This window comes from Scyliorhinus canicula, chromosome 11 (genome assembly GCF_902713615.1).
Source record: "Scyliorhinus canicula chromosome 11, sScyCan1.1, whole genome shotgun sequence".
Taxonomy (NCBI): Eukaryota; Metazoa; Chordata; class Chondrichthyes; order Carcharhiniformes; family Scyliorhinidae; genus Scyliorhinus; species Scyliorhinus canicula.
In genome coordinates this window covers 74,875,014-75,019,192 of record NC_052156.1, presented here as the reverse complement: position 1 = coordinate 75,019,192, position 144,179 = coordinate 74,875,014, and the positions used below count along the sequence as shown (strand labels likewise).

Genomic DNA, 144,179 nt, shown 5'->3' with positions numbered 1-144,179 from the left:
CTGATAAACAACCCATTAAGAAGAAGCTGAAACCTGGAACAAAGAGTATAAAGATGATTTCTCAAGGTATGGCTTTATTAATTGTGCCAATGCCAATCAGGATGCAAAGCCCATGTGTGTTATACGCAGGAAAGTACTGGTAAATAAAAGATTAAAACCCTCAAAACTTCAAAGGCATTTGAAGACTATGCATGGCAAGTTTTCAAAGGAAGCAGTGAGATCCTAACTCATCAGCTGAAGTCCTCAGCAGAAATGTAACATTGAATGACAAAGTAAGTGAGATCATGAGGACCAAGCAGGCTTATCTGTCACCTTAACAGTAAGTGAAAATGGTGGGTCGCAAAGTTTGGCCTCGTGGTTCGCTAAGGTCAGCCAGTGTGGGTTGCGAACATTGGCCAAAGTGGGTCACAAAGGTCAGCTGGCGTGGGTCGCAAAGGTCAGCCGGCATGAGTTCTGAAGGGTGGCCAGTTGGTAAAAATGTTACCCAGCCAAAAAAGTTTGAAAACACTGTTCTAAATGAGTATTTTGTGTCAGTGTCCACAAATGGACAATGTAGGTATAGAAATCAGGGAGAACGACTATGATAAAATTAAAGAAATTAACAGGGATGGAGAGAAGATTCTCAATGGTGTGGCTGGCTTTAAAGTAGGTAAATCTCCCAGGCTAGATGAAATGTATCTCAAGTTGTTGAGTGAGGCAAGGGAGGAAATTGCAAGGGCTCTGGCAATAATTTTCAATTCCCCTCTGGCCGCAGGAGAGGTGCCGGAGAACTGGAGGAGAGCCAATGAGGTTCCATTATTCAAGAAGGGAGAAAAGGATAAACCAGGAAACTACAAACCAGTCAGTCTTAACATCAGTGGTGGAGAAAGTATTGGAAGAAATTCTGAGAGACAGAAATAATCTGCATTTGGAGAAGCAGGGATTAATGAAGACCAGTCAACATAGTTTTGTTAAGGGAAGGTCATGTCTGACCAACTTGATTGAATTTTTCAAAGGGCTAACCAGGTGTGTCGATGAGGGAAATATATTTGACAAAGTCTACTTGGGCTTCAGCAAGGCTTTTGGCAAGTTCCTACATGGGAGACTGATAGTGAAGGTGGGATCCAAGGAAATTTGTCAAATTGGATCCAGGCTTGGCTGAGTGGCAGGAAGCAGAGGATGATGGTCGAGGGGTGTTTTTCTGACTGGAAGCCTGTGTCCAGCGGGATCCTGCAGGGATCAGTGTTGGGGTCCTTGCTATTTTTGATTTATATGAATGATTTAGACATAAATGTAGGAGGGTTGATCAATAAATTCACGGATTATATGAAAATTTGTGGGGCAGCAAATTGAGAGGAAGATATGGATAAACTGGTCAAATTAGTGGCAAATTAAATTCCATCCTGATAATTGTGAGGTGATGCACTAGGGTAAGACAAACAAGGCAAGAGAATACATGATCGATGGCAGGACCCTGGGAAGCACCGAGGACCAGAGGGACATGAGTATACATATACACTGGTCCCTTAAGGTAGCAGAACAGGTGGATACCGTAGTTAAGAAGGCTAGCACTGTGCTTCACGGCGCCGAGGTCCCAGGTTCGATCCCGGCTCTGGGTCAATGTCCGTGTGGAGATTGCACATTCTCCCCCGTGTTTGCGGAGGTTTCGCCCCCACAACCCAAAGATGTGCAGGGTAGGTGGATTGGCCATGTTAAACTGCCCCTTAATTGGAAAAAATGAATTGGGTACTCTAAATGTATAAAAAATAAAAAGAAGGCATTTGGTACACTTGCCATTATTCGCCAAGGCATAGAGTTTAAGAGCAGGGAGTTTATGCTGGAATTGAATAAGACATTGGTTAGGCCACAGCTACGGCATTGTACAGTTCTGAAATCCACATTATAGGAAGGATGTGATAGCACTGGAAAGGGTGCAGAGGAGAATTACCAGCATGTTACCTGGGTTGGAGAGTTATTGTCAGAGCCCTTGCTATTATGGAGAGAGATTGGATAGACTGGGGTTGTTTTCCTTGGAACAGAGGAGACTGAGGGGGGACATAATTGAGATGTATAAAATTGTGAGGGGCATAGACAGGAAGAAACCTTTTCTTTTGGTGGAGGGATCAATAACTAAGGGCCATAGATTTAAGAAAGGGGCAGGAGGTTTCGTGAGATGTGAGGAAACCTCTTTTCACCCAGAGGGTGGTGGGAGTCTGGAAATCACCACCTGAAAGGGTGGTGGAGGCAGAGACCCTTATAACATTTAAGAAGTATTTAGATGTGCACTTGCGATGCCAAGGCATACGAGGCTCTGGACCAAGTGCTGGAAAATGAGATTAGAATAGTTAGGTGGTTGATTTTGGCCGGTGCAGATGTGATGGGCCAAAGGGCCTGTTCTGTGCTGTAGACCTCTATGACTCTAATGAAAGGTGAACTCATTGAATTCCAGAAGATTTTGAAGTGACTTGACAGGGTAGATACTGTAGGATTGATTTTTTCCTGACTTGGGAATCTCCTGGGGACAGTTTCAAAATTATCAATTATTTAGGACTGACAGGAGGAGAAATTTCTTCACACAGAGGGCTGTGAATCTTTGGAATTCTCCACCCAGCGTGGCATGGATTATCCATAATTGAATATATTTAAGGTAAAGGTCAGTAATTCTATGGTGCCTTAGGGAATAAAGGGGCATGGGGAGTAGGAAGCAAATTGGAATAGAGGAAGATCAGTCATGATTGCATTGAATGGTGAAGGAGGCTCAAGAGGTTGAATGGTCTAACTGTTACTTCTATTTCTTATGTTCTTATGCAATGGAACAGGTTTAAAAAATTGATTTCAAGCATCTGGTCAAATGAGTCAATGCAAAGCGAGCTGTCAATTTTTCAGCAAACCCCAAACATTCTTATTTCAAATACAAATAGGTTACTTAAAATGACACTAACACCCGCACCTGCAGCAACACAGGTATATGAATGCATAAATGCGACTTCCTGTGCTTTCAAAATACACCCGAGCAGTTATTCAACATTCACATGATGCCATCTTGTGGCATCTTTGAAAGCAAAACTTCTCAAGAGCATCCTGAATAGAATAGAACAATGTGTGCACAACCAGACAGCTCAGAGGATGACATGGTGCACACTGTGCCTTCAACCTACCCAGGTTGACAGCAGTGGAGAAATATTTGTCCCAGAAACTGTCAAACCAACTTGCAACTGAAAATAGAAACTGTCCAGAACAGTCCAAAGATGTGTAGGTTCGGAGGATTGGCCATGATCAATGTGCCGGGTTACGGGGATAGGGCAGGGAAATGGGCTTAGGTAGAGTGCTCTTTTGGAGGGACAGTGCAGATTGGATGGGCTGAATAGCCTCCTTCTGCAATGTAGGGATTCTATGAAAATAATACCCAAATGTGTCAGGCTATCCAATAGAGCAGCACAACATAATTTTATGGAGGTCATGTTTGTTAGATAGCATCATGTGCTATTAGTAGCTCTCGGGGAACGTGAGTATTGCCTTTATGAAAGAGAAAGATAACTTGCATTTGCATAGTGCCTTTCACAACCTCAGGATGACTACACTCCCACTACTACCTCCAACCGATCCCAATTACCCCTCTTTTTATTATTGTTTCTTGGGATGTGGGCATCGCTATTTAGGCCAGCATTTGTTATCCATCCCCAATTGTACCTGAACTGAATAGTTTGCTGGGCCATTTAAGAGGGGAGTTAAAGTGTCAACCACATTTTTGTGGGTCTGGAGGTACATGTGGGCCAGACCAGGTAAGGTGAGCAGATTTCCTTCTCTAAAGGACATTAATGAACTAATGGGTTTTTGCAATAATCGATGATCGTTGTCATTGACGCCATACTGAGTCTATATTCCAGATGGTATTAATTGAAATTAAATCCCATCAGAGGTGGGATTTGAACCTGTGCCCCCAGAGTATTAGTGTGGACCTCTGGATTACTAGTCCATTTACATTACACCATCAACTTCCCCCGAGCCCCAACTTCCCCCCAACCCCTAATCCAACCTTATGGGACCCTAACCTAACAACACCTTCTGATCCGACCTCCCCAACCCACCTACCTCCTTGTTACCCAACTCACCTACTATGCTATCCAACTACCACCCTACCCAGTTGTCATCTTACTCACTTACATACCTACACATTCACCCATTCACTCACTAATCCACTAACACACAGAAAATGTTAAATGTCTCAAAGCGGTTTGGTGTTACATAAGAACATAAGAACATAAGAACATAAGAACTAGGAGCAGGAGTAGGCCATCTGGCCCCTCGAGCCTGCTCCGCCATTCAATTAGATCATGGCTGATCTTTTGTGGACTCAGCTCCACTTTCCGGCCCGAACACCATAACCCTTAATCCCTTTATTCTTCAAAAAACTATCTATCTTTACCTTAAAAACATGTAATGAAGGAGCCTCAACTGCTTCACTGGGCAAGGAATTCCATAGATTCACAACCCTTTGGGTGAAGAAGTTCCTCCTAAACTCAGTCCTAAATCTACTTCCCCTTATTTTGAGGCTATGCCCCCTAGTTCTGCTGTCACCCGCCAGTGGAAACAACCTGCCCGCATCTATCCTATCTATTCCCTTCATAATTTTAAATGTTTCTATAAGATCCCCCCTCATCCTTCTAAATTCCAACGAGTACAGTCCCAGTCTACTCAACCTCTCCTCATAATCCAACCCCTTCAGCTCTGGGATTAACCTAGTGAATCTCCTCTGCACACCCTCCAGCGCCAGTACGTCCTTTCTCAAGTAAGGAGACCAAAACTGAACACAATACTCCAGGTGTGGCCGCACTAACACCTTATACAATTGCAACATAACCTCCCTAGTCTTAAACTCCATCCCTCTAGCAATGAAGGACAAAATTCCATTTGCCTTCTTAATCACCTGTTGCACTTGTAAACCAACCTTCTGTGACTCATGCACTAGCACACCCAAGTCTCTCTGAACAGCGGCATGCTTTAATATTTTATCGTTTAAATAATAATCCCGTTTGCTGTTATTCCTACCAAAATGGATAACCTCACATTTGTCAACATTGTATTCCATCTGCCAGACCCTAGCCCATTCACTTAACCTATCCAAATCCCTCTGCAGACTTACTGAACACTTAGAAGAATATAGCAACGAATGCCATAAAATGGGGTGTGGCTTTTCTTCCCCCCAGTGATCCAGTGCTACAAGGAAGCAGCTCGATGGAAGACTGCTCCGCATTTCTGAAGAAATTTATTTTTATTCAGTTTTTCATTTTTTTTATAAATAACGCAACAAATGCATTCTCAATGCAAAACAGGTACAGTATAGAATAATTGCAAACATAAGAAAAAAAGAACATTTTCCCACTAATACAAACAAAACAAAGAAAAAGCAGATAACAAACTCTATCCCGAACAGCTGACAGAGTCTAGATCTTTGAAAAAGAAGATTGGTTGCTATCTCAGGTAGAATCTCTCAACAGAACCTCTGATGGTAAATTTAACTTTCTCCAAACGCAAAAAGGACATAATAATAATATCATTATTAGTGTCACAAGTAGGCTTACATTAACACTGCAATGAAGTGACTGTGAAAATCCCCTAGTTGCCATACTCCGGCGCCTGTTCGGGTACATTGAGGGAGAATTCAGAATGTCCAGTTCACCTAACAAGCACGTCTTTCCGGACTTGTAGGAGGAAACCGGAGCACCCGGAGGAAACCCACGCAGACACGGGGAGAACGTGCAGACTCCACACAGACAGTGACCCAAGCCGGGAATCAAACCCAGGTCCCTGGCGCTGTGAAGCCACAGTGCTAACCACTATGCTACCGTGCCACCGTATCCGCATCCGGGCTATCGATGCGACAACGTCGCCTCTACGCCAGAGTGAATTGCCGGAAAGTCCGAAATCCCAAATGTGCCACCAGCGGGCATGGCTGTAAATCTAATCAGAGAATATTAGTCATCGCGTAAAAAAAGGAAGCCCAGGAGCTGGAGAGTCTGGGGCAGGACTAAAACATAGGCATGTGATCCACAGGGGCAAGTGAACAATGGCCACCTGTTCTCAACATTCGGGGGAAACCTGCTCACTCTTACCTTGGTCAAGTGTGTCCGATGGAGCACTTTGAACTGAATTAGACTTAGCCGGGCACATGAGGGTGTGCAATTGACCCTGTATAGGGCCTTTCTCTAAATCTCGCTTGTGAGTTTAGGGCCCAGTCCACTCTCCCCTTTCACCCTCACTCTGCTCATTGGGAAAGATCAGATAAGAGAATGTGGCCATATGGGTCTGAGATAGACCCCCGCCTGGCTGAGCTGCGGAAAGAGTCCTCTCCAGTGAGGCAGAAGGTGGAGATAGAGGAAAGGAAGGAAAAGCCGAAAGTGTAAAATGGTGAATTTGAAAGTAGCAAAAACGACTAGAGTTGGGTGGCTGAAATTTGTCTGCCACTTCTCTAGAAACGTCCCCTCAATGAGCAGGTTACCAAAGTGCTCGAGCCACAAGTTAAAGGTTGAGTCCAGCCCTGAAGCTAAGAAAAGGTGGTTGTTACAGATAGGTGTCAGCGAAGACAAGAACAGGAGTTTAAAATGTTGTCGGTATTGTTTCCAGATTCTAAGGGAGGAGGCCACCACTGGGTTCGTAGATAATTTAGCAAGAAAAAGGGAAATGGTGCAGTAACTATAACTAGGATGTAGTGCAAGAGCGAGCCTCCATTTGGCCCTGGACACCACCACCCCCCTCCCTTAGATAAAGGCAGACATCAATTTGTTAACCTAGATTTAAAAAAAAGGATTTGGGCATAAAAATGGGGAGGCATTGAAAGAAAATGAAAAATCTAGGGGGCATATTCATTTTTATCGTTTGAATCCTGCCAACCAAAGATAAAGGAAGGTTGCTCTATCTCTGTAGGTCCATTCTAACATTGAGTTAAACAATCTATGGACCGAGGCCCAACTACAGGCCACCCTGATCCCCACGTAACGTAAACTTGTACTGGAGAGGCGACAGGGTAACATACTCGTCTCCCAGGGGGGCTGACCGGAAAACATTCACTCTTACCAAGATTAATTTATAACCAGAGAAGGAGCTAAAAGTATGAAGAGTCTCTATTATGCCACTGATGGAGGGAATTGGGTTGGTCACATGAGAGAAGGTGCTTTTTCGGAGGTGCTTTTTAACCCTGGTAAGTGACTGGTAAATAGTTTTTCTTTTCATTGTCTAATTTATTTATTTTTATTTTGAAATTGTTGTTGTATATGTTTACCCAAGGTTTAAGACATGGCAGGAGATCCCAGACCCGTGTCATGCTCCTCGTGTGCGATGTGGGAGCTCAGGGACACGTCCACTGTCCCTGGCTCTTTCACGTGCAAGAAGTGTGTTCAGTTGCAGCTCCTGTTAGACCGCTTGACGGCTCTGGAGCTGCGGATGGACTCACTTTGGAGCATCCGCGATGCTGAGGAGGTCGTGAATAGCACGTTTAGCAGGTTGGTCACACCGCAGGTGAAAATTAATGAGGGAGATAGAAAATGGGTGACCAAAAGAAAGAGCAAGAGTAGGAAGGCAGTGCAGGTGTCCCCTGCTGTCATCTCCCTGCAAAACAGACATACCGCTTTGGATACTGTTGAGGGAGATGGCTCACCAGGGGAAGGCAGCAGCAGCAAGGTTCATAGCACCGTGGCTGGCTCTGCTGCACAGCAGGGCAGGAAGAAGAATGGCAGGGCTATAGTGATAGGGGACTCGATCGTAAGGGGAATAGACAGGCGGTTCTGTGGACGCAATCGAGACTCCAGGATGGTATGTTGCCTCCCTGGTGCAAGGGTCAAGGATGTCTCGGAGCGGCTGCAGGACATTCTGGGGGGTGGAGGGTGAACATCCAGCTGTCGTGGTGCACATAGGCACCAACGATATAGGTAAAAAACGGGATGAGGTCCTACAAGCTGAATTCAGGGAGTTAGGAGTTAAACTAAAAAGTAAGACCTCAAAGGTAGTAATCTCAGGATTGCTACCAGTGCCACGAGCTAGTCAGAGTAGGAATGTCAGGATAGATGGGATGAATGCGTGGCTCGAGAGATGGTGCAAGAGGGAGGGATTCAAATTCCTGGGGCATTGGGATCGGTTCTGGGGAGGTGGGACCAGTGCAAACCGGACCGTCTGCACCTGGGCAGGACTGGAACCGATGTCCGGGGGGGGGGGGGGGGGGGGGGGTGTTTGCTAGAGCTGTTGGGGAGGGTTTAAACTAATGTGGCAGGGGGATGGGAACCGATGCAGGAAGTTGGAAGGTGGTAAAACAGGGACAGAAGCAAAAGGAAGTAAGGGGAAAAGTGCAAGACAGAGAAGACATAGTCAAAAATCAAAAAGGGCGACAGTACAAGGTACAGTGACTGAGGGTAGCTCAGTGAATAGGCCCAGTAATACTGAAAGGAGTAAAACTGGAGATGTTAAGATTCAAAACAGAGGTAAAAAAACCAACATTAGTGTACTTTACCTGAATGCTCGTAGTATTCGGAATAAAGTAAATGAGTTGATGGCGCAAATCATCGTGAATGACTATGATTTAGTGGCCATTACTGAAACATGGTTAAAGGATGGTCACGACTGGGAGTTAAATATCCAAGGGTATCAAACTATTCGGCAGGACAGAATGGATGGTAAGGGAGGTGGTGTAGCTCTGTTATTTAAGGATGACATCCGGGCAATAGTTAGGGATGATATCGGTGCTATGGAGGATAAGGTTGAATCCATTTGGGTGGAAATCAGGAATAGTAAGGCGAAAAAGTCACTGATGGGAGTAGTCTATCGGCCACCAAATAGTAACATTATGGTGGGGCAGGCAATAAACAAAGAGATAACTGATGCATGTAGAAATGGTACAGCAGTTATCATGGGGGATTTTAATCTACATGTCGATTGGTTTAACCAGGTCGGTCAAGGCAACCTTGAGGAGGAGTTTATAGAATGTATCCGCGATAGTTTCCTAGAACAGTATGTAATGGAACCTACGAGGGAACAAGCGGTCCTAGATCTTGTCCTGTGTAATGAGACAGGGTTGATTCATGATCTCATAGTTATGGATCTTCTCGGAAGGAGCGATCACAATATGGTGGAATTTAAAATACAGATGGAGGGTGAGACGGTAAAATCAAATACTAGTGTTTTGTGTTTAAACAAAGGAGCTTACAAGGGGATGAGAGAAGAACTAGCTAAGGTAGACTGGGAGCAAAGACTTTATGGTGGAACAGTTGGAGGAACAGTGGAGAACCTTCCAAGCAATTTTTCACAGTGCTCAGCAAAGGTTTATACCAACAAAAAGGAAAGACGGTAGAAAGAGGGAAAATCGACCGTGGATATCTAGGGAAATAAGGGAGAGTATCAAATTGAAGGAAAGAGCATACAAAGTGGCAAAGATTGGTGGGAGACTAGCGGACTGGGAAATATTTAAGGGGCAACAGAAAGCTACTAAAAAAGCTATAAAGAGTAAGATAGAGTATGAGAGTAAACTTGCTCAGAATATAAAAGCAGACAGCAAATGTTTTTACAAATATATAAAGCAAAAAAAGAGTGGCTAAGGTAAATATTGGTCCTTTGGAGGATGAGAAGGGAGTTTCAATAATGGGAGATGAGGAAATGGCTGAGGAACTGAACAGGTTTTTTGGGTCGGTCTTCACAGTGGAAGACACAAATAACATGCCAGTGACTGATAGAAATGAGGTTATGACAGGTGAGGACCTCGAGAGGATTGTTATCACTAAGAAGGTAATGATGGGCAAGGTAATGGGGCTAAAGGTAGACAAGTATCCTGGCCCTGATGGAATGCATCTCAGAGTTCTAAAAGAGATGGCTAGGGAAATTGCAGATGCACTAGTGATGATTTACCAAAATTCACTAGACTCTGGGGTGCTCCCGGTGGATTGGAAATTAGCAAACGTGACGCCACTGTTTAAAAAAGGAGGTAGGCAGAGAGCAGGAAATTATAGGCCAGTGAGCTCAAAGTTGGTAATAGAGAAGATGCTGGAATCTATCATCAAGGAAGAAATAGCGAGGCATCTGGATAGAAATTGTCCCATTGGGCAGACGCAGCATGGGTTCATAAAGGGCAGGTCGTGCCTAACTAATTTAGTGGAATTTTTTGAGGACATTACCAGTGCAGTGGATAATGGGGAGCCAACGGATGTGGTATATCTGGATTTCCAGAAAGCTTTTGACAAGGTGCCACACAAAAGGCTGCTGCATAAGATAAAGATGCATGGCATTAAGGTTAAAGTAGTAGCATGGATAGAGGATTGGTTAATTAATAGAAAGCAAAGAGTGGGGATTAATGGGTGCTTCTCTGGCTGGCGATCAGTAGATAGTGGTGTCCCTCAGGGATCTGTGTTGGGCCCACAATTGTTCACAATCTACAGATGATTTGGAGTTGGGGACCAAGGGCAATGTGTCCAAGTTTGCAGATGACACTAAAATGAGTGGTAAAGCGAAAAGTGCAGAGGATACTGGAAGTCTGCAGAGGGATTTGGATAGGTTAAGTGAATGGGCTAGGGTCTGGCAAATGGAATACAATGTTGACAAATGTGAGGTTATCCATTTTGGTAGGAATAACAGCAAACGGGATTATTATTTAAATAATAAAATATTAAAGCATGCTGCTGTGCAGAGACCTGGGTGTGCTAGTGCATGAGGCACAGAAAGTTGGTTTACAGGTGCAACAGGTGATTAAGAAGGCAAATGGAATTTTGTCCTTCATTGCTAGAGGGATGGAGTTTAAGACTAGGGAGGTTATGCTGCAATTGTATAAGGTATTAGTGAGGCTACACCTGGAGTATTGTGTTCAGTTTTGGTCTCCTTACTTGAGAAAGGATGTACTGGCACTGGAGGGTGTGCAGAGGAGATTCACGAGGTTAATCAGAGAGCTGAAGGGGTTGGATTACGAGGAGAGGTTGAGTAGTCTGGGACTGTACTCGTTGGAATTTAGAAGGCTATGGGGGGATCTTATCGAAACATTTAAAATTATGAAGGGAATAGATAGGATTGATGCGGGTAGGTTGTTTCCACTGGCGGGTGAAAGCAGAACTAGGGGGCATAGCCTCAAAATAAGGGGAAGTAGATTTAGGACTGAGTTTAGGAGGAACTTCTTCACCCAAAGGGTTGTGAATCTATGGAATTCCTTGCCCAGTGAAGCAGTTGAGGCTCCTTCATTAAATGTTTTTAAGGTAAAGATAGAGAGTTTTTTGAAGAAAAAAGGGATTAAGGGTTATGGTGTTCAGGAAAGTGGAGCTGAGTCCACAAAAGATCAGCCATGATCTCATTGAATGGCGGAGCAGGCTCGAGGGGCCAGATGGCCTACTCCTGCTCCTAGTTCTTATGTTCTTATAAAGGTAGGTCATCTGCATAAAGAGATACTCGATGTTCCACCCCAGCTGAATTAATATCCCTCAGTTGATTGGAAGCTCTCAAGGATATAAGAGAGAGGCTCGCTTGTCAGGTGGAGAGAGTGGGCAGCCCTACCTAGTGCCCCTATTCATGGAGAAATAGTCTGATTATAAAGTATTCATGTGAACGCTGGCAGTGGGGACATTGTAGAGCAAACGGATCCATGAGACAGATTTTTGGCCGAATCAGAATCTTCAAGAAAACAAGTAGTCCCATTCCACCCTGTTGAATGTTTTCTCTGTGTCTCAAGATACTACCACCTCTAATTCAGGTGTAGGTGAAAGCAAAAGTATCACATTCAAAAAAATGACATATATTAGCTGGTAACTGACAGCCCTTTACACAACATGTTTGGTCCTCTGAAATCATGCTTGGAAGGCATGGTTCCAACTGGAGCACAAGAACCTTAGCGAGCAGCTTAACATCTGCATTCAAGACTGAGATGGGTCGGAATGAACTTCACTCGGTCGGGTCCTTGTCCTTCTTAAGGAGCAAGGAAATAGTGACTTGGATAAGGGTTGGAGGGAATGAACCATGGGATAGGGGGTCATTGAACAGATCTAACAGCAAAGATGCAAGTTGTTCCAAGAATTTCTTGTAAAACTCAATCGGAAAGCCATCCGGGCCAGAGGCTTACAAACCTTCACGAGACCAATGCATCTTAAAATCTCATCAGGGCATAACGGGGAGTCTAACTCACAACTCTAGATTATTTTGACAGATGGGATGGGCAGGCTATCCAGAAAATCAGCCATGATTGACTTGTCTGTGGGAGGCTCAGATTTATATAGGTCACAGTAGTAGGATGTAAAAGCTACATTGACTGAGACAGGGACTGAAATGGAGGTTGCCACACGGGTTGAATATCTGGGGAATCTCATAGAAGTTGATTAGCGTTTACATTGGTTTGCTGAAAGACTTCTTCCCATATTCATAGAAAGTACCCCTGGAGCGCTGTTGCAGGCAGCCTCCGAGGTCGTCGGGGGGGGTGGGGGGATTTGGCCCCAGGATTTGCCCCCACAGTGGCCTGGCCCAAGATTGGGGCCCACCGATCTGCAGCCCAGCCTGTGCATGGGGGCACTCTATTCCTCCACGCTGGCTGGTGTGGTCCTCCGCCATGGAGATGATCCCCCCTGTGCATGCGCTGGGTTGACGGCAGCACACGCTGGCGCACCCACACATGCGCCAACTTGCGCCAACCAGCGGAGGCCTTTCGGTGCCAGTTGGCACAGCGCCAAGACTCTTCCCCGCCGGCTGGCACAGCACAAACCACTCCAGCGCCAGCCTCGCCACTGAAGGTGCGGAGGATTCCGCACCTTTTGGGGGGGGGGGGGCAACGGCAGAGTAGTTCACGCCACTCCTCGCCGGCAGGACCCCCCCCCGCCCCGCCGGGTAAGGGAGAATCCCACCCCTTATCTCCATAGCCTCTGCTCAGTTTGTCAATTGTGCTGCAGACCCAGAGGCACTGCTTCTACAGACCCCAAAACTGTTGCAAATCCCTCTGCTCCCCTGTGATGAACCAACACTTCCTAATCCATCAAATCACCGCAGAACCTCCACAAACATTCCAGTCTGTCCACAAACTTTGAAAGTTGTTACGACAACCTGGGCTAGTGCATGGTCAATTCCGAACCCACTAGGCTCAAAGTTGCAACACGGTTGAGATTAACTCGGAATTTAAAAAATACCTTAAGTCTCTGGTTGCCGAGAGAGAGAGCAACACAGCCTCTCCTCTCAACAGCCAGGTGCTTCCTGCTGGGCTCTCTGAAAACCCCACCTGGCAGGACCCAATTGCTGTCTGTTGCCAGGCAGGATACTATCCTTGGCCAATCCATTGGCCACCAGTCAACCTGTCGAACCAAATCCTTTCAATCGCTCGGGTGTCATAAAGTCTCAGGTTTTCTGTTCAAAATCTAAATCTTCATAGCAGTGTACTATTTGCAACTTTTGAGTTCCTCACTTTCACTGCTCGACTTAAAGGTTTGTCTCCATTAAAGATCCATGGACCAATACGATAACGACAAAGTAAAATAAATATGAAATAAAGGAATCAACAAGAAGGGCTCTGACAAACCTCCCTCCCAAAAAAAGGATGAAATGTCAGGACACGGACATTTCATTATGAGGAGACACATGCCTTATTTTGATCTGTGTAAGACATATCTCACAAACATGTGTCCATTCATCCATCCTGGTTATCTAGGTTCCATTCCCAATTAATAATGAATCAGCCTTTAAAACCAGAACAAATTCCCACATGTCCTGCCACTGGTATCTCCTGTGCTATACACAGTACCTTCCTTCAATATTTGGGTGGTACCACTACCTGATGAACAACCATCCATTCCTCATTGGCAGATCTAGGAGTATGTCTCCACTTCTGCAGAACTCGTTCTTAATGTAATAGTACTCTGGAAGCCTCTCAGTCTCAACTTCTGTGAGAGCTGACTGTGCTAATCTGTGTTGCTGGATCTGCCTCCTGGACTGCATTTAATGAAGTCCTATTAAACACTTCCTCAGTATCCTCATTCTCAATGACAGTTTTGGCTACTCTACCATCTGATTGTGGTGTGACTTTAATCTCTGGTGGTAGACTTTGTTTATCTATTGCCCTGGTCATCACACATGATGAAAAAATATCTGGAAAATTGTCCGTGTAACTTTTCTGGTCTCCTTATCCTCCCTCAGACTCTGTGTAATCATGGGTGAAGCTACAACCTTCATTCCTGCCAAATAATTTCCCAAAGGTCCACTGGTAACTTCTTAACCACACAGCCAACTCCTGGACCTGCCAATAAGTCACACTTCAGTTGTACCTTATACAATGGAACTGGGATATAATCTCCACTTTTCCCCTTTGCTTAACCTTAGCTTTCATTGAGCTGAAGGGGAAAAATGCTGGAAAATCTCAGCAAGTCTGGCAGCATCTGTAGGGAGAGAAAAAAGCCAACGTTTCGAGTCCGATGACTCTTTGCAAACTAACAGACAAAGTGGGAAATATTTATACTGTGGAGTGAGAAATGGGTGCTAATGGCCACAGATACCAAGGGGGAAGAGTGTTAATGGCAGTCCCCAGAGAGGACAAAAGATGTGAAAGGTCAAACAGCAGGGAAACTATCAAAGGATGAACTGTAGGTGGGAGGGGAAGGGGGAAGCAAAGAGGAGAAAGGTGCAGGAAAGGTGGATAAGATTGGGGGGGGGGGGGGGGGGGAAATTAAATGTATATAAAGAAAGAAATGGTAAAAGACAGTTAAAATGAAATGAAAACAAATGGGTCGAGGTGGGGCTGATCATCTGAAGTTGTAAAACTTCATTGTTTCAACTTCAAACTTCAAAAACCATCGACTTTCATTGAGCTTTCTGGAGGGAAAACCAATTCACTCTTCACTAAGGGAGTTTGCGTATCAAATAGTTATGGGTTTGGCTACATCATATGAACATGGGATGATTTTCCCCTTAGACAAAAAACCTGCATATCTCTCATCTACCACATTCATCACGCCTGCCCCCACAGCAGTGTTTACCTCCGGTCTCCCAAGTCCAGTTAGAGCTACAGTCGGAGGTTTGTCAGAGCCCTTCTTGTTGATTCCTTTATTTCATATTTCTTTTCAGTATTCTCCTTATGAACCCCAACAAGGCTTTTCATGCAGCTTCCAGCAGACTGAGCAAATGTGCCCCACTTTATTGAAACGGTAACACTAGACCATTGAGTTTCACCTCCACCCTCAATACCTTCCTACCTGGTCTGAGGAGATTATCTCGGAGCATTCCCAGCTATCCATTCCTTACCGTGTGTACCTGCCTTCCTTTCACTCTACCACTTCCTATACTTTACAAAGTTATGGGGATGACAGAACAAAAGGTTTAAACATATAAATCAGCTCATAATCATCAGCCATTATGGCTGCTTGTCTAGTGGCTCCCTTTGGTCTTGAACATGGGTTCTTACCACAGAAGGTAGTGAATTCTTAAATTCTTCTGAGATTGACTTCTATTAGTACCTTAAATGTAGTTTCAACTCCCATTGCTCAACTACACATATTAAAATTGTTCAGCTTTATGCTGTTAATTTCAGTACATTTGTACCAGCTGTTTCCTTAAATTCTGAAACTTTTGCCTATATGCCTCAGAAACCAATTCATATGCATCCAGAATAGCCTTTTTACCTCATCATAATTCTTAGACACTCCTTCTGACAGGGAATCATAAATTTCCTGGGCCTGCTCTATCAATATACTTTGCAGGGTAATGTCCATTTTTCTTTCAGCCATTTAATTGGGTTGTCAAATGCGATGAAAAATGCCTCTACATCCTTTCCTTCAAATTTTAGTAGGGCAGGTATGAACTTAAGCAGATCATCACTGGGTTCCATTCTAGGGTTAAGCTCCCCTCCAGCTCCTGGCAGCTTTTAATTTCCAGTGCTTAAAGCTGGAACTTTCTCGTTTTTGCTTTGTCATCCAATTCCAACTTCCTCATTCAATTTCTAATTGAAAAGCTTGATCTCTCTTTTTGTTGCATATCCATGTCATTTTCCATGTTTAAAAATTCCCTCTCCTGCTCAAACTGCAACCAAATTCTCTCCAGCTCAATTTCCCCATAAGAAAATATCTGTGATGCTACACTACATGGACTACTTGTTCTTGGGCTCTCCTGGGCTTCCAACGGTCACAAGCACTCAACCAATATACAATAGGCTGCCTCTCCACTGGAAATTCTCCATTGCGCCAGCAGCAAACCCACGGATTTCCCAACATCATGGGGCTGCCGAACCCCACGCAATATATCGGACTTCTTAGCTTTAGCTGACACCTCTTTTTAATTAACTTGCCAATACAACTGGTTTGTCTTTTCAAAGCCCTTGAAAATAAATCAAACCAGCTGAAGAAAACCCTTAGCAGCTTCCAGAGCCATCCTGTTAGACTGTTAGAAAGCTGGTGTCTCTTTTTAAAAAAATACTGTACCCCAATTCATCACTGTCTACCATTCCAAAGATCATGGAAACAAGCCCACAAATTATGTTACGGCATCCTGGGCTAGTGCATGGTCAATTCCAGCCCCACTTGACCCAGAGTCACAACACAGTTGAAATTAGCTCCCCCATAACTAGTCACCAGGTTTGTAAATTTAAAAAAAACTCTTATTAATAACTATAATTAAATAGGCAGCAAATACAACTGATCAATTATCTAATTTCTACCCCTTCCTCTCACTCGCCCCACTCTCTCTCCTCACACACACACACTCAAGACAAAGAGGAAAGAGGGGTGTAAAAATACTACAAGGATAAGAGTGTTTCAGATGGACATCATCCAGTTAGATTCTTTCAGTCCAGGCCTCCAGCTAAATGAGGTCTTTGCTTTCAGTCTAAAGATTTTCACCGTAGTCTCATCAGCATCTCGAGACATCTCAGACTCAAACAGGCAGGAAACATTTGGGAGAAATAGAGAGAGAGAGCGCGACACAATCTCTCCTATCAGGGAGCAGGAGCTTTCTGCTGTGTTCTCAGAAAACCCGACCTGGCATGCTCCAATCCCTATAAATTCAATCAGGTCTTCCTGCCTGAAGCGAGCTTCGATATTCACGTGCCTCGAATATTGCTGCCACGTTCTCTGGGTGTGTAGGATTCCTCCATTTTGACAGCAGCAAATCAGCAACTGGACTGAAAAATTTAAAATGGATCGTTTTGTAATAAGGAAGAGGGGGCCCGAGACACAAACAGGCCAGGATTTCAGAACTAAACCTGCTGGAGAGAGTGGCTCACGCCAATCCACAGCAGGACAAACAGTGGTGGTGTGAGCTGTTCAGAAGAGTCCACAACAGGACAAAGCAATGCTAGTGTGAGCTCCAGGACATCAGATGAATAACCCATACAGAAATGTAACATTGAATGATGTGAGATCGTGAGGGCCAAGCAGGCTCGCATGTCGCACGAAAGGCAAGTGAAAAAGGGTGGGTCACGAAGTTTGGGTGGCGTGGGTTGCGAAAGTCGACCGGCATAGGTTGAGACGGTCGGCCGGTGTGGGTCCCGTAAGTTGGCCAGTTGGTAAAAATGGGTCCCCGAAAAAAATGTTTGATAAACTCTGCACTAAACCATACAAAAAGTGCGCAACGTTTTCCCTTACACCATCAAAAATAACTACTTACGGCTCTTCTAAACAGAAGGCTTAAAGAATGCTTATGAATTTTGGTCAGAAACAATTGGGTACTTCAATGGTTAATTCAGAACTTAAAAAACATTACTTAGGACCTGCTTAATTACATATTGGAGAGATATCGCATGTTACTCGTGGCAAACGTGTAAAATTCAAGAGAAACACCTTGGGTGAGGTTGTCTCAAATCCAGATGGCAACAATTGCAGTATCATTCAATGTTTGGTGGATTTGAAGGCTATCAAGAAATTTAAAACAGCAATATGAACTAAAAATGGTGGGATCTTGAACTGTGCGAGATCAGAAAGAAATTGAAAGATACCATACCTTGTGGGTGTATAGGATTAAGATTCATTTTATTCTCGTGTTTTAAGATTTTTAAAACTTGTGGCTTTATACTTTAGATCAATAAACTGGTTAAAAAGTTAGCTGTAGCTTCTGCCGAAACACAGGATGTCCAAATCATGCTTTTTGAATGCTGTCACATTGTGAAATGAGAGACAATCTTAGGAACAAGTCAATATAGCAAGATAATTAGTTACATGCCGATTGATAAACAAGTTGGCATCTGATGTCTATAGCATTCATATAATCCCCATAGTACAGAAGGCGGCTATTCGGCCTATCAAATCTGCACCAACCCTCCGAAAAAGCACCAGCTAGGCCCACGTCCCCACCCTAACACCAAGCATTTACCATGGCCAATCCACCTAACTTGCACATCTTTAGACTGTGGGAGGAAACTGCAGCACTGAGGCAAACCATGCAGACACAGGGGAAACGTGTAAACTCCACAAAGTCGGAATTGAACCCAAGTCCCCGGCGCTGTGAGGCAGCTGTGCTAACCACTATGCCACCGTGTCACCAATGTTTCATAGGGAGTATATCAATTGGGAGGGTGGGGATCTTGCGCACAGTAGCTCAAGATATAACAAAGCTATCAAGAACATGCAGCTACAGACCTATAAATGTTTGGCGCTTCCTTGACAATTTATAGAAACGAGGATTGTAAGGACTGAAGAAGTTATGCCTTTGCCCAAAAAAAACGTATCTCCAAGTCTATTGCGTAGAAACATAGATTTCCATCGTTAAACAAATGCAATAACCCCATAAATTTGGTTGTCAGATTAGAATACTTAAAAGTCAAATCTCATATTAGCACTAGATGCTGATTAACACATCTCAATGTGGTGTTATGACTTTCATAGAATTTACAGTGCAGAAGGACACCATTCGGCCCATCGAGTCTGCACCGGCTCTTGGAAAGAGCACCCTACCCAAGCACACACCTCCACAACCCAGTACCCCACCCAACGCTAAGGGCAATTTTGGACACTAAGGGCAATTTCGCATGGCCAATCCACCTAACCTGCACATCTTTGGACTGTGGGAGGAAACCAGAGCACCCGGAGGAAACCTACGCACACACGGGAGAACATGCAGACTCCACCAAGCTGGGAATCGAACCTGGGACCCTGGAGCTGTGAAGCAATTGTGCTAACCACAATGCTACCGTGCTGCCCACGGTAGACTGTTAGAACCTGCCCGGATCCTATTGGCTGGGGACAATTGGTTACCCCCAGGACTCCTTGGGGAATACGAGCTCCCCCAATGAAGGGGGGCAGGGCAATCATTAGCAGTGCAGTTGTATAGGGCTGCCAGTGTGGTACTGGCTAGAGAGAACCAGTAGTGAACGCTGGTACTGTGCACACACTATTGTCAGATGATACTTTTTGTTTGACTCTACAAACTCATGCTGGATTCTTCCTGGCCCTCACAAAAGACTATCCACAGTTACCCACAATCAGCCAGGTAGGAGACATCATTGTAATGGAGAATGAAGCGAGTAGAACGATCCTTGCATCACTGTGCCTTGTGACAAAGGATGCTGCAACCCTTCACTTTACAGGTCAAAGATGCCCAACTTGCCAGTTACACAAAAATCTACAATTTGCATTGTCTTAGATGAGCAGAGCTTAGAAGCAGCAGAGTTGTGTGTTTTAGTCAGACATTTGCTAAATAATTAACAGCAAAGAAAAACAATGGCACCACATTTTTATTGACATTTGTTTGGTCCTTTGACAATTTCAATACCATTGCTTATTTCTGGGAAAATAAAATTTATACAATTTTTCTTTTATACAAGTGTATTGCACATTGATTTTGGTAAACTTTAATAGTTCAACATTGGCTTGTATATTAAACATCTAGCTTCTGAGTAAATACTTTTATTTGTAAGAAAACAAAATCTGACAATTAACCTTGCCAATGTATTTAAAAATCGGATGAAATGTGCTTTGTTGTTCTCTGCCACAGCACCCAGATTGGGCAATTTAGATAAAAGGCTGTGATACAAACAGAAATCACCCAAAATGTTAAAAACCTTTGCCATTTTATCTGAACATTTGGCACCTACATTGCACATATAACTGAAGGAAGATTCAAACACAGTTGAGCTCTGTTGCCCGGTCAGGCCTCTTCTACGCTCACACACACACAAAGGCCACGCCAGAGGGCAAACAGAGGCTGCTGGACAAAGTCATTCCAAGAGGCCAATACGTAGTTTGCAAAACAAACAGGTAAACTTACTCCAGTAACCAGAGTGCACAGATCTATCCAAGTTATTTTCGGTCCAATTTCTCGATTCAAAATTTCACAACCCAACAAGGAAACCATAACCAATAAGGGATTTTGATTAAACGGGGGTTAAAGATATTTTAAGTGTGCTGCAAGAAAGAAAACTGAAATGAAGTCCTGATGTGAGGATAGCACTGGAGTGGAAGGTATGCTTGAACATGATTTCACTGACTTTGCCTCCCAAGCCCCATTCTACCAGTCAAGGAAGACACTGAACAAAATAGGTGCTTCTTATTTGGAGGATAGTATTACTGAAATGCAAGCCATTCTTGCACAACTGGAAATGTGGTGGATTAAGTACAGCTCCTTAATTACTTGGGTCAGAAATTTCAGTCACAGGCAAAGTGACAAAATGTTGACCCATGGCATCATCTAAATTCAGCCTATTGACTGTAAAGCGATTGAGATGTCCAGCAGTCATGAAAGGTGCTATACAAATTCAAGTATTTTTCTTTTTGATGGCTATTTCACATTTCCTTTAATCAACGTCTGCACCCATCACAACTTACATGTTCCACACACACTATCAGCTGCCCAAACTACACAATTTTTGCTCTTCACTCCAAACATTTTTCACCAACTTGTCAAAATGTAGGGCCAACCCTTCTGGACTCCACCCACTCAACCCTACTTGCGTCAGTAGCATATGGAAAAGGACAATTCTGAAATTGTCACCATTTCACCCAGGCATTGACTCTTCACAGACCAACGAGGGAATATGCACACACAAAAGAAAGTGTCCTAATTTAACGGCTGCACATGTACAATGTAGACCAGGAAATAAGCAACCAGGTGGGATTTAAGAAGGTATTAACAGCTATGCTCACTATTTTTCTGAAAAGGTTCATAAATATTCCATCACAGTAGTTTAACTGGTTCTTTTAGAACCACCCCCATCCAATGTCATAATTCACCAAATACAAAACATGGAATGCATTTCAATAATCCTAATATCTGAAGATTCATTTACATCAGAGGTAATTCAGAAAGAGGCTTTGAAAGTATTTGATAGTAAAGCGCAATATTAAAAGGCAGGAAATGCAAAGCTTAACATGAGCATTCATTAACTGCCAAAAATGAGAGAAAGATTCCTAGAGCAAATGTTATCAAAACTAAACAGAACACGATTGGAAACTAAAACAATTGTGCAATACCAGGGAACGTTTGAATGCTGATTACAGTCAACTGCCGAGTTCCCAAAGTGAGCCATATCAAGATGGAGGAGGTGCTACGCAGCTTTCAAACACCTTCAAGGGTTTGTGCAGTCTTGGCCCTGCTGCTGCGATGATATCTGAGCTGTTTCAGAGGCAATGAAGTTTTACTTTCAGAAGACAGGTCACAAGAGGTCATCCGCAAAAATAAACCAAATTGCAGCAATGAATATGCTTCATAATCATGGCATACTTGAACATTAGTGTTGCAGCCCACACAGGCACAGTTGTAGACAAGCCCAGCCATCTCATGGACAATGCATACACATTAGACAGCAAAAGTTAATGTAGATTTGATGCTCAGATGTGAGATGCATGATGTGCGTATGATGAAAATACTGATAGCTGCAAGGCACATTAGGCAAATTCTGAGCCCACCCCCCCCCACCCCACCTTCAATACAGTACTCCTGGAAAAAAATTCCAAAAAGTGGTTTTCATAGTTCAGATCATTACCATTTCATGGTTCTCACATAAACGTGCAGCACTTGCATTAGCATATATCCGATGTGCACTGAAACTCTCATTTCAAATCATTATACATTTAAGGGTAAATTACACAAAAATTCAAACCCACTTAAACAAATACCTAGCATATGTCTTCTAACATTTTATTCTTTTTTGGAAGAGCCCAATAGTCAAGAGATTATGCCTACGCCTTCACAGAAGACATTATTCATCAAAAACCCACCCATTTAAACAAAAAAAAAATTCTTCCCCCTGCACAAAAGCAAAGGTTTGGACGTAATATCACTATTAGAGGTGAGATTACATGTCCTACAAATGTTTTGAGAAGTTGTAAAAATCACAATAAATAAATGTCAATATATTTGTACACAAAATAAAAAGTTGCATAGTTGAAGGTTAAGTCCCTGCCTATTCACGTACAAGCCCTTTTTATGAGGTTGTTTAAAGAAGTCCCACCATCTGGTCAATCTGCTGCATGTAAACTCCTTTCAAGGGCAGTGCATATCTCCGTTCACTGGGGACTTTGCTGCACTGTGGAAACATTATTTTTGAAACAGTTAGTTTTATCACAGCAATAGTTTCACGTGTTGCTAAGTTAGAATAGGGGGAGATGAATTCTATACAAATGAAATGATTTACAAACATATGCAAATAGCAGCTTTTTAAAAAAATTGTACAAAGTTTTGTAACCCGTATGTTTGCCAAATTAGATAGGTATAGTGGTACAGTATATGACTAGCATTGGGGGAGTTAATGTGCATATTCCCATTAACCAGCACACCGTGAACTGGATATATTACTAGAATCCCCATCCTGCAGCACATACCAATATCTCTCACCTTGAGCAGGCAAAGTATTCAGAACAGGAAGTACTCAATGAATAATTCTGGGGTAATTTTTTTAATCAATTGTGCAGTTTTGTCTAAAGTCTTTTGGATTAACCTTTATGATCAGACAATAGGAACTACACAGCAAGAAACAAAAAATAGCTAATGCAACATAGGTAGGTTCATTTCATTTGTAACTTTACTCTTCCATCCATCTGAAGTTAGTGACACTTTGAAACCGATGGACAGGATCCAGACCACTGATCCATGGCAATAATTGAACACAAAACATTCTGGTTGCAAGGTTTAGGCCTTTGGGGCAAAACAAAAAACCATCAAGGCAACTCAGAACCAGAGAGAGAGAGAAAAAGAGAGAGAGAGAAATAACAGGGTATTTAAATAGCTGTTCATGACCATGCATTACAGGATGTGACACAATCTCGGGCTGTTCGGCTAAGGGTCCATTATATAGAAAACATTAGAGTTCTATTATTTCACTACTTTCAAACCACAACATACAAATCCCAGTGGTTTACTTTACTTACATTAATGCTGGAATTGGCGGGTTTGTGGTCCAGCACTCCAGAGTTATCTACAGTACCTTCTTCTTTAGAAGATACATCTTCCCAAGGCTTTACTCTGAAAAGCTTATCGACTGGCAAAATATGGCCTTCTGTTGTAAAAATATATTTACTCCCAGATTTGTGCAATGGGTTGTCTTCATCAAATAGCTGATGAGGTAGTCAAAAGAGAGATAGATTAAAAGTTGGTTTCATCCACACAACTAATACTAAAAGCAACTAGAACAGAATCCTATTTGGATTATACACTACAAATGTGCAGCTAAGGGATCCTTGCCCATTACCACTAAATATCAATACAGCAGGATGCCAAATGTAAGCTTGAGAAAAACAAATTTACAGCACATACCAGAAGGAGCTTTTTTTTTGCACAAGGTATGACGAACATTGAAAATACATTTCTAAACAGTGTAGACAGACATGCGCATATCTTGGCTCTTGTATGTTTGCTAATTACCTGTCTTGGCTCTTGTATGTTTGCTAATTACCTGTCTCCCCTGGTCCTCACCCTCCTGCCACTTGAAATTGTTCCCCTTTATTTACTCTGACAAAACTACTGTTAAATCTCCCCTTCACTTTCACCACTAAGGAGAGTAACTCCACCATCTCCAGTCTCTCAAAGTAACCTTGTTAACTATTCTCGTAATTCTCCTTTCCACCCTCGCCACTTCCTAAAGTGTGGTACCCAAAAATGGATAGAATTCACCAGCGGAATCCTCATGATTTAGCATAACTTCATGCTTTGTACTTTGTCTCTAAGTCAAGGATACTCAATTTTTTTAAAAACGCAACTTGATCTGCTACCTTCAAAGTTTTCTGTTCTTGCATCGCTTTTAATTTTACCATTTATGTTATTGTCCCTCGTTCTCCCTACCAAAACAAATTACTTCAGGCTGTGTTCTACATTTGCCACGGGTCTGCCCATTTCACCATTTTATTAAAGAACAGAATGTGCAATTTTTAACATGGAACACTGCTGTGCCCTTGTCCAACCATTTCCCACCCTATATCCTTGCTTCACATCAACTTTACTTGGTCTTGGCTCTTTAAATACAACATCATGGAAGATGTATTGGTGTTGCATAGTAAGGTAATAAAACCAATCACCAGAGCTCAAAACTAATTTGTATCGTCTTCAGTGTTAACAGTTCTGAACCTTAGATCAATCCATTATTCTATAGTTATATATTTTTAAGAAACATCCTGGAAAGAATACGGAGATTAACCAACTGACTGCCTTTGAATTTATAATTCGACTTAATGTTTACAGGAACATACCAAATATAAATATTTGCAGGTCTCGCTGAGAAAGAAGCTCTCCATTCGATCCTCCTTTGATTTGTCTATTACATGGTGAAGTGTGGCATAACCACATCTATTTGCAAAGAAAATGGTCAACGGCAATTAGTGTCAGATTGGGACGTGTTTTCACCATGACAACAAAATTCCATTGTACATTAGAATAAACAACTTCTCGTTCTTTTCTGCGGTCTACCATAGTCTGTTGATCATAATTTTACAATAGACAATTTACTTGTACCAAAACAATTTTTGGCCCAGCTACCTTCAAGATCCACTGGCAACAACACTCTGCTGTTGATTCAGCTATTTATCTCTGGAATAAACTAGGGGACAGGAGCCCCTCCCTCTTGCAAAATCTGTTTCCACAAGTGTGCCTCTGTATAAGGAATCATTTTTGACAGATGCCAAGTTAAATGTTGAAATTCTCACCGGTATTTGACAACAGATTAGGCATTAAATGATCCCAATATATAACTATTCATCGGTGATGGATGATTGTACAGCACCTACAGTTTTGTTCTGTGGTCAATGGAAACCAAGTGAATAATACAAAGTTAATAGGGAGCATACACACTTGCAATATCAACTGCAGAAAATAATGTCCTGCTCCCCAACCACTTTGTTGCCAGGTGCAAAATATAGCTTAGAATACCTACTCATACTTAAGACAATGAGGCATCTGAGATATAAATCTAATAAAAAGGAAAACACTCAGTGCAGAAGGGGGGCAAGGTAGCACAATGGTTAGCACCGTTGCTTCACAGCTCCAGGGTCCCAGGTTCTATTCCTGGCTTGGGTCACTGTTTGTGTGGAGTTTGCACTTTCTCCCCGTATCTGCATGGGTTTCCTCCGGGTGCTCCAGTTTCCTCCCACAGTCCAAAGATGTGCAGGTTAGGTGGATTAGCCATGCTGAATTGCCCTTCGTGTGCAGAAATATTAGGTGGGGTTATGGGGATAGGGTGAAAGTGTGGGGTTAGGTGGGGTGCTCTTTCCAAGGGCCGGTGCAGACTCGATAGGCTGAATGACCTCTTTCTGCACTGTAAATTCTATGTTCTATAACCCTGGTGATCATCCCCAGTATTGCTCGTTAGCCGATACTTCAATTGTCACTCAGATTGTGGTAGAGTACTGGGAGTTTTGTTACTTTTAGTCTATTGGTTTAGCAGTGTTTTAACACTTACATAATGAATCAATTCTTAAATCAGTGTTAGATGGTAACCCTCCATTAGATAAAATGAGATGGCTTTTAATTCATTAACAGTTAACAACTTGACTGCCTTTTACAGTTAACTGGAAGGAGGCCACATCTCATTCTGGACAGATGAAGATACAACAGTCTGGGAAAGATAATGATTGGTTAAAGCTACACGGAGTTCAGCCACCAAATGGAATGCATGATACCTCATTGTTACATGAAATTGGATTGTTTTAACCCCATTAACTTATATAACTGCATGCTTTGACAGTCGGTTGGAGGAAGGCCACATCTAATTCTGGACAGACAGGGACACAATGGTCTGTGTTAGATAATGACATGTTGTAACTATAGATAGAATGGAGCCAGAGTGTTTCGGGACACAGGTGCACAACCGAACCATAAAGGAAAGGGGCATAAACAAAACAGTGTCAAGAGAACAAAGCATAAGAGATGTGAATCAAAAACTACCATGCTGCGTTGCTGTCCATAGACTCGTAATAGAATACCATTCCTGATTATGTTAATTGTTTGAATTCTGTATATGACTGATTCTGCTAAACTTGCAATAAAGCCTTTGGCTCAGATTTTCCATCCCTTGCGGTGTTGTACCGACAGGCAAAAATACCAAATGTGCAATGGGGAAAACCCCAGATGTCCCATGCAAAGGAATTGCCTCAGGTAGTTCAAACGTCCAATGGCCCTGATCTGAGAGCTATCTAGGAGGCTGGTTTAGCACAGGGCTAAAGAGCTGGCTTTTAAAGCAGACCAAGGCAGGCCAGCAGCACAGTTGAATTCCCGTACCAGCCTCCCTGAACAGGCGACTGAATGTGGCGACTAGGGGTTTTTCACAGTAACTTAAATTGAAGCCTACTTGTGACAATAAGCGATTTTCATTTCATTTAGGGCAGCAGGGTAGCATGGTGGTTAGCATAAATGCTTCACAGCTCCAGGGTCCCAGGTTCGATTCCCGGCTGGGTCACTGTCTGTGTGGAGTCTGCACGTCCTCCCCCTGTGTGCGTGGGTTTCCTCCGGGTGCTCCGGTTTCCTCCCACAGTCCAAAGATGTGCGGGTTAGGTGGATTGGCCATGCTAAATTGCCCGTAGTGTCCTAAAAAAGGTTAGGGGGGGGGGGGGGTTGTTGGGTTACGGGTATAGGGTGGATACGTGGGTTGAGTAGGGTGATCATGGCTCGGCACAACATTGAGGGCCGAAGGGCCTGTTCTGTGCTGTACTATTCTATTTAATGTGAGACTTTGGATAGTTCCAACTTACCCAGGAAAAGATGGAAAGATTAAGACCACTTCCAACTCCTTGGTAACAATGACACTGAGCCCAACCACCCAACTCCGCCAACTACCCTAGACACCAACTGATCACCCAACATCCTCTTTCTCCCCACCCCCAATTCCTGTCCATTTACCTTACACAGTTAACTTCTCCCGTGGCTTCTCAAAGTGGCTGGGGCCTTTAGACTTAACGCTTTATGTCAGCTGGTGCCATAAAAAGGGGACATGGCTTCACTTCCCCTGACACTGCTGCACTGGATTGGCAGTCTTGGTAACCCATTGCACTTTTCAGAATCAGAGCAGAAGGCCAGGCACATATGTGCAGCCTCCAACTAAGGTAGGTAAAAAAAGGAGCAGAGTGGTAATCCTACTGAGATGGTCACTACTTGGATGTTCTGAACCTTCATGCCCCACTTTTGCCAAGTTGATTCATGAACAGGCAGAACCTAGTGCCAAGTACCCCTGACATGACGTGGCCAGGTAACACAGCTCTAATTTAAATTTCTCCCCTTCCAGCTTCTCACTTTTCAATAGTTTTCCAGCAGCTTCTCACTCCGCACAATCATGTAGAATTACAGAATTGTTGAGGTGCAAGGAGGCCACCATTTGGCCCATCATGACTCCATCAGCTCCCTAAATGAGCATGTCGACGCAAACTTACCCTCCTCCCATAGGTCATTATCTCAAACAATCCAATGCAAAAAAAACAGTGGCAATTAATTTTGTTACATACAATTCTACAAATCAAACCCGTTTCACCCTGACCGGAAGGATCAGAGACAAATGTACCAATAAGTGATATAAATCCAACAGTATTAAAGAGAGCAGAGAACTTTAAAAAGGGACTTGGAACAGCTTTAGAATTTCAGCATTTATGAACAACAAATGAGCAGCAAGTCATCTTGATTTTTAAATAAAAAACGTACAGTTCCAGCACTGACCTGACTTTGGTGTACTTCTCCAAACTCTGGAGGATATCCATTCCCACGTGCAAGTAGAAAGGGTTTTTTGTTGCCTAATTTCAAACAAAAGCAAGAGGTAGCTTAGCAATGGAGGGCATCAGATAAAACTCAATGCTGGCACCGCCACAGCCTAAAATAAACTGCTGAATTTTAAAAAGGTTTATAGACTAGTTTTCAAGAAATAACATACACTTCATTAATAAATAGACACTTCAAAGTAGCGCAGCAAACCATACAATTAAAAAGTTACTAGTCTATGCATAGTTGGTTGATCTCAGATAAAACAATAATGGGATATACTGCAATTGACTGAATTCAGTGTTCCCAAAAGCTAAGTCATGTGCATGTGGAATAGTACCATAACATGAGTTAGTGTTGGGCAGGACAAGTGAGTAAACAAGGAATTTGTAAAGATAGCTGCCTTGTCATTTTAAAACTGAAAAAAAATCAAACCATTTCCTATAAAGTTACACGGGATCAGTTTCATTAAATTTAACTGAAAGTCCATTACAAACAGACATGTATTGGGAAATGCAAAGATGATGTCTGCCATAAATATGAATTATCTGTAGATAAACTTGGACCAAGAGATAAGTACCGTCCTCCAAGGGATGCAATTAGGTTCCTCTGCACTACAAATCTATCCCACGCAGAACAATCCATGTCTGACTGTACAGAACAGTAGAAACCACGTCCTGCAAAGGGTCCAGTTGCGACTTCTTATGACTGACCAAAAGCCCAATTTCTGGAGTCCAGGCTGGAAGCTCAAGACTAACCACTCGTCCAGATACAGCTACATATGAAAATCCTGCAACATAGGTATGCAGCCATTATTGAAAGGCCCTCTGAAAAAACTCTGGAAAAGTCAGTACTGAACAACTGTTATTTTCCATCCTACAAAATTAGGTCAGTTAAACCTGCAAGCTAGTGTAAACCTACAGTACGTCATTGCTCTCATTGACATCCAGTTAAAGTCCTAATGAATATATTTGCTATTTGTCAGCCTAATCCACAGTTTCGACCACCTTTCAAAATCAAGATGAATAATTGGGTATGCAACATGGCCAGCAAACCAAATTACAGTACATAAGGTTCGCAATCAACTTGTGTGTTCATCACAAATTTCCCACAAATGCACTGTGGACGAACACTTGCTCCGTAAGCAAGTTGAAACTCTTAAACTAGTAGGATGTCCCAGGTAAAGAACCCACAACTAACCATAAGTCCTATCCAGTGGTGTACTTGGTGAAACTTCCAATGCTTTTTTTTAAATGTTCTTTTTAAGTGATCATATTGTGTCAGCTTCTTCAACATAAGCAGGACAGCAACTTAGAAGTGATTGGGGCACATTATCATTAGAACCTATTGATTTAGGTTAATTGCAGCATTCAAAAAAATCTACGGCCACTTAAGTGGGTCAAGAGAGGACCGAGGGGCCTAAGGTAAAAAATTTGCCATTACAGAGGAGTTGGACCCTTGACCTACAGTGCAAACCCATGGAGGACATGCTCAGCTCAGTGTACTGAGAGGCTGTCCACCTCGAAATCCCAATACTCTCAAATTATCTATGCAAGCAATACCGATCAGGAGTAAAACAAAATCAATGTAAAAGAACCCTAAATGTTGTGCAACACCTTGAATCCATCCAGAGGTGGTGCAGGATGAAATTAATTTGGTGTAATGAGTTAAGATTTGAAGAATGGCCTGCTGAGTCCAGACCTTCAGCTGATCCAGTGTGCCACAGTGTATCCCATATTTTCTCAACACAAGGGTAAAACCCAAACACTTTCCTGCATAGAGCACAATCTTGTAACATTCCCCAAATGTCAAAACTCCAGTAACACAAACGAGAACCTACCTGGCACAGCTTGCGCGGATAATGGGTATGAAAGAGAATTCAATTGAACGGATAAGGCCAGAGATAAACTGGACATTCTGTTAAATACATTTCCAATTCCATACCTGATACAGCAGATAAGTAGACTCAACTAATTCAGGCCGCAGTGGGTAAAACATCACATCAGGTGCTTGAAGCTGCCAGTTATACCGCTCTGGAAGAGCTCCAAATCGTTTCCATATGGCATAATAAAAGGCATGAAGGCAAATGGCATCTTCTACATCACCTGTTAAAACCTAAAGCAAATAAAAATATCCTTCTACCATTAAAAAGTCATACTCAGGAAGGTTATAAAAACACTAAACAAAACCACAATTTTAAAATCAATGAATATACCTGAAGACCAGGGAAAAACGCCTGCAGTGAATCAATCCATGTGTTCATTAGTTGGCCATTAAACATATTCACATTAACATAGAGCGGAGGATCTCCCTCACCTTCATTACAAGCTTCACGTCTGCATGTTAAGAAATATAATACAAATTTAAAGCTGTGCTCTGACATTAAATCCTAATAACAATAAACTGTTGAGCTGGAAGAGTCCACTGACTCTCGCACTCCATAGCATTTCTTTCCACTCAAAATGTGTTGCTATGAAATACAAGAATGAGCAGACCATCAAGACGTAGCTATGGACAGTTCATAAACAGCTCTTTGGTTTGTACCATATGGTAATTTATTCCGATTTTATAGACTGATTTACAAATGTGGAGTATTCCCATCTGGAGACCTGCAAATGTTCATACCAACATGACATGGAGAGCTCGACAGATTAATAGGGCAATAATAGTCTACAAAAGCATTAAGATTGCAGACGAGTTTATAATCTATCACTCCTGTGATTCTCTACTTGCCAACTGTATGCACTTTTCTAAAATATATTATTATGTAGATTGACAAAGTAAGCTAACTTCTATGCACTGTAGGAATACACTCAGGTCAAAGATGGCCTTTAAGCCAAATGTTTCAGACACCCATCAGTTAGTCAAATTACACAAAATCTTACACCTCCCCTGCCACAAAAGGTGAAATCTATCAACAAAGGAGGGTAGGAAATCTCAGGAAAGGCTTTGCAGTAATTGCCAGCTCATTTAATTTCACCATTCCTGCAGTACATTTGTTAAAACGTTTAGCTGTAATTGCTTCATGGACAGAAACAAGCTGATGATCAAAGCTAGAATGTGTTTCCAGGAGAAAAGGTTTAAAACATCAGACGCGCAATCAATCTACTTGTGGCAAAGTGCAGAAACATGCCTGTTGTATCGTGAAACACAGAACCCCAAGTAAACCAAAGAACCAACCGACAAGTTCCAGCTCTCTTCAGGCAAACGGACACAATCAGGTGCTACTTTATTATTGCTTTGATCACAGTATAACTTTTGTAAATACCAAATCAAAAAAGGGAAAACAGTTTTCCATGCCAATATCGAAAATGCTCTCAAATAACCAATCTTTTCTTTTGATTGTGTAAAAAGCAGAACAATATATATATTTTTTTTAAAAGATAGTAATATTGTTGAGGAAATTGTAGGTTTAAGTTTTGATTACGCTAAGTGGATTGGTTACTGTGGCATTCAAAAAAGTTGAAACTAGTGGCTTAGAAACTTCTCAAAATGGCAGGAAATGTGTTTTGCATACACAAAACCACAATAAGTGCCAGGAGTACAACCAATGGATTTAGATACCCTTTTGGAAATCACTTCAATTAGAAAGCTGAAAGCTGTGCATTTTATAGCATAGAATGCAAGTTATAAGTATAATAGGGATTGAAAATATGCCGTTGCTCACTTTCTAGAGGATTGTGCTTTAGACTGTTTGCACTTCTTGATGGTCCAACATTTGCCCATAATGGAAACACTTCAGAAATCAAGAGCAAGTTCAGATAATTTGCCTCAAATTGATTAAACTAACCAATCTAATTTGCTCCAGGTAGCAGCATTTTTGGTAATTTGTGTTTCAAATTTGTTCAGTGGGAGCAAAGAGAAAGTCCATTTGATTAAAATTAGCACTGAATTATAAATTTACAATACACAAACTCAAGAGCTTTGTGAGGCTTCTCAAAAATCAATGGTTTAAGTTGATAACCATTCTCTCCTTTAATTATTATTTTACAAGTTAGACAATGCAATTCTCGAAACATGTTTCAGTAGAAAAATTACAAACTCTTCGGTAAATTTACAGAACTTACTGGAATCACATGAATTTTCAAGGACTTTACAATTGCATGAAAACCTGTATTAATAAGGTGCAAAGATGTACAAAACTAAATAACAAATGTAGGAAGGCTAGCTAAAGTTGCAGCCGAAGACAGCAATTATCCAGGAGCTTAAAAGTTGTAGTTACACGGATATCATACCCTCTCCTCAGATGATTCTGAATGCTTTCATATGCAGCATTAAACATCTCCAGATCTTCACTTTCTCCAAATAGTATGTAGGATTTCAAAAGATACTCATAAAACGAGTCCATTCCTGCTCCTAATCCACTTTGTTTTCCAACCCATTGTCCAGTCTGAATATTTACCACATTTCCTGTGTAAAAAGTGAAATTAAAATTACGTCAAGTAAATTCTCTAGGCTTAAACATTAGATCTTAGCAGAACTTCAATTTTAAATGCCATTCAAAGACATTGCTTTACAATCAGTAAAGAAACAGACTTTAAACTGAAGGGTATCGCATGAAGGTGCAGAAATTTCAAAAGTGGCTGTAAAAACTTCCAAATGGACAGATTAAGCCCATTAGAAATGAAGCAACTCCCTAGACCTCAAAAAGTTCAGACATCCTAATTCCTATATGAATTTAGGGTGTGGTGGAAATATGAATCAAATATTGTACGAGTTACATCATGCGTAGACACCAATGATAAAACAATTATTATTTTGACTGGCTTACAAATCAAATTTTACTAAAAGAGGTGATATCTGTACGAATAAGGCTTTGGCGTACAATATGCACACTGAAGCGGCAATCTTCAGTGTTGGGCTAGTATAAAAAGTATTTTAATTTGTCAATTGTTCAAAAAACAAACTATGCTACATCCTCCAAACATGAGTTAGCTTAGCTATTGCTCAAGATTTTTTTAACATAAATGCACTGAATACCAAGTTCATTGCTCAGCCATAGATAAGTTATGGCGCTGACAATCTGCCCCTCAGCTTCCAAGTATGTCATAAGAGAAACTCTGCATTGACTTTTGACCACTTCCAGTAGTGGTCTTGTGGGCGGCACAACGGTACCGTGTGGGCGGCACAGTAGCACGGTGGTTATTAGTAAAGTATTATGCCTCGAGCAGGAGACTATAATCCACAAGGCAATAGTTTGCTTCAGGATGGGAATCCAGATCCCACTCTTCATGCCAATCCACATCAATATTTTTGACTCTCTGGCAGCACAGTGGTTAGCACTGCAGTCTCACAATGCCCAGGTCCCAGGTTCAATCTCGGCTCTGGGTCACTGTCCGTGTGGAGTTTGCACATTCTCCCCGTGTTTGCATGGGTTTCGCTCCCACAACTTAAAGATGTGCACGGTAGGTGGATTGAACACGCTAAATTGCCCCTTAATTGGAAAAAATGAATTGGGTACTCTAAATGTAAGGTGGCTGAATCAGTGAGCTAATGAAATCAGAGTCCTTGATAAGCATGTTGGAGCTTTATACTTGTGATTATAACCACGTGTCTTGACTAAAGGAGATCCACAAAGAACTGCATTGTTAGTGGATTTCACATTTACAGTGATGATAACAATGAATTTAATAATATTAAGATAATTGGTGAGGTTTCATTTATTTAGTTTTCTTTTTTGCTCTGTCTCTCCTTAACTTCAAGACTTCGGACTGTTACTTTTTATAATGTAGAATTATGTACACTTATCCTTCCAGGGAAATCCTTTTATCACTCCCTTGTCTCTGCCTTGCCCCTCATCTGCTTATTTTCTCCTGCCTTTTGTTTATCTCCTTTACATTTTCTTCTGCAATGAATAATTTGCTGCTATTCATTTTTTCTGCTCATCTCTTGTTATGTTCTGTCTGGAATCTCCTGTTCTAGCTCAGAGTTCTATGGCATATGAACGAGGGTATCAGGTAGATGGAGTGTAAAGTGGAGAGGGATTAAGGGGATATCTCAGTCTAGCATTTCTATTCAAGTGCGAGAGGTCAACGGTTTGGCAGAAAGGTGGTTAGAAGAATGAGGCTTCGGTTGAAGTGGGAAGCTGGCGAGTGAAGCCCATGGTCAAAACAGGTACAGAAACGCTGTGAGGAGTTCCTGACATGAAAGGGGAGTAAGATGTCAGAATGGAAAGAAACATTCCAAAAGTGCAGTAAAAACAAAATTAATCCTACAGTTTCTTGTATTGTAATTTGTATACCTACATGATAAATGAACAGTTCACAAGTCTCTAATTCCTGGTGGTATTACCATGGTAAGATTATTAGATGTTATAGAAATAGCGTCAACCAAATCTGTCCCCACAAATAAGGATTCAGCTACTTCCACATTCCAAGCATTGAAATGAGGAATAATTGTTTGTATGAAAACAGATTACATTACAGTCCACCTCGCACCACAAGCTATAATTTAATGTTTAAAGAAGTTCTTAATGTAAAACAAATCAAAATGTTAAGTGTCAAGTTAACATTTTAATTGGCACTTTACATCACCAACTTTTGCATTAAAATACACCTTGTCAAGTTTAAGAGTAACGCGGGAGTCCCAAATAATGCATTTGAGTACCTAGCAGTCCCGTCTCATCGCTTCTCAGTTTCCAAAGGGCTCTCACAGCTTGGCGAGCTACCCACTCAAATGTAGAATCCCCAATGAGGCGGCTCAGGATTCCAAACTCCACAAGCAGAGAGCCAGCTCCAGCTGTGCAGGTTTCATTGAGACAAGTAGAAGGCACCCCTTTCTTTAGATTCACCTGAAAGTTTGTGTTTCAAACAAAAAGGTAGAGTTCTTTACTTCATTACTTTCTGCCATGCCACATTGCTAAATAAATTCAAAATCAGCAGGGAATTAAACCACCACAATACAGCCAAGAATGTCTTGGCCCACTTCAGGTTTGAATGAGCTTCTCTGTGAAGTCAAGAGTCCCATGCTCCACTAGAACAAGCAATTGCAGCTCATTCATGTGACAAACTCTTCATATATCTTACCATGTCTTTTTTCACATCGTGAAGCAAAATGACCTCTTTTCAGCTGTAATTACTACAGTAGATGTGGCGACTGCACATTGCTTATTTGTTCAGACTGAACACCTTTCAATATAGCAGGAACAATGTCCATTCTGCATTAATTTAAAGATGAGCAGATAACACAATTTGAAGTATAATTTTGAAAAGCCATAAATTGACAAATAACTTCTTTAGGTGCAGCTTGAACAATTCTGAAATCCTACACTTCAATATTTAATTAATTTAAAAGGTTGCTCATTTATGCATAGCATAAAATTCTGTTTACGTCAATATTTCAAATACAGTTCAACATAAGCAATTCATTTTTTTTTTAAAAATTGATTTGTAGTTGACCAAGCAGTTTTGTTACCACAGCATAAACCGGTAAATTACCTGTGTTTGTGAAGGACACAATAAAAAGCAACCCGATGGGAAAGCAAAATCAACCAAAAACAGGAGTCTGTGAAGCACCGAGATGGGACAGGAGCTGGGTTGATGTTCTGTCAAATTGCACCAAGGCGTGTCAATCAGCCACGGTTGGGTGTAGAATATGGAATGTGCTCAAATCACAGGAAACGTTGAGGGCAGCATGGTGGCACAGTGGCTAGCATTGCTGCCCCACAACATCAGGGACCTGGGTTCAATTCCAGCCTTGGGTAACTGTCTGTGTGGAGTTTACATTTTCTCCCTGTGCCTGTGTGGGTTTCCTCCGGTTTCCTCCCACACAGTACAAAAATGTGCACGTTAGGTGGATTGGCCAAGATACAATTGCTCCTTAGTGTTCGGTGATGTACAGGTTAGGTGGGGTTATGGGGATTGGGGGGGGGGGGGGGGGAGATGGACCGAATGGCCTCCTTCTGCACTGCAGAGATTCTATGATTCTATGTTTACCACTCCACGTTGGGCATAGAACCGAGTGATAAACACCAATGACTTTAGACATTAATGTTGACAAACAGTAAGCTCTCTCTTTCAACTAAGGGATTGTACCTTGACTTCAAAAAAAATCAAGTAGGACGTTGAGAGACGTTGTCAAGATAAGTGAGTCGGACTGAATAGAACATAGAAACTGCAGCACTGTGCCGAACTTTTGTCCTAGGTTAAGAACAAATTAATCTACACCCCATCATTCTACCGTAATCCACGTACCTATCCAATAGCCGCTTGAAGGTCCCTAATGTTTCCGACTCAGCTACTTCCACAGGCAGCTTTTAGAAATTATTGTTCAATTAATTTTTTGTGCAAAGGAAAATTAATTGCAACTTCACAATCACAAAAAAGTTTCTTTGATATTGGCCTTAGAGAAATGTTTACACCACTAGCTTCTGGTCACCATGTTTCACTGGAATTGTCAAAAATAGCTGCCAGAGATCTGCATTCAAGTCATGCCAATAACCAGTCTTAAAAATTGGGCTAGTTCACATTGAAATTTTCACCGGTGCAGGAGAGAAACGTTTTGGGGAACAACTTGCAATTATAAAGCACCTTTAAGCATCCCACTAAGGCAATGTAAAAGCAGCCACAACATTGCATGAAGCCTTGAGGTAATTCTGTGAGTTGATGTTTCAATATCTTGCAAGTACTCCCCACAGATCTGCCTTCATTTCTGCTCAATGCCACTCAGTCAAAACCTCCCAATTTAAACTTAACCTCTGCTCAGCCACTCCAAAAAGCATCACAACCAAGACTGTAACCGTGTAATTTGTGAAAAAGAAAAGAAAAAGGATGCATCAAGTCCATAGGTAACCCAATGCATCAGCCTATTGTAATTTGTGGGCAAATATACAACAGTTGAAAGGCAAGAAATTTCATTGGCCAACTTGAAGCTGTATCAGCTTTCTCTTAGTGTAATGTAAAATAAAGGATGTTTGATAATTTCATGGTTCTTTGTGGATATGAAAACAAGACATCAGTTCGTAACTTAGTTGCCACATACCCGAGGATGAGGAATGCCAGTTTTGGTGTTTTCAAATGCTGGCAGCAATCTGACAGCCAAGTCACGAGCCAAATGAAGTAACTCATCATCATAACCATCTGGGATCATATTTCCAAATGGCTGAGCAGGGTCCATGATAATCATATGGGCAGATAGCAAGCTTCCCAAAATCCTACAGCGGAACAAAACAAGCTGTTAAAGCACAACTAGAAATAGATGTTCTGTGAGGAGAAAAGCAAGTAGATGTTCACTAACCTCATTGCAGTTTTAATCCAAAACAAAAACCTCAATTAACATTAAACACAAAAGTTAGGAATACCGATGAAAAATCCCTCACCATTTCCACTTTGTTTTTCTCCCCTCCTGTACATGGACTCCACATTCCAGTACCTAATTAAGTGGTGGTGAGCATGAGAAGGTCACTGAAGCAGCCTATAACTTAGTGCCAGTGCAGAGACAAAAAGCAATTAAAGGGCTAATGAAATATTGGCCTTATTTCTCAGAGGGGTGGAATACAAAGAGAAATCAGCTATGCTTCAGCGGTACAGTTTGGGCCATACAGGAGAGATATACTGGCCTGTGAAGAGGTACAGTGCACATGGACCAGAATTATATCCAGATAAAATTGTGAGGGCGGTTTATGTAAATTTGGGTTATATTCTCTTGAGGTCAAGGGGTGATGTAATCAAGTGATTTAAATTAATCAAGTTATCTGATAGCACTGGTGGGGGAAATCCAAAACAAGTGGTCATAATCTTAAAATCAGACCCACAATTTGCAGTGAGATCGGGTAATACTGTTTTTATAAAACAAAGGTTTTCGACATTTCTTCTCATCAGGAACTTGTTCCTTCAAAGGCTGTGGAAGCTGGGTAATGTTACATTTATAGAAAAGGTAGGTATGAATGTGAAGAAAAGGCAATGACGGAACAGGCTTGGGAGCGGACTGGCCCACCTCCATAATCACGCTTGTATATTAGTCATTATGGACAAGCTTGATCCTGTCCTCATCCAAGACACAGATTCTGCTCCATTCAACAATCCCTCTTTGGGAATCTAAGATGCAACAATTAGAAGATCTGTGGCTCACCTGATAGTTGCCTCGAAGACTTGCACAGTTGAATCTTTATTAAAAGACACTGTGCTAGTCACCAGCTTCACTGCTCTCTTAAATTCTGAAGCATTGCCCAAAACCTGCAGAGCGAAACAAAAAAATTATGAAATAATTTGTTTAAAATATATCCTCAGACTATTTATTAAGTGTGAAATTAGAAAAAGCTGCAGACTTGAGTATTATGATTTCAAACATGGTATCAGATCTACGTTGCAAAATAAGGGTCCAAAAATGGCAAGTAGTCTTGTCCATTCCATTAAAAGTGATTCATGATATGACTTCATAGAATCATAGAATTTAGTGCAGGAGGCCATTCAGCCCATCGAGTCTGCACCGGCTCTTTGAAAGAGCACCCTACCCAAGCCACACCTCCACCCTATCCCCAGAACCCAGTAACCCGACCCAACACTAAGGGCAGTTTTGGACACAAAGGGCAATTTAGCATGACCAATCCACCTAACCTGCACATCTTTGGACTGTGGGAGGAAACCGGAGCACCCGGAGGACACCCACGCACACACTGGGAGAACATGCAGACTCCGCACAGACAGTGAACCAAGCCGGGAATCGAACCTGGGACCCTGGAGCTGTGAAGCAATTGTGCTAACCACCATGCTGCCCAAGGTGGAGGCCAGAAGGTGAATGGGTGCACATAAGGTGGCTCCTCCTTGGAGATTCAGTCTTTGGTCCTTTTTGCCCATCTAACAGGTGTTGTGCAGGTGGAAACGTGGTGTAATTGGAGAGTTCCCCCTCCGTAAGATGTCTGGAGGTTATAACACGAGGAAAAAGTAGAGTAAAGAGTCCTCATCTGACTTTGAAGGCCCTCATGTCACAGGAGAGAAAATGGCGGAGGCCTGTGTGTTGTCATTGGCCACTCTGTGGACAATTGAGACACTGGTGGAATTCTTGCCCAAGGAGTTCAGTAAACAGAGGCAGGCGGTCATGGATGTCCTGGCAAAGGTGATCAAGCCCATTCATGCAGCTCTAGACAGACTGGGAGGACTGAAGATACAGGGCTCAACTATTTGGAAGGTGGAGGAGACGGTCACAGACCATAGTGATCAGACCGCCACTTGAAAACAAGGTAGCAATGTTGGCGGAGGGGCAGAAGACATTGAAGGCCAAGGTCGACGACCGGCAGAATCGCTCCAGACTTCAAAATTTGAGGATCGTTGGGCTACCAGAGACGTAGAAGGTCAAATGCCACAGGTTATGTGTCTCAGATGTTTGGAAAGGTGTTGGGAGAAAGAGGGTCTTTGCAAACACTCCCGAAGTGGACCGGACCTACCAGTCTGTGACAAAAGCAGCTGTCACAGGCCATCATAGTCTGATTCCACAGATATTTGGATAAAGAAAAAGGTCTTGATTGGGCAAAGGACACTAGAAAACGTAGATGTGAGTGCCCATCCCATTAGAATTTATCAGGACGTTGGGGCAGAAAGGTGTGCTGGGTTTAATAAGGCCTAGGCAGCTCTTTAGAAGAGCAACGTGCTGCTTTGAGTGGCATACCTGGTTCGCCTACATGTCACGTTCAGGCTCCCAAGCCTGTTCCGTCATTACTTCGACATGACAAAGGAGGCAAATGACTTTGCAAAGTAACACAGACTGGGGGGGAGAAAGGGGGAGAAAGAGAGGAGAGAGAGAGAGATGAGAAGAGAGAGAGGAGAGAGAGGAGGAGAGAGAGAGAGAGAGACTGAAATAAGTTGTTGGTTACACTAGTGTTTTTTTTTAAAGTATTTTCTTTCTTTCCCTCGTCACTGTTATTTCTTTGTCTTATATTTATTATAGCGTGGTTGGAAACTGTTGGGGAAGTAAGGGAGTGGGTGTGTGGGATGGTTTGTAGAATGTTCAATATTGAACTTGGGTTAGGGTAGGGGGACTGTTTGCTTATACAACTTGGATTTTTTTTTCTAGGTGGGGGTCACCCTGAAGTGAGAAGTAGGGGGGAGAGTGCCGCGGCTGGTTACCTGGGTGTGGGAGGGGTTGTTTCTTTTGTTCATTAAGGTAGCGAGCCCAGGGTGGTAGTGCTCTCTTCGTTTGGGATGGGGAGGGGTGTTTGGTGATCTGTCGGTGCGGTGCAGAGAGAAGGGGAAGAGTCAGGAAGGGGGGGAGGAACAGGGACAGATTGCTGACAGGTTTCTTTGCTGATATACTGGTTTGAGGGGGGTGAACCTTTAGCTGGGAGGTGGGGTGGAAAGAGGTGATCAGTGAAGTGTGGGAACCAGAGTCCTCCAATCAGGCCTGTTACATGAGGGGGTTAAATAGGTCAGTTGAAAGATCCCAGGTGTTTTCCCTTTTTAAAATGTTTGAAGGAAGATGCTGTTTTATTGCAGGAACCAAGATCAGACCGTGCTGAGGGAGGGGTGGGTGGGGCAAGTATTCCACTAGAGCTTTGACACGAGGACGAAAGGGGGCCGTAATACTGATCAATGGGAGAGTGGCCTTTTTTGGTGGCTATTATTTTGATGGATTCAAGGGGGAGATTTGAGAGTGAGAGTTGGCGGGAGCTCTGGTGTTCTTGGTGAATACATATGTGTCAAACTGGGAAGATGCAGACTTTATCAAGAGGGTGCTGGCGGCCGTCCTCGATCTTGACTCTCACACCAGTTAACCGTGTCTTTAATTGTGTGCTGGACCCCAGACTAGATGGGTAGTGCCTCAAGTCCTTCACAACGGTGGAGGTGGAGGGGAAACCTGTAGAAATTTAAGATACCAGAGAGAGGAGTTTTCTTTCCCTTCACACATACATCGGGTCTACCCCCATATGGATTTCTTCATAGTAGGCAACTCGTTACTCCTCGGGGTTGTGGGGATGGGGTATTCGCCGATTGTATGTAATACCTGACCATGCTCCACATTGTGTGGGTATGTGTTTGGAGACGGGCTGTGCTCAGCCACCCCCATGCAGGTTGGACACGGCTTTGCTTGCAGACAAGGGAATTTGAGAGAGGATAGCTTCGGTGATTGGAACCTATGTGGAGTTTAATAGGAATGAGGAGATCTCACACCTTCCACATTCTGAGAATCAGGAAAGGCGGTCATCAGGGGGGATAATCAAACTCGGAGATAAGTCTGGTAGGGTGGAGAGGCAGAGTTGGTGAATTCCATCCTTGAGGCGAACCGTCAATACTCTGCTGCCCCAACGGCAGAGCTGTTCGCAGAGAGGAAGGAGCTTCAGATGGAGTTTGCTTTGGTGTTGACGAGAAAGGTGGTGAGCAAGCTTTGTTGTGCGAGAGGGACCTTTTAAGAGTATGGGAGGGGAAGGCTCACCAGTTGAGGCAGCTTCTCGGCAAGTAGCACTGGTTCAGGACTCTGGGGGGAGGGTTCATTTCCGCTCCAGAGAAGGTCAATGGGATGAGACCTTTTACCGGGGCGATATAGAGTCCGAGCCTCCGGAGAAAGACTCAACCATGATACAGTTTCTGGGTTGGTTGGTCTGCTTGGTGGTGGAAAGGGAAAGTGGGCAGGTGCTGGATGCGCCGCTTAGGCTAGAGGAAATTATGAAATGTATTTGTTCAATGCAGTCCGCGAAGACATAGGGCCCGGATGGATTCCCTGTGGAATTTTATAATCAGTTTGTGACTGTGTTGCAACCACACCTGTTGGACGTGTTTAATGATTCTGCCCTGGAGGGTGTTACCATCCACACTAACAGAGGCATCATTCTCCTCAATCTTGAAAAAGAAGATCCCATGGAGTCTGGGTCATATCAGCCCATTTCTCTGTTGAATGCTGATGTAAAGCTGTTGATTAAGGTGTTGGCATCTTGTTTGGAGGGGTGCCTGCCGGGGGTAATTTCTGAGGATCAGGCAGATTTTGGTAAGGGCCGGCACGTCGGTCTCTTTAGGAGACTCCCGAGCGTGGTGCTGTCATCCTCAGCAAGGGTCAATCCGGAAGTAATCATCTCCATTGATGCAAAAAAGCATTTGACCGGGTGAAATGGGGATACCTTTGAGGTACTGAGGCGGTTTGGCTTTGGGCCTAAATTCATTTTGTGGGTTAGGCTTCTGTACAGGGCCCCCCACTGCAAAGGTTTGCACCAATGCATTAAGTTTGACATACTTTCGGTGTACAGGGGTACAAGGCAGGGATGTCCACTTTCTCCATTACCGTTGTTTTGGCGATCAAGCCATCGCACTTGCATCATTGGCCAGGTGGAAGGATATAGAGTATGGAGAGGGACCATAGGGCGTCCCTGTACGGCGGACAAGTTATTGCTATATATCACGGACCCTCGCTCCAATGTAGGGAAGGTAATGGAGGAGCTAAGAAAGTTTGGCTCCCTCTCAGGATATAGATTGAATGCGGGTAAGAGTAAGGTTTTTTCTTTGAACTCTCCGGGAAAGGGAACTGATCTGGTGGGGCTATCGTTTCGACTGGCCAGGACTAGTTTTAGGTACCTGGGAATAAGAGTTGCTCACGAATGGGCCGTATTACAGAAGTTGAACCTAGCCAATCTGGTAGAGGAAAAGACGACGGACTTGGAGGCGGAGAGTGCGCGTGCGAGACAGAGAGAACCAGCCAGAGACAGAGAGAACCAGCCAGAGACAGAGAGAACCAGCCAGAGACAGAGAGAACCAGCCAGAGACAGAGAGAACCAGCCAGAGACAGAGAGAACCAGCCAGAGACAGAGAGAACCAGCCAGAGACAGAGAGAACCAGCCAGAGACAGAGAGAACCAGCCAGAGACAGAGAGAACCAGCCAGAGACAGAGAGAACCAGCCAGAGACAGAGAGAACCAGCCAGAGACAGAGAGAACCAGCCAGAGACAGAGAGAACCAGCCAGAGACAGAGAGAACCAGCCAGAGACAGAGAGAACCAGCCAGAGACAGAGAGAACCAGCCAGAGACAGAGAGAACCAGCCAGAGACAGAGAGAACCAGCCAGAGACAGAGAGAACCAGCCAGAGGCAGAGAACACCAGCCAGAGAGAGAACCAGCCAGAATTTTCAAAGTGCCACTGACGGAGGCCTAACTCCAGATTTCCAGCCTGGATCTTCTGGAGAAGGCAGACATGCATTGGAGGGTAGAAGGGTAACCTTAAATTCCATACATTAACCATACAAACATTGCAACACTACAGGAATAAAGAGCGAAGGCGCAGGTGTTTAGAACATGACTGCAATGTGTCAATATTTCTCCAGATATAAAAATTAGATACGTCATAGAAAGCAGACCATGGAAAGCAATATTCCAATGAATTGCTTTTGCATTTTCCTGCATTTTGGCACTAACCTAATTTCAAACAGCTGTATCCATTACGTGCATCTATCTTTCTCACTTCACTTCCCTTAGTTCAGCCAATGCTATCAAATTCACTATGCTGTCAGTTCAACTTTCCACCATGGCAAATTGTAAAAATGTTTTCCCCAACTCCAGTAATTTGCCTTTGCTCCACATTCATAACTATCCGTACTAAAAATGTAACAATCTCAAGTCATAAATTTCAATTCACCCAACTTCCACAGCCTTTTGGAGGGAACAAGCTCCCGGCTACAGGGATTATGGAAATATTTGTTTCTTTAAAAAAAAGATGCCCGACCACTAAAGCGGAGTTTGCTGTAAAAACCCGATGTGCATTAGTCAAGCAAGTCTGTCTTACAGCTGACTCTGCAACGCTGTTTCAGCCTCTAAAAATGTAAATTATAAATTTTATGAATAAAGTACATCACCTGACTATTCAACATTGACATTGCATAACGTGCAAAACAACTTCGGTTTCTTCCAATATTGCATGTTACTTACATTTAAATAAGTCAATATTAACAATGCTCATACGTGCCAAACACATAGCCCAGTGGGTTTTACGACATTTCCAGCCCCTCTGTGCACTATGGCTGTAGGGTCAGGCAGTGGGCCCACTAAAGCTGGATCTTTACACCATTTCAAAATCAGTGCAGCCACAAATTTTGCATGTTATATAAAAATAACCTTAACCACACATCAATATTAAGAATCAAGCATTCATCACTGAATTTCTACACCATTTGAACAACCAGCTCAGCTCTATCACATGGCATTTGTAAGCAAACACCTGGATAACTGAAAATGTCAACTGCAAGAAACAAGATTGTAATTTTACCAAGTTAAATGGGAAAGCTCAGTTTTTTAGAAACTGCACAGTCTAGTTGAGAAATGCCATGTTGGGAAGTTCCAATGGTGCGAACACTGATATTCAAACAGTAAAACATTGGTTTATGGCTGCCATCATTTATCATCTAACTGCCTCAACATGCATCAGTCTTGTAATTTAAGTGATGACATCTTAAAATTACAATGGCAGTTAATTATAAAAATGATCTGATCATCACCTACAATCCAGGAAAAACTTGCTATTGAATCTGCATTTTTAAAAATAAATTTAGAGTACCCAATTCATTTATTCCAATTAATGAAAAATTTAGCGTTCCCAATCAACTTACCCTGCACATCTTTGGGTTGTGGGGGCGAGACCCACGCAAACACGGGGAGAATGTGCAAACTCCACACGGACAGTGACCCAGGGCCGGGATCGAACCTGCGACCTCGGCACTGTGAGGCAGCAGTGCTAACCACTGCACCACCGTGCTGTCCTGAATCTGCATACTTACACAACAAAACTCTACCCGAATGCTGCAGAATTCAAAGGAAACAAAGATGAGTATGTTCTATTCTCAACTACATTACGGAAGCAGCAGTTAGCACTCAAGCCTCATGGCGCCAAGACCCAGGTTCGATCCCGGCCCCAGGCCACTGTCAGTGTTGAGTTTGCACATTTTCCCCGTGTCTGCGAGACTCATCCCCACAATCAAAAGATGTGCAGGATAGGTGGACTGGCCATGCTAAAAATTGTCCCTTACCTGGAAAAATAAAAAACCGTAAATACATTATTGGCAATTTCCCACAGTAACAACAAAACGCAATGCTTGCATTTTTCATAACTTGAGTATAATTTACACGAAAGAAACCTTTTAACCAGCATCTCGTTCTAAATGAAGCTGCTCAAACTGAAGTCTACTAAACCACAAAAGAACCTTCTGTCAAAATACGGTTACTTCAGAATAAGTCCATGACTCCAATCAAAATTTCCAAAATCAGTTACCATTGCCATAGTATTAGGAACAATGTATAGCTTTTGAGTATAAAAAATATTTTGTATTAATATACTAAGAAAGATGAATCCTGGGTGTAGTTTCATTTAGTTTTTTTGTCGTCAGTTGGGTGCCAACATCTGGGGCCCTGTTTGTATACATGCATTTTTAGTGAGCTTTTACAACTGAAGTGAAGAGATGAGCTACCAAGGTGTTAGTAGTTCACTGTAGTAGAAAAACTTGAGCTGTTGAAAACAGGGATCCAGAGATATAGAAAAAGAGAAAAAGGCTTTACAGTCAGTGTGTGGCTACAAGAGTGCACAAGCAGAAAGTCAAACAGTCAAAAAACAATCCTGCAGACTGCAGCGGAACTGAGTTTAGGGAACTCATATGTTTGCTGTGAAGTTAAACTAATAGTGAGGCGAGTGTGTTTGCCTTGGGGAGAGATGAGGAGCAGCATCCAGTGAATGTTCAGAGGTCCATCAAGGAAAATTGTTTGAAACAGAACCACGCCAGCCTAAGCCTCAGCATTGAGACAGTGGCAAATCTTCACTGTTTTTTTGCATCTCGCAGAGTATTGCTGGGATAAAAAGAACAGCGAAAGGTTGATTTATTCTCTGGCTATTGTATTGAATTTCTTCTACCCTTTTGCCTAATGCAATACAGTTGATTTTTCTTGTGCAATAAACTTTTTATTCTAAGTGTTAAAAGTGCACTGGCACATTTCTAGTGAATATGTTCAGTAACTGTCCTCCACAATTTTGTAAAAAAAATTTTTTTTTTGGTCCACTAAACCAGGTTTCACTCTGGGATCAGACTTGACTGGTACGAGCTGGGATTGTAGCAACAGAAATAAGCTGTTTGCAGCTGTCAATGTGATAGACCAGCTTCTCTGGGCCCTTCCCCCATTTGGACTGCAGATCTGCACCTAGAGCATCTACACTGCTGCTGTGTCTGCCTGCTAAGTTTTAAAAGATACTGGTGCAATTTTAGTGAAGTTTGCATAACATATTAAATCTTTTATCATTGATCTTTACAGAATCTAATCTGGCAGCACCAGTTCTCCTACTTCCTACTTCTAAACCAGGAGTGCTCCGTGCTTTTTGCTCCCATGTAAACCCAGAGCTATACTCCCAGATGGTAAACTTGAAGTGCTTTCAGCACATCCAGGGAACACAACTACTTTTTAAAGCCAACACATCAAAATTGAATGACATATCCAATCCAACTGCTGGAAGAGTCCATCCAGGTGATTCAAGGTCAACTCTGGACTTTACCAGTCTGCCTCAGGGACCAGTATCCTCCTGGTACTTTGTCCATTTTTGTTTCCACTGTGAAGCCAACAAATTCAGTTTTGCAGAAGTCATGCAAAACTAGGTACGTGCAGCTGCGGGCATTAAGCAAGTTGCGCGTCGTATGATTCTAACTGCAGCTGACAGAACTACAAGTTTGCCACTAGCTCGTTACAAAGGATAAGTGCCGCCAAGTCATTTTTTCCTTACCACAAAAGGATAAACATCTTTGTGGCAATTCAGCAACAGTAGTGTAACTATACCCTATGATTTCATGGTTTTACACCTGTTTGGTGCTTAGAAGTTCTCAATTCTGACAGAGCACAACAAAATATCACAACTGCATTATTAATCACCAATAATCTACTTACATACTGTTTAATGTAAATTGGCAGGTGATCAGGGATTGCTACATGTGTGTTTGGGGAAGATTTGCACATGGTTGAATTTGTATAGGACTACAGTACTGTGGCCCCATATATACACACACATATATCTATAAAAACATATCACTTACACGGCTTTTCGTAACAATGATATCCAACTAGCACTCTCTGGGTGTATATTCTTATGTATTTTATTGGTATTCCACATCTGCACAGGTTTCTACACCTTAAATTGTATAGTCAAATCACGGAAAGTTGAAATTAATATCACCTATTTATATCAAACATTAGAACTTCGCTTTTGCAAGACCAGGACTTCAATTATTATTTCTCCACCTTTAAGCACTCCTGAGGTTCCTCCTCAACCTCTCCCTCCAAATACACAAAAACTTCAAAATCATTTCATCAAGACATTTTATTTCAAAGAAAACCTTATTTCCTGCAACATTACATTCACTCTGCACAAGGGAGACTATAGTAAATTTCAAAACAATTTATCAACTTTTAGCACAATATTACAGCATTTTTAATGTCAAGAATGGTAAATAAGGGATTCATTGTTACCCAATTAATATGCAGATAAATGGGATTGTGACATGACGACTCCAAAATAATTGTTAGTGTTTAATTGCAAGGATCAGGCAGCACGGTGGCACAGTGCCTCAGCGCCAGGGACGCGGATTCAATTCCGGACTTGGGTGACTGTCTGTGCGGAGTTTGTATATTCTCCCCGTGTCTGCCATGGGTTCCCTTTGGGGGCTCAGATTTCCTTCCACAGTCCAAAGATGTGCAGGTTAGGTGGGATTGCAGGGCTGGGCCTGGGTTGGGTTCTCCTTCACAGCAGTGGGCCAAATGGCTTCCTTCTGCATTATACACATTCTATGGATCTATGGAATTAGCTGTAAACCAAGATCTGCTGCAAGGCTGGCAATGTGACATGCAGTCAAGATCTAAAGCAATGCAGAATGAGGCATGGCGACAATAAAATCTTCATTTTAACACTTCATGACACTGCATATAATGCCACAATATATGTCAGTAAGTCATAAAAAGTGTCTCAAAAGATCCAAGTGTCATTGCCTCTACTGGAATACAAGAGACAAACAGAGAATACTATGAAAGCTTTAAATTGGACCTGTACCCTATGAGAAAGAATTTACTGCTAAGCTTATGCTGGGACTTCCAATGCCTCCGAGCTGGTCTATGAGACCAGCTGCAGAAATGAAGTGGTCAAGCAGGAAATTAAAATCAACTTGTACTCTTCATTATCAAAGTGGCCTTTACCTCATCAAGCACCAATTGTTACATGTAACATAGGAAAGCACACTTGTGGCACAATTCAATTGGCTAGACGTAAAAACACCAAGCACATCAGCAGTTATGAAAAGACTAACCTTTTGATGTAATAGTTTTTTGTTTAAACGGAGTTCTAGTTTGCTTAAAACACATGAACATTAAAAAAAGACAAACAGGAAACCACCTACTGGTAATACCAGTCTGTCTCAAATTTATGTCATTCCCCACAGCGCATACACTTCATCCACCACCGCATAACATCTAAGAGATACTGCATATCTTAATACTACTTAATATTTGCAATTAATGGAAATAGTGATAACTGAATCTAAAAACCAAAGGATTTCCTGTTAATTTGGACCATCTTAGCTGGAGCAGTTCAATCGACAGCAAACACCGTGAATCGGACTTTTACTTCACCCTAAAGATCATATCAATTCTCAGTTATAATACAAAGCTGATACACCTCGATGTATCTGGGGTATCTGATGCAATTATCTCTCAATGAAATTTAAGGACAGGGAAAAACAAGAGGGAAGAAAAAGGGAAAAAGAAAGATTGGATTAAGAGGGGCAGAAATGAAAATTAAGAAAAAAACAGAAGAGGACACTGTCACCCGTTAAGTTTGGATATTGTTGGATTGGCCCTTGAGATGGTAATGAGTAAATGGAAGGGTAGGTTTGTGAAATGCACAAACATTCATATTCTACAACCTAAAGTTATTTTCTGAAAGAAATCTAATTTATATGTGTGTGTCAAATCAGCTTTGCATCCTGAAAATGACTGCCTCCTGTCGCAAATAGGAATGTGGATGGCAAAGACTAGCACACAAATACTGCCAAGAAAGATTAAGTTTAAAAATTCTACGAACAAATCATCAGGTGCTGGAGAACGGAACAGCTATATTTCTTCTCTGTCTGAGCCTCCCAAGATTGAGTGACATGGCGTGACAGGTGTGATTTATGGCATGAACCTTCAGCCTTAAATGGCATGGAAACATTAATTCCCACGTGGTGCAAATCAAAATGACATTTTACACAACTTCAACAGAGCAGAGAAAGATTTTCATTTTGCGTGGCTAATGAGAGTGTTGCAAATCACTCGGTGGTTTCTGGGTTACTGGAACTCAAGATGCACCTCTTCTTCATTGCAAATTGCCGTTTTATCATACACTAGCTGGGTAGATTGGGATTGATTTCCTTGGGACAGGAAGGCCATGGGGGGGCACCTGATTGAGATGTACAAAATTATGAGGGACACAGATAGGGTAGATAGAAAGGAATGTTTCCCCTTAATAGAGGGATCAATAACCAGGGGGCAAAGATTTAAAACAGGAGCCAGAAGATTGTGAGGGGATTTGAGGAAAAATATTTTCTCGCAGAGGGTGGGTGGGGGGGGGGGGGGGGGGGGGGGGGGGGGGGGTCAATGGAGGCAGGAACCCTTATAACGTTTAAGCAGCATTTAGATGGGCACTTGAAAACCATTGCATACAAGGCTACAGACCAAGTGCTGGAAAATGGGATTAGGATAGGTGCTGGAGTAGACATGATGGGCCGACGGCCTCTTTCTGTGCTGTAAAATTCTATGACTATCATTACCGTTGAGACATGAACTCAAAATTGTTTACCACGACAATTTTTAGGTCAGTGTCAATTCTAACTGGAGACATTACTAGCCGACTATATGTTGGGCTATCAAACTCAGCTTTCCTTTGTTCAGAATTTCATGATCACAGAGAAACAGAGTATGATCCGCATCATCTTATTTAATGATCAAATATTGTGACACCAGGGATATAGAACATAGAACAGTACAGCACAGAACAGGCCCTTCGGCCCTCAATGTTGTGCCGAGCCATGATCACCCTACTCAAACCCACGTATCCACCCTATACCCGTAACCCAACAACCCCCCCTTAACCTTACTTTTATTAGGACACTACGGGCAATTTAGCATGGCCAATCCACCTAACCCGCACATCTTTGGACTGTGGGGGGAAACCGGAGCACCCGGAGGAAACCCACGCACACAGGGGGAGGACGTGCAGACTCCACACAGACAGTGACCCAGCCGGGAATCGAAACTGGGACCCTGGAGCTGTGAAGCATTTATGCTAACCACCATGCTACCCTGCTGCCCTTAATGTGCAATGGATATGTGCAACCAGAACTAAAAGTCAGAAGATGAAAAAAATCAGGATAATACAATGAATTTCAGAAGATTCAAATCCAAATCAGAAGATACAAACTTCCAAATTACCCCATGTAGCTAAAACAGGTTATAAAAGATCTTTCTACACAAAAGAAGTACAAGGCTCCAAAAGTGAACTCACAATAAAAGAATGTAAATTCCCACCGAGCAAAGCAGTTACTCAACATCTGTTACTCACCACTAGTGTATCAAGTGCATCGATCAGTGTTAAAGAATAATTCCCAAGGACATCATTAATGTTTATGTTTGAACTAGAAGGAAAACAAAATCAATTATCTGTTCCAAAAGCAAAATTAACCCAATTTGTTTATGATTGGGATTAGGAATGGAGTTAGTCATCAATAAGTAAGAACTTCTGCCACAAACTTTGTGTTACTTGTGCGGGGTCTGGTACTGCAAACTAACTGAATGGAGCTCAAGCTCTATTACATGATTACATGAATACCATTTTTCAAAATCTAAATATACACTAGTGTCAGCACGAATACTTCAGGGGTGGGAGGAGGAGGAAGAAGTTAATTTTCTTTCATTAATAGTTACTATCAGACACCAAAGTCAGTACAGCAGAGCTCAACTAGACAATCAGCCATGATCTTATTGAATAGTGGACTACACCCCTAAGGGTAGAATGGCTTACGCCTCTATTTCCTATGGTTAAGATGAAATGCCTGAAACTATCATAATTGATGTTAAAAAGCATAATGAGTAGCTTTTTTGACAAGTATTCATACAAGGATCTGCATTGTAATTCAAATTAAGGAACTTGTGTATTTAGACACAAAAAAAATGGAGTGCCATGTATAACTGTGACGATACTCGAACCAAAAAGAGGACATGAAAATTAAGTTCCCATTTATAGAAATCACCCTAATTTACTGTATAAAATTCCACATAGAGCGCTGTTTGGGAGGGGGGGGGCATTTTTTAAACTTCCTTTTTTTAAAAAAATATATCTTTGGAGCCTATTTAAATCTATATTGTGCACACAGCTCCAAGCAGACTATTCAGAAGCTGCAATTAAGTCAAGTGATAACACTATTTCTGCAACATACCCTTAAACAATCTTGCAGAGATTTTCACCGTAGCTGTCTGAAACATTTCAGTTTTTTTTGGTAACACATGACAATATCAAATTAGGTTTTCAAAATACTCCATCTAGTCCATGGCCATGATTATGCTCTAGCTACATTCCAGCTTTAAATGGGTTTAAGAAGTGAAATCAGTAAATGGTGCACAGATACTGAAAAGCAAAAAGATGCAGCTGCTGGAAATTTTAAACAAGCACAGAAAATTCCAGAACCATGAAGAAATTCAGACAGCTTCTGTGGAAAAAAACAAATTAGTTAAACAAGACAGGTGTGCATAATGTCAAAATGCTGTTTTGTTTAAGGGTCCAGACTTGAAATATTGACTCATTCATTATCTCCACAGATGCTGCCTAATCTGAATATTTCCATCATTTCCTATTTTTGTTATGCATCAAACTGCTGTAATGGCTGCTGCACCTCTAAAACACTTGCATTATTTTCTGATCCATGGTGACATGCACCATCAAGGAAATCAGGGATGCTCCACAGCCTTTTTGCCAAAGAACACATGATTCTATGAAATTCAATCTGCAGTTTGTTGTTAGACAGAAACAGTTACCAGAGAAGTGTTCAAAGTCATATTTATATTTTTAAATAGACATTCACCGATCCAGAAACATTTGATAACATTTTGCAAATCAGCAATAGTTGTGCTTAATGGAGAGAACTGAATGAAGTCGTAAATCAAAATAAATGTGGGGCCCCTGTACTTGAAGCGTAGAAGACTGCAGGTACAGACAGTAATGGGACGTTGGTCTTTGTTGCAAGGGGTGTGGAATATATAAGTAGGAAAGTCTTGTTATAATAACACTGGTAAAACTACATGTATAGAGTAATATGCACAGTTTTGGTCTCCTTACTTGAGGGATGTCCTTGCATTGGATTTAATTAAGAAAAGGCTCACTAGGCTTAGTCTTGGGATGAAGGTGCTGTTTTACGAGGGAAGGCTGACAGGTTGGGTCCATATTCATTGGGGTTAAGAACAAGAGACGATATTATTGAAATGTAAGATTCTGAAGAGGTTTGACAGGGTAGTTGTCGAGAGGATGGGGAAACTCCAGAATTAGAAAACAAAGTTTCAAAACTAGGATTGCCCCATTGGAGACGGAGATGAAGGATTTCTGCAGGCCATTTATTCACAGGGAGCAGTGGAGGCTGGGTCATTGAATGTATTCAAGGTTAGGTTAGACAGATATTTTTTTGATAAACAATGTTGTTGAGGCATTTTGGCGGCGGCGGCGACAACAGTAAAAACAACACAAAACAATCAGCTCCCCTCCTACAAGGACCCACCTAACTACTCCCTAATCCACGTTGCCCTAACACTGCCCCCCGCCACTGACGATTAATTTTCCGTGAAGATGTCGATAAATGGTTGCCACTTCCGGGCAAACCCTGACAGTGACCCTTTCACAGCGAACTTAATTTTCTCCAAACCGAGAAAGCTGGCCATATCCGATAGCCAGGCCTCCGACTTCGGGGGCTTTAAGTCCCTCCATGCCAGCAGAATTCGTCGCCGGGCTACCAGGGAAGCAAAGGCCAAAATGTCAGCCTCTCTCTCCTCCTGGACTCCCAGGTCCTCCGAAACCCCACAAATTGCCACCTCTGGACTCATCACCACCCTTGTTTTCAGTACCCGGGACATGACATCCGCGAATCCATGCCAGTACCCAGAGTTTTGAACATGCCCAGAACATGCGGACATGATTCGCTGGTCCTCCCGCACATCTGGCGCACCTGTCCTCCAGTCCAAAGAATTTACTCATCCGAGCCACTGTCATGTGGGCCCAGTGGGCGACCTTGAATTGGATCAGGCTGAGACTAGCGCATGTTGTAACCCTGCTCAACGCCTCCGCCCATAAGCCCTCTTCTATCTCACCTTCTTCCTCTTCGCACTTAAGCTTCAGCTCCATAGTCTGCGTCTCCTCTGCCCGCACAAGTTCTTTGTATATGTGAGACCTTCCCCTCCCCCACCCATCCACTAAACACTATCCTGTCCTGGATCCCCCTAAGTGGCAGGCGTGGGAAGGATGGAATCTGTCGGCGTAGAAAGTCCTGCACCTGCAAGTACCTGAAATCATCCCCTCTCACCAGCCCAAATTTCTCCTCTACCGCCCTCGTGCTCGGGAAGCTCCCTTCCAAGAACAGATCCCCCGTCCTCTCAATCCCAGCCCTCCGCCATGTTCGGAACCCACCGTCCATATTCCCCGGGGCAAACGGTGATTGTCACAAATTGGGGACCAAACTAATGCCTGGTACAAAAGCCCTCCCCGAACCCAAATCGTCCCAGCACCTCCCATAAATAGTCCCCCTCAACCTGGTCGAAAGTCTTCTCGGCACCCATTGCCAAAACTACCTCCCTACTCTCCAGGGGCATCATGATCACATTCAGCAGACGTCTTAGGTTGGCCACCAACTGCCTGCCCTTGACGAACCCAGTTTGATCTTCCATAATAACGTCCGGCACACAGTCCTCAATCCTAGCAGCCAAGAGCTTGGCCAGTATTTTTACATCTACATTGAGCAGAGAGATCGGCCTACAGAACCCACATGCCTCCGGGTCTTCATCCCGCTTCAATATCAGGCAGGTGGTGGCCTGTGACATCGTCGGGGGTAAAACCCCTCTGTCTCTTGCCTCATTAAAAACCCTAACCAGCACCGGCCCCACTATCTCAGAGAACTTTTTATAAAACTCCACCGGATACCCATCCGGCCCCAGGGCTTTACCCGATTGCATGGTCCTTCAGCCCCCTAATATTTCTTTGGTTCTAAACGGGGCCCCCAGCCTGTCTACCAACCCCTTACCCACTTTTGGGAAGGTCAGTCCATCCAGAAAGTGTCTCATCCCCTGCGGCCCCGCAGGGGGTTCCGAGGTGAAAAGCTGACTATGGAAGTCCCTGAACACCTTGTTCAGCCCTGCCAGGTCCCCTACCAAGTTTCCCCCGCCGTCTACTACCTTCCCTATTTCCCTGGCTGCCTCCCTCTTCCTCAGTTGCTGTGCCAGCATTCTACTGGCTTTCTCCCCAAGCTCATAAAATCGCACCCCTCACCTTCCTAAGCTGCACCACAGCCTTACCTGTGGACAACACCCCAAACTCAAGTCTGTAGCCTCCGTCGTTCCCTTAAAAGATCTACCCTCGGGGTCTCCGCATATCTCCTGTCTATCTGTAAAATCTCCTTCACCAGTCGGTCTGTTTCTGCCCTGTCCCCCCTGTCCCCATGTGCTTGAATCGAGATCAGCTCCTCTCACCACTGCCTTCAGCGCCTCCAAGAGCACCGCAGCCGAGACTTCTCATGTCATTGACCTGCAGGCAGTTTTTCATACATTTCCTCACCCTCTCACACACCGCCTCGTCCGCCAACAGACCGACCTCTAGCCTCCATTGAGGGCGCTGAAATGAATGAAAAATCGCTTATTGTCACGAGTAGGCTTCAATGAAGTCACTGTGAAAAGCCCCTAGTCGCCACATTCCGGCGCCTGTCAAGGAGGCTGGTACGGGAATCGAACCGTGCTGCTGGCCTGCTTGAAAAGCCAGCGATTTAGCCCAGTGAGCTAAACCAGCCATTGAAGCTTTCCTTACAGACCTGCAGATCAATCCAGTGTGGAGCATGGTCCGAAATAGCGATTGCCAGCAAATAGAACATAGAACAGTACAGCACAGAACAGGCCCTTCGGCCCTCAATGTTGTGCCGAGCCATGATCACCCCACTCAAACCCACGTATCCACCCTATACCCATAACCCAACAACCCCCCCCCCCTTAACCTTACTTTTATTAGGACACTACGGGCAATTTAGCATGGCCAATCCACCTAACCTGCACATCTTTGGACTGTGGGAGGAAACCGGAGCACCCGGAGGAAACCCACGCACACAGGGGGAGGACGTGCAGACTCCACACAGACAGTGACCCAGCCGGGAATCGAACCTGGGACCCTGGAGCTGTGAAGCACTTATGCTAACCACCATGCTACCCTGCTGCCCCTGCTCATGATGAACAAAATCAATTCGGCAATACACCTTATGAACATGTGAATAGAACAAAAACTCCTTCCCCATCGGCGGACTAGCCCACCATGGGTCAACCCCCCCCCCCCCCCCCCGATTTGCTCCATGAACCCCCTTAGTTCTTTTGCCACTGCCTGCACCTTCCCGTTTTTGAACACGACCGGTCTAGGCCGGGGTCAAGGACTGTGTTAAAATCACCTCCCATAATCCAGAGTCCAGGTCAGGTATCTTCCCCAGCAGTCTCTTAATAAAATCAACATCATCCCAATTTGGGGCATATACATTGACCAAAACTAACCTTCATCCTCTCGAGCTTACCACTCACCGTGACAAATCTGCCTCCCCCATCCAAGATTGTGCTACCCACCTAGAATTGCACCCGTTTGTTAACAAAAATCACCCCCCCCCCCCCCCCCCCCCCCCCCGGTTTTAGCGTCCAGCCCAGAGTGGAAAACGTGGCTAATCTCCTTTCTTGGGGCCGCCCCTCCCCTGGCAGCCTCGACCTCTGACCTCCATGTTACCAATACCAAGTCCCTCCCTCGGCAGCAGATCAACCACCCCCCCCCCTTCTCCACCTACCCCCCCCCCCCCCCCCCCCCCCCCCCCAACAACACCCTGCAACCTAATCCCTGCCTTATACTAGCTATGTACACACCTCCCACCTGGCTTCCGTAGACCAACTCACCCAGCTAGTCTGGTGACTCCACTCCGGCACCAACAAGTCTCCCACCTATTGTTCCCTCTGACCCATCCCCCCCGCTCATCAACACCACTTCCCCAAGCCAGTCACCTTCGAGCAATTGCTCTGGAAAAAAAAAGGAACAAAGAAAACCCGACGCTAGTGCAAATCAAGAAATACAAAATAAGTACTAGGCACTTCCAACCACCCCGATCAGAACACAAAAAGCCCCCAGCACCAAATACCTTAACTTCCCTCTTTTCCAACGAAAACTCGAATACAGAAGAAAAAAAAACACGGCACAAGTAGTAACTTTTTAAACTTAAGTTCAAAAGTCCTCAGTTTGGCACCAGCCCTTCTCTCTTGGCGAAGTCCATCGCGTCCTAGAGTCTTCAAAGTAATGATGCCATCCCTCATGTGTGACCCAGAGGCGCGCCGGTTATAAAAGCCCAAACTTCACCTGCTTCTTAAACAGAATCTCTTACTTGCCTGTAGCCTGCCCTCCTTCTGGCCACCTCCATGCTCAGGTCCTGGTAGATGCGCAAGACATTGTTCCAACTGCAGCTCCGCGTGAGCTTGGCCCACTGAAGCACCCACTCCTTGTCCAGGGACCTGTGGAACCTGACCACCACTGCTCGGGGGGGGGGAAACTCGCGGCTGCCTCGGCAGCGCTCTGTGCGCCCGGTCCACCTCCAACGGGCGAAAAAAGACATCATTCCCCAACAGCTTCTGGAACATGTCTGCCACATACGCAGCAGCATCCTCTCCCTCAGCCCCCTCTGGGAGACCAACGATTCTCAAATTCTGCCAATGGGACCCATTTTCCAGGTCCTCCACCTTTACCAGAAGCCTTTTTTGTCGGTCTTTCAGCCTCCCCATCTCCACCTCTACCACCGTTTGGTGATCCTCCTGCTCCTCCAGCACCTTCCCCAGCTTCTGGACCGTCTGATCCTGGGCATCCAGCCTGTGCTCCAGGCGCTCGATTGATTTCTGGATCGGGTCTAAACTGTCCCGTTTCAGCATGGTGAAGCCCTCTTGGATGACCTTCAGCAGATGCTCCGTGGTTGGCTGGGCTGTCTGCACTGGGGTCTGGCCATCGGCCATATTGTCCTTAGCAGAAGCTTCTACACTGCCCTTGTTTGCCCACTTCTTCCAACTGTTTACAATTCTTTCTGCTTCTTAATTCCATACACCTATATCTGGAGTCAGTGCCCGAGTGCCTATGCCTTCAGATCCAGCGCTCGCAAGTACAAAAAAGTCTGACCGGACAAGAGCCACCAAATGTGCGACTTACTCCCTCATAGCCGCCACCAGAAGTCCCAGGTTAGACAGAGTTTTGATCTACAAAGGAATCAGAAGTTATCGGGACAGGTAGGAAAGTGGCAGTAAGGTAAGTGGAGTTAAATGGAGCAAACAGATCAGCCATAAAACTAAATTTGAATGGAATATTGAATGCCGAAGCCAGTTAATTGCCTACTTTTGCTCCTATTTCTTATGTTCTTAAAATCTTTCTTCTCCAATTTTGACAAAAAGTACATCAACCTTAAGTGTTAATGGTTCATTTCCACCATGACCGGAATGTTTCCACCATTTTACGTTATATTACATAGAAGTAGACCGTTTGGCCCATCGTGTCTGCTCCACCATTCAATGGGTGTATGACTGATCTGATCCTCAACTCCACTATGAGGCCTTATCCACATAATCCTTGATTCCCTTACTGATTAAAAATATGTTGATCTCAAGCCATAAACATTTTTCACAGCACGTTTTAGGCAGAGGAGAATGGTGTTGTCAATAATAATAATAATAATCTTTTGTCACAAGTATGAAGTTACTGTGAAAGCCCCTAGTCGCCACATTCCAACACCTGATCGGGTACACAGAGGGAGAATTCAGAATTCTCAGCCGGTACAGAAATTGAACCTGCGCTGCTGGCCTTGTTCTGCATTACAAACCAGCTGTCTAGCCCACTTTAAACACTGTTTAACAGCCACATCAGCAAAAACAACTGAAAACGGTCTCTGCATCTTGTTCTGTTTCGCTAACTGTGAACAGCTGTTAGATCTGGTACGGGCCAGGTTTCAGAGAACCTCAAAGTGTATCATGGATTTCACCTGACCCACAACTTTTAATAGATTGTGGTATGGGGAGGACACAGCCCAATCTACAGGCGTTGTACAGCAGAAATGGAAAAGCATTTTTTAAAGCAAAACAATGTTTATTCTATGAACAAGTTAACCTTTTTAAAACAGTGAACATTTTAGCAACCATTAATTCAAATACAACCCCCATAGACTACAACACTAAGTAAACATTTAAGCTTTCCTTTTAACATCCATGCAACTTAAAAACAAAACCTTTATCAGAAGCACATCAGGTTAAAGTCACTACTGAAAACATTTATAATTCTGAATTCACCAAATGATCAAGAGATAGTCTTTTGATGGCAGAGACATCAACGGTACATCTGCTTGGTCTGTCTTCAGCTCCAACACTGAAAACAAAACTAAAACACACTCTGCAGCAAACAGTCTAAAATGAAAGTAAAACGCTGAGACAGCCCAGCTCCACCTACTCTAACATCACTGCAGTAATAGACACTCATTTCTTAAAGGTACTCACTCCAGATATTTATATACACACTCATTTCTTAAAGGTACTCATGACAGATCAAATACCCATGTATGGGATGTTACAAAAAAGATTTTACCCTAATTTTGCTGATGATGGGGTAAAGACAGGAGTTACTTTTACAATGTAATTTGTTGAATACAATTTAAGTTCAACAAAATTAAATTTTCCTCTTTAATAAAAGCCAAAATTAAACAGATGTAATGCATGTTGAGCACCATTCACTACTCTTCAGGTAATGAAGCAGTCCATGTCCAATGCAAGAAGACCTGGACAATATTCAGGCTTGGGTTGACAAGTTACATTTGCGCCAAACAAGTGCCAGGCAATGACCTTCTCCTACAAAAGAGAATCTAACCATCACTCCTTAATATTCAATGGCATCAGCATCACTGAATCCCCTCAATCAACATTCTGGGAGTCACCATTGACGAGAAACTGAACAAGCAATATTAATACGGTGGCTACCAGAGCAGGCCAAAAGCAAGGAATCCTACGGCGAGTAACTCAACTCATGACCTCCCCAAAGCTTGTCCACCATCTACAAGTCAGGAGTGTAATGGAATACTCTCCACTTGTCTGGGTGAGTGCAGCTCCAATAACATTCAGGACAACGCAGCCCACTTGATTGCTAGCCCTTCCACAAATATTTAATCCCCCCAACAAACAGTGGCAGCCATGTGTACCATCTACAAGCTGCGCTGCAGTAACTTGCAAAGATTCCACAGCCAGCACTTCCAAACCCACGACCATCTAGAAGGACAAGAGCAGATACCTGGGAACCCCACCATCTGGAGGTTCCCCTCCAAATTACTCACCACCCGACTTGGAAATATATCCCCGTTCCTTCACTGTCGCTGCCTCCCTAACAGCACCGTGGGTGTACCTACAACTCAAACAGCAGCGGTTCAAGAAAGCAGCTCGCCACCACCTTCTGAAGGGCAGTTAGGGATGGGCAATAAATGCTGACTGAACCAGCGACACCCATATCCCGTAAATGAATATTTTAAAATGTATTAGTCGGAACACCTCAAATTTTAAGCCATATTCAATTAATTTGTGACATGCAATTTTTATCTTATATTTGCAAACACACTGAAAAACTAACATGTTTTCTATTGTAATTCTATTTTTATGTTGTTGCAATCAAAGGGAGAACTGATCTGTTTAACAATTAACAGAAAGCAGAAGGAGGCATCCACAGAAACAAGGACAAAGATGTTCAACAAAACAAATGTTTACTGTTGATTTCAGCTATCCAAAATACATGATTCCTTCACTTTTTTACAATTCGGACATGCCTAGGTTTTGCCAATCAGAAGAGCTGTGTAAAAATTATTTTTGAAGATCTGACATTTCTATATGTTAACACGCAAGGTTTTGACATGAAATAATTGCTATAAATCCTTGTTCACGCATCATCACTTTTGTAATGAGGTCATGTCTCCCGATTTACATTAGTAAACTGAACATAATGCGTGCGGTGGTTTTTCATTTGCCTGATTCAAGTCATGTGGCAAGTATCTGATGTGTTCACCCAAACAAAACTGAATGTTGGTTTTACTTACCACCAAAGAGACTACATCAGCACTAACTGCCTATTGAACTTTGGCGAAATAGAGTTTTGTTGCCGACAGCATAGTTAACAGGTTGTTGCGCATTTTCTACAAACCTACAGCTGAAATGAATTGCCAACCAACAGCTCTGGTATGAATTTCTGCTCTTCTGAAACCAAAGCTGGGTAAAGTGTTGGAAATACACAGCAGAAACATCAGTGTCCAAAAGAAGAAAAGGCAAGTTAATATCGAGGTGCAGTCCTGCCATACAACCCTCCTCCTTCAGACACCGATTCCTGACATTTTTCAGGATGAGTACTGTTATTAGCGTTAGTATGGGTGAAAAGATTTTCTGCCTCTGGCTATGAACTCAGTTCTTGCAAACGTCTTTTGACACAGATAGCAGGAAACATACAAGAATCATGAAACTTAATGACAAAATATCAAAAAGATAAAAAAGGATTGGGGTAAAAAAAATTCCCATTCCAATCAAGATGCAACTCACTGAAAAGTTTCAGCGAAAGTAAAAAGTTGCATCAATAGGTCGTAAATTCCACTGTCGAGGTGGAACAAGATCCAAAGTCACTCAACATCCACCCTCTTCACTATTTTGTCTCCTCATTCTCCACCCCGATTCCATCACCTTGCTCCTCTTTTATCTTCTACCCCTTGCCTTCCGTTTCCTCTCCGCTCATCTAACCCTCACACCCCACTCCGCGGTCCTCCTCACTTTGTCCCTTCTACCCTCTGCCCCTTCATTAGTCACCCCCTCCTCTGCCCTCATCCCCTTCATCCTCCTCCAGTCACTACCACCCTCCGTCCCCCACTACCCTCATCCCCTTCGTCGCCATCTTCCTCTCTGCCCACTGATCCTAATCCTGACCAACCCCTGCCTCTTACCCACTCCACCCTCTACACCTCACCCTAAACCTTTTCCACTCCTCACCCTAAATCCTCCCCACCCTTTTCCCCTCACCTAAACCCTCTCCACCCCTCGCTGCCCTCTGCCCCAAACCTTCTCCACCCCTTGCAATCCTCTGCCCCTCGCCCCAAACCCTCTCCAACCCTTGCCATCCTCTACCCCTCGCCCCAAACCCTCTCCACCCCTCGCTGTCCTCTGCCCCTCAAACCCTCTCCACCCCTCACTGTCCTCTGCCCCTCGCTCAAACCCTCTCCACCCCACACTGTTCTCTGCCCCTCGCCGTCCTCTGCTCCTCGCCCCAAACCCCCTCCATCACTCTGCCCCACGTCCCAAACCCTCTCCACCCCTCGCCGTCCTCTGCACAAAGCCCCAAGTCCTCTCCGTCCTCTGCACAACGCTCCAAGCCCTCTCCACCCCTCGCTGTCCTCTGCACCTCACCCCAAGCCCTCTCCACCCCTCGCCGTCCTCTGCACCTCACCCTAAACCCTCTCCACCCCTCGCCCAAACCCTCTCTGCCCCAAACCCCTCTGTCCTTTACATCTCACCCCAAACCCTCTCCAGCCCTCACCGTCCTCTGCCCCTAGTCCAAGCCCTCTCTACCCCTCGCCTCAAACCCTCTGTCCTCTGCCCCAACCCCTCGCCCTCTCCACCCCTCAGTCCTCTGTCCCTCGCCCCAACCCCTCACTGTCCTCTGCCCCTCGCCCCCAACCCCTCTCCAGCCCTCGCTGTCCTCTACCCCTCGTCCCAAACCCTCTCCACCCTTGCCATCCTCTGCCCCTCGCCCCAAACCCTCTCCACCCCTCGCTGTCCTCTGCCCCTCGCCCCAAACCCTCTCCACCCCTCACTGTCCTCTGCCCCTCGCCCCAAACCCTCTCCACCCCACACTGTTCTCTGCCCCTCGCCCCAAACCCTCTCCATCCCTCTGCCCCACGTCCCAAACCCTCTCCACCCCTCTCCGTCCTCTGCACAACGCTCCAAGCCCTCTCCACCCCTCGCTGTCCTCTGCACCTCACCCCAAGCCCTCTCCACCCCTCGCCGTCCTCTGCCCCTCGCCCAAACCCTCTCTGCCCCTCGCCCAAACGCTCTCTGCCCCAAACCCCTCTGTCCTTTGCATCTCACCCCAAACCCTCTCCAGCCCTCACCATCCTCTGCCCCTAGTCCAAGCTCAAGCCCTCTCTACCCCTCGCCTCAAACCCTCTGTCCTCTGCCCCTCGCCCCAACCCCTCGCTCTCCCCTGCCCCTCGCCCTCTCCACCCCTCAGTCCCTCGCCCCAAACCCTCACTGTCCTCTGCCCCTCGCCCCCAACCCCTCTCCAGCCCTCGCTGTCCTCTGCCCCTCGCCCCAAACCCTCTCCACCCCTCGCTGTCCTCTGCCCCTCGCCCCAAACCCTCTCCACCCCTCGCTGTCCTCTGCCCCTCGCCACCCCCGCTGTCCTCTGCTCCTAGCCCCAAACCCTCTCCACTACTCGCCGTTCTCTGCCCGTCACCCTAAATCTTCTCCATCCCTCACCTGCTCGATGCCCTCCGCCCTAACCCTTCTCCAACCCTCAACTGTTCCGCCCCCTCCTACACTCACGGATTGTCCCGGTCGGGCCCGCGACCCTGGCAGTCGATGGGGTTGAGTTCATCCTGTGGAAAGGCGTGCTCCATGTAGTTCTCGTAGCCGAAGTAGAACATTCGCAGGGCGGCCTCCTTCATGCGGCGGCGCTGCAGCTCGGGGAAGGCGCTGTACTTGCGGCTGTACTCGCCGAAACTGTCCAGGAAATTGTACCCGGGGCCGGGGCGGCTGGGCCCGGAGGGCGCGGGCGGTCGCCTCTTACACACCAGCGGCTCGCCGCCCGCCCTCTGCCGCTTGGCCCAGGTCTGGTCGAACCAGGACGGCTTCTTTGCAGCCCGGGCCTGGGCCGGAGCCTCGGCCTGTCGGACCACACTCAAGCCGAGCCGGAAGGGCATCAAGTTCTGATAGATTCCCAAACTGGGCCCGAAGCCGAAGAGGAGCCAGAGGGTGAGGTGGAGGCCCAGCCGCAGCAGCAGGAGGCCCAGCACTATCGAGCGCCATTGCATTCTAGGACTGGAGCCACCGCATCCCCTCACTGAGCCGAGAGAAGTCACCAGGGGGAGGGGGCGCGGGCCGGCCACCAACACCCGCCTCTTGCCGCCGCCCATTGGATAATCTTTCGACGTGCTGCCCGCTCATTGGTCCTTTTGCATGTCAGTCCCGCATTTAAGGCGTCACTAGAAAGGGCCACGCCCCCTACTTCTGACCAATGGGAATCCGCCCACAGGCCCCTCACGGACGAACCGGACCAATCGCCGGGCATCATATGACACACCGTGTCCAAGCAGCTGCAGCTCCTCCCCAGTCAGGTGCGGGAGGGGCGCTGGCTGCAGATTGGACTCAAAACAGCTATTGGAGTCATCGGGCTCGAAACGTTAGCTCTTTTCTCTCTTTCGTAGCCATTCCGTCCCTCTCCCCCACGCCAGACCTCTCTGACCTGCAGTAACAAGGGGGCGCACATTTTAAAGATGTTTTCACCCTGAGGGTAGGAGTCTGGCAGTAATAGGAAACCTCAACCGTTATAAACTAGGTGGGTGAGCACTGGAAGCACATTCAAGGCTTTGGGGTAAATGCTGTAAAAGTGGGATTAGTATAGATTTAATGCAATTATTTTGTCAGTGCAAACCTGTAGGGCGTGGCTTTATGACGATGCTGAGTTTTATTTCAGAGTCGCAGCATGAAAAGCATTTTGCTATTGTGGCACAAGATTATTGGCTTATTGTGGGAGCCTGCTCTGCACAAACCACAGAACAGTAGCAATCACATTTCAAAAGGTTGATTGTGAAGTATTTTGAGACAGCTGAGGTTGTGAACAGTGCTATACAAATGCAAGACTGCTTGGTTTTGAATTAATTTGCAAGAAGGCAGTAAGGTGGCAGTGGTTAGCTAGCACTGCTGCCTCACCGCACCAGGGATCTGGGTTTGATTCTGCCTTGGGTGAAGGTGGAGTTTGCACATTTTCCCTGGCTACTCCAATTTCCTCCCACAGTCCAAAGATGTATAGTTTAGGTGGGTTAGCTATGCCCCTCAGCAAGCAAACTGTTAGGTGGGGTTACTTGGATAGGTTTGGGTCATAGGCCAAGTAAGGTCCCTCCATCAGAAGGTCAGTGCAGGCCTAATGAGCCAAATGGCCAATGTCTACACTATAGGGATTATGTGAGATACAAAGCAAATATGAGCAATCAAGGCACAAGATGTTGCTTATTAAATGCAAAGCTGTAACAAAACAAAAAGAAAATGCTGGAAAATTACAGCACGTCTGGCAGCATCTGCAGGGAGAAAGACGAGCTAACGTTTAGAGTCCAATGACTCTTTGTCAAAGCTAACAGAGAAAGTGGGAAATATTTATACTGTGGAGTGAGAATGGAAGATGAGTCATAGCCACAGAAACCCAGGGAAACCAGGTGCTAATCACAGTCCCCAGAGAACAAAATATGTGAAAGGCCAAACTCAGAAATTGCCATCAGAGGGTAAACTCTGACAGATGTAGAGGGAGGGGAAAGGGGGAAGTAAAGTTGAGAAAGGGTAAGGAAAGGTGGATAAGATGGTTGGGGTTGGGGTGGGGGGGTTAATCTATATTAAGAAATAAATGGTAAAAAGGACAGTTAAAATGAAAATGGGTTGAAAACAAATGGGTCGAGGTGGGGTGGAGTTAATAATCTGAAGTTGTTGAGTTCGATGTTGAGACCAGAAGGCTGGAGTGTGCCTAACTGAAAGACGAGATGTTGTTCCTCCAGTTTGCATTGCACTTCACTGGAACATTGCAGCAGGCCAAGGACAGACATGTGGGCATGGGAGCAAGGTCTTGTGTTAAAATGGCAAGCAACGGGAAGGTTATGATCCTGAGTGCGCACAGACTGGAGATGCTCAGCAAAGCAATCACCAAGTCTGCGTTTGGTCTCTCCGATATTGAGACGACCACAATGGGAGCAGCAAATGCAATAGACCAAATTGGAAGAGAAGCAAGTGAAACACTGCTTAACCTGGAATGTGTGTTTTGGGCCTGGGCTGTTAAGCATGAAGAGGTAAAGGGGTAGGTGTTAACACCTTTGGCGATTGCATGGGAAGGTGCCATGGGTGATGGGAGAGGTATTGGGTATGGTGGAGGAGTGGACTAAATTATCAGAGGGAACGGTCTCTGCAGAATGTTGACAGAGGGAGTGAAGGGAAGATGTGTTTGGTGGTGGCATCATACTGGAGTTGGCGAAAATGGCAGAGGATTATGCTTGGCATACGGAGGCTGGTGGGATGAAATGTGAGAACGAGGGGGATTCTATCCTTGTTCTGGGACGGAGGGTAGTGGCGCGGGAGATGGACCGCACATTGTTTGAGGGCCCCATCAACAACTGTAGGTGGGAAATCACAGTTGAGGAAGAAGGAACACATTTTCGAAGCAACATTTTGGAAAGTGGCATCATCTGAACAAATGCGACGGAGGCGAAGGAGTTGAGAGAAAAGGATGGAGTCCTTACAGGGTGTAGGGTGCGAAGAGTTGTAGTCCAGATAGCTGTGGGAGTCAGTAGGCTTGTAGTGGATATTAGTAGATAGTCTATCAGGGAAGGGAAGTGTCTGATATGGACCAGGTGAAAGTGATGATGGGGTAGAAACTGGAAGCGAAGTTGATGAATTTTTCCAGGTCCGGACGAGAGCATGAAGCAGCACCAAAAGAGTCATCAATGTATCGGTAAAGGAGTTGTGGGAGGGGACCGAGGCGACTGTAACATAACATGGTTAAGCTGTTAAAAGTAAAATTTAGGAAAGGAGGAACTTTTGTAGACGATGAAGGCCTAACCACCTCATTCATACCCAACATTACAATCACCAAGATTGTAATCACCAAGACCCAGGTCCACCCCAATCAACATTCAAATTGTCCCCATTGACCAGAAACTCAGTCAGACAAGTCACAACTGCCGTGGCTACACAGGAGTCAAAGTCAGAGTGGTGGGGGGGGTTCTTGCAAGTGGCTCGACTCCCCAAGCACCTCCATCATTTACAAAAAGGCAGGTCTGGCAAAATCTGTAGGGAGAGAAAAGAGTAAATGTTTTGAGAACATTTGGCTTTTGATCAGAACTGAGGGAAAATCTGAGACACTAGCTGGAAAGAGATTGCAACAAAATTGGAAATTGTAGCAATCCTAAAAAGAGCAGATGCAGGGGAGGGAACAAAAGGAGGGTGTTTGCATAGAGACAAAAATGTGAAATATGAAAAAAAAGGATCTACATTTATTTTAGAAAAGGCATTTTCAATTTTATGCTGCAGATCACACTAAAGAGCAGATCTGCTTTTTCTTCGTTCCGCACCCCCTCCTCCCACTGCTCGAAATAAAATATGCACACTATGTTGAGGATAACACATATAGCATCCTCAAACTACTCAGAACTGATGTTCAACATCAACCAATGCAAGAAACCAAATCAGCCATTCTTTGTTACTGAATTAATGCCCAACAAATCTATTCCATCATGTATATTATTAGTTTAGTTAATTCAAGCCTATTCTATTTATTATACTGATGCAACAATTACTTTAAAATTCAGGTTAAGCAGGTTCAAATTTAGTCAATTGCTCTAGAATTTAAGGCCCATCAGCATTCAACCCAAACCACTGATTGACCTAAATTATTTTTAAAAGTTTAAATTAGTTGAATTCCGTAAAGCCCCCGTGGCCATTTTCAATCAATTGGTTATGAGCATGTTAAGTTCCTACAACATTGAATATATTCAGTAACCCAGTCTCCACTGCTCTCTGGGAAAGAATATAAAGACTAACAAACCTCAGAAGAAATTCCTCCTTAAATGGGGTTCTGCAATGTTTTTAATTGTGCTCCCTAGTTCTAGATTCCTCAAAGAGGGGAATCATGTTCCGAACCTTGTCAAGCCCCCTGTATGTTTCAATAAGATTGTGTCTCATTCTTCAAAACTCCAATGAGTTATAAACCTACTCTGCTCAACCATTATCCCAAAACAACACCTTAATTGCAGGAATTGGCTTAGGAAACCTTCCCTGAACTGCTTCCCATGCAAGCATTTCCTTCCTTTAACAAGGGGACCTTAACAGTACACAATATTCTAGGTGAAGTCTCAACAATACCCTGTACAGTTGTAGCAAGACTTCCCACATTTACAATCAATCCCCTTGGCCAACATTTTATTTGCCTTTGTAATTACCTGCAGGGTAACTTTTTAAAAAACACCCAGACCCCTCTGTACTGCAATATTCTACTGTTGCTCCATTTAACTAGTATTCTGATTGGTACAGTATCTTATAGGATAAGACCGGGCAATATCTGTCTTCACAGCAGATTACACAGTGAATCCTAAAAATAGTCCAAAAAACAAGTGGCAAAAGGGAAAGGGTTTAAAACAATTTGGTAGCAGGAAAACAAATGGGACCAAAGGCTGACAAGCCCCTTCCTGCACCCTGCAAGGTTCTTAAGTGGTTACAGAGATAGTGGATGCATTGGCTGTAATCTTCAAAATTCTCGATTTAAAAGAGGGCCCAACTCAAAATAAGGTCAAATTGCATATCAGGCACATTCTTAAACATCAGCTGTTAAGATTGCCCATGAACAGAAAATTGATCTGCTGAAATGTAAATGAAGACAAACATGACAACGATATGCCCTCATTAACTCCATTTATTTCAACAGAAGTGGGAGAGCACAATTATTCACAAGTAAACTAAATAGAAAAAGTAAACCAATTCCACATATATTATTTACAAATCTTGTAATTGGAAGTTTTGCATGCACAGTTACAGAAAGGTCACATGTTGCCCAATAGTGTCAAGACTCTAATGTTGAAGCAGTGTATTCAACCAGCACATCCAACGCATAAATTTCAGTTAAAGCTTTTTAAATAAACTTCAGTGATGGTCCCCCGACTACAATATTCTTTTTGTATGCAAAAGCGTATGACTAAATTAAATACTGTGCCAACAGTGAACATTAAAAAAATTCTAGTGACATTGAAATATCTACAGCACCAACACAAATATGGGGTGCAATGCAACATGCGCCATAACCCCATTTGTAAGGACATTAATGGTGAGAGATTGATAAAAGCTATAAAACATTACTTGATACTGCAGACTGCAGATTCCAAACACATGAGGCTAAGAAATAAGCATGATTATTTTCATTGGCTCTTCCTTGTGCTTTTCTGTCACTGACTTCAACATTTGTCTCAATCATGATTTTTATATAATGGCATTTGTAAAGCAAGTTAGTCTCTCACAATGAAAACATACTTTTCAGCGGTATGTGCCATGAGGACTCAAAGTATTTCAATATATTCAGAATAGTGTATTTCTGCAGGTTATCCCATGAAGAATGAAGTAAACTGAGTGGAGAAAGGACTGTGGCCAATCACATGACTTTCACCATTAAATTTCAGCTTCTTCTGGATTTTGAATGCTGAATAAGCCACTGCAGGGTGATATCTGAAAAGAGAAAATAAAAATGCAAGTTAATGATTTGTAAAAAGTCCTGCTTCTTTTGCCGATGCATTTAGATGGAGTCAATATCACGGATATTTTTTTTTTTAAAGTTTAACATTTAAATTTGAGAACCAAGACTCCAACCTAATAATCTCACCTGCCCAGCAGAAAGAGAACGTGCAAAAATCTTGTCTATTTGATTTCAAATACAAAGTATATTAAATGGCTCCAAATTTAGCAGAAATATAGAAAATGCCAGGAATAAAATCAGGTCTGACAGCATCCTTGGAGAGAAAAACAGAGTTAACATCAAGTCCAATATGACTTCTTCAGAACCTCATACTGGACTCAAAACATTCCTCCCCACAGATGCTGCGAGACCTGATAAGTATTTTGTTTTTATTTCAGATTCAGTATTATCTTTTGTTCCAAATTCAGTGCTGACAGTCATTTGTGTTAAACATGACTCATTACAGGACCTTAATATTGTTGAAACATTCTCACGTGCGCACAATTTCACAATTCATTTAATTGAAATTTAAGCTTAAAGCTCATATCAAAGATTTTGCAGATTAAGTTCCGATTGGATTAGTCAGGTTTGTAACACTGCATTTGGTTAATGGCCCACGTTTGATATTCATAGTTGTAAATAAGGCATTTTCCAGATCCGCAACAGAACAAAATTTGCTTAAAACAATTTAACCGTGAACTGTATTTCCACCCTAGTTGAAATACGCAAAGCAATACTCAGCATGTGTCGCCCAATTCAGCTCAATAAATAGAATTATCAACCATGACAACTTACCACACAGTCTACAATCAAAACAAAAAACAAGGTCTCCGTTGTTAGTGAAACTTAAATACTGGAAATGTACCGATTCGCTTTCTTTTTAAGATCATTCTGTGTGATGTACATCTGCTATGGGTTCCTTCTCAAAACAGAAACTTGTTTCTTCAGAACCTAATCTTATATTTCTTGCATTTGTATTTCACATTTCTACCTTTCAAGGCTGTGTTAGGGAAATAGTAAAACATTTTCAGCTATACAAGTTAATCATTTTTTTGCTGCAGGGAAAGACATCAGATTGATCATCCAGTTGAATAATCTGTTCAATTTATCAAACTAGATTAAAACCAGAATTGTCACAGTCAATCCCACAATTTAGCAGATATAAACTGAATTTGTTACAATACAGCATGATCTGTTTAACAAGTGACCACTCAGGTGAGCACTAAAGTTTTCAACAAATAAACATGATACACAACTCTGATAAGTGCTCTGAAGCTAACCGTCCACTCAAATCCTTGAACATCTTACACAACCCCCCCACCTGCCCAAGTGTTAAATATCCACACAACTCCTTGGTATTTCTTATCCCTCTCCACCATACTATTGATGAGTCATCCATTATCTTCAAGGTGTGACAGTAAGCACACTGGATTTTGGCCTCCCCTTTACCTTCCAGACAAGGCACCCAAGCACCTCTGTACAACCATGAAAAAGAAACAATTGTGTTGCAAACTATACCATAACAGTATTAGATCAAGAGATCCTGCATTCAAATACATTGAATTGCATAACATGTTAGAAAAGTGTTAGGGTTTTAGAACATAGAACAGTACAGCACAGAACAGGCCCTTCGGCCCTCGATGTTGTGCCGAGCAATGATCACCCTACTCAAACCCACGTAGCCACCCTATACCCGTAACCCAACAACCCCCCCCCCCCCCCCCCCAACCTTACTTTTTAGGACACTACGGGCAATTTAGCATGGCCAAGCCACCTAACCCGCACATCTTTGGACTGTGGGAGGAAACCGGAGCACCCAGAGGAAACCCACGCACACACGGGGAGGACGTGCAGACTCCGCACAGACAGTGACCCAGCCGGGAACCGAACCTGGGACCCTGGAGCTGTGAAGCATTTATGCTAACCACCACGCTACCGTGCTGCCCCGGTTTGTTTTGTTTATTCAAGTGAATTTTTAATGGTGTGATAATTACTGCCAGACAATCTTAAGCACTGAAAATTAACTTTGAAGTGGAGTCTCATTGCTTCACATTGTGTTGGAAATTTTAGAATTATTAAAGTGCACCTATAATTCCATTTTATCATCCCACTCTCTTTCACTTCCTGTATGTGATCTAGAATTGACTGAATATTTTAGTTTGCGTGTCCTGGTTTAGAGACAGAGGATTCTTCAATCACATTGGTTACGGATACAACATTGTTTGCCTCGCTCACTCAGGTCCCCTGTAAAGGATTCCAAGTTGTCTCAACATTAAATACTGTATGTTTACAAAGTTGGAGAGAGCAATTAATGGTATGCATCATTCACTCACTGTTGACTGAAAAACCTGGGCCCAGGCACATTTTTGAAGAGGGACCATTGAACTTCATCGTGCAACCACAGAAGCACTGGTTTTATTCACTGACTCAAGCCAACTCAGGTTTCCAAAATCATTGGTAAGTCTTCTACCAATTTGACCTAGTATGGTACCAAGCTATCCTTGACAATGTTACAGCTAATCAGTCCAAAGGCAGTGTCATTGTTTGTTAATCTGATACTTGTCAGAAGTTGAAGAGATTTGAGCTGGAAGGTGGTGGAGACTCACATTTTCTGAAGTGAGGTGAGCCATCAGAACAACCCAACAAGTTAAAGTCAGATAATTTCGCTATTTGGTCGAATTTGAATACCGCTGTAAACACCCACTGTTACATTTGATTTCGGAGATTGGGCAGCACATGCTAATCAATAAGAGTACACCAATAGTTACAGCAATAACCAATTTAAGAAATCAGTTGAGCGTTAATGTGGTTTATTTGCACTTGCTAGAAGTGACATACATTTATTGCAGGGAGGCATTCTTGGCAAACAAAAGGAATATGTTCAAGCCTTTTTGAATTCCTAGGAGCTCGAGAAGCCTATTGCTCCCCATTGCCACCTCCATGAAAATGTCTCGGCCAGAGTCAACATGTCCTCGGCCCTGCAGTTTGAAATTTGGCATTCTTGTATTTGCCCTGGTGAGTGCAAGGTGGGCAGCTTCGGCAAAATCTCTTTTCAGCAACATTCAAGTTCTGTACTACTCAAGGCACTGTCACTTTTAGTCAGACATGGCCAACCCTTCACTCTTCCATATTGACTTTGTTCAGCTCTGCACTAATTCAAATGTCAGTTGTCCTGTACCCATTAGATTCTAGTACGATGCCCACAACAGAAACTGATAGCTTTGCCGTTTCATTGTTTCTTCCCCCTTCCTTAAATTATTAGTGACATTTCCAAAATGTCAGACTTGATTGATAAAGGGAATTTGTACAATATTTGCCTACCTATGTTATCCTTTTCTTTGCACGAAATTGAATAGCAGCAGATTTCTCTATCCTGAATAGCAGCCAAATTCCTAAAACGAGAAAAGCAATTGAAATATATCAAACCAAAATCATTAAAGAAATTTCAAATATTCCGCTGGTACGAATTATGTATAACATATCATAAAGCTGGGAAAGACCAGCAGTGACCCTAATATTTCCATACTGTAAAAAAAATCATTGTTCCCAAATAACCAAACTAAGATGCAATGTAATGAAGATTGAAAAGTAATACTCTATGAAAGATTACATATTCACTTTGAAGATGGTAATCTTCCAACAGCTAACTCTGTACACTTTTTTTTAAGATGGTCAGTAACGTCTGGCTGTTATGCATGGTAATAGCCAGATAAACAATTCCAATGTGCGTTGACCGCTCATTAGCATTCCATAGCTCAGAAATCAGTTTTGTTGTTCCTGTGATAGCAATCAATCAACTGCCCAATCTTCAAGGGAATTAGAGGCAGTGTCACAATTTAGGTCCCATGGGTGCTCAGAAATGTGTTTCCAGCAATGGTACTAGAATGGCCTACAGATTATGACAAGAGGCCAAGTGTTTGTCAAAAGGAGCAATCAGCCAGTAGATAAATCAACTGTAAATCCTATTTGCGCTGATCATCTCCCCAATTTTTAAGAAATATAAATTTGATGAGTTACTTCAGCATTTATCAAGCTGATTTAACATTGTATACTGTGAGTAATACATTTAAGGTTAAATGCAGTTATGACAGCTCAGTAGGGAAAATAAAATGATAGCAAGGGAGAATTTAACATCAAGCTATCAATGTGAATGTTTTGAAGTCTTACAACACCAGGTTAACGTCTAACAGGTTTGTTTCAAACACGAGCTTTCGGAGCGCAGCTCCTTCATACCTCTCCATTCACCTGAGGAAGGAGCTGCGCTCCGAAAGCTCGTGTTTGAAACAAACCTGTTGGACTTTAACCTGGTGTTGTAAGACTTCTTACTATCCTTAAATATAACATTCAAAGGTTTCTTATTTCAGGATCACCCCAGGATTCACAGACCTGCAAGAGAGGAGCCTCTGTATAAAGTTAGTTGTAGATCAATTGGTCAACAGTTAAGTGTCTTATTGTTGTGAACCAAATAGTGTGATTGCACTTAGATGTCCAAATCCTGCCCTTTTTTCCCCCCAGGATCATGCAATAGACATGACCTCGAGAGTTTGAAACAGTCGAAACAGGTTAACTTTGAAATTTATACAGTTTAGAAGCAAGCAATATTTAGAAGCAGTGTTCCTTCTAAGCTGCACGACCAACTAAATGATCCAGTGTAGGCCACATACAACCTACCACACAAAGAAATTAAGTGGATCATGCACTAAAACAAACCACCCTTGAACTCGAACAAGAATGAGAATATAGAATATGTACATTTTACAACTCCCATTTAAAGCATTTCTTCACACACCCCCACCCATTGAGACACAAGTTTCTATACCCTTTGAAGCATTTTAATCAGATACACTTAAAAACAGGAAATGGAAAAGTATATTCAAACAAAGCAAATGATGATAAAGTTAAATTTGTCAGCTTTAATTTCTCAATACCATTAATATTACTACGTAGGCAAGACCTAAAGGAGCGATACTGTAGTTATCTACAATGGCTTACTTACATTTTTTCAATGAGCTGTTTTTCATCCAGGGCATTTGGAAGATCTCTCTTATTTCCAAGAACTAGGACCTGAAAAGATAATAAAAATCTACTGTCACAGCTAATATTTTGACAGAGGATACATGGTCATCCCTCAAAGTGTTACACTGAAGGAGCACAAGCCTATGCAAACCTATTTGTTCATGGTTAAGTGAGGTCTATCGAACATTCTAGTGAAAAATTACCTCCAAATTTCCTACACAAGGCCACATTACTTGGGAGTGACAGTGGACCAGTTATCTTTCTTTCATCCTCTTAGAAAACAGCAAATCTCAAATGCGCATGCATGGACAGGGCTGCTGACTTTATAAATGCCCAAATGTTATTTTTATATTAAAGACATAATTCAAACATGATGCACAAGAGCTTTGAATTAATGCACAAAGTGTTAATATTTATGCTTACATTTGTGTGAGGAACAGCTGTAATCTGGGGGCTCTCCCCCAGTTAACAGCAGCTGCACCTGTTCAGCATCATTAGATAGCATACTTGCATCAGGATTTCATCAATGTCATAGAAAGCAGAAGGAGCCTATTCAGCCCATCGCGTCTTCACTGACCCTCGGAAAGAGCACCCTACCTAGGCACACTCCCCCACCCTATCCCCACATAAACGTTTGGATACTCGGGGGCAATTTAACATGGCCAATCCACCCTACCTGTACATCTTTGGATTATGGGAGGAACCGGAAGCACCTCGAGGAAACCCACGCAGACACAGGGAGACGGTGCAAACTCCACACAGACCGAGTCATAGATTGTTACAGCACGTCTGCACTGACCATCAAGCACCTAACTATTCTAATCCCATTTTTTGGCACTTGGTCCATGGCTTTGTATGCAATGGCATTTCAAAAAGTGGAGGGTTCCCACCTCTCCCACTCTTTCAGGCAGTCAGTTCCAGATTCCAATCACCCTCTGGGTGAAGAGGTTTTTCCTCACATATCTTTTAAACCTCCTGCCCCAAGGCAAGAATCAAACCCAGGTCCCTGTCATTGAGGCAGCAATGCGAACCACTGTGCCACCATGTCGCCTATTTCACAGGATCTCTCTGGATCCAGAGGACAACAGATGCATAAAAAGTGTGGAATCAGTCCCAAAGTGGCTGCCCAATTAGTGCACCAACTCTACTGTCCATCGCCCTCTGAATATCCCCAAGATACCCATGTGACACTTGCATTTCTGCTGCCAATTTACCCATTTGATTTATGAAGAAGGTGTCGAATTAATACAACTTTTCAGTGAAGCATAATTGAATTACATGCATTAGAAACTGGACTGAAACCAAGACAGTAACTTATTGTAACCAGCTTCCAGGCCACAGCAATTATTAACATCACCAGTCAGCCAACAACACAATCAGAGTTCTGATAGGAGGCTGCCAAGGATATCGTTGAGACAAAGCATTGGCACCAGCACAAAGCTACAACCACAGTACACTGCCAGGGAAATGCTCAAACCTAAGCATGCTTAAATGGCAGCAACATTTTGGCAGCTAGTACTGGGGTGCAAGAACAGGCCATTAGCCAGCTGCATTTGAAGTACACTTGGACCTCATCATCCAAATGCACAAGACAAGATATTTGGAAGTTAGCATTCCAGAAAGCACTTTGCTTCCTGACCTTGAAAACAGAGTTAGAAGTTGGCATTGCTTAGCCCACAAATCAGTAGAATATGCAACACAAGTGTTTTTTTTATTTGTTCATGGGACGTGGGCGCAACCAACTGGCCATTCCCAATTGTCCTCGAGGGGGCAGTCAAGAGTAAACCACATTGCTGTGGGTCTGGAGTCACATGTAGGCCAGACCAGGTAAGGATGACAGATTTCCATCCCTAAAGGGCATTAGTGAACGTGATGGGTTCTTACAGCAACTGGCAATGATTTCATGGCCATCATTAGACTTTTAATTGCAGATTTTTATTGAATTAAAATTTCGCCATCTAACCCGGCTCCCCAAAGATTACCCTGGGTTTCTGAGTTACTAGTCCAGTAACAATACCACTACGCCACCGCTTCCCCTTATGTCCATCAAAAACATAACATTCACTTGTGGCCTTGCTAACTTATCAAGCATGTCAAATCTCACAAGAAGCCTTAGGTTCAAATTAATCTAGCACAAGGTTGGAGAGAATTTGGATAAATCTGTTAATTATGGTGCAGAATATTGTGGATTCAGATATTCTGAAACAGTGAAGGCATATAAGAGTTTAAGTTGCAAAATAGTGATTGGAATCCAGTAGACAAATTTACAGTTGCTACAATCATGTCAGGAACCACAAGAGAAATCCGAACACCCAGTAATTATTTAATAAAATTATGCTACAAGATTTCATGTTTTTAAATAAAAAACAAACTTTAATCTTTTGATTACAATGAAGTAACAATATTAACTTAACACTATAGTACACTCTGAACTTAGTTCTACTTTGTAGCTCCATTATCTTTATTGTTATTAGAAGTTCATTCACTTTTCCTAAGATCAACCCAAAAGCATGCCACAACCCTCCGGAATTTACTTTAACTAGAACATACAGTGCAGAAGGCCATTCAGCCCATCGGGTCTGCACCGACCCACTTAAACCCTCACTTCCACCTTACCCCGTAATCCAATAGCCCCTCCTAACCTTTTTGGTCACTAAGGGCAATTTATCATGGCCAATCCACCTAGCCTGCACGTCTTTGGACTGTGGGAGGAAACCGGAGCACCCGGAGGAAACCCACACAGACACGGGGAGAACATGCAGACTCCGCACAGACAGTGACCCAGCAGGAAACCAAACCTGGGACCCGAGCGCGGTGAAGCCACAGTGCTATCCATTTGTGCTACCGTAATTCTCTTAGTATTCCAGGAGATACAAATTTCATGGGAATCATTTCATTAGCTCTCAGTTAAGCAATTCTCCAATTTCTCTTTACAGATCTCAAGACTAGACACTTACTCCCTCGTCTTGGGTTCTCAATTTCCGCATACAGCTCTTTCAAGCTAGCTCCTGCCACAATGCTCTGTGAGAACCACTGTGTATTTCTTCCTGTAGCTTCAAACTAGGCAAATCTAATACTAACACGCGACAAAGTGTGGCTGATACACCTATAAACATTGCAATGGTAGGCAAGGCCAGGTCAACACAAGCCACACAGGCAGACTATTAGATCTTTTACAGATTCCATATGATAAATGGGACTTCCAGGAAGGGAAATCAATGGTAGATCTGTACATTGCAGTCAACTGAGATAACATAAATTTTTGGCATCAGAGAATATCTTTGAGATGGGACAGAATTTCTCGATGATTTTACAAAGTTAACATTTTATAACGAGCATTTAAATTGATCAAATTTTACAGTCCGTGATGCCACAATTAATCAGGAAGCCATTTAACCTATATGTAGGATCGCCAGGATCAAAAGAACATTTTAACGATAGCATTACTTAACCTATCCATGTAGTCAATTTAAGTGTTTAATGAGATCTAGTTTTAAATTGTATAACAAGTTTTGGAAAGCATCTTAGAAGTGTGCACAAAATCTATAAGATTGTCGGCTGCAAGAGTGGGGAGTATCACCCTATTAAACATCACTATGCAAAAAGAGTGGGGTATTCACAGGAAGAAACACTTGGGCTACACTTGTTTTTTAATGAAGCGTATGTGAAATAATTTTAAGGCCCAAAAGAGGCCTAGAGTTAACACTACACCCATTTTTTTAAAATTAAAGTTGAAGTACCCAATTTTGTTTTCCCCAATTAAGGGGCAATTTAGCTTGGCCAATCCACCTACACTGCACATCTTTGGGTTGTGGGGTGAGACTCCACACGGACAGTGACCAACACTAGGCCCATCTGGATCCCGATTTAATTAAAAAATGAATAGCTACCCAAAGGTGGTCTCTTCCAGTTGTGAACAATATTTTTCATTGGTCTAAAGTAATACTGCTCCACCTTTAAGAGGAAAAATATAGTGGCTACAATATCAATGATAGCTAGGACACTGACATCACGACCTAATAAACAAATATTGGACAAAGGGCACACTGCCGAGAAAGTCATAAGACCCCAGTGAAAGTCATACAACCTCAGAAGACAAGCTGCAAAGCTACTCTACCCGAAAGCTCTACGTCCTCATCAGAAGAGGAGATATTACAAAGTCTGATAAATAATGATCCAAAATTAAAATATAAATAGTGAAAAGTAGACAGAACAGCATTAATACAAAATAAATAATAAAATGGATGCCTTGATATTGGCAAATGTGACCTCTTAGCTGATAAATGAGAAGACCCAAAAAGTGAGCAATTACCAATAGTGAGCTTGACAATAAAAAATAAGCAATTAGCTAAAATTAATCTGGATCACTGCTTCAATAAAAAAACACCATTCAAAAATACTGGAGCCAGAAAGCAAAGGACTAAGAAAAACAGAAATTTGCAGGAGCTCAGTGGGCAGGCCAAGCCAAGTGTTGTGTCCTCTAAACATATTAGAGCTGAAAGAATATTGTACACAGATTATCCAAGGGCAATAATAAAGGTGATACAGGTAAACTTTATAAATGTACGAGAGATGCTGATAAATTGGAATTATTTAATACAATTGGGGGGGGGGGGAAAGGAGACTATGACTTTCATAGATTAATTTAACAAAGATACAGTTGTAAGGGGGGGGGGAAGAGGAGGAGGAGGGAAGAGGAGGAGGAGGCAGGGAAACGTTAACAAACTTGGCATCCACAGGAACAGAGAAAAAGGAGCATACAGGCGGAAGATGGGAGGGCCGGCTGAAGCAGAAGTGAGCACGAGACGACAACGGCAGCGAAATCCATCCGGGAGAAGTAACAATACCAACCAACACCAGACCCATTCGAGTATTGTCCTCCGTAATTGTCTCTCCGGCATACAAAATGTATATATCTTCCCACCCCCCCCCAACAAATGTATACATCTTCCCACCCCCCCAAACAGATGCCTACTTGTGTGTGTAAGTAATTTTGCCAAGTGTACAGAGTTGCTGCTGTTGAGCAGGTGCATAATACCCTACCAGTTACTTTATTTGATTTTGTATTTCTCTCATTACTTTTTTTTCTCCTGTGAGCTTTGTGTGTGTGTGCCCTTCTCGTCATCATATACTGTGTACATAACGACAAATATACTTTGTTCAAAAACCCAATAAAAAACAAAGATGCAGTTCCTGGATCAGACAAAATTACAGTTAAAGATATGAAATGCCCGAATGCTTAAAGTCCAAATATAGTATCGAGTATGTTCGCTTTTTGACTACAGGAATAATTCCAAAATTAAAACCTGTAGGACTACCATGGGAGCACAATGGTTAGCAATGCTGCTTCACAGCGCCAGGGACCCAGGTTCGATTCCCAGCTTGGGTCACGGAGTATGTGGAGTCTGCACATTCTCCTCGTGTTTTTCCTTCGGGCGCTCCGGTTTCCTCCCACAAATCCAGAGAGGTGTGTTTGTTCGGTGAATTGGACATCGAATTTTCCCTCAGTGTACCCAAACAGGCGCTGGAGTGTGGCAACTAGGGGATTTTCACAGTAACTTAATTGCAGTGTTAACGTAAGCCTACTTGTGACACTAATAAAGATAATAAATACCAAAAACGCATGATCCATGGGCCTCAAACATTGACAATTGCTAACCAAAACAATAGGCTATAATCCTTGGATTACCTCTGAAACTCATAGCAAATATATTGGCCAAAGCCATGGAATTAAACAGAAACTTAGAATTTGTCCTTCTGTATACAATAACTTTGCATTCCAAAAAAGTTTCAACAGTGACAAAAGAGATCATGCAGTGGCATTCAGAGATTTGGCTAAAGCATTTGATTTCATTGGCCATAAACAGTGAGTAGGAATTACGTTGTATTAATGTATTACGAATGTATTTCATTGATTGATGAATCACTAGAATTGAAACAAAGGAAAAACAAATCTGATTCCAATAAAAAAGAATGTCCAACAAGGTGATGTCATATCCCCAATACATCTTAATATGGATTGACCACACTAAATTGCCCCTTAATTGGAAAAAATGAATTGGGTACTCTAAATGTATTTTAAAAAAAAGTTTACTTATCTCTGCTCTATTTAAGAAAAGGGCTTCAAAGCACTGAGCCTTGCGCGCAAACAGTGGGTAGAGGCCACATCAGAGTGAATTTTACACTTGGGAATTTGAAACAGAGTAGGAGCGAGTAGGAGTAGGTGTTATTTGCTTTTTCTACTTGCTTTGTAACAAATCATCAGAGAGTGTTCTTGTCCTTTTGCAGCTGAAGCTTTAAGGGAGAGAGAGCTGATTGGTAAATAGTCGGTAAGTCTTTACAACTTACCACTTGCAGTTGAAAATATGTTTTGTGGTTTATAAACTGCAAGGGCTATAATTGGTAGTAACAAGGACAAGGAAAAATGGGCCACAGAGAACTGGATTTAATCTAATATCAAGCATCTTCCAAAAATATAATTTAGAGGGGTAAGTCACGTCAGGAGATCTCAAAGCCTTGGTTTGCTCCTCTTGTTCCACATGGGAAGCCAAGAACATTTCCAGTGCCCAGGATCAGCACGTTTGCAGGAAGTGTCACCAGCTACAGCACCTGGAAGCCTGGCTTTCGGAGCTAGACCGGCAACTGGAGACACTGTAGACCATCGACGAGGCAGATAGTGTCGTGGATAGCACATGGAGAGGTGGTCACATCGCAGGCTCAGACTCTGCATGGGTGATCACCAAGCAGAGCAAGAGATCTAGGCAGGCAGTGCAGGAATCTCCTGCAGCCATTCCCCTGCAAAACAGATACTGTTTTGGATACTGTTGAGGGAAATGACGTCTCGGGGGAAAGCAGCAATAGCCAAACTCGCTGAACCACAGTTGGTTCTGCTGCAGAGTGGAGGAATAAAAAGTGTGCAGATGCAATAGTTACAGGAATAGAAAATTTTGGGAGCGAGACGTGTTAAAAAGACCAGCTTAAAGGCTTTGTGCCTTAACGCACAAGAGCATTTGCAACAAAGCAGATGAACTATCATGCAAATAGATGTAAATAGGCTGTGATATAATCGGGATTACAGAGACATGGCTGCAGGGGGACAAGGAATCGGAACCGAATGTCCAAGGGTATTCAGTATTTATGAAGGACTAACAAAAGGAAAAAGGCAGTGGAGTGGCAGTGCTGGTTAAAGAGGAAATTAATGCAATAGTGAAGAAGGATATTAGCTCTGACAATGTGCAATCTGTATGGGTAGAGCTGAGAAATACCAAAGAGTAAAAAAAACATTAGTGGGCACTGTATAGGCGCCACTAAACTGCAATGATGAAGTTTTGAATGATATTAAAGAGGAAATTAGAGATGCATGCGATAAAGGAACATCTGTAATTATGGGTGATTTTGATCTGCATATAGATTGGGCAAATCAAAATAGCCACAGTACTATAGAGGAATTCCTGGTGTGTATATGGGTTGGTTTTATGGACAAATATGTTAAGGAACCAATTAGAGAACAGGACTGGGTACTGTGTAATGAGAATGGAATCATTGGCAATCTATGCAGACCCCTTCGCGATGAGTGACCATAATGTGATAGAATTTTTCATCAAGATGGAGAGATTAAGGAGGGGAAATAGTGTACGAGTGTAAGCTCACAGGGAACATAAATACGGACTGTAAAAGTTTGTACAGGCATGTGAAGAGAAAAAGATTGAAGACAAATGCAAGTCCCTTACAGTCAGAAACAGGGGAACATAATATAATAGGGGACCAAGAAACGGCTGAGCAACTAAATACGTAATTTCGTTCCGTCTTCACAAATTAGATACCAGAAATATTGGGCAACGCAGAGTTTAGAGAGAGGGAGGAACTGAAGGATGATACCAAGATTGCAGGAGTTGCGGATAATGATGAAAATTGTCAGAGAATTCAGCAGAATATAGTTAGGTTGCAAAACTGGATAGAGAAATGGCAGATGGAATTTAACCCGGACAAATGCAAGGTGATGCATTTTGGAAGATCCAATTTATATGGGAGCTATAAAATAAATGGTAGGACCATCAGGAGCATAGACTCAAAATATCTGAGCGTGCAGGTCCATAGATCCTTAAAAGTGACAGCATGGGTGGAAATGGTGGTAAAGAAAGCATATGGCATGCTTGCCTTCATCAGATGGGGTATAGAGTATAAAAGCTTGCACATCATGTTACAGTTCTATAGAGCTTTGGTTAGGCCACATTTGGAACGCGGTGTCCAATTCTGGTTACCACACTACCAGAAAAACATGGAGGCTTTGGAGAGAGTACAGAAAAGGTTTACGAGAAAGCTGCCTGGTATTAGCTATGAGGAGAGATTGAATAAACTGGGACTGCTCTCCCTAGAGAGACAGAGACAGAGGGGCGACCTGATAGAAGTACATAAAATTATGAGGGATATAGACGGTGAACAGTTAAGAGATTTTTTCCCAGGGTGGAAATGTCAATTACAAGGGGGCACAAGTTCAAAGTGAGGGGGTTAGGTTCAATGGAGATGTGCGGGGGAAGTTTTTTAAAAAAATATACAGAGGGCAGTGGTGGCCTGGAAGGCGCTGCCAAGTGAGGGGTTGAGGCAGATACTTTAGCGACCTTTAAGACTTATCTGGATATAAGCATGAACAGACGGGTTATAGAAGATATACAGGTGGTCAGTCTAGTTAGGACATGTAATCGGCGCAGGCTTGGAGGGCCGAAGGGTCTGTTCTTGCACTGTATTATTCTTTGAGATCAATATTAATATAGAGAAATGGTGTTGGGGAAATTGATGGGATTGAACGCTGATAAATCCCCAGGTCCTGATAATCTAAAGAGAGGTAGAGAGAATCAGGGAATGATAGAATGTGCAGGTAATCCTGAAGACCGTGTGGGGAATTCATAGAATCCCTACAGCGCACAAGGAGGCCATTTGGCCCATCGAGAATGCACTGACCCTGCAAGCCCAATCCCCCTGCCCTTTCCCCGTAATCCCATAACACGGCCAGTCCACCGAACCTGCACATCTTTGGACCTGTGGGAGGAAAATGGAGCACCCGGAGGAAACCCACGCAGGCACAGGGAGAACGGGCAGACACCGCACAGTCACCCAAGGTCGGAACTGAACCCGGGAGCCTAGCGCTGGGAAGCAGCAGTGCTAACCACTATGCCACCATGCCGTTCACCAAATCTACTGGAATTCAAGGCTGTAACTAAGAGCTAATGAGGGGGCACCAGCGGCTGTGGGATCTTTGGACTTTGACAAAGTGCCACATAACAGTGTGCAAAACTAAAGCGTATGGAATTAGAGGTAGCGTATTTAAATGGATAAAAAAAACCGTTAGGAATTAACTGGTCTTTTTCAAATTGGCAGGCAGTGACCAGTGCCACCTCTGAACAGACATCAAACTACTTGCCAAGGTGCTGCCGCTTCGGTAGGAGCCTTGCCTCCCAAATATAATCTCGGAGGATCAAGGCTTTGTGAAGGGCCGACAATATACGCCACCTGTAAAATGTTTTCCTTCTCCCTCTCAGAGCCCGAACTGGAGGTTATAGTATCTCCATGCTGAAAAGGCATTTGATAGAATGGAGCAGGAGTATATATTTAAGATGGTGGCGAGGTTTGGCTTTAGCCCAAAATTTGTTTATTGGATTTGTCTAGTGTATAAGGTCCCCACTTCCAGTGCTCGTATGAATACCTTGAACTCTGATTATTTTCCTTTGAAACGGGACACGAGGCAGGGCTGCCAATGTCCCCACTCCTGTTTGCTCTGGCAATAGAGTCGCTCGCTGTAGTGTTGAGGTCCTCTGGTAAATGGAGGGGGATGAGTCGCAGAGGGGTGGCGCATTGCTTGTACCTTCTATGCAGACAACCTATTTCTTTATATTATAGATCCAGCCCCCTCCAACGGCAACATAATGAAGTTACTCAGCATCTTGACTCCTTCTCTGGGTACAAATTGAACTTAGGCAAGAGTGAATGTTTCCCCCAGTTAACCCCGCTGGGAGACATGCTCAACTGGGGATGCTGTCTTTTTGCCTAGCTGAGACACGCTTCTGCTATTTGGGGATCAGGGTGGCCCACAACTGGGCCTCACTTCACAAAGTTAAATTATACCAGTCTGATTAATATCAAAGCAGACTTGCATAGATGGAACAACTTTCCCATATTCTTGGCAGGTAGGGTTCGAACTATTAAAACGGCCATAGTCCCAAGGTTTATCGTCTTTTCCTACCTGCTGGTTTGGACTTGACATTTAAATCTTGGGAGGTGAAGGTCTAAAGCAGTTTGGGTACCTGTTCGTGGAGAGTTGCCAGTTTTAAGTCTTTGCTGAGAAATTCCAGTCTTTTTAGGTATTTCCAAGCTTGTGAAATATTGAGGAATCGGAGGCACAAAAGACTACATTTGGCGGAATAGGATTTTTCTCCACTGAGACTATTTCTGATTTGAGCCATTAAAAATGTTAAAGCACACTTAAATGAAAATTGTACCTTACCGAAACCCAAAACTGTGACTGTTGGGAGGCTGTACATTCTCTACCTAAAGCATTTCAAGTGGCAGCTGTGAGGTGAAGTCTGTTGATCACATGGTTTTACATTTAACTGTGAAACATTAGAGCCTGCATTGTGACTGCATTGAAGTAGATTTGAACTAAAATAACTCCAGGCACAGATCAGATCACTGATGTTCAACAGAGTTGTGCTCACAGCAGATCATGGAGCCCTGAAATCAGTAAAATTAAGACTCTCAGCAGTGCCCAAAACACAATCAGCTACCAAGTACTGTACTCTTACTAAAAACCTGTGATACTGCACCCTCTGCTGTACCATTGTGTACTGGAACCATTTAAAATCAAATGCAACGTTTGAGCAGTTGCTTCAGATACCAGCATCTTCCACATATCTAACCAAACCACAACCCAAGTTATCACACAGACAAAGTTTTGCAAAGCACTACAGGAATTACCAGTGTACTAATACCAGTTTAAAAAGAACCACAGCACTGAAAACCAAACCTAAACACTTCAATTAGTTTTAGATTTGCTCCTCATCAAGGTAACTCTCAGGCTATGGCTCTGAAGATGCTGGCAGCTATCAAGTAGCAAGCAAAATTGCACGCTTTGAAGGATTACAATAAAACACACTTGCTACAAGCATGGCTTAGTGGGGACATTTTTAATCGAGTTAGAAAGTTCCGAGTTGATATAAATCCAGGTTGGTACTTCAGTGCAATACTGAGGGAGCACTTAATTGTCAAAGGTGCAGTCTTTCAGATGAAATATTGAACGAAGATCCCCCCCCCCCCCAGACAAGTTTAACCCCGTTTTGAAAAGGCCTTGTTTAAATGTTGCGAGAAGATAAATGGAGTTGACACTCCAGTACAATACTACATTCAGAGGTTCATCCTTAGAGGAAAAAAATAAACGAAGCCATTTGACATCTCAAAGGAACACAAAAGATCATGTGGCAACATTCAAGTCAATGGGGAGTTCTCCTAGGATAGCCAATGCTTCTCAAAAACCAAATCACAGCACCTGACTATTCTTCTCATTCCTATTTGTGAGCAACTGGGTGCCACGATTGTCTGCCTAAGAGTAACTATACTGCAAGAATTTGTAAAACACTTTGCAAAGTCCAGACACTGTAAGAGTAAGACACTTATTACAATCCTGGACCAGATCCCAACAGTTGCTAGGACACCAGACAGAAACCCCGATATTTTATTTAATTTGAGGAAAGGATGCTTCGCTCCAGGAGTGACTCCAAACGCGGTTCAGGAGGGCCGGGGTGCAGGGGGGCCAGGGCACAGGGGCAGAGACAGACATCAGGAAACAGCTCGCAGATTCTTGTGTCAAATAATATTTCAAAGCCATAGGGGACATAAATTTAAGATAAATGGTGGAAGATATAGGGGGGATGTCAGAGGTAGGTTCTTTACCCAGAGAGTAATGCACTGCCTGTGGAAGTAGTTGAGTCGGAAACGTTAGGGACCTTCAGGCGGCTATTGGATAGGTACATGGATTAGGGTAGAATAATGGAGTGTAGATGAATTTCTTCTTAAGGGCAGCACGGTAGCATTGTGGATAGCACAATTGCTTCACAGCTCCAGGGTCCCAAGTTCGATTTCGACTTGGGTCACTGTCTGTGTGGAGTCTGCACATCCTCTCCGTGTGCGCGTGGGTTTCCTCCGGGTACTCCGGTTTCCTCCCACAGTCCAAAGATGTGCAGGTTGGGTGGATTGGCCATGATAAATTGCCCTTAGTGTCCAAAATTCTATGATTAACCTCGGACAAAAGTTCGGCACAACATCGTGGGCCGAAGGGCCTGTTCTGTGCTGTATTTCCCTATATCTATATCTAACTTCCTAACATTAGACAAAAGGCCCCTGTTCCGTTCACAAGATGTAAACTGAAACTCAATTCCTGACTGCTTCAGCCCCTGGCTCCTCCCATTAACTGCATCATCTCTATCCCACCAACTGGGTATGACCATCTTACTAAGGCTAACCACAACCCTTCAATTATCTAAACCCAGGGAACATTAATTCTGTAAAAAAAAATTCCATTAGTCATAATTAGGTAAACACTGAAATGTTTTGGAATTAATTCTGTCATTTTTACAATGTTTTAATTCCCCCTTTTGTAGACAGTGTCTGCCTGTATTTTAAACCAAGATCGTTAAAAACATTACTGCAGTAGTCATATACACACTTTTAATCATTACGACAATTAGTCCAAGCTTTTAATCATTACGACACCAGATACATGTAACACAATATATATCTGAATTCCCACATTCAGTCTACTAAGTTGTTATTGATCAAATCAAATTGCCCAGCAATTTTCTTCTGAAACCATCACAAAAATTAGAATGACTTTCAGCAGGATAGAAACACATACATCTTGTTCTTTGCTCCATGTACTAGGATCTCAATCTTGCTTGTAAATCATGGTTTCAGAGTTGACCCCCCCCCCCCCCCCCCCCCCCCCCCCCCCCCCCCATCACACAAGGTAGAATGACTATACAACAGAATTAGATGGCAATTTCAAATCTACTATGTACAAGATCTGAAGAGACATAGAGCAGGCATGTACCTTATAGAACAGGAGAGATTTAACAACCCTAGATTAAGGAGCTGACCCCATGAGAATTTCTAACCGAAGGTGGAAATCCTGGCCTATACTCAACTAAATTGAAAAATCTGATGTTTCCAGAACACAGCTTCAAAGGGATCTCATTGTGCACTTAAATTAAACCAACGGTGATTAAAATCTCATTTAGTTTCTTATAAGCACAATTTTGACTGGTCAAATTATGCTTCACTCCCTAAGCAGATTTTAAAAACGTAGTATGCACTTTCTTCCTCAACTGCAGATTAAGATTTAAATTAAAATCTAGTAATCAAAGTTCAAGTTTAAAAAGTGCAAAATATAGCAATCAAGCAGATTGCAATTTATACTTTAATGTAGCATTACATTTACTCACAGGGATTCCTTGCAGCTGTGGTTTATCTAAGAGATTGTGAAGTTCATTTCTAGAAGCCTCTATTTTATCACGGTCGGCAGCATCCACCATGTATCTTTAAAAAGAAAAGAGTGTAATATCAGCATTAATGCTACACAAAAGTGATCTCAAATTTGGTTTAAGTCCTGTATGATTCAATGGTACAACCCATTTTCCATTTCTGTAACTCTGCAACCCGACACTAAGAGGAGGAGATCTATGGCAATGCTGATGTATTCATATTCAACAGTTTTTTGGGGAAAAGTTCTAAAATCTTGCTCAAATCAGATCACAAAAGACAGTTATTTAGTCATTATCGCATTGTTAACTACATTCTTAAATTATAGCAGAATACGGATATTAGTCTGTGATGTTGACACAACCAAAGCAGCCAAAAGCATCGCTGTGGAAACCACCTCAAGTGCCAGGGCAGTTTGCAAACCACATGTGGTTTTGAACCTGTGGTCCAGTGGGTGCAGTTTTGCCCACTGCATCAGTTACTAGTCTGACATGGGGCCAGTGCTCATTTGGCTAGACAGCAGGTTCATGATGCAGAGCTCAGCAGGCAGTGAGGGTTCAATTCTCGTTCCGGCTGAGGTTATTCATGAAGGCCCCGCCTTCTCAACCTTGTCCCTCGCCTGAGGTGCAGTGATCCTTGGATTAAATCACCACCAATCAGCTCTCTGCCTTAAGAGGCAAAGTAGCCTATGGTAATCTGGGACTAAGGCGGTGGAAATCTGGAACACTCTGCCTGAAAAGGTGGTAAAGACAGGAACCTACACAACATTTTAAGTGCTCATCTAAATGCTTCTCAAATGCCACTGCATACAAGGTTACAGACCAAGTGCTGGAATACGGGACTGGAATAGGTAGGTGCTTGATGGCCAGCCCAGACACAATGGGACAAAGGGCCTCTTTCGATACTGTAAAACTCTGATTGTGGCTAATTGCATTTCCGAATAGGAATTTTAAATGAATAATAGTTATTGGGTATATGATCTCAATGCTCATTTGCACAGCATTTGCAAGTGTAATGATCTTTCACTGAATTGGAACAGTTTAGAGCAATAAGTTTTAAGCAAGGACAGAGGCAGGGGAAGGAACAAAAAGTCTGTATTCGGGTGGAAGACAAAAAGAAATGAAATGAAAAATGGATCATGGTGCAAGGCAAAAGAAAACAGCATCATGACAAGAAAGGGGGCCAGGGGAGCTGTAAATCAAAGCAGAATCATCAATAGCTGCAGTCTGAAAAAAGAGAAATATCTAAAATTGCCGAACAGAATGTTGAGTCTGAAAGGCTATAAAATAACTAACTCTAATGAGTTCCGAGCTTGCAGGGAGCTCTAAAGGGAAACTGCAGGCGGACAGATGCTTCAGAGCAACAGTAGGGGTGAGAAATAAAATGGCAGGCAGCTGGAAGCTCAGTCAGGCTTGCAGACTCAATAGAGGTGTCCTACACAGCAGTCACTCTCTCTGTATTTGGTTTTCCCTATGTAGAGGAGACTGCATCGTGAGCAGCAAATACAATAAATGAGACTAGCAGTACAGGTAAATTGCTCTTTAACCTAAGAGACATATTTTAGACACTGATGGTGAGACAAAACAACATAAAAGAACATAAAACGGACAGCCATGGCACTGCACGGTTGCATAAGAAAGCAATTGGGTGTTGGGGGTGATCCAAGAGGGGACCAAGGTGTTTGGTGGTGGAGGGTGGGGATGCAGAATGCTGAAAGGCAGGAAATACATTTGGTGGCAACATCCCACTGGAGATGGCAGATGACCCACTGGAGATGGCAGATGACCCACTGCGGTGTTTGGATCGGGTGGATAGTGAGGACAACGGAAACTACTGAGGTTCTTTTGGGTGTGGCGGGTGAGGAAGAGCAGGAAATGGAATGAATATTAAGTGTGGGAGATGACCAAGTAGGACTTCAACAAAAAATATGCTACCTCCCCAAAGAGAAGGCAGACACAGCCAGGGCCCATATGGGTTCACACAGCACTTACTTTAATTTGAAGTAAGTGAGTGGCGTCAAAGGAGTTGCTCAATGAGAAAAAGTTTAACCATGTGGAGGATGTTGGTGAATGGGAACCAATTTGGTCTTCAGTTAAGGAAAAAGCAGAGAGCCCTCAAACTCATGTTGAGAGTGAAACAGAGATGTAGGGCAGGAAATTGGAAAATATTAAAGGGGCTATGGGTGCTAAAGAATCACAGAAGAGACTGGACAAAGCGAGGACAAAAGATAGAGATAGGAATAAATCAGTTCTGCGGCAAGACGAACTGAAAATTCGACCAGAGAAGTCCTATCTGTGGATCTTGGGGAGGTGGTAAAACATGACTGCATGAGGATGGGGTTTTAAGAGGTTTTGAGGCCTTGGAGGGAACATCTCTAGGAAAAGAGGCAAGCAGCAATCTTGAAAACAATTCCATATTGTCCACTAGTGGGATCATGGTCCATGGGAACATTGGAGGTGCTATTTATCCTTTACCAGGTGGCAAATGGTTCAAAGAGTCAGGCTTGTTAGCAAAGTTTATTGGCAATACTTGGATTGAACCCAAGAGAACATCTTTTGTCTTCCGCCATCTTCGAGCATTACCTACTCTCTCCTACCTTCCACCCATTCACACGTCTTCCCTTTGTTTGGTTCTGCTTCTGCACTTGTTTAAAACCTGGTACAGCTCTTAACATTTGCCAGTTCTGATGGAAGGCCATCAACCTAGAATAACTCTTTGCATCAGATATTGCCAGGTGCTGAATATTCCCAGCATTTTCTGTTTTCACTCTACACTTGCAACATTAGCACTTTTCCTTTGCTGCATGTACGCTCGCTAGCAAAACGTAACGTGCAAATGATTTCAGATCAAGTGTTTCAGGTCCTTGATTACTAAATTGTGCTCAATGTTTATGATGTAAATTTACACACATGAAGTTCATTTATCCACACTGTGCAAGTGCTTTCTACTAATATTAGCACAAGCGATTGAAATGGTTACCACAACCAACCCTGGTTTAGGGCAAGGGAAAGTCAACTTTGGCTGCACGATACGAATGTGGTGGACTGTTCAAGTAAACTGAATACCTACAATCGTCCATTGAAAACCACTTTTCCAATGGGTACCTGATCTTTTAGAACTAGTAACATTACTTAAATTTGCTATTGAAGTCTACCTTTGTACCAGCAGTACTGTTGGGACATAAATGCAGAACCCGTTTTATAACTTAGAGAAGCATTTAAAGCTTCTTGGTTCTTGCCCAAAGCCTGAACAAAATAGGAACAATTGGCATGTGTTCTTTCATTCCACGTTCGATAAGACTCCTGTGAAGCATCACATGGACATTTGGTTAAGTTGGCGGTATATAAATGCAAGAAAGTTCTTAAGAAAAATAACTCAAAAGGAATATAAATGTTTGACAAGTTATGGAACCCATGGCTAAAAGTAAACCAGTGGTATTGTTGACAATAAACCAATGTCATAAAGGCCTCTGGTTCAATCCCAGAACTATGCAGTGAGCCAATCTTAGTTAGCCATTGGCCAAGTACACCACTGAATCACAGTATAATACAATGCTGAAAAGGCCCTTTGTTCCATCAAGTCTGCACCGATGCATGCAAGACACCTGACCTACCTACCTTTTTTTTTTAAATTTAGATTACCCAATTATTTTTTCCAATTAAGGGGCAATTTAGCGTGGCCAATCCACCTACTCTGCACATTTTTGGGTTGTGGGGGCGAAACCCACGCAGACACGGGGAGAACGTGCAAACTCCACACGGACAGTGACCCAGAGCCGGGATCGAACCTGGGACCTCAGCGCCGTGAGGCGGTTGTGCTAACCACTAGGCCACCGTGCTGTCCTCTGACCTACCTACCTAATCCCATTTGCCAGCGCTTGGCCCATAGCCTTGAATGTTATGATGTGCCAAGTGCTCATCCAGATACTTTTCAAAGGATGTGAGGCAACCCACCTCTACCACCCTCCCATGTAGTACATTCTAGACCGTCACCAAATCAGTAAAAAAAAAAGCTTTTCCTCAAATCCTCCCTAAACCCCTCATGTGTCCCCTCGTAGCTGACCCTTCAACAAAGGTGAACAGCTGCTCCATATCCACCTGTCCATGATCCTCAATCTTGTTCACCTCGACATGGTCGCCGTTCAAACTTCTCTGCCCCAGCGAAAACAACCCAAGCCTATCCAACCTCTCTTCATAACTTAAGTATTCCATCCCAGGCAATATCCTGGTGAATCGCCTCCAGTGCAATCACTTCCTTCCTATAACGCGGTGACCAGAATTGCACATAGTACTCCAGCTGTTGCTCACCAAAGTTCTATAAAACCCTTACATGAATTCTCTGCTTTTGTAATCTATGCCTCGACTGATAAAGTCCCATATGCCCTTTTCACCACCCTATTAACCTGCCCTTCTGCCTTCAGAGATCTATGGACAAACACGCCACAGTCCTATTGTTCCTAGTGTCAGGCCATCCACTGAATACTCCTTGTCAAATTACTCCTTTCAAATTCTATCACCTCACTCTAAAGGGTTAAATCCATCCGCCACTTTTCTGCCCATCCCGTGTATACCCTCCTGTAACCCAAGACACTCAACCTCACTGTTAACCACTCGGCCAATTTTTGTGTCATCCGCAAACTTACGGATCCTACTCCCCACATAGTCATCTAATGACAAATAATAGGGGACCCAGCACAGATCCCTGTGGTACACCACTGTTCACTGGCTTCCAGTCACTAAAGCAGCCATCTGTCATCATCCTCTGTCTCCTACAGCTAAGCCAATTTTCAATCCACCTTATCAAGTTACCCTGTATCCCACGTGCATTTGGCTTCTTTACAAGTCTCCGACGTGGGACCTTGTCAAAGGCTTTGCTGAAATCCATGTAAACTATATCAACTGCACTACCCTCATCTACACACCTGGTCACATGCTCAAAAATTTCAATCTAATTTGTTACACAAGGCCTCCCTCTGACAAAGCCATGCTGACTATCTCTGATCAAATCTTGCCTCTCCAAGTGGAGATAGATTCTCCTTCAGAATCTGCTCCAGTAGTTTCCCTACCATTGATGAGACTCACGGTCTGTAGTTTTCTGGCTTATCTCTACAACCTTGCTTAAACAGTGTGACCACATTAACTGTTCTTCTGGATCGATCATTTGGCCGAGATAAAGGTACGCCATTAACACTTAACAGCTCATTCCATAACATGCTATTACTCAAGAGTAAAGAGACAATAGGAAATAAACTGGTGGAGAAAAAAAATAACCATCAACATCTCATCAAGTACTTTATTTATCCTATCTATTTAAAATTGATTAATATTGATTTACAAGAATTCAACCAGGTCCAGTGCCTGATGTCTCCATGAAGCCGATGGACTTGGTAACAAAAATCTGAATTTTTGGTAAGGATACTTACCAAATGATATTCAATCATTTTGATGTTAAGTTTGGGTTGAAGAGTAGCTTCAAGTAACTGCGCAAGTTTGTACATTGTCATTCTACCACTGTTGAGGACATGCATTCATTGAAAGGCAAGATGGCAACTTCATAAATGGCATTTGCTGGTTAAGCAAATTTCTCCAATACATTTCTCAATTAAAGACAAGATAAAGTCCTGATGTAGCTTGAATGTGAAGGTCACGTGTTAACAAAAGTCATTAGGCGAGTCCTCAGCCCAACCATTTTCAATTGTAGCAATGACCTTCCTTCCTTCCATCACAAGGTCAGAAATAGGTCATAGATAACTGCAAAATGTTCAGCACAATTCGTGACTCCTCAGATGCCAAAGCAGTCCATGTCCAAATGCAACAAGACCTGGACAATATCCAGGCTTGAGCTGAAAAATGGCAAGTAATATTCGTGACATACAAGTGCCAGGCCATGACCAATAGGGGATCTAACCATCATTCCTTGGCATTCAATGGCATTATCATTATCATCTCCTGTGGAGACTAGGAACCTAATGACAAACAATTTGCTCCCGACTCACCAAAAACTGTCCATTATATGCAAGGCATAAGTCAGGAGTGTGATGGAATACTCACCACGTGCCTGGATGAGTGCAGCTCCAGCAAGCTCAACACCATCCAGGACAAAGCAGACCGTTTGATTGGCACCCCTTCCACAACCATTCAAACCGTCCACCACCGACAAACAGAAACAGCAGTGTACACCATCTACAAGATGCACTGCAGAACTCACCAAGGCTCCTTCCAAACCCATGACTGCTACCATCTAGAGTAGTGGGTGCTTGGGAACCCCATCACCTAGGCGTCCCCCTCAAAGTCACACCTCATCCTTATTGGAAATAATATAGAACATTGCAGCGCAATACAGGCCCTTCGGTCCTCGATATTGCGCCGACCTGTGAAACCAATCTGAAGCCCATCTACTGCTGTTTTTCCAAAGCTGCTGGGTCAGGTTTCTAGAACTCCTTCCCTAACAGCACTTTGGGACTACCTACTTGTCAGTGGGATTGTAGTGGGTCCTGTGGACTCCGGTTTGAATCCCACCATGGCAAAATTTGAATCCAGTAAAAGTATCTGGAATTAAAAGTCTAATGATGACTATGAAACCATTGTCAAATATGCCCTTCAATGAAGGAAAATTGCCATCCTCACCTGGTCGGGCCTACATGTGCCTCCAGTCAGTCATGTGGCTAACTGTTAAATGTCCTCTGAAATGGACTAGAAAGCCATTCAGCTGAAATGCTGGCCCACCCAGCAGCAAGTGCTGGCCCACCCAGCAGCAAGTGCTGGCCCACCCAGCAGCAAGTGCTGGCCCACCCAGCAGCAAGTGCTGGCCCACCCAGCAGCAAGTGCTGGCCCACCCAGCAGCAAGTGCTGGCCCACCCAGCAGCAAGTGCTGGCCCACCCAGCAGCAAGTGCTGGCCCACCCAGCAGCAAGTGCTGGCCCACCCAGCAGCAAGTGCTGGCCCACCCAGCAGCAAGTGCTGGCCCACCCAGCAGCAAGTGCTGGCCCACCCAGCAGCAACAACATCCCATGAAAGAATTTTTTTTTTTTTTTAAGTAACAGTCAACCACAGCATTAACTTCATTTTCCAAGTTCTAGCAACTGAAAAATTCAGAACCAAATATTAATCCGTAAAGCTGTACGCAAGTCATAGGAAATAATTAAATTATAAAATACCAGTTCATCCAACAACACAAGGTTCTGCCCGCTTAATAAAATTGTTTGTTCTGGGTTCTGTCCATTCTGGAAATCCGTTTTTTGTGATGTTAATTATATGGCTGTATTTTTTTGCAAATGTTTGAGGATCAACTGATAGGTGTTTCTTTGGCACCTTGGCTCTTTTCTATGTTGGTTGGGTTTTACTTGTCTTGTGTCGGCTCCAGGAAGGGCTTAGGCCCTTAGTTAGTATGTTAGTATGGGGGAGGGTCAGTCCGTACTGGGTTGTTCGGCCTTGGCTGGCCCCCATTTTGACCTTGACTCGGTCATTGTGGACTTGTTCTTAGCGCCACCCCCCTCCCCTCTTCTACTGCCTTCAACCAGGTCCTGGAACAAGTTGGTGAGTGTCATTCTGTCTTGTGGAAACCCTCCTCCAACCTCCAGATGGTGAATTTGATTTTCTCCAGGTGGAGAAATTCCGACAGGTCGGCCGGGCAATTTGCAGCTTTGGGTGGTGCTGCTGATCACCAGTCGAGCAGGATTCTTCTGCATGCGATTATGGAAGTGAAGGCTAGGGTGTCAGTCCACTTCCCAATGATACCCCAAAGACTGCCCACTTCAGGCTTGGTGCTACCTCAACCCCACAACCTTGGACATTGCTTCAAAGGTGGCACTCCAGAACCCGACAAGTCTGGGGCTTGCCCAGAACATGTCTGTGTGGTTGGCCAGGCCTACTTGGCACTGTTCACATTTGTTGCCATACACACATTTGAATTATGTACTAGAAATTTGTGATCCGCAAATGCCAGTGAGCCACATTGTAATGTCCTTTAGCCCAACACCTACACCTTTCTCCTCGAAAGTACTTAAGTATCGATAGTAATAAAACGTACTGGAGACAGGATTACCCTGTTTAACTCTGTTCCGAATCGGAATAGAATAAATTTTGCCCTCGTCAGCATCATAGTAGAAACATCTGTGTACACATCGTCAATAATGATAAATTTGACTTGCATGTTAAACAAAAATAGAAAATGCTGGAACTATTCAACTGGCCATACAGTACCCGTGGAGTAAGAAACAGTTAATGGGTGGCATTCTGCCATTAAGACCAAGTGCTGTGGCGGTGCAGGAACATGGGAGTGCTTCCCACTGCAGCAGCCGGCAGGAAAACATGGCAAATCTTCCCAACCTTATTAATGATGCACACCAATGTTTCACGCCATATTCAGTGGCACGTAATACACCTCCATGTCCAGATGCCATACTGAAAAGGTGCCAACAGCTCTAACTCCAGAATTAGAAGAAAGTGGACCTTGTGAAAATGAAGATCGATCTCAGGAAGCACTCAGATCGGAAAATGGAGCTCTGGAGCATGAAGCTAGATCTCCAGGAATATTGTGGCTGAATGTTGGACCCCTTCAGGACACTTGATTTGGAAAGTTCACCTGCAGATACTCCCCCAACCTACTGCTGTGGTGTACCAGATTTGTGGGATGCCTCCATCCCGAACTCCAAAAGGTTGCCCCAGGCACTGGTCAGGTGAGTCCCGACATCTGCCTGCCACGTTGTTCAGAACGTTTTTGATCCCAGCATGCTTTCCTGACCCCATCATGGAGAACCTGGAGTGGAGGTTTAGCCTTCACCTGCAACCCATTGACAGGAAGCAAATAGGGTTCACGCTGCCTCTGGCAGGTTTTCCAATCCGCCATGGCAGGCACCAGTGGAAGATCCTTCTGTAAATTCACATTGGTGTGAAACTGATTTTCTGGCCCTCCTGCCATATCGTCCCACCGTGCCCACCATTAAATTATTCGGGTGGGTCTTGGGGGAATTCTACTCAATGTTTCAAGTCACCGATTTGTTGTTCATGGGGATGAAATTAGCTCGAGTGCAGTGGGTATATCAAGCACTCTGTTGCACAGAGAAGCTCAGGTCTCCTCAGTCAGGGCTCCTTCTGAAATTATCAATTGGTGAGCAAGGTCATATTTAACTACAGACATCAAAAATTAATAGAAACTACGGGTACCCAGGAGATTGTGCAAATTAGCTGGTTTTCTTCAGGTGGGGAAGAAAGAGGTACAGGATTTGAGGAAACAACCTCCAGTTTAAAAAGTCAGTATGCTCAATTCCTTGCACCTGATCAACTCCCTGATAGGAAGAAAGCACCATCACAACTCAAAATGTATTTAACTATGCTTTGAAGTACGAATGAGGCATAAACTGCAAGATATACTTACACAACAGCATTGACCCCTCTACAATAACGTTCCCACATACTTCGAAACCTTGGTTGTCCACCAATGTCCCAGATCTTTAAGAAAAATTAAACGGCAATTATATATAACATACTTAAAGTTCCCGTGCACAACTAATTTAGTGCACCGTCATAACAACGTTCAATCTCTTATAATAGAGAGCGTACTAAGTTCTGAACTACTCTATTAGCAAGCAAACACATCCTGCCTCAAGCATGAATAAAATGTCTAATGATGACCACAAAACCCATTATCGATTATCGTAAAAACCCATCTGGTTTACTAATGTCCTTGAGGGAAGGAACTCTACCAGCCTTACCTGGTCTGGCCTATGTAGTTGACTTTCAACTGTCCCCTCAAAGGCAATTAGGGATGGGCAAATAATGGTGGCACAGCCTGCAAAACCCACGTTCCATGAAAAAATAAAAAAAGAGCAGTCCACCATCTCAGATGGACCATCCTGGGAATTGTAGTCAAAGACATCAAGTTGAAGAGGTAACAATAGTCCCAGGGATTAAATTCCAAAGCGTTGCCACCACCAATGCACAGGAGTGTGATGGAATACTCACTTGCCTAGATGAGTGGAGCTCCAACATTCAAGGAGCGCCATCAAAAATAATCAGGGGGTGGGGGGAGGAGACGGGACAACAGGCAGAGAGGTCTGAGTTAATTAGGGAGAGCCAGCACGGATTTGTAAAGACACGTCTTTGATTAATCGAATTGAATCTTTTTATGGAGAGTGGATGTTGTCTGTATGGGGTTTAAGGAAACTTGACAGAATAGCACAAAGGCTGGTTTACAAAATTGATTCTCATTCAATAGGAGAGTATGCTACAGTATCTCAAAGCACACAGACTAATGAATTCCTTTAGAACTAGCAAATCATATAGGCAAACAGTGTTAAACACTCAAATGACTGTCCCAAGTATAAAGTGTTGATTAAATCAGATCAAAGAACAGCATAGATTATACACGATTGCAGTTTCATTACATACCTTTATTGTTACATTGCCTTTAGTGACCTTTCTCATGTTGAAGCCAACAGTTGGAATCATATCTTCGCTGAACTGACCACACTAGAAGTTAAAAGAAAAAAATAAAATTGATTCCATATTGATAAAATAAAAGTTCCATGAAACTTTGGTACCTCTCACCTCTAAATAATACTAGAAATTGTCATATCCCCAGGATGTTCCAAAGTCTTCCAAAACCATACGTACTTTGAATCATACTGAATGTTCTAAATGGAGCAGCCAATATGCACACAGCAAGTTCACACCAATAGCATTGCAATGAGGGACTAGACAATGGATTATAACAGGGTTTCCCAAACTTATACTGTAGCTGCAGGACCCAGGATGATTTCCCAAGTGCATCAGTGAACCCCAAGCATTCTCAATGTAGATACCCATTTTTGGCACAAAATAGGTGCCAACACAAATCAAATGTAAACAAATCTTTTATAGCTATGTATGTATTAGGAATTAGCAAACAGTCACAAATACATTCACCAGCTAGATGGCCACCTCACATTAACCTCTGGACAAGCCACCCACCCATGGCCCCTTAACATTCGTGCTCACTGTTCTCTAAAACAAAAGTACACTTTCAGTATCACCAAAGAGAAATAGCACAGACTGAATCTATATAGGGCCTTTATTGTACAAATATGTCAAGACCCTGTAGAGTGGCAGGGGAAAAACAACTAAGATGCATGAGAAACGTAGAAAAAAACTTGATCAAAGTGCTGGGTTATGAAATGGTTGGGATTTTTTTTTAAAAAGAGGCAGCCAGGTTGCCAAAGAGAAGTTCCTGATTTTAGATTTCTATAGATCACTATCCTGTTAGGAGATTACCTAATTGACAAAAAGGAAGTCAAATAGTTGTTGGGGGGGGGGGGGGGAAAGAAAGAGAGAAAGAGTCCAGAAATTTTATGCCCCAAGTTCAATATTCACAGCATGGTAGCAGTGGTTAGCATGTTGCTTCACAGTGCCAGTATCCCGGGTTCGATTTCTGGCTTGGATCACTGTGTGGAGTCTGCATGTTCTTCCTGTGTCAGTGTGCGTTTCCTCTGGGTGCTCAAGTTTCCTCCCACAAGTCCCAAAAGAAACATGCTGTTAGGTGAATTGGACATTCTGAATTCTCCCAGTGTACACGAACAGGCGCCAGAGTGTGACAACTAGGGGATTTTCACAATAACATCATTGCAGAGTTAATGTAAGCCTACTTGTGACCATAATAAAGATTATTATATTCATTATTGAAACAAAACACTCCAGTACCACCTGGTCCCTGCCAATACCAGAAAGCCAGAAGACATTTCCCAGCAACTCAGTCTTCCAAATCTATTCAGTGGCTAGGATTGGCAACCTTTACTGCATCAAAACTAGCCTTTTTTGGTGGAGAGGGTTCGAGTTCTAAGATCAGCTTCGCTGATGGTAGAAGCTAAGGAAGTGATGTCAACTATATCAGGGTATTAATGCGACAAACAAAAATGGATAGGCTTAAAAAAAAACACTTCTGTTATCGGTGTTAACTTCAGAAGTTTCTGAAACACTATAATTGTACAGATGTATTTATAGCTCAGATCATAGAGCACAATATCTGCCATTTAGAAATTGTACTAATTTTGAGTCTCACACGAGGACATTTTTGCAATCCTCCAGATGGAAACCATTTTGGTGCTGAAACACAAGTCATAAATCCTAATGTGATTTTCACCATCATTGCTATTTCCTCTCCCCACGCCAACACTTCAGTTAGGTGGAGTTGATGGGTTGCGGGGTAGGGCAGAGGGATAGCGTGCTCTTTCCAAGGGCCGGTGTGGATCCAATAGGCCCAATGGCCTCCTTCTACACTGTAAATTCTTTGATTCTATGATCAAGTGGGGGAATATTTCTTCAAAATAATCCAGCCCCATCCAAGCCTATTTAAAATGTTAATTGGAGTTGAGCATTTTTATTTTTTTTAAATAGCAACTTGGTTTTGAAGAGCTGGCAAGATAATTTGACTCTTTCTGTGAGATGCTAACCATAAGTTGTCATTTTTATTGCTGCAAATTACACCATGCATCAATGTCAACAGTAACATTAGATAAAACCGCTTTTGCAATAATTACAATTAATTCGCTAGCATAAAGTTTTCAAGAAGGTATCTTTGCTTGGTCATGAAAAACACTGGATATCATAGTTGATGGGTGACCAGAACAGACCTTCCAGGACCTCTGACAGACAAGAAACAAGGGGTTGAGAGCCTCCCTTACCCAATGCTTGGGTAATTGAACTTGTTAGATCATTCTCAGGTGTAACTCTTTGGAATAAGAAAGAAGTTACATTGCATCCAGTTCAAGCTGTGGCATTTTTGATTGATGAGTTACATAAACAAGTTTTTGTTTATTGCTTTGGCATAAAATCATGCACTTCAGGTGATTCACTTCATTTTTTGGGAGGGGGAGAAGGGGAAATACGGCTGCAAAAGTGCGCAGACTTCCATGAAAACTCCCAGTGCCAGTTTATCTGATGGGCCAATTTGCACAAGTTGGGGCCTGTTGCAAACAGGTGGGGCAGGTGGTGTTTCTCACGTTGTTATTATAACGTCATGGCGTGTCACCCAACTGTGTACCAATATAGTGGTGCATGTTTCCCAGGAACCAAATTAATATCCAGTGAAGTCACAAATGACTTTAATGTTAAATGCCTATTAGTATTCCCAGTTGATTATAGGCGGTCAGTAGTTTAGATAAAATGCTACTTTGTAGTTTTCTAAATATTACATTAAACAGTCAGGTTTTTGTTTTTGATAACAAGTTAGCATTTCATTCATGCACTTAAAAGTAAAGGTTTTCCAGAACAGTCTATCCAGCTTATTTAAGGAGATTCCATTGCTTGTAAATGACTTGCGACTGCTACTTCCTTTTGTATTGGAGCTGGGTGTTTGGTAGTTGTGTGGAAGGTACATTTGTCTCATCTTGGTACAACAAACTGAGAATAAGTAAAAGTCAAAAACCTGTGTAAATAGTGCAAGACAACTGTCCAGGCGTCGTTAACGTTTAGGTCACAAGACCATAAATTGGAACAGGTGTAGGCCATTTGGCCTCTTGAATTTGCTCCACTCTTCAGTAAGATGTCATCTAATTGTAGCCTTAACTCCACTCCTCATAACCTTGGAGTGCCTTATCAATCAAAAATCTGTGTAACTCAGCCTTGAATATCTTCAATAAGAAATTTCTACTAATCTGCGTTTAATGGAAGACTAATTTTGATAATGTGTCCCCTAGTTCTAGATTTCCCCCACAAGGTAATTTATACGCTCGCATCTACCCTGTTAAGTCCCCTTAAAAGGCTTTTCAACAGGACCACCTCCCATTTTAGGGAGTTAGGCTGGAAGTTAAGGGCCAGGACAGACAGAGTTGTCATCTCTGGTTTGTTGCCGGTGCCACGTGATAGCGAGGCTAGGAATAGGGAGAGAGTGCAGTTGAACACGTGGCTGCAGGAATGGTGTAGGAGGGAGGGCTTCAGGTATTTGGATAATTGGAGCGCATTCTGGGGAAGGTGGGACCTGTACAAGCAGGACGGGTTGCATCTGAACCAGAGGGGCACCAATATCCTGGGGGGGAGGTTTTCTAGTACTCTTCGGGAGGGTTTAAACTAATTTGGCAGGGGAATGGGAACCGGATCTGTAGTCCAGCAACTAAGGTAGACGATAGTCAGGACGCCAAAGCACGTAGTGATGCAGTGGGGAAGGTAACAATGACAAAGGAGAGTACTTGCAGGCAAGGAGATGGGTTGAAGTGTGTATACTTTAATGCAAGAAGCATCAGGAATAAGGTGGGTGAACTTAATGCATGGATCGGTACTTGGGACTACGATGTGGTGGCCATCACGGAAACTTGGATAGAAGAGGGGCAGAAATGGTTGTTGGAGGTCCCTGGTTATAGATGTTTCAACAAGATTAGGGAGGATGGTAAAAGAGGTGGGGGGGTGGCATTGTTAATTAGAGATAGTATAACAGCTGCAGAAAGGCAGTTCGAGGGGGATCTGCCTACTGAGGTAATATGGGTTGAAGTTAGAAATAGGAAAGGAGCAGTCACCTTGTTGGGAGTGTTCTATAGGCCCCCCAATAGCAGCAGAGATGTGGAGGAACAGATTGGGAAACAGATTCTGGAAAGGTGCAGAAGTCACAGGGTAGTAGTCATGGGCGACTTCAACTTCCCAAACATTGAGTGGAAACTCTTTAGATCAAATAGTTTGGATGGGGTAGTGTTTGTGCAGTGTGTCCAGGAAGCTTTTCTAACACAGTATGTAGATTGTCCGACCAGAGGGGAGGCCATATTGGATTTAGTACTTGGTAATGAACCAGGGCAGGTGATAGATTTGTTAGTGGGGGAGCATTTTGGAGGTAGTGACCACAATTCTGTGACTTTCACTTTAGTAATGGAGAGGGATAGGTGCGAGCAACAGGGCAAGGTTTATAATTGGGGGAAGGGTAAATACAATGCTGTCAGACAAGAATTGAAGTGCAGAAGTTGGGAACATAGGCTGTCAGGGAAGGACACAAGTGAAATGTGGAACTTGTTCAAGGATCAGGTACTGCGTGTCTTTGATATGTATGTCCCTGTCAGGCAGGGAAGAGATGGTCGAGTGAGGGAACCATGGTTGACAAGAGAGGTTGAATGTCTTGTTAAGAGGAAGAAGGAGACTTATGTAAGGCTGAAGAAACAAGGTTCAGACAGGGCGCTGGAGGGATACAAGATAGCCAGGAGGGAACTGAAGAAAGGGATTAGGAGAGCTAAGAGAGGGCATGAAAAATCTTTGGCGGGTAGGATCAAGGAAAACCCCAAGGCCTTTTACACATACGTGAGAAATATGAGAATGACTAGAGTGAGAGTAGGTCCGATTAAGGACAGTAGCGGGAGATTGTGTATTGAGTCTGAAGAGATAGGAGAGGTCTTGAACAAGTATTTTTCTTCAGTATTTACAAATGAGAGGGGCCATATTGTTGGAGAGGACAGCGTGAAGCAGACTGATAAGCTTGAGGAGATACTTGTCAGGAAGGAAGATGTGTTGCGCGTTTTGAAAAACTTGAGGATAGACAAGTCCCCCGGGCCTGACGGGATATATCCAAGGATTCTATGGGAAGCAAGAAATGAAATTGCAGAGCCGTTGGCAATGATCTTTTCGTCCTCGCTGTCAACAGGGGTGGTACCAGAGGATTGGAGAGTGGCGAATGTCGTGCCCCTGTTCAAAAAAGGGAATAGGGATAACCCTGGGAATTACAGGCCAGTTAGTCTTACTTCGGTGGTAGGCAAAGTAATGGAAAGGGTACTGAGGGATAGGATTTCTGAGCATCTGGAAAGGCATTGCTTGATTAGGGATAGTCAGCACGGATTTGTGAGGGGTAGGTCTTGCCTTACAAGTCTTATTGAATTCTTTGAGGAGGTGACCAAGCATGTGGATGAAGGTAAAGCAGTGGATGTAGTGTACATGGATTTTAGTAAGGCATTTGATAAGGTTCCCCATGGTAGGCTTATGCAGAAAGTAAGGAGGCATGGGATAGTGGGAAATTTGGCCAGTTGGATAACAAACTGGCTAACCGATAGAAGACAGAGAGTTGTGGTGGATGGCAAATATTCAGCCTGGAGCCCAGTTATCAGTGGCGTACCGCAGGGATCAGTTCTGGGTCCTCTGCTGTTTGTGATTTTCATTAACGACTTGGATGAGGGAGTTGACGGGTGGGTCAGTAAATTTGCAGATGATACGAAGATTGGTGGAGTTGTGGATAGTGAGGAGGGCTGTTGTCGGCTTCAAAGAGACATAGATAGAATGCAGAGCTGGGCTGAGAAGTGGCAGATGGAGTTTAACCCTGACAAGTGTGAGGTTGTCCATTTTGGAAGGACAAATCTGAATGCGGAATACAGGGTTAACGGTAGGGTTCTTGGCAATGTGGAGGAGCAGAGAGATCTTGGGGTCTATGTTCATTGTTCTTTGAAAGTTGCCACTCAAGTGGATAGAGCTGTGAAGAAGGCCTATGGTGTGCTAGCGTTCATTAGCAGAGGGATTGAATTTAAGAGCCGTGAGGTGATGATGCAGCTGTACAAAACCTTGGTCAGGCCACATTTGGAGTACTGTGCGCAGTTCTGGTCACCTCATTTTAGGAAGGATGTGGAAGCTTTGGAAAAGGTGCAGAGGAGATTTACCAGGATGTTGCCTGGAATGGAGAGTAGGTCATACGAGGAAAGATTGAGGGTGCTGGGCCTTTTCTCATTGGAACGGAGAAGGATGAGGGGCGACTTGATAGAGGTTTATAAGATGATCAGGGGAATAGATAGAGTAGATAGTCAGAGACTTTTTCCCCGGGTGGAACACACCATTACAAGGGGACATAAATTTAAGATAAATGGTGGAAGATATAGAGGGGATGTCAGAGGTAGGTTCTTTACCCAGAGAGTAGTGGGGGCATGGAATGCACTGCCTGTGGTAGTAGTTGAGTCGGAAAATTTATGGACCTTCAAACGGCTATTGGATAGGTACTTGGATTAGGGTAGAATAAGGGAGTGTAGGTTAACTTCTTAAGGGCAGCACGGTAGCATTGTGGATAGCACAATTGCTTCACAGCTCCAGGGTCCCAAGTTCGATTTCGACTTGGGTCACTGTCTGTGTGGAGTCTGCACATCCTCCCCGTGACTGCGTGGGTTTCCTCCGGGTACTCCGGTTTCCTCCCACAGTCCAAAGATGTGCAGGTTGGGTGGATTGGCCATGACAAATTGTCCAAAATTCTATGATTAACCTAGGACAAAAGTTCGGCGCAACATCGTGGGCCGAAGGGCCTGTTCTGTGCTGTATTTCTCTATCTATCTATTTTCAGTGAATATAGGGCCAATGTGCTCAACCTTTCCCAATATATAATAGACTGTAGCTTCTGAGATCCAGAGCAGTGTATGGAGGATGATGGAGGCATGTCATCCCATGGGTGCAGTGGGGAATCCCTGGGAAATTCCTAGGTAAGGTTTGCACGGCAGTTGCCCAGGAAGTGCAAACTCCTGATAGGCAATTTCCCTGCACTGGGAACCATCCAATAATATAGTTTAAATTGCAAACTTCAGATGGTTCGAACTGTGTTGCAAAAATGACTACCCAGAAAATGTTAGAAGAATTAAAACCTAGTACGGACCCAGGGGCTCTGCCCACCCCCATATACGCACACGCACCTAGTTGGACCTTTATACTTGCCTAGTTTATGACAGCTAGCACTGTAAAAACAGGAGACATGGCCTACTTACCTTCAGCTCTACAGCCCCTCGACGCTAGGCCTTGGGTACTTGCTCCCAGATCTTACTGGCCCGAGGTGGAAGGTCAGCCGAGATAGGGTCACTTAGAGTTCCAAGTAAGAACTTTCAAGCGGAGAGGCAATCCAACTGCATAAGCAGTCCATCGGAGTTGGGGCCCAATATATTTCTGCTGTAAATTATCAGAGACTTGAACTTGGCTTTTCATAAAATAGAATAGTGTAAAGTTGTTTAATTCCAAATCCCATGGGCAGGCTGCATGTTCAAACATTTATTAAATTTGGTTGTTGAACAGGCTATTTTATGAAATCTCGATTTGGCAGTGAAATATTTATCTTTAGAATACCAAGTTCCATTTTGTTTATGTTGAGGCCCACGTTTCCTACATAGGGCATATACCTATTATGTGTAGTCAATTTCCCTTTTTTCAAAAACATCTGCATATCTTTTCAATTATAGTTTGTAATGGTGACGCAAAAAAAAAAATCCAAGTTGGGACAGGGTGCTCTCGGGGGTGTGGGTTGGAGGGGGGAGGATTTCAGACGTGTACCACGTCATGCAGGAGGTGGATGAGGCCTCGGTGGAGGAGCTGAAGGGTAAATGGGAGGAGGAGCTGGGTGAGGAGATTGAGGAGGAGATGTGGGCGGATGCCCTGGAGAGAGTGAATTCCTCCTCCTCCTGTGTGAGTCTTAGCCTCATACAGTTCAAGGTGCTGCACAGGGCCTACATGACCGGGACGAGAATGAGTAGGTTTTTCGGGGGCGAAGACAGGTGTGCTAGGTGCTCGGGGAGCCCAGCAAACCACGCCCATATGTTTTGGGCATGCCCAGCGCTGGGGGAGTTCTGGAAGGGAGTAGCAAGGACAGTTTCGAGGGTGGTCGCATCCAGGCTGGGGACTCGCAATTTTTGGGGATGCAGTGGAGCCAGGAGTGCAGGAGGCGAAAGAGGCCGGTGTTCTGGCCTTTGCGTCCCTAGTAGCCCAGCAGAGGATTTTGCTTCAATGGAAGGAGGCGAGGCCCCCCAAGTGTGGAGGCCTGGATCAATGATATGGCGGGGTTCTTCAAATTGGAGAGGGTGAAATTTGCCCTGAGGGGATCTTTAGGCGGTGGCAGCCTTTCCTGGACTTCCTGGCAGAACGGTAGGAAAATAGGCCGGCAGCAGCAGCAACCCGGGAGAGGGTGGGGGGGGGGGGGGGGGGGGTTTGTTTCGGGGGAAGAGAGAAATGCGTATGTGTGTTTATTGAATATGCCAGGTGTTTATCTATTTTTTCTTTTTGTAGTTACTGGGAGGGGGGGGGGGGGGGGTTGGTTTTGGGGTTAGTGTGTTTTTCTTTTTGTTGTCGTTAATACTGGTTTCTTGTTGTTATTTTCTGTTTTTGATATGTTTTCGGAAATCTCAATAAAAATTATTTTTAAAAAAATAAAAAAATAATCCAAGTTGGTAACCAGCCTTTCTCTTCCTCCTGCGAGTGGGAAGTGATGATGAGTTCTGACGACAGACTAAAGCATACCCGTTTAACTCCTTCAAAATACCAAACTTCGGTAGCATGGTGGTTAGCATCAATGCTTCACAGCTCCAGGGTCCCAGGTTCGATTCCCGGCTGGGTCACTGTCTGTGTGGAGTCTGCACGTCCTCCCCGTGTGTGCGTGGGTTTCCTCCGGGTGCTCCGGTTTCCTCCCACAGTCCAAAGATGTGCGGGTTAGGTGGATTGGCCATGCTAAATTGCCCATAGTGTAAGGTTAATGGGGGGATTGTTGGGTTACGGGTATACGGGTTACGTGGGTTTAAGTGGGGTGATCATTGCTCGGCACAACATCGAGGGCCGAAGGGCCTGTTCTGTGCTGTACTGTTCTATGTTCTATGTTCCCATCGCCAAACCATTTAATCTGGCAGTTGTGGATTTGGGTGAACCTGATGCATGATCAATGTCTTCAGTCACAACTTCAGACTAAACATTAAGGAATACTATGCCTCCTACCTCTACCACTCGAGGTTATCAGGACAACTTCAGCCAACTCCATAGCAATGTTTCTGCAAAGCATTGCATGAAGCTCTATCTACAGTGCTGCTGCTGCTTTAGAGGAAATGGTTAAGCACAATGTCTTCAGCTCACACAGCAAATTACAATGCAACAAGTTCTGCTTATTATGCAACAATTTTGCACAGCAATAGTGCGGCATATTGAGCAAAATTTTCAGATTAGAATGGAAAGGGCAAACCAAAGTAGATTTATACTCTGGAGATTATGGTGCAAACAGCTTTAGTGAAATGAAAACCCCCTAAGGTAGCATTGCATTGGTAAGTGAATAATCTAACATTACATTCTGAATATTGAAACATCTTGAGATTTTTTTAAAAATCTATGCAATTCTTTTAAAATGGTGTATTAGTCATGCATGGTTAAGAGGTATATCATTTGCAGAAGAGTGTTAGCAGTAGAATGGCATAAATCATAACAAGTACTGTACAAGACCATCAACCGACGATGGTTTAACTGGAAGTGAGCAGTGGATCTTGTGACTGCAATGCTGGTGCCTCAGACTAATCTGGAGGCATCAATGTCATTAATACAGCTTCCATCCTTACCTTTGCAGCAGTGAATACAAAGTATTAGTAAAAGATTAATCTGGAGCACTTCAATCAACAAATCAAACAATTTCTACTCCACAATGACAACATCGATAACAGAAGAGCATCCAAAGAAATATGCTCAAAGTGTGCCAATACCCAGAGAGAAAAAAAGGACAGGTAAATTTTCTGGGCATAGCCTTCATCAGAACCAAATTAAATACAAGTTAAATAAATCTTCCCAATGGTTGCAGCGGGGAAGTTGGGGGGGGTATGGTCATTTCTGAGCACTGGACTCACAAAAATTAAGGTAAAGGTCACAGGAGAGTAACCAGGATAATACCAAGGATGAAAGGCTTTAGTTGTAGGAGGGGTTAAAGGAACTGGGTTTTCTATTAAAATGAACAACGTTTCAGGGAGGTTGAGGAAAGGCATGCTCAAAATCACCAACACTTTTGGTACAGTAAATAAGAAACGCTCCACTGGACAGAATTGTAAAGGAACCAAAGGAAAAATTAGCAAGTCACGATAGTCTGCAACGCACTGCCTGGGAGAGTAGCGAATAGAGAATTCAACAAATACTTGAAAAGCCAAAATTTGCCACACTGCAGAAAGAGCAGAGGTGTCAGACTAATTGGATAGCTTTTCCATAGAGTACAGAGACAATGGGTCAAACGGCCTCCTGTGCCACTTCATTCCAGGCGTAAATCTGTTGTCTAGTTAGAGACTGCAGATCAAAACTAATCTAGGATAAAAAAAACTCATTTGCCTTCTAAAAATTTAATTAACTACTTATTACTTCTAACTACTTCGTGATTTTATTAAGGCCTTCAATACAAAAACAACCTCAACTAAACATCTGTAACAAGACACCAGAAACTAAGTGGACGGAAGTGACTCATCACCCACAAACACACAAGAGAGAGTAGGAAATATATATCGGCCATTCTCTTTACCACTGGCAGTTACTAGGCCCTTCATATACTACAGCAATTAAGCTGAAGAAAGACTCCAAATACTTTACTGAAGTAAAGGTAAGATAAAGTCACCACATTCCCAGATGACCATAAGCGGCTTTCCCGTTTGAGGCGGACAGCTGACTGGTGGTGGTTTAACCCGAGGATCACCACACCTCGGACAAGGGGCACAGTTGAGAAGGCGAGCCCTTCATGAATAACCTCAGGAATTGAACCCACACTGCTGGCCTTGTTCTCCATACCAAATTAGCTGTCTGGCCCACTGAGCTAAACTGGTCCAAGCAAAGAGAAGCCCCGTTTGCTCTCTGAACTGGACATAAATAATAATAACCTATATTGTCACAAGCCAGCTTACATTAACACTGCAATGAAGTCACCACATTCCATCTTTCGGGCATGCTGTTAGGTAATTTGTGGGAGGAAACCGGAGCACCCGGAGGAAACCCACTCAGACACAGGGAGAACGTGCAGACTCGGCACAGTGACCCAAGCTGGAAATCGACCCTAGGACCCTGGAAGTGTTGGGGAGTTTACTCCCAGTATCCCAGTCAATAGTCAGCCTGAAACCAACATTAAAAAAACACTACCCCGTCGTTATTTTATAGCTATGGGGTCTTGCCATGCATGAACTGGCTGCCATGCTTCCTACATCAGATGGCGGCAGCACAGTGCTCAGCACTGCTGCCTCACAGCACCAGGGACCCACATTGGATTCTGACCTTGGGTGATTGCCTGTGCGAGGAGTTTGCACATTCTCCCCGAGTCTGCATGGATTTCCTCTCAGTCCAAGATGTGTAGGCTAGCTGGATTGGCAATTCAAAATTGCCCTTTGGTGTCCAACGGTTAGGTGGGGTTACAAGAATAGAGCGGGGGCAGGGCACTCAATGGGTCGAACTGCTACTTTCAGCAGTGTAGGTATTCTATGGTTCTACTCTATATTTCGAAAGTATTTAATTGGCTAGAAAGCACTTTGAAATATTCTTATATTGCATAAGAGAATATATAAATGCAAGTCTTAGGTAGTGTGTAATACTATGAGCAACGACATGAAAAAGATTGCTTTAAAAAAAGGGTAGGTAGTCCTTGGGACTCAACATGATGAAATAACATTTTTCTCGAGTCAACACCACAACAAAAATGCATAAGTGATGTTAGAATCTTTCAACAACTAGGTTGGCCAAGAATGTCCAAGACACAGTAGATTACAAAACTGTATCTTTAACCCCACTCGGAAAATTGTTAAAAGCCTCAAACACACTTAAGAATTTTGATATTTTCATTTAAGTGCAGAGGAATTTTTAAACATGCAGAACCAATACCCAATAATTCACTTAGAACAAGTGAATCACCTTTCATCCTGGTTTTTGAGCTTTTGCCTAACAAGACTGTAAATTAATGAATGCAAAAATGTTTCTATCTGAGCTCAATTCTTAAATTCCTACAGAAAAAGAGATCTTCTGAAGTGGTTTCCTTTGGCCTGCCAACACCTGAAACCTGACATGCAACCCCAAGTCCAGGATCAAATTTCAGAATGTGGCATACTTATAATTTACAAACGCAATATTTTTTAATCCAGGGCAGAAGATATATTTTTTCTTCTTTCATGGTATGTGCACAATGTCATGGCTAGCATTTATTACCCCGTCCTCAACTTCCCTTGAAAAGTTGGTGAACCACCTTCTTGAAGCAGTGCTGTTGGGTAGGGTGTCCTGGAGTATGAAGCAATGGCAATATATTTCCAAGTCAGGGTGGTGTGACATTTAAAGGGGAAACTGCAGCTGGTGTTGTACCCACATGCTTGTTACCTTCGTTCTTACAGCAGCGGGAGCTCACAGGTTTAGAAGTGCAAATTAACTGGAGCATGAAAATCATGGACCTCCAAATCTTAATTACATTAAAGTTACAACATATAAGCAGGCCATTAAGTGCCATCAATCTGTGTCAGCATCTACTCTGCACAAGACCAAGTCTCTCTCTGCATGCCTCCCATTTATGGTAGCTCAAAACAAATACTGGAGGCTTCCAGTAGAACAAAGGGGTTTATTGGTGAAAAGCAAAGGCAGTTAGATAAACAAGCACAGAACACTATACAGTTCAGCTCCCTGGTCCACACTGCCCGGGGTCCTGCTTCAACGGCCCGTGCAAATGCCCCATTGGCCAGGGGACGCTTGCTCCTGCGTGATTGGCCCCAAACCAGTCATGTGGTCTGTGGAGCCTACTCCCTTAAAGGGGCCATGCTACCACACCATTCGATTCTTATATCTCTTGATCCACAAGTCAAAACTAATGCTGAATGCTCATGTAATTTCTCCCTTAACTGCTAATCCTGGGAGTGAATCCCACAGCTTCATAACTTGGAAGGCGCAGTCCTCAGCTGCTGTCCTAAATCTTTTGCATTTAATCTCATATCTACAGCCATCATTCTGAAGTCCAGTGACTAGAAACAGTATGCCCACAGTTCATGGACTTCATGGTGTTGTTTCATATTTTTAGATCACTGATCATCCTGTTTTTGCGTGGTTTTAAAGAAAAAAAGTACAACTTTTTCTCGTCTTTTACTTTTATAATTCACTGCAACATCCAATCGTCTCCAATGAGACAAGGTGCATGCTTTTTTTAAAAACGAGTGTCCCAAATCTTTTGATAATAAATTAAGCAGCCATAAGTTTCCCTGGATATTAATATACTTGACTTAATAGGTATCTCTAGAATGGATGAGATACAAACCATAACTGATCAAGTTGAGTCATCACTGTGTCTTGGAATAAAGAGTGTGAATCTTGCAGTTCAAGGACCTCACGGGATTACATATTGCCGGTTTTAGGAATCCACATTTTACTCTTCACGAAGCTGGTTTGATTCCATTTATATTCCATCTAAGCAAATGGCCGAACTCCATGCAATAGACAAGAATGTGGATGGGGAAGCCAAAATCGTAACAACTAATGGCAGATAAAGTGGAGAGGAGGTTATGTGGAAGCAATGAAGAATATGGCAGATGATCTCAAGTTAGAAGTGCTGAATTATTGCAAGTTATTGGAAACCATTATCAGGGACAGAATTAACCATGCTGTTCCAAGCCAAAGTTTAACATGAAACGTCAGTATGGATTTGTTAAAAGTAAATCCCAACATACTAACTAGTTTGAATTAATTGATGCAGCAACAGAATGTTGATTGTTGTCATTCAAAGGTTGCATAAATGGAAAGTCAGAAGGCATTAGAGAAAGTGAGGGAGGCTTGATTTGATAGAAACTCATGGAATGAAGCAAAGTAGCTGTATTGGTGAGAAGCTGGTTCAGTGACAGGAAATAAAGGTCAATCGATTTCTCTACAAACTGCAGTTTACAGTTTTGGGTATATCCTTTAATTTTTTTTTTAAATGGCCTAAACCAGAGTGAGAAACAACATTATCAATCTTGCACATGACAAAATGTGGCAAAGTCATTGATGGAGTTATAGTAGATGGCAGAGAGGATGGTGAAATGGGCAGAGGCAAGGCAGACGGAATTTAATATGGAAAAATTCAAAGCGATGCACTTGGAGGACTAATGGAAAATTGGTCTTTTATAAATAGTAACTGAAAATATACAAATAAATACAATTGAGCAGTGCAGATGAGCAGAGACACCTTGGCATTCATATACAGCAATCCTAAAAAGAGATAAAAGTAAATTACTGCAAATGTAATTGGAAACAAAAACAAAATACTGGTCAATCTCAGCAGGTCTGACTGACAGCATGTGGTGAGAAAAGGGAGGTAACATTTTGAGTCTTGTCAAAACTTAAAGGTGACAGGGCAAGGTGAAAAGGTAAATATTAAAGCATTGAGCTACTTGGTTCAACAGAATCCAAGGGTGGTACAGGCTTGGAGGGCCAAAGGTCCAGTTCCTGTGCTGCATTGTCCTTTGTCCTAAAAGCAGAGATTATTGCTGGAACATTATAAATCACTGGTTCGGCCTCAACTGGGATTGTGAAAATTCTGGGCACTCATTTTAGCAAGTTGTTCCAGTAAAGCTATAACAGGCATTTATCCAGCAATATGGGAAACCATCCAGCTATATCCTGTCCATAAATCGGCACAGTGATTAGCACTGCTGCCTCAGAGTGCTAGGGACCCTGGTTGAATTCTGGCCTTGGGTGACTGTGTGGAGTGCGAATTTTCTTCCCGTGTCTACGTGGGTTTCCTCTGGGTGCTCCAGTTTCCTCCCATTGTCTATAGATGTACAGGTTAGGTGGATTGAGCATGCTTAATTGCCCCTTAAACGTCCGGTGGTTAGGTGGGGCTACAGGGATAGTGTGGGGGACGTTTGCCTGGATGGGGTGCTCTTTTGGAGGGTTGTTGCAGACTCGATGGGCCGAATTCTGTCATGATTCTATGAAATCCAACTTGACCTATTACCACTCCTTCAGTCTACTCTTGGATCATCAACAAAGTGATGGAAAGCGACACTTACTTAGCAATAAACTGCTCACTGACATTCAGTTTGGGTTCCACTCAGCTCCTGATCTCATTATAGCCTTGGTCCAAACACAAATACAAGAGCTGAACTCCAGAGGTGAGATAAGAGCAATTGTCCTTGACATCAAGATAGCATTTGACAGTGTGACATCAAGGAGCCCTAGTAAAACTGGAGTCAACATGGGATTAAGGGGAAACTCTTCTATTGGTTGGAAACATACCTAGCACAAAGGAAGATGGTTATAGGGGCTGGAAGTCAATCATCACAGGACATCACTGCAGCAGTTCCAGTTATATAAATACTGCAGCTACAAGAGCTGGTCAAAAGCTGGGAAATCTGTGGAGAACAACACGCCTCGCACAAGGCAAAAGCCAGGAGTGTGACAGAACCTATACAATTGCCTGGATAAGTACAGCTCCAACAACACTCCAGAAGCATGATACCATCCAGGTCAAAGCTCGATTGACACTCCATTCACCACCTTTAATATTAATTCCATCCACCAATGACAGTGACAAACGTACGCAAGTTACACTACGGCAATTCACCACAGCTCCTTCAACAGCACCTCCCAGACCAATAACATCTGTCACCAAGTAGGACAAAGGCAGCAGATGCATGGGGAGACCACTACCTTTAAGTCCCCCTCCAAGCCACACTATAATTGCCATGCCTTCACGGCCCCTGGGTCAAAATTCTGGAATTTCCTTCCCAACAGCACATGGACTACAGCAATTCAGGAAAGTGGCGCACCAACACCAGCAGTTAGGGATGGGGAATAATTGCTGGCCTAGCGAGCAACACATCCGGAAAACAAAGAAAAGATGTAAAGGCCTTAGATAAGATGCAGGATGTTTAACAGGATGATGGGCTTCCGTTATGGGAAGAGACTGGAAATAGTAGGAGCATTCTCCTTGGAACATGGAAGGTTGAATGATCACCTAGAGGTCGTCAAGGTGCTGAAACGTTTTTAGAGATAGAAAAACTTGACAAGTGAGTGAATAACCAGTAGTCATAGATTTAAAATCATTGACAACAGATCTTAGATAGAGATAAAAGTTTCTTTACACTCAGTTATCCGGATCTAGAACATTTTGGCAAGATAGGGGAAGCTGCTTTCATTTATACTTCTCAAAAGGGAGTTGAACATATGGTTGACAATGAAGAATTTGCAGCACTGAAGAAAACAGACGTATCAGGCTAACCACTCAAGAACCACAACAGACTGAATAGCCTCCTTCAATACTACAAGTTTCTTCAATTTCATGAATACAAGTCACTTATTCACCTCTTAGATGAACTCCTAAACCTCAAAGCATTGTATATAATCTAACTTTGCACAAGCTCATTTGCACAAAGAACTCTTCATGTTCTGCTTCAAAGGCTTTGTGCCAATAGCTTTCCTTCCTTTTATAGTTACTCTTACATGCCATTTGTAGATAGGTTGCTAAAAGCTCTAGCTTAAATGTATATAACAGAAGTAAAAATTGATCATATCGACTTATCGAGAAAGCCACATCAGCATAATTGCAGAACCCAGTCCCAAGCTTTACCAACAGCAACAGCCATTTTGTGGTTAAACATTTTGATCTGATCACTGACACTATCAGCCTCTTCACAATTCCCTTTGTTGAAAGGCCAGCAACTTGAAAACAACTAGCAATTATAAAGCATACTTATTTGTGAAATAAACCATTGCACATAGGCCCATAGAGCAAAATTACAAGGCATTCAACTGAACCAGGACAGAGTTTGAAAGATTTGGTTGAGAGCTTGAGCTAAAAGTTGAGCTTTGAGAAGGTCTTCCATTTAAGGTTGAATGGTGGAGCAGTTTAGGCAGGGAATGGGACAAAGGAAGTTAAAACCTTTACAAACAGTGGAGGGGAATGGGAGTGGAAGGAATTTTTAAAAAATTAATTTGTGGAATGCGAGCGTCATTCGCTAGGCCACCATTTAATGCCTATCCCCAATTACCAGAGGTGGTGAGCTGCCATCTTGAACCGTTGCAGCCCAAGTGTTGCAAGAACATCCAGTGCTGTTAGGAACGGAGTCCCAGAAACCAGCAACTCTGGAGGAGAGAATAGTAAGGGTAATACAGGGAAATGGGAAGCTGTGTCTTGGACAAGTTGGAAATGCCAGTTTGAAGAAGGTCCATAAATTACAAGAGATGGTGTTGGTTAAGCCAGGAATGTCAGCCAAGACATGATACAGTTTTCCTCTTCCAAACAAAATGGAATTTTATACTACTTTATACTACTTCCTGAATAGGCAAATTACACCTTCATTCAACATCTGAATGCCTCTTTGGCCATGGCACCTGAAGGGAGGAGGAAAGGAATCAAGGGATATTGGGATATTGAGGATAAATGAAGCTAAGGTTTAGATCAGCCTCGACCTTGCTGAATGGCAGAGTCTCATGAGGGTATGCACTTATGGGGGACAGCATCAGAACCAACTGTTCACGGGGCAGCACGATGGTGCAGTGGTTAGCACTGCTGCCTCACGACACCAAGGTTCCAGGTTCAATCCCGGCCCTGGGTCACTGCCCGTGTGAAGTTTGCACATTCTCCCCATGTTGGCGTGGGGGTTTCGCCCCCACGATCCAAAAATGTGCAGGGTAGATGGATTGGCCACGCTAAATTTCCCCTTAAATGGAAAAAATGAATTGGTTACTCTAAATTTTCAAAAACAAAATTCTGATCAGAATTACGATCCTGGTTTGCCAACACTGACTCATTTGATTCCACGCAATCATTTTTAAGATATAAATCCTACAAAAATCCAGTGCCTTCAAGTCTTATTGGAGATTTGCAATGAACCACCCATGAAGGGGATAAAAAAAGCAATGCTGCAAAAAAAAAAACCTACAAAAGCAGCACTTGCATCGTTCTTTAAAGCATGTGCACATTAATCACCAAACTCCCATTTGCTCTGACAATATCTCCGAACATGACCAGTGTCTAGACCAATGAGTCAACTAAAAAGGTCGCTATGCAATATGGATATGGTAATCATTGCAACGCAGCCCTGGCCTGTGCCAAATACTGAAAAAAAATGGAAAAACACAGCTTGTATCCTTTAACCCACTTGGTATTTAATCACACCACAATAATATTGCTGAAGTAACATTTCATAATATTGGCTGTGTTAGGCAAGACATTTCTCAACTCATGTTCCAGATGCAGCATTTAACAGTAGTAGTAAATCTGCAAGTGTACGTGTCCTATAACTGCAAGCTACCAAGGAAACAAACTGCCCGAGGTCACCTTCCAATCACCAACAGGAAGGGCACAATAACTATATTCACCTGCATCTCCCAACTCACCCAAAACCTTCAAAAGTGAGCACTAGGTCATGACAAGTTTCAATGGTATCCCATACAGCCTAATTTCCACAAAACATGCACTCTTTATAAATTGATAATCAGAATTACAAGCCTTATTGTACAGCATACACCTTGAGCGCACTAAATAAATGCAATTTGTTGCATATCACAGGCAGTAGATGTACACATCCAGCTGCAATTTCAGCACTTGATTCTATTTTAGCCAGACTATAGTGTGAGCAGGAAAGCAGTCTCAAGAAGAGTCAACCGTGATGTGCATCCTGGCCACCATTTTACATATTAAGCAGAGGCTCAGCGAGTAATTGGCCCACTCTCCTCCTGGAGTCTACTTCTGCCACAACTTGCAAATAAGCATACACACACAAGAAAAGAAATCTCAAAGATATTTCTTCCCAACCTGATCCCAAAATGGTAACTTACACTGGGCTAAGTTCAATAGGCATCAGAAGTCTCAAATACCTCATCGCAATGATGATTCTTGAGTGAACTTAGAAAACTTAAAATTGAGCACCTTCTAACCAGAGTAGTTAGACACCAATCACCAACAGGAACCGTGGCCGCATTTTGGAACCCCTTGGCCAAAATTATCCAAATCAGCAGAGAGCATGGAGTAAATCGGATCTTTACGGCTCATTGTTGCGCAATAACAACTGAACCATAAGGAGATATCTACATGGTGTCTTTCTTCATACATCACTCAAGCTGCAGCTTCACTTGTCTTTCCATTTCTAATAATTTTGGATTACAATCAAAGTGGCCAAGCTTTGCCGATGACTGCAAAGAAAGAGCACAATGCACCTATCAGAAATATATCCTGGCACACTTCAGCAGCAACAGCAAAAAGGCGAAATGTTTTATAGTACAAACTGTGTCCGAATCAATGTCACTCCATCAGCCAGGGGAGTAGGTCATTCAGCCGTTTAAGCCTGCTCCACCATTCAATTAGATCTTGGTTGACCTGGGCCTCAAAATTTATGACCTTGATTCCATATCTCTGGATATCATTAACTTCAAAAATATACAGCTTTAAATCTTGAAAACACCAACTGTGCTTGCATCGTCAGCCTTTTAAGGGGACAGAAGAGATGTTCTGATTTCCTCTACCTTCAAGTGCTTGCCAATTGCACTCCCAAATGGCTTGGCCCCATCTTTAACACCATCTTCACTTGCTCTTGATCACCACCCCACCCACCACAGAAAATTGTTTCTTTGTACCTAACTTACTGAATCCTTTGAATTTTAAAAAAAACTTGGATCGGATTACCCCTCAATCGTCAATGTTCATTGGAAAACAAGTCAAGTTTACGGATAAGACACAAAACCAAAATACACATTTGTCAGATTAGTTTGGTTATATTTACCATTAACATACAGTACGGATTCAACCAATGATGGAGCGATTACATTTTGGGGCACGGGGAAACCATGTGATGCAGGTGCGAAAATAGGAACTTTAACGCGGGCTCTGACGCTCTTTTTGTATGCTGTTTGCGACGCACATGCTTGCCTAATCATAGAATCTACAGTGCAGAAGGAAGCTATATGGCCCATAAAGTCTCCACCAGCTCTTGGAAAGAACACCCTACTTAAGCCCACGTGTCCAACCTATCCCCGTAACCCAGTAACTCCACCTAACCCAAGGGCAATTTAGCATGTCCAATCCACCTAACCTGCACATCTTTGGACTGTGGGAGGAAACCGGAGCACCCGGAGGAAACCCACGCAGACATGGGGTGAACGCGCAGACTCCTTCAGACAGTGACCAAGCTGGGAATCGAACTGTGAAGCAATTGTGCTAACCACTGTGCTGCCATGCCACCCCTCTGTACTATGTCCCTAGAAGTTTTTGGATGAGTGGTGGAAAATAAATGTAGAGGAATCCCTGGATATTTGGCAATAAAGGGGAGCAATCGGATGCAATGTACTTTCTACGGCGTTGCAAATAATGACTGCAATCAACAATATCAGAATACTGGATGACAAATTCAACTTGTTGGCACAGAATCTAAGTGCTCATGAGACCGAGTTGCAAAATGCCAATAAAAGGCTCGATGAAACAGAGGAAAGAATCCTGAATGTTAAAAATGTAGGTTCCTTAGCAGAAATGTCAGAAATCCTGGCAGATTTGGAGTAGGTCTGCCGGCCAAAGGAGCGGAGAGCAAGGCTCCATTTAAGTTGAGAGAGCTGGCTACGTCTCCTTCAGCTGGATGGGAAGGCTGGGCATTTCAAGTTGGAAAAGGCACACCGTTTCCTATCGGAGGCCAAGGGACGATCAATGTCCCAGTGCCATGATCATTCGCTTTCATAACTTCAAAGATCAGCAGAAGCTTCTGGAAGCAGCAAAGCTCCATGAGGGAACGATAATCTTTTTTATTTCCAGGACTTCTCAGCAGCGACACAAGTGAAGCATAGAGGTTTTGATGCAGGTAGAAAACAGCTCAATATGATATTGATATTCAATAATCCAGCTTTGACCTTGGACTTCATAAAGTCCATAGAAGGCTACGACTTGGACTGAATCTTCAGCTTGTTGAAATTCGGATTTCACCGTGTTATGTTGTTTTTTTTCCTGATTTTGCATCGTCTTACATCCTGTTAATTGGAAAACGTCAACAGTTGAGCATTATACTGAATGCTTTATCCCAAGAACTTCAGGGACTATATTAATGGGTAGTTGTGCCAAGTGCTAAATATTTGTTGTTTTCTCTTCACATCCTTACCTTTACGGTAATACTGGTTGTTTGGCATTGTCATTTGAGTGTACCTTTAAGAAATGGGTGTTTATTAGTGATGTCAGAAAGTGGGTGGAGCTGGGCTGTGTCAGTTTTTTTACTTTCATTTTAGGCTGTTAGGATGTTTTATAGTTTCGTTTTCAGTGTTGGAGCTGAAGCCAGACAAAAAAGGTGTATTGCTGATCTCTCTACCATGAAAAGACTATCTCTTGATCATTTGGTGAATTCAGAATTATAAATGTTCTCAGTAGTGAATGTAAACCTAACGTGCTTCTGTTAAAAGGTGTTTCTTTTGTCCTCTGGATGTTGTTTGGGAAGTTATTACGGGTTACTTAGTGTTGAATTCTTTGGAAGTTGTATCTGAATTAATGGTTGCTAAGATGTTCACTGTAGGTTTTAACAAGGTTAACTGGAGTACATAAAATAAACATTGTTTTGCTTTACAAAATACTTTTCGAATTCTGCTGTACCACACCTGTAGTGTGAGCTGTGTGCTCCCCATACCACAACCTATTAGAAGTTGTGGGTCAGGTGAACTCCATGAACACTTAGGGGTTCTCTAAACCCTGGCCCATAACAGTATGCACTCTTTAATCATAACAGAATTAAGTGGCATCATTGCCCAGAGGTGGGTGGAAGGTTTGGGTCTTCATGTGTGGGTCCAAAATGCAAGAGGACCATTTGGCTCCTACTCCCTCATCGGCTTTTTACTCCTCCTCTGTCGGGAAGTAGTCTTCTGATAGCAATCATTGTATGGCCGCAGGGGTTAGTCTTACAGGTCCTCAACTTGTGTTGAGGAACATCCCCTTAGAGCTATTGTGGTAGTGATTTTTCGTATTTTTGTGTTGAGGTTTATGAAATGTTGACTGAATCCTGCAATGGTACAGATAGACCTCTTCATAGAATCCCAAAAATGCAGAAGGAAGCCATTTGACCTATCGAGTCTCCACCAACCCTCTGGAAGAGCATCCTACCTAAGCGAACTCCTCCACCCGATCCCTGTAACTCCGACTAACATGCACATCTTTGGACTGTGGGAGGAAACTGGAGTAGCCAGAGGAAACCTACGCAGACACAGGGATAACATGCAAACTGCACACACTAACCAAAGGCCAGGCTCAAACACATATTTCTAGTGCTGTGGGGCAGCAGAGCACCCTACCTCAACACACACCCCACCCTATCCCCATGACCCCACCTAACCTGGAAATCTTTGGACTGCTGGGAGAAACTGTCTTTGCCTCATTTTCAACCAACAGGGGAGTAACACTTTTGGTCAATAAAAAAAGCTCCCACCAAGGTGGTGAATGGTGTGAAAGATAAGGGGGATAAATGTGTGATTAAGGAGCTTGTATATGGAGAACCATTCTCAATAGTGAATCCCTTCAAATCACTTAAAGTCTTCGTGGACTTTGCAGAGCTGACTTCAACCAATTCTTTTGCAGGCATGGACTTCAACCGTCACTGGAATCCTTTGATGGAAAAGCCCCAATAACCAGAAATCTCCTCACCCTGGTAGCAGGGTGGTTAGCATTGTTGCTTCACAGCTCCAAGGTCCCAGGTTCGCTACCAGGCTTGGGTCACTGTGCAGAGAATGCACGTTTTCCCCTTTTCTGCGTGGATTTCCTCTAGGTGCTCCGGTTTCCTCCCACAGTCCAAAGATGTGCAGGTTAGGTGGATTGGCCATGCTAAATTTCCCTTAGTGTTGCAAAAAAAAAAAAAGGTTAGGTGGTTAGGGGATAGGATGGAGGTGTGGGCTTGGATAGGGTGCTCTTTTCAAGGGCTGCTGCAGACTCACTGAGCCGACTTGCCTCCTCCGGCACTGTAAATTCTTAAGATTCTATCGGCAAGGGCATTGGTGTCAGTTATGTGAGGAGGTGGGATACCTAGATATGTGGAGGACTTTACATTCTAACGGTCAAGACTTTACATTTTTCTCAACTCCTCATCAATGTCATAGTAGAACTGACTATTCCCTCATGCCGAGAGAAATCTTGCATTCAGTATCCTCGCGTTCTATGGGTAATATTGTGAGCTCTTACCATGCTCCCATCTGCCTTGAGTTTTTAAAAATCGAGGGTTTGCCTCCCTGCCCCGATCTAGCTTTGACACATCTCTAGTTGGAGATAAATCCTTTACATCACAAGACAAAGCCACTTGAGTCACACAGAATTAGGTCACTTGGCCCATCAAGTTTTCTCTGATATTTAATCATGGTTGATACTTTTTGCATCCCCATTCTCCGGCCTTCTCCCCATAACCCCTGATCCCCTTATCAATCAAAAACCTATCAATCTCTGTCTTACCAACCTTCTGTGGCAAAGAGTTCCAGATTCAACACCCTCTGGCTGAAGAAATTCCTCCTCATCTCTTTTCGAAGGATCGTCCCTTCAGTCTGATGCTGTGCCTTCGGGTCCTAGTTTTTCCTACGAGTGGAAACATCCTCTCCATGTCCACTCTATCTAGGCCTCTCAGTATCTTGCAAGTTTCAATAAGATCCCCTCTCATCCTTCTAAACTCCAAAGAGTACCGACACAGATTCCTCACCACCACACTTGGAATATCGTGTCCAGTTCTGGTCGCCTCATTATAGGACGGATGTGGATGCTTTGGAGAGGATTCAGAGGTGATTTACCAGGATGCTGCCTGGACTGGAGGGCATGTCTTATGAAGAAAGGTTGAGGGAGCTAGGACTTTTCTCACTGGAGCGAAGGAGGAAGAGAAGTGACGTGACAGAGGTATACAAGCCGATGAGAGGCATGGATAGAGTGGATAGCCAGAGACTTTTCCTCAGGGCAGAAATGGCTGTCACGGGGACATAATTTTAAGGTGACTGGAGGAAGGTATAGGAGATATCAGAGGTAGGTTCTTTACATAGAGAGTGGTGGGTGTGTGGAATGCACTGCCAGCGGAGGTGGTGGAGTCTGAGTCATTAGGGAAATTTAAGCAACTCTTGGAAATGGACAGCAGTAAATTGAAGGGGTGTAGGTTAGGTTGATCTTAGATTAGGATAAATGGTCGGCACAACATCGTGGGGTGAAGGGCATGTCCCAGAACAGACACTTGAGGCACACCACTAGTCACCAGCTACATATTTGAGCTTTTTAAACCAATTGATTCTCTTTCTGATGTGATCCCCTCTATTTTGTGAGAGACTTGCAAGGTGTATGCTAGGGGATTAGTTAGAATGTGTAGTCTAATGTATGCAAGTTTAATACATTCTGTAAAGTCTGCAACTCCTATCTCAAAATTCTAGGCTCCACTTCATCTGACTTGGTCCTGGAATGCTTCCCATAAGCCATATTGCACATTGCCATCTCAATAGAGGTGTACATCTTGATTTTTATCCTTTAATGTTTATTTAAAAGGCCTTGTATCTCCTTTTCTCTTTCTCTCCCCCCCCCCCCCCAGCGCAAATTTTCTGATTGATCCGGTCTATAAATGGACAGGACTGTTTTCTGAAGAGGCCAACATGACAGTAGCAGAGACACTTTAGGGACACTGATCTGAAGGGTGGTGAGTTAGGGAAGGATGAGGCCCTGACAGGAGATTTGGGGGGGGGGGGGGGGGGGCGGGAATTTGAAAATGAGGTTGAGAATTCTCAAAGAGAGGCACTGCTGGAGCACAAGCCAACATTTTCAGTAAGCACAGGAGTGATGGGGAGTGGAATTTTGTGATTGTTGGCAAATAAATAAAATAGTTCTGCATGAACTATGCTCATGATAATCGCAGTTGCTGCACAGCTCCAGGGTCCCAGGTTCGATTCCCGGCTTGGCTCACCGTCTGTACGGAGCCTGCACATTCTCAGTGTCTGCATGGGTTTCCTCCGGATGCTCCGGTTTCCTCCCAGATGTGAAGGTTAGGTGGATTGGCCATGCTAAATTGCCCTTAAGTGTCCAAAAAAGGTTAGGTGGGGTTATGGGGATAGGGTGGAGATATAGGCTTGGGTAGGGTGCTCTTTCCAAGTGCCGGTGCAGACTCAATGGGCCAAATGGCCTCCTTCTGCACTGTAAATTTTATGATTGTATGAGGTCAAATTCCTGCAGTGCAGATTGGGACAGGCCAGGAGAGCACAGTAATCGTTAAGGCCAGAAGTAACAGCAGCCTGGATGAGGGATTCAGCATCATATAAAAAGCACAGTATCCATCTCAGGGGGCTCAGAGTCTAGCTGTACATGTCATGCGGACAGCAAGGTATATTTCGCCAGGTCCTGTTAAGCAAAAATCACTTTGCTGCGACAGCAGGCAGCCAGGTCAAGTTCAGACAGTACAAATTCCGTTCAATTAATGCAGCGTTCAAATTTCCTTAAGTATCTTGCTATCAAATTTTGCAGCTCCACAGTTTCAATACTACAGTAACTGATCTTGTCATTCGGCTGCATTCACATTGCTCTACCTTCTATTACAAAAATCTTAGCACCGTCTGCTAATTCCTACTTCGAGATGATACATCACAGCACCTCAATGTATAACCTGTCTTATGTGGATAAACCCCCAAGCTGCCGAATATGATTCCTGGAACAACCTACAATGTGTAGGACGTTGCCCAGATACATTGTTGCCTGGTTATGTGCCACTGGATGTCAGTACCTGTAGCCAGCAAATTTAGACCCTTGCTCGAAAATGCAGACTGAACCAAACAAACATGGCAGCATCTCCCATCTTTTGAATCTGGTGTCTTACTTGCAGCGATGTCGGTTGTGACAGCGGTGTCAAAGAACCTCATTTTAGCAGAGGTTTATTGCACAATATCAACTGATACAACATTGCGGGGAGAAAACTAGGATCTCTGAAACACTGCTCACATTAACAAAAGCAACAGCTAAACTGTGCTAGAATTCCCATGTGGCAAAGCTATGATATCTGGGCTAAAAATGCCAAAAATAACAATTCTAACCTGAAAAGCAATCAGAACAAAATTACCTCCATTGCAATTGTTCTGCACACAATCTACACCGCAGAAATTAGAGACAGATAGAAATTACATGACCAAGTCGCAGACCACACCCAACTACAACCTTCACAGGAAAACTGCACAATGCTGGATGTTCCACTGAAATCAATAATGTTCATCAAAACAGTTATCTTCAGAAAAAAAATCTCGAGCTGAAATGCAGATTTATTAGTGCACAATTTGGAAAGCTAAAACAAAGTAACATCCAGGTAAACAGTACACTTACCATACCCTCCTATTACACAATTGAAACGTTGCATTCATCTGCTGTAAATACACTAGATCTGCAGTACTATTAACTTGAATCTAATCCCATCACATCATATAACTCATAACTTGTCCTCTTCTGCAATCTAACATTCAAGATAACAGGATGATGCAGAACAGAGAAAATTCAATAAGGAAATTCAATTGTCAAAACCGGTCATCAATATTATTTAAGATTTGGCGGTGGTGGTTGGGGGGAGGGGGGGGAGGAAACCTCTGCTTAGCACAAGACAAAAATTTAATTCTGCTCAATCTATATTTTGAAATATCATGGAGGAATTTAGAATCCTTAATCCTCTAGCCCACAAAGGTCTGCCATTCCAAAAAGTAAATTCACTCAATTTATGCTGCTTAATTGACGAGATATATACACAAGTAACATTGACTGGAAAAAATTTCTGAGAGGACATGACAAGTAGAATTTTCAAGTCTTTTTCCCCGGGCTGAACAGTTTGCAAAAAGGGTCATAATTTGTAGATAAGAGTTGAGCCATTTTAGAACAGAGAGAGGGAAGAAAATTCTTCAGAAGGTTTTGAATTGTAGAAATTCTCAACTCCAGAATTTGTCATTGAGTAAGATAAATGGGAAAGTCGCCAAAGCCCCAGATGACCATAGGCTGCTGCCCCCTTTTAAGAGGGAGAGCTGACTGGTGCGGATTTAACCCGAGGATCAGCACACCACAGGTGCAATGTTGAGAAGGCGAGACCTTCATGAATAACAGCAGCCAGTACCACAATTGTGGGCCGGGGAGGGGGGGAGGGGTGGTGTGCCGGGGAGGGGTGGTGTGCCGGGGAGGGGGGGAGGGGTGGTGTGCCGGGGAGGGGGGGAGGGGGTGGTGTGCCGGGGAGGGGGGGGGGAGGGGTGGTGTGCCGGGGAGGGGGGGGGGGGGGGGGAGGGGTGGTGTGCCGGGGAGGGGGGGGGGGGGGGAGGGGTGGTGTTGGGGGGAAGGGGGGGGGGGGGGGGGTGGTGTGCCGGGGAGGGGGGGGGGGGGTGGTGTGCCGGGGAGGGGGGGGGGGGGTGGTGTGCCGGGGAGGGGGGGGGGGGGGAGGGGTGGTGTGCCGGGGAGGGGGGGGGGGTGTGCCGGGGAGGGGGGGGGGGGGGGGGGGTGCCGGGGAGGGGGGGGGGGGGGGGGTGCCGGGGGAGGGGGGGGGGGGGGGGTGCCGGGGAGGGGGGGGGGGGGGGGGGGGTGTGTGCCGGGGAGGGGGGGGGGGGGGGGGGGGAGAGGTAGGGGTGGTGTGCCGGGGAGGGGGGGAGAGGAGGGGTGGTGTGCCGGGGAGGGGGGGGGGGGGGAGGAGGGGTGTGTGTGCCGGGGAGGGGGGGGGGGGGGGGGGGCTGTGCTGTGTGGGGGGGGGCTGTGCTGTGTGGGGGGGGGGCTGTGCTGTGTGGGGGGGGGGCTGTGCTGTGTGGGGGGGGGGCTGTGCTGTGTGGGGGGGGGGCTGTGCTGTGTGAGGGGGGGGCTGTGCTGTGTGGGGGGGGGCTGTGCTGTGTGGGGGGGGGCTGTGCTGTGTGGGGGGGGGGCTGTGCTGTGTGGGGGGGGGCTGTGCTGTGTGGGGGGGGGGCTGTGCGTGTGGGGGGGGGGGGCTGGGCTGTGTGGGGGGGGCTGGGCTGGGTGGGGGGGGCTGCGCTGTGTGGGGGGGGCTGCGCTGTGTGGGGGGGCTGCGCTGTGTGGGGGGGGCTGCGCTGTGTGGGGGGGGCTGCGCTGTGGGGGGGGCTGCGCTGTGGGGGGGGCTGCGCCTGTGTGGGGGGGGCTGCGCTGTGGGGGGGCTGCGCTGTGTGGGGGGGGCTGCGCTGTGGGGGGGGGCTGCGCTGTGTGGGGGGGGCTGCGGTGGGGGGGGGCTGCGCTGTGTGGGGGGGGCTGCGTGTGGGGGGGGGGCTGCGCTGTGTGGGGGGCTGCGCTGTGTGGGGGGGCTGGCTGTGTGGGGGGGGGGCTGTGCTGTGGGGGGGGGCGTGTGCTGTGTGGGGGGGGGCTGTGCTGTGTGGGGGGGGGGCTGTGTGCTGTGTGGGGGGGGGCTGGCTGTGTGGGGGGGGCTGTTGCTGTGTGGGGGGGGGGCTGTGCTGTGTGGGGGGGCTGTGCTGTGTGGGGGGGGCTGTGCTGTGTGGGGGGGGCTGTGCTGTGTGGGGGGGGCTGTGCTGTGTGGGGGGGGGGCTGTGCTGTGTGGGGGGGGGCTGTGCTGTGTGGGGGGGGCTGTGCTGTGTGGGGGGGGGCTGTGCTGTGTGGGGGGGGCTGTGCTGTGTGGGGGGGGCTGTGCTGTGTGGGGGGGGCTGTGCTGGTGGGGGGGCTGTGCTGTGTGGGGGGGCTGTGCTGTGTGGGGGGGCTGTGCTGTGTGGGGGGGGCTGTGCTGTGTGGGGGGGCTGTGCTGTGTGGGGGGGGCTGTGCTGTGGGGGGGGGGTATGCTGTGTGGGGGGGGGTATGCTGTGTGGGGGGGGGTATGCTGTGTGGGGGGGGTATGCTGTGTGGGGGGGGCTGTGCTGTGTGGGGGGGATGCTGTGTGGGGGGGGTGCTGTGTGGGGAGGGTGCTGTGTGGGGGGGGTGCTGTGTGGGGGGGGCTGTGCTGTGTGGGGGGGGCTGTGCTGTGTGGGGGGGGCTGTGCTGTGTGGGGGGGGCTGTGCTGTGTGGGGGGGGCTGTGATGTGTGGGGGGGGCTGTGCTGTGTGGGGGGGCTGTGCTGTGTGGGGGGGGCTGTGCTGTGTGGGGGGGGCTGTGCTGGTGGGGGGGGCTGTGCTGTGTGGGGGGGGATGTGCTGTGTGGGGGGGGCTGTGCTGTGTGGGGGGGCGGTGCTGTGTGGGGGGGGCTGTGCTGTGTGGGGGGGGCTGTGCTGTGTGGGGGGGGCTGTGCTGTGTGGGGGGGGCTGTGCTGTGTGGGGGGGGCTGTGCTGTGTGGGGGGGGCTGTGCTGTGTGGGGGGGGCTGTGCTGTGTGGGGGGGCTGTGCTGTGTGGGGGGGCTGTATGTGTGGGGGGGGCTGGCTGTGTGGGGGGGGCTGTGCTGTGTGGGGGGGACTGTGATGTGTGGGGGGGGCTGTGCTGTGTGGGGGGGCTGTCGTGCTGTGTGGGGGGGCTGTGCTGTGTGGGGGGGGCTGTGCTGTGTGGGGGGGGCTGTGCTGTGTGGGGGGGGCTGTGCTGTGTGGGGGGGCTGTGCTGGTGGGGGGGGCTGTGCTGTGTGGGGGGGCTGTGCTGTGTGGGGGGGGCTGTGCTGTGTGGGGGGGGCTGTGCTGTGTGGGGGGGGCTGTGCTGTGTGGGGGGGGCTGTGCTGTGTGGGGGGGCTGGGCAGTGTGGGGGGGGCTGTGCTGTGTGGGGGGGGCTGTGCTGTGTGGGGGGGGCTGGGCAGTGTGGGGGGGGCTGGCTGTGTGGGGGGGGCTGGGCAGTGTGGGGGGGGGCTGGGCAGTGTGGGGGGGGCTGGGCAGTGTGGGGGGGGCTGGGCTGTGTGGGGGGGCTGGGCAGTGTGGGGGGGGCTGGCTGTGTGGGGGGGGCTGTGCTGTGTGGGGGGGCTGTGCTGTGTGGGGGGGCTGTGCTGTGTGGGGGGGGCTGTGCTGTGTGGGGGGGGATGTGCTGTGTGGGGGGGGCTGTGCTGTGTGGGGGGGGCTGTGCTGGTGGGGGGGGCTGTGCTGTGTGGGGGGGGCTGTGCTGTGTGGGGGGGGCTGTGCTGTGTGGGGGGGGCTGTGCTGTGTGGGGGGGGCTGTGCTGTGTGGGGGGGGGTGTGCTGTGTGGGGGGGGCTGTGCTGTGTGGGGGGGCTGTGCTGTGGTGGGGGGGCTGTGCTGTGTGGGGGGGCTGTGCCTGTGTGGGGGGGGCTGTGCTGTGTGGGGGGGGGCTGTGCTGTGGGGGGGGGGCTGTGCTGTGTGGGGGGGCTGTGCTGTGTGGGGGGGGCTGTGCTGTGGGGGGGGGCTGTGCTGTGTGGGGGGGCTGTGTGGGGGGGCTTGTGCCTGTTGGGGGGGGCTGTGCTGTGTGGGGGGGGGCTGTGCTGTGTGGGGGGGGCTGTGCTGTGTGGGGGGGGCTGTGTGCTGTGTGGGGGGGCTGTGCTGTGTGGGGGGCTGTGCTGTGTGGGGGGGGGCTGTGCTGTGTGGGGGGGGCTGTGCTGTGTGGGGGGGGCTGTGCTGTGTGGGGGGGGGCTGTGCTGTGTGGGGGGGGCTGTGCTGTGTGGGGGGGGCTGTGCTGGGTGGGGGGGCTGTGCTGTGTGGGGGGGCTGTGCTGTGTGGGGGGGCTGTGCGTGTGTGGGGGGGCTGTGCTGTGTGGGGGGGCTGTGCTGTGTGGGGGGGCTGTGCTGTGTGGGGGGGGCGTGCTGTGTGGGGGGGGCTGTGCTGGTGGGGGGGGAGCCTGTGCTGTGTGGGGGGGGCTGTGCTGTGGGGGGGGCTGTGCTGTGTGGGGGGGTGGCTGTGTGGGGGGTGCGTCTGTCTGTGTGGGGGGGCTGTGCTGTGTGGGGGGGCTGTGCTGTGTGGGGGGGCTGTGCTGTGTGGGGGGGCTGTGCTGTGTGGGGGGGGCTGTGCTGTGTGGGGGGGGACTGTGCTGTGTGGGGGGGCTGTGCGTGTGGGGTGGGCTGTGCTGGGGGGGGGCTGTGCTGTGTGGGGGGGCTGTGCTGTGTGGGGGGGCTGTGCTGTGTGGGGGGGCTGTGCTGTGTGGGGGGGCTGTGCTGTGTGGGGGGGCTGTGCTGTGTGGGGGGGCTGTGCTGTGTGGGGGGGGCTGTGCTGTGGGGGGGGGGCTGTGCTGTGTGGGGGGGGCTGTGCTGTGTGGGGGGGGCGGTGCTGTGTGGGGGGGGCTGTGCTGTGTGGGGGGGCTGTGCTGTGTGGGGGGGGCTGTGCTGTGTGGGGGGGGCTGTGCTGTGTGGGGGGGCTGTGCGTGTGGGGGGGGCTGGCTGTGTGGGGGGGGCTGTGCTGTGTGGGGGGGCTGTGCTGTGTGGGGGGGCTGTGCTGTGTGGGGGGGGCTGTGCTGTGTGGGGGGGGCTGTGCTGTGTGGGGGGGCTGTGCTGTGTGGGGGGGGCTGTGCTGTGTGGGGGGGGCTGTGCTGTGTGGGGGGGGCTGTGCTGTGTGGGGGGGGCTGTGCTGTGTGGGGGGGGCTGTGCTGTGTGGGGGGGCTGTGCTGGTGGGGGGGGCTGTGCTGTGTGGGGGGGGCTGTGCTGTGTGGGGGGGCTGTGCTGTGTGGGGGGGCTGTGCTGTGTGGGGGGGCTGTGCTGTGTGGGGGGGGCTGTGCTGTTGGGGGGGGCTGTGCTGTGTGGGGGGGCTGTGCTGTGTGGGGGGGGCTGTGCTGTGTGGGGGGGGCTGTGCTGTGTGGGGGGGCTGTGCTGTGTGGGGGGGCTGTGCTGTGTGGGGGGGGCTGTGCTGTGTGGGGGGGGCTGTGCTGTGTGGGGGGGGCTGTGCTGTGTGGGGGGGGCTGTGCTGTGGGGGGGGGGCTGTGCTGTGTGGGGGGGGCTGTGCTGTGTGGGGGGGCTGTGCTGTGTGGGGGGGCTGTGCTGTGTGGGGGGGGCTTGTGCTGTGTGGGGGGGCTGTGCTGTGTGGGGGGGGCTGTGCTGTGTGGGGGGGCTGTGCTGTGTGGGGGGGGCTGTGCTGTGTGGGGGGGGCTGTGCTGTGTGGGGGGGCTGTGCTGTGTGGGGGGGCTGTGCTGTGTGGGGGGGGCTGTGCTGTGTGGGGGGGCTGTGCTGTGTGGGGGGGCTGTGCTGTGTGGGGGGGCTGTGCTGTGTGGGGGGGCTGTGCTGTGTGGGGGGGCTGGCTGTGTGGGGGGGCTGTGCTGTGTGGGAGGGGCTGTGCTGTGTGGGACCGGGCTGTGCTGTGTGGGATCGGGCTGTGCTGTGTGGGACCGGGCTGTGCTGTGTGGGACCGGGCTGTGCTGTGTGGGACCGGGCTGTGCTGTGTGGGGGAGGCTGTGCTGTGTGGGACCGGGCTGTGCTGTGTGGGGGGCTGTGCTGTGTGGGGGGGCTGTGCTGTGTGGGGGGGGCTGTGCTGTGTGGGGGGGCTGTGCTGTGTGGGGGGGGCTGTGCTGTGTGGGGGGGCTGTGCTGTGTGGGGGGGGGCTGTGCTGTGTGGGGGGGGCCTGTGCTGTGTGGGGGGGGCTGTGCTGTGTGGGGGGGGCTGTGACTGTGTGGGGGGGGCTGTACTGTGTGGGGGGGGTGCTGTGTGGGGGGGCTGTACTGTGTGGGGGGGCCTGTGCTGTGTGGGGGGGGGCTGTGCTGTGTGGGGGGGCTGTGCTGTGTGGGGGGGGCTGTGCTGTGTGGGGGGGGCTGTACTGTGTGGGGGGGGGCTGTCCTGTGGGGGGGGGCTGTAGCTGTTGGGGGGGGCTGTACTGTGTGGGGGGCTGTGCTGTTCCTTTGTGGGGGGGGCTGTACTGTGTGGGGGGGGGCTGTAATGTGGGGGGGGCTGTACTGTGGGGTTGGGGGCTTTGTGTGCTGTGTGGGGGGGGCTGTGCTTTGTGGGGGGGGCTGTGCTGTGGGGGGGGCTGTGCTGTGCGGGGGGGGCTGTGAGTGGGGGGTGGCGTGCTTGTGGGGGGCGTGCTGTGTGGGGGGCTGTGCTGTGGGGGGGCTCTGTGCTGTGTGGAGGCGGGGGCCTGTGCTCTGTGGGGGCGGGCTGTGTGTGGGGGTGGGCTGTGCTGTGGGGGGGGCTGTGCTGTGTGGGACCGGGCTGTGCTGTGCTGTGGGGGGGGGGTGCTGGCCTGTGGGGGGGGGGGGTGCTGTCCTGTGTGGGGGGGGGGGGGTGCTGTCCTGTGGGGGGGGGGGGGGAGGGGGGTGCTGTCCTGTGAGGGGGGGGGGGGGGGGGGCTGCTGTGGTGTGTGGGGATTGGGCGTGGTGTGACCGGCAGCAGGTGGAGGAAGTGGGGGAGGAGGATGTGGGTCGGCCTCAGGCTCACTCACCGCGATAACGTTGACGAAGGTGGTCTTGCCCGAGTATTGCAGCCCGACCAGTGTCAGCTCCATCTCCTCCTTCCAGAACAGCGACTTGATCCAGTCCAGCAGCCGGTTGAAAAGCGCCAGCATCCTGAGTGAGTTTGGGCGGAGGGTCGGAGCCGGATGAGAAAGGGCCGCTGCCGAGAAACTGGAGGTTCGCGCTGGGCCAGGACACCGGGCGGAGGGTGGGGGGGGGCTGCAGGCAGCTGCTCAGACAGCACCGGAAACAGCAACCCGTCAGCTGACTGGAGCGGCGAAACCCTGGGATGCTGGTGTCGCGGCTCAGGAGGACCCTGGGATACTGGAAGAGGCGTGCCTGGAGAATCCTGGGATACTGGAAGAGGCGGGCCTGGAGAATCCTGGGATACTGGAAGAGCGGGCCTGGAGAATCCTGGAATGCAGGTGGAGCAGCCCTGCTGGGTCTGGGAGAATGTTCACTGGGGTGGTAAAGGAGTGAACCATGGAGGGTCCTGGGATATTAGAGGAATAGACAATGGGGGCTTCTGGGATACTGGATGAACTACCTCGATTGTCACAGAACTCGGGCGGTTGCTGCACACTCTAGCGTTCAGAGAAAGGAACAGCAATAGACCTGCTCCTCTGCCCGTTAATTGTGGAGGCCCAAGGAATAACATGAATATTATAAATAAAAAATATATTATCAAATTAAATAAGTAATATTGTCCATAATGACGCCTGGGCACTCTAGTTCCCTGAAAACCTACTCATGGAATGACTACAACACAGAGGGAGACCATTTGGCCCATCGTGTATGTGCCAGTTCTTTGGAACAGCAATTTATTTAATCCTATTTGTCTGCCTTTTCTCCGTGGACCAGCATATTTGGTCCTCTTCAAATAAATATCCAAATTATTTTCGTACGCTGTGTTTGAATCTTCCACCATTACAGTCTGCAGCAGCAAATTCCAGACCCTAACCCTCAGTTTACGAAAGTTTTTCATCATGTTGCCACGGTTTTCTTTGTCATTCACCTTAAGTCAATGTTTTCTGATTCTTGATTCTTCTGAGACACTATCTCATCAGCCCAGACCCCTGATGACTTTGGACAATTCCGTCAAATCGGGTCTTATCTAAAGAGAACAAGAGCTTCTCCAACCTGTCCACTGAAGGACCTCTTCCCCGGAATCATTCTCGTAAATCTTTTTTGTATCCATTATAATGCTTTCATATCTTTCCTGAAGTCTGGCAGAATGAACAGCATAGAATATAGTTATGATCAAAAATTGGAAGGCCTCAATTAAGGTTCCATCGCCTCAGGAATCGGTGTGACGATGTCCTGGGACTGTGGTGATTGGCCTCCAGCAAACACAGCCTTCTTCCTCTATGGTGGTCGTGACTCCAGCCACTTGAGTGGTTTCCCCTTGATGCCACGTTTTGCCAAATTCTGCTGCCTTAATGTCAAGGGCAATTACATCTGCTCCTTTTTCAGGTTCACCTGGGCACATAGACGCAAAAATGAGGCAGAAGTTCAGAGAGAATGGTCCTCTCAACCACGTCTACCTAAAACTCTTAAGCCAGGCCCAAGAGCTGATTCAGAAGGGAGAGCTTCAACTTACCCACCTCTGCACTTGGGTGGCCAAGAAATGTGGGACTGAAGTACAGCCAGCAATTGAAGAGAAGGTCTTCAAGTAGAAGAGTAAGAGTGGCAAACTCTCACATTCCACATTAAGGTTACAAGGGGACATAACTATAAGGTTCAGGGTGGGAGATACAGGAGAGATGTCTGAGGTAGGTTCTTTACTCAGAGAGTGGTTAGGGTGTGGAATGGACTGCCTGCTGTGATAGGGGAGTCAGACACTTTAGGAACTTTCAAGCGGTTATTGGATAGGCACATGGAGCACACCAGAATGACAGGGAGTGGGATAGCTTGATCTTGGTTTCTGACAAAGCTCAGCACAACATCGAGGGCCGAAGGGCCTGTTCTGTTCTATATTCTATGTTTCACCTTAATGTGGAGTGTGAGAGGTTGCCACTCTTCCTCCTCTACTTGAAGACCTCTTCAATTGCTGGCTGCATCTAAAGGTCACAGTGATTAGGGGCAGCCTGAGAGTCTGTAAATGTGCTTGAAAGCCTATTGCACATCACTGCTCCATGGCAATTTCTCCATACCAGGATCCCCAATACAGCATCCTGTTCTTCCATGGTGGATAATGCCCTGCATAAAGGCTGGAAATTTTGACGTTCTGAGTGGTGATGAGCAACAGTCAGTTTAACTCTTGACTGCTTGTATAGTCCCGAACTTCAGCGTAATAAAAAGCCTCACGTATTCCACAGCCCCGGACTTCAAGACCTTTGAAGAGCTGGTGGCACTAATAGCAAATATTATGATCCCAAGCTGTCGATCATCGTGCAATGGTACTGGGTTACATGGCTGACCCCAGGGAAGTCTGTTCTTAACATATTTGAGGAAACTAGCAGAACTTTGTAATTACAGCCCTCCCCAACCCGCAAGGCTGCGGGTCCAGTTGGTTTGCGCGTGAACAATATGGCAACCCAAACGGAAGTTACAGGCCGAGCCATTGTAAGACCTTAAGAAGGCCGTAGAAATTCTTCTTTCCGGGTCCGAGGACAGGTGTATTAGGTGCTCAGGGAGCCCAGCAAACCATGTCCACATGTTCTGGGCATGCCCAGCGCTGGGGGAATTTTGGAAGGGTGTAGGAAGGACGGTATCGAGGGTGGTAGGATCCAGGGTCAATCCAGGCTGGGGACTCGCAATATGTGGGGTTGCAGTGGAGCCGGGAGTGCAGGAGGCGAAAGAGACCTAGTAGCCCGGCGGAGGATTCTTCTTCAGTGGAAGGATGCGAGGCCCCAAGCGTGGAGGCCTGGGTCAACGATATGGTGGGGTTTATTAAATTGGAGAGGGTGAAATTTTTCCTAAGGGGGTCAGTGCAGGGGTTTTTCAGGAGATGGCAACCATTCCTAGATCTCCTGGTGAAACGGTAAAAACGAAAGGTCAGCAGCAGCAGCAACCCGGGGTGGTGGGGTTGTCTCTTTGTTTTTATTTTGGGTTGAATATCTGTTTTTTGCCAATGACGGGCGTTAATTTATTGTTTCTCTTTTGTATTTACGGCGGGGGGGGGGGGGTTTCTGGTTTTTTTTGTTCTTAGAATTTTCTGTTATTGTTTTCTTTTTTGTGAAAATGTGAAAATTTGAATAAAAATTATTTTTAAAAAAAGAAGAAATTCTTCTTTCCCTAAAAGTGCAGTAAAGGGAGTTCAGGAACTCCAAGGGATGGAGGTAGACAGCGTAGGACATGTTCCCTCCCGGCATTCAGCACGCCCCCCCAAAATAGAAAACCCCGGACCATCACTGTGGGGCAAACACCGCCAAGTCTATGTCCAAAGACCTAAGACTGAGTTAGCTAGGCAAGATACATTCCCTGAATCCATAGCGGCATACCCCAGATGATGTGGGTCATGAGGCCAGTGAGGCCTCAGTGAGCAAAAGCCACAAGGCAGCCAATAAACCCGTCGCCCCACTCGAGGTGGGCATCAACCTAGAACCCACAATTTTCATCTGGAACAGCCCAATGATGAATGCATGCAGCTGAACTGCATTGCAGCACTCAAAGTTGCCCCCATTCGGATCACCATTCGAGTAAACGGTTACCCTCTTGTAATGGAATTGGACTTCGGAGCCACATTCACGATCATAGGTAAACAAACGTTTGAAAAAATTCAGACAGCGGTACAACGTTTGTGCTCACGAGATATTGAGGCAAGATTGGCAACCTACACAGGGGAACCATTTGTATAGCTTGCCATGGTTGGGACCATGATGACCCTGATGATCTACAGGCAATAATCTGTATGGCTGCCGTTGATGGTAGTAAAAGGACATGGCCCCAGTCTGTTAGGCCGCAATTGGCTGCAACTCCTTCGCCTCCGATTTGGAGACCTAGGCATTGTAAGCTTCCGATGCCAAGCAAACAGGAGAGCAGCCACCAGAAGTGATCCCCCTGCAGCAATCAGCAAGGAAACAGCGTTCATGGTCCAGATATATACCCCCTGATTTAGCCCCACAGGCACAAGAGGCACAACCACAGATAAAAAAGAGTTGACGTCCTCCTGCTCTAACTTCCTCAGACAGGTCTTTGGACTTTGGGGGGAAGGGATGTTATAACCCACACAAGACCAATGGGGATGGACCGCCCCCTGGGCATCTTTAAATACAAGCTTCCCCGCTGAGGGGCGGGGACCCATCAGCCGAGTAATTGACTCTGTCTTAAAGCCGGCCCAGATGGGAGCCGAGCGCGAGTAATCCCGGCTGGGACCTGGAGTGACTGTATATATAGTTTGCTTTGTAATAAAATAAGTTTCTTTACTCCTCTCGTTTTGGACTCCTCTGTGGCCACTAAACTTGTCATCTCAGTGAGCTCTCTACGTCAATGAGTCAATCACAGAAAAGGCCATTTCTAATCACTTCCTTTGATCACTTTCCACCCACATTCCCATGTCCACTCATAATTCCACTTCTTCTTGCGTCTGTCCCACAAGTTACTGACTACTGTACCTTCATTTTCCCATGCCTAGCCTTTGGCCTCCTTTCATCACACCACAACCTTTCTGCAGCTTGCACTCTGCTGAATCACACCATCATCTCCACTGTTGTTGGACTCATCCTGATTAAAACTATTACCCTCTCTCAGCCTAGTCAGTCCCCTGGTATGTATTACGATCACAGACCAGATCCCAACAGTTGCTAGGATACCGGACAGTAACCACAATATTTTATTTACTTTGTAAGACTGTGAGGAAAGGAAACTCCACTTCAGGAGTGATTCCACGCACAAGTAGGGATATGGTATATTAAAGCAAACTATTACCATCCAGATTGGACCCCAACAGTGGCTAGGATACTGGGCAAAACCCCAATATTTTAGTTTCTTTTGTAAGACTGTGCAGAATGAATGATTCACTCCAGCAGTGATTGCATGAAGATATTTTGCATTGAAGGTGTTGTTAAAACAAAGCTCTATTATCAATACAATATTAAACTCTTTAACTTCACACCCAAAAAGAATAGCTTACAATTACCCCTTACAAAATTCTACTCAAATCCCCATTAAACAACAAGAAAATAAATGTACAGCTCCCAATCCATCTTAAAATTAGCATGGCATAGAGTACATGGTAGCACAGTGGTTAGCACTGTTGCTTAACAATGCCACAGTTCCAGGTTCGATTCCCTGCTTGGGTCACTGTCGGTGTGGAGTCTGCACGCTCTCCCTGTGTCTGTTTGGGTTTCCTCCGGGTGCTTCGGTTTCCTCCCACAAGTCCCGAAAGATGTGCATGTTAGGTGAATTGGACATTCTGAATTCTCCCTCAGTGTACCCGAACAGACACTGGAGTGTGGCAACTAGGAGCTTTTCACAGTAACTTCATTGCAGTGTTAATGTAAGCTTACTTGTGACAAGAATAAAGATTATTATTGTAATACTTGCTTTCCAGAGTGGATGTGGCCCCTGTTATAACCCCTTCAGACTCTGGCTGAATATCCTCAAAAAGCTGGTTCACCTGGTGTGTTTCAGCTTCTTCCTTGTCCTCAGACAAGACTGCTCTACTTTAAACATTATTACTCTTTTTATAACTATCCTACTGGGAGAGAATTATGGAATCAATGTCAGCCAGATCAGACTTTAACTCCTCTCCAAAGATTTTCAAAATCTCTCTGAATCCTTTAGCTTCACCCAGGAAGGACATAATCTGCCCAAACTGAAAAAAAAGAACTCTCCAGGCTGAAAGCACATTACCTCCACAGGGACCTTCTCCAGTCAAACCACAGTGCATTAGCACAGACTAAAAACAAATTCCATGTGATCAATTTAACCTTCTGGCTCCTAGAATCTCTCAGACTCTGCAAAACAGGATTCCTCTTAAAAAAAAACATTACCACTGCAGTATATACTATAACCCAAGGCCTTTAACCCTTAAATTGCCAAAGGTTTTGAATCCAATAGTCCTAAAATCCTCCATTCATCACAAAACGCTATTACCAACCTTGGTGGCAGGCCCCGGGTTGGCCTCCAGTACCTCCTCCCTGACGGTACTCGTAGGGCCCTGGAGGTCTCGCTGGGATGTAGGGGTGGCTGGAGTGAGCTCTTCCGGCCCTGGCAGCTCCCCATTGTCTGCACCATGGTGTCGATGCCCTCAGCGATGGTCTTCAGTTACTGGGCCATGTTCTGCAGTGCCTCAGCAATATCCCCCTGTGTCTGGGTCCTGTCCCTCAGCGATTGGACATGATGTCTAAGGTCTCAGCCATGGTTGTTACATACTGAGCCATGCCTTGGGCACCACGACTCAACATGCGCATGTTCTGCTCCAGGCTTTCCACTGCGGTCGCCACCCTAGCAGTGCTGGCCATATATAGGTGGCATTATCTCCTATGCCCATAGCCTTTGGGACTCCTCAAATTGGTTATGCACTCATTGGAATGTCGCTGATATCCCCTTCTGAATGTCATGGCTGTGTATTATCAACTGCTTCAGCTCTGGGAGAACCTTGTCCAGAGGCTTGTCATCTGAATGAGTCCCAGCTGAGTCCTGGGATCCAGCAGACCTCCGAATCCTGCCGTTATTAGATGTTCTTACTTCCACCTGATGTGCATTAGCAACTGTGTGGTTCTCACCAGATTGTGCCCAGAAGCCTGTCCACTAATGTCGCCCACCGAGGTGTGTGCCTCTGTGATGGTGGAAGGTGGAGATGACAGCAGTGACGCCTGGATGGTGGTCTCCTCGGAACTCTCTTAGATCATCTCTTGGGTCGGAGGGAGGGGGTGGCTCTGGATGGTCCGGCCCCATCAGATGGAGATGCTGCAAGAGAATGGATGTGGTCAGCGAGAGGGAAGAATCATTTTAGTTTAGCATGAACAACTCATTTGAGACAGGTCATTTGGCTTAAGGGTCAATGGATCCTCATGTCTGCGGCAGGCCACACTCACTGTCCTCTCCTCGGTCAACCCCACAATTCCCACAGCCCGTTCCTTAAAGGGAGGGAGGACTCAAATCTCTGGTACTCCGCACCCCACCTTGGCCCTTTCCCACTTATTATAGGCTATCTTCTCCTGCGGGGACAAAGAGGGCATTGTGAGCCACCGCTTGCTGGGTCAGGGGGGTCTCTAGCAGGTGGCATGTCTGGGCACCACACCTGGATATGAAGCGATTGTGCTGGTGGGTGCCATTAGGTTCTGAGGAGCAAGCACGAAGATTGGATGTGGGGAGGGTGCGAGGTATCAGTCAGTGATTTGTAGGGAACATTGGGGGGGGTTGGAATTTGAGGGGTGACAGGCAGAACTAATGTCAGGAGAGAGGTTGTAACTTACCCTTGCAGCTTGGTGGAGGTTGTTGATCTTCATCCGACATTGTACGGTGATCCACTTGATCATGCTGACCGCACTGACAGCCACTGCCCCTGCCTCACAGGCGGTATTGGTAACCCTGCAGCTGGCCCTCCAAACCCCTCGGGGGAACAGGGTACCCCGTCTCACATCAACAGCGTCGAGAAGCCTGGCCATGTCGGCATCCCCAAAGTGAAGAGCAGGTCTGCACACTGCCAAGCTTGTGTGTTGACCAGGAGTGAGTGGCGAAGGAGCGTTTGGAAGCAGCTCTCTCTTGTTAGCAGCAAGAAAAAGAGTCATCTGGACTCGAAACGTTAGCTCCCTTCTCTCTCCACAGTTGCTGTCAGATCTGCTGAGATTGTCCAGTATTTTCTGTTTTTGTTTTAGACTCCAGCAACCGTGGTAATTTGCTTTTACCCTTGAAGGTTTTGTTGTCTTCCAAATCCATGTTCACCTTTCCAGTAATGGTTGAATCCCTCTAGTCAGCACTCTACCCCGACCATGGTAGGATAAAGGGTTAATATCAGGAGCACCTGACACTGATGCAGCCAATGGTGTGCCTATAATGCAACTGAGATCTGGTGAGAAGCAGAAGCACAACTTCGTGTAGAGTAATTCTGTAAATAAACAAGTATGTTTTTTTAAGAGTCCAATGGAGCATTCCTAGGGAAACAGGCAAACACTAAAGAAACCCCATCTAGATGCCCAACATGGTGGCAGCGAATAGAGTGTAGAGACCCAGAAAAACTCCAAGAGAAGCGCGACAGAGTGGCACAATGGTTAACACTGCTGTCTCACAGCACCTAGGATCCGGGTTCAATTCCAACCTCGGGTGACTGTGTGGAGCTTGCACATTCTTTCTGTGTCTGCATGGGTTTCCTCCAGTAGCTCCAGTTTCCTCCCACAGTCTAAAGATGTACAGGTATGGTGGGTTGGCCATGCTAAATTGCTCCTTAGTATCCAAAGATTAGGTGGGGCTATGAGGTAGGGTGGGGGATTGGGTCTAGGTAGGGTGCTCTTTCAGAGGGGCAGTGCAGACTTGAAGGGCCGAATGGCCTCATTCGGCACTGTAGGGATTCTATGATTCTATGAAGACTGCAGATCTGAAAGACCTACAAATCTTTGGGAAAAGGACAAGAAGAATAAAGATTGAAGACTCACAAGAGAACAGAGTAACATGGGTGCTAAAGGTGCAAGCAGCACACAAAGCTGGAGTCAAGACAACAGTGAGTTCAATCTACAAGTTAATGTACTGAAGTATCAGCAGATTCTGAACTTATGGTAAGTATGGAGTCTACATTGCCGCTCCCAGAAATGAGGATGAGATTTTCCAGGTGCAAAGCAGCTTCAGGTTTGCATAAGAAGGACAGAAGAGTCAGGTCAGTGGAGGCCACTGCAGGTGATGTTATTCTACACAGTAGAGGCCACAGCAGGTGATATTTTTGCAAGACAAAGTGTCAATCTCACATGAAGAAGTCCATGAGGCATTTGATTTATACTTCAGTGTTTGAAAAAAAATTGATCAATGAGCCAGCGAAGTGTAAGAAGAGAAGGCAAAATCTGGGGAAATCCATGGACTCATTATTAATGACCCATACAGAATGGTGGAGAATTGCAACTATTGGATCTTCAGAGATTAATTAATATGCTATTGTTTAGTGGTCGTGATCTTATCTCTCACAAAAGGCAGTACAAGTAGTTTGGATTTGGATTTGTTTATTGTCACGTGTACCGAGGTACAGTGAAAGTATTTTTCTGCGTGCAGCTCAAACAGATCATTTAGTACATGAAAACAAAAACAGCGTAATAGGTCAACACAAGGTACACAGTGTAAATACATAGACACTGGCCTCGGGTGAAGCATACAGGATTGTAGTATTAATCAGTCAGTCCATAAGAGGGTTGTTTAGGAGTCTGGTAACAGCGGGGAAGAAGCTTTTTTTGATCTATTTGTGCGTGTTCACAGATGTTTGTATCTCCTGCCTGATGGAAGAAGTTGGAAGAATGAGTAAGCCGGGTGGGAGGGGTGTTTGATTATGCTGTCCACTTTCCCCAGGCAGTGGGAAGTGTATGGAGTTAATGGATAGGAGGTGGGTTTGTATGATGGACTGGGCGTTGTTCACGACTGATCGAACTTAGCATACTAAACAGAGTAGTTGTTAGTGGGAAAAAATATGTTGTTTGGAACAAAATTGAGTGAAGCCATTCAATATGTTGTACAAAAAAGACAAAACGCAGTGAAGCAAAAGCTTGAAAAAAAAAAGAAATACCGTGCCAGTCGCCATCTTAAGATGATTTCAGAGTGGCGGAAAAACCCTGCAAATGGGCAGAATGTCCAGCAAGGAGATCTGAGTATCACAACTATGGGAAGTTAGGACATTTTTAAATAGCCTGCTGATCCAACGTTCCAGTAGCTCATAGGAAGTAAGAGATAACAATGAAACCAAGTAAAATGTAAGCAGAAGAGTCACAGAAAACATAAATAACCTTCTTCGAAGAGGTTGACAAAAGAGAAAATAATTATTGGACATTAAATTAGAAGTTAATGGTTACCCCATGCAATTAAAGCTAGATACTGGGTGCAAATCGATCCAGGCTGACTCTGGACACGGGTACTTATACAGCTGCACTAGGGGGAGGAGTCGTGGGCAGAACCAAGGGTGGAGCCCAGTACAAGTTCCTAAGTGCTCCCAGCGCTACTCCCCCTAGTGGTAGGACAGCGCTACTGCGCTTACAACAACAGTGTGAATTAACATATATATTAACATATATTACATTCACCACATTCACCCCCTTCAAAAAAATCAAGTCCGGTGGGGGTGGTGGTCTACTCTATAAAGTCAGTCTGTCCGGCGGTCGAATTGTCCGCTGAGATCTGCGGAGCACCGGGGTTGCAGCCTCTTGCGGTGGCTGGATGGGTGTGGTGTGCTGGGGTACAATGGGGGACTCCAGGGTGGGTTGTATCCGAGCTTCATACTCTTCTGGTTCGACTGGGGACTAGGGGCGCTGGGGGCTGGCCGGCGCGGGCGCGCAGAACTGGTGGAGCGAGCACGTGGGCTCGGGAGCGCACGGGGGCGGCAGCATGGGGTATAGGGTGAGAGATCCTTCTGTGGGGGTAGGGGGGGCGCTGGATCCGGCAGGTGCCAGATCCCAGAGGGATACAGTGTCGTGACGGCCGTCAGGGAAGTCGACGAATGCGTACTGGAGGTTGGAGTGGAGCAGGCGCACCTTCTTAACAAGGGAGTCGGTTTTGTGCGCCCTGACGTGTTTCCTCAGGAGTACGGGGCCCGGCATCCTCAGCCATGCCGGAAGTGAGAGCCCCATGGTAGTGCCCCTGGAAAAAATGAAGAGCCTCTCGTGAGGGGTCTGGTTGGTCGCCGTACACAAGAGGGACCTAATAGCGTGGAGCGCGTCTGGGAGGACTTCCTGCCACTGGGAGACTTGGAGCTTTCTAGACCGGAGGGTCAGTAGGACGGTCTTCCAGACCGTCGCATTCTCCCTTTCCGCCTGCCCGTTCCCCCTGGGGTTGTAGCTGGTAGTCCTGCTCGAGGCAATGCCCTTTTCAAGCAGGTACTGACGCAGCTCGTCGCTCATGAAGGACGAACCCCGGTCGCTGTGTACGTAGCTGGGGAAACCAAACAGGGTGAAGATGCTATGCAGGGCCCTAATGATTGTGTGGGAGGTCATGTCGGGGCACGGGATAGCGAATGGAAAACGGGAGAACTCGTCTACGACGTTTAAGAAGTAAACGTTCTTGTTAGTTGAGGGGAGTGGCCTTTTGAAATCAATCGCGAGGCGTTCAAAGGGCCTAGAAGCCTTGACCAGGTGGGCCCTGTCTGGTCTATAGAAGGGCGGTTTGCACTCCGCACAGATCGGGCAGTCCCTGGTGAGCGCTTTTACCTCCTCGTTGGAGAAAGGCAGGTTTTGGGCCCTGATGTAGTGGGTGAGCCGGGTGACCCCCAGGTGGCAGAGGTAATTGTGGATGCTTTTTAATCGGTCGATCTGCGCGCTGGGCGCATGTCCCGCGGGATAGGGCATCCGGAGGCTCGTTGAGCTTCCCGGGTCGATATTTGATATCGTAATTGTAGGTGGAGAGTTCGATCCTCCATCTCAGAATTTTATCGTTTTTTATTTTGCCACTTTGCGAGTTGTCGAACATGAAGGCAACCGATCTTTGGTCGGTGATGAGGGTGAACCTCCTACCTGCGAGGTAGTGCCTCCAGTGACGGATAGCCTCCACGATGGCTTGTGCTTCTTTCTCGACTGAAGAGTGTCGGAGTTCTGAAGCGGAGAGGGTACGGGGGAAAAATGCAACTGGTCTCTCTGCCTGATTTAACGTGGCTGCAAGAGCTAACTCTGAGGCGTCGCTCTCTACCTGAAATGGGGTGGATTCATCCACCGCCCACATGGCCGCTTTGGCGATGTCCTCCTTGATGCCGTCGAAGGCCTGCCGTGCCTCGGCTGACAGGAGAAATCGTGTGGTCCTAAAGAGTGGGCGGGCTTTGTCCGCATATTGAGGGACCCACTGGGCGTAGTAGGAAAAAAATCCCAAGCACCGTTTGTGGGCCTTGGGACAATGAGGGGGAGGGAGTTCTAAGAGGGGCCGCATACGGTCCGGGGTCGGGGCCCAGGACTCCGTTTTCCACGACATAGCTGAGGATGGCTAGTCTGGATGTGCGGAAAACGCATTACTCCTTGTTGTACATGAGATTCAGTTTCTGTGCCGTCTGGAGAAAACGGTGGAGGTTGGCGTCGTGGTCCTGCTGGTCATAGCTGCAGATGGTGACATTGTCCAAGTACGGAAACGTGGCCCGCAGCCCGTACTGGTCCACCATTCGGTCCATTGCTCGTTGGAACACCGAGACCCCATTGGTGACGCCGAAAGGGACCCGGAGAAATGGAAGAGGCGGCCATCGGTCTCGAATGCCGTGTAGTGGCGGTCCTCTGGGCGGATTGGGAGCTGGTGGTATGCAGACTTCAGATCCACCGTGGAAAAGAGCCGATACTGGGTGATCTGGTTTACTATGTCTACAATCCTGGGGAGGGGATACGCGTCGAGGAGCGTAAATCTATTTATAGTCTGACTGTAGTCGACCACCATACGGAATTTTTCCCCGGTCTTAACGACCACCACCTGAGCTCTCCAGGGACTATTGCTGGCCTCTATAACCCCCTCAGTGAGTAGCCTTCGGACCTCTGCTCTGACAAATACCCTATCCTGCAGGCTATACCGCCTGCTACGAGTGGCTACGGGTTTACAGTCCTTAGTGGATTGGCAAAGAGAGGAGGGGGGGGGATTCGCAGTGTAGCGTGGCTGCAGATCGTGAGTGGGGGCAGGGGCCCTCCGAAGCTGAGGGTGAGGCTCTTGAGGTTGCATTGGAAGTCTAGGCCTAATAAGAGTGGCGCGCAGAGTTCGGGCAAAACGTAGAGTTTGAACTTCGAGTAACTAGCGCCTCGGATTGTGAGTGTCGCGACGGTGCGCCCCTGGATCTGGACCGAGTGGGAGCCTGAAGCGAGCGCGATAGTTTGCTGCGCGGGGAAAACGGGGAGCGAACAGCGTCTTACCAGGTCTGGATGTATGAAGCTCTCTGTGCTCCCGGAGTCGAAATGGCATGGCGTTTTGTACCCGTTGATATGGACCTCTGCC

The 144,179-nt window shown here is 45.1% G+C and overlaps 2 protein-coding genes across 2 annotated transcripts; both read right to left on the bottom strand.

Moving 5' to 3' along the window:
* Nucleotides 1-19,606: 19,606 nt before the first annotated feature.
* On the bottom strand, nucleotides 19,607-63,406 carry edem1 (ER degradation enhancer, mannosidase alpha-like 1). The gene is made up of 12 exons (XM_038810759.1): nucleotides 62,863-63,406; nucleotides 50,579-50,651; nucleotides 38,125-38,228; nucleotides 37,036-37,207; nucleotides 34,663-34,846; nucleotides 32,292-32,466; nucleotides 30,272-30,392; nucleotides 30,001-30,171; nucleotides 28,018-28,091; nucleotides 24,570-24,666; nucleotides 23,256-23,441; nucleotides 19,607-22,414 (listed from the first exon to the last, which is right to left on the bottom strand). Exons 1-12 carry the CDS (start codon nucleotides 63,348-63,350, stop codon nucleotides 22,325-22,327), a joined length of 1,935 nt encoding a protein of 644 aa, XP_038666687.1. The 5' UTR covers nucleotides 63,351-63,406; the 3' UTR covers nucleotides 19,607-22,324.
* A 4,560-nt stretch (nucleotides 63,407-67,966) lies between these two features.
* On the bottom strand, nucleotides 67,967-131,612 carry arl8bb (ADP-ribosylation factor-like 8Bb). The gene is made up of 7 exons (XM_038810757.1): nucleotides 131,144-131,612; nucleotides 97,722-97,802; nucleotides 96,709-96,782; nucleotides 87,298-87,391; nucleotides 73,791-73,858; nucleotides 72,116-72,186; nucleotides 67,967-68,787 (listed from the first exon to the last, which is right to left on the bottom strand). The coding sequence occupies exons 1-7, from the start codon at nucleotides 131,264-131,266 to the stop codon at nucleotides 68,738-68,740; spliced, it is 561 nt and encodes a 186-aa protein (XP_038666685.1). The 5' UTR covers nucleotides 131,267-131,612; the 3' UTR covers nucleotides 67,967-68,737.
* Nucleotides 131,613-144,179: the final 12,567 nt, after the last annotated feature.

Bases quoted from the DNA above. Each gene is read 5' to 3' on its own strand.
- edem1 (XM_038810759.1), bottom strand. From the start codon at position 63,350: ATGCAATGGCGCTCGATAGTGCTGGGCCTCCTGCTGCTGCGGCTGGGC. The intron at 50,652-62,862 runs GTGAGTGTAGGA...TTTTCCTTCTAG, and splicing joins GGGCCCGACCGGGACAATCC to TTCAAACATAAACATTAATG. The intron at 30,393-32,291 runs GTATGATATCCG...CTTAACATGCAG, and splicing joins CAGAATCATCTGAGGAGAGG to ACGTGAAGCTTGTAATGAAG.
- arl8bb (XM_038810757.1), bottom strand. From the start codon at position 131,266: ATGCTGGCGCTTTTCAACCGGCTGCTGGACTGGATCAAGTCGCTGTTC. The intron at 87,392-96,708 runs GTAAGTATATCT...TTCTTTTTAAAG, and splicing joins AGAGGGGTCAATGCTGTTGT to ATACATGGTGGATGCTGCCG. The intron at 72,187-73,790 runs GTAAGTAAGCCA...TTCTCGTTTTAG, and splicing joins AAACAGCTCATTGAAAAAAT to GAATTTGGCTGCTATTCAGG.